Source organism: Astatotilapia calliptera, chromosome 16 (genome assembly GCF_964374335.1).
Source record: "Astatotilapia calliptera chromosome 16, fAstCal68.1, whole genome shotgun sequence".
Classification (NCBI taxonomy): Eukaryota; Metazoa; Chordata; class Actinopteri; order Cichliformes; family Cichlidae; genus Astatotilapia; species Astatotilapia calliptera.
This window is the reverse complement of record NC_137437.1, coordinates 34,688,704-34,832,882: the sequence shown is the minus strand read 5'-3', so window position 1 is coordinate 34,832,882 and position 144,179 is coordinate 34,688,704. Positions and strand designations below refer to the sequence as shown.

The window sequence follows — 144,179 nt, the reverse complement described above, 5'->3', positions numbered from 1 at the left end:
GAAGATTGTTTCTGCTTTAATGACGCTCTAAACTCAGTGTTTTTGCACACTTACATGAATAAATGAGAGAAAAATGAACCACATTCTGCTTTGATTTAAAATGCATCACCACTGCTCACCACTGGGGGTCAGTACTTCACTGTCGCTACAGTGGTACCAAAAGCTTTGCCAAGCACACCTTTGCATTGTGAGCAAACCCACAGACTGCTTCAAGGACCCACCCCCCCCAAAATGGACAAATTCAGAATTAAAATGGCAAAAATCTCAAGTTCTCCGAGTAGTTTGAAAACTCACAAATAAGTCATTTATATGGAAATAGAAAAATACCAAATTGAGGCACAGCAGCCTGAACACATTAACCAGGAGTGATGTTTTTTTTGAGGCAGGAGCAAACAGAGCCTCATGTTGCCGTAGCACTGTTCAGGGACTCTGGGGTCTTTACAGCATGTCCTACTTTTCATTAGAGCAATCTGTGCATTCAGATGCACACCAGACACTTTATTAGGTACAACCTGTGAATGCTGGGTTTTGCCTTCAGAATCAAAAAGCTGCTGGAAACATTCCTCAGATATTCGCTCCACGTTGACGTGACTGCGTCACACGGCTGCTGCAGATTTGCCAGCTGATGAGAATCTCCCGTTCCACCACATCCCAAAGGTCCTCTGCAGGGATCTGCTGACTGAAGGCCGTTTGAGTCAAGTCAGCTGTCTTGTTCAAGAAACCAGTCTAAGATGATTTGAGCTTGGTGCCATGTTATCCTGAATGAGACATCAGATGATTGGTGCACTGTGGCCATAAAGGGATGGACATGGTCAGCAACAGCAGCTTGTTTGGTAACAAACAACCCACTGACACCTGCTCAGCCGGCTGGCTTAATTGCACTCTCCCATCATCCTCTGCAAGCTTTTTTCAGCTAGATTTACTTGAGCTGCATTTTCAAGAGCAGAACCTCATCACTAAGTGCAATGGTACGCTCACTGATTGTTACAATGAAGCGGGCCTTCCTTTCAGTAGCATTTCAAAGGATCTCCTTCTTGGTTTTGTACAATTTTAAGGACATGGAAGTAGGCTGTGCTAAAGTGCGCGCATTATTAAATGGATTGAGGGTAAGAGAGAAGCTCCAAGTGAAAACCGTGCATTTGAAATGTAAAAAAGAGGAAGATGTGCTGTAAAGAGCGGTCTGTGAGTAAGCATATGCAGCACGACTGAAGTGAAAGCCAGATTCAGCAGCTATGCACTCAAAGGTTTGTGTGCTAAAGCTCTGCTCCGTGTCAAAGGTGCAGAAAAGATTAACACAGCAGCGTTGACATCAAGAAAACTGGGACTTTTCACTTTGCTCCTTTATGTTTAACTCACCGTGTGGCATCCAATAACAGCTTGATTAGAATGATTGCACGGTGCCTCACAATTTCAAATGGCAGATGTAACGGGAAACTAAGCGACTGATTGCAGTCATTTTCGGTTGAGGTGGAGTTACAGAGGCAGAGAGGTGAGGAAGTCTCAGAGGGTGGCCTTGTCGAAGGTGCACCCAGACGCCCCGCTGTGGTGCAGCTGTATGGAGGGTGATATTCAGCACTTGGGTGAAGTATAAATGACTGGAAAAATCACTCCAGTAAAGCCTGAAGCATAGCAATTACAGACTGTAAGCGGCAGCATGGCGACTCGGAGATTTCAACCCCAGCAACTTCTGTGAGGAGCATATTTGCTCCAGCAGCACTAAGTTCTCCCACCAAGTTATTATGTAAGGCTCGATCACTAAAGCTCTAAACTAACTATTGGGCTCATTTTTGATTGAAGGATTTTAATATCTAGAATTTCAAGATTATTATTCAATAAAATGTTGTTATTGCATACGTCAAAATATATACATCCATTTTCTTCTATTACTCCAATTCAAGGTAACAAGGGAGCTGTAGTGTATGTTAGCATATAGGGCTAATATAGAGAGACAGACAGCCATTCATACGTTTAAGAAAAAGAAGTTCAGTTTCAACCTGTGAATAGTCAGACTCCAACGTCCAGGAAGGTGGTAGGAAAGCAGACTACGCAGACATTTCAGGTTCCCAGAGGTGAGCAATTTATTTACAGTGAACTTAATTTAATGTATAAATTAACAAAACTTCCCCCAAATCAACTCAATTAACAAAACTCAACAGAACATGGATCAGGTAACACAGCTCACCTCTCCTCTCTCTTTCTTCTTCTTCTACAGTATAGGGTTTATTGGCGGAACATTAACACAGGAGGAAGTTTTCCCACATGTTCACTGTGTGAAAACCCCGGAGGAACCCTCCCGAGGGATTAATAAAGTTAAATTTAATTTAATCTAATAACTTTAATCTCACGAACAAATAAAACACTGGAAAAGCCAAACAATAACATTTTTAAGTTATCAAAGTGACTTATATATGTTTAACCCGAGTAGTGAAAGCCCGCGGGGGTTTGAAGACGATGTGTCGGTCGGCTCAGATATTTGAAGTTCACACAGCTATAGTCTCACCTGAAAATATGTTAAAAGTCTTTTTGCGACCCAGAAAGAGAAATAAGAGTAATATTAAAACTAAGTCGCTGCCGCCATTGTTGGAAACTGGAATTGGCTGGGCCGCGCTATGAATTCTGCGATATGGTTTTTCAATGTTGTTGTCCGGGTGGAAAATCGGGAGAATTTTGGCTCCGGGAGATTTTCTGGAGGGGCGCTGAAATTCGGTATTCTCCTGGAAAAATCGGGAGGGTTGGCATGTATGGTTGTGGCAACATCACTAACCTTGTCAAACGCCTCAGAGTAAATCATATCACAGGATATGACGAGCGTATGTTGAGACGAACTGAAGAGGAGGACAGGGACAGGTGCTGCTAGGGCGAGACAGATGTCTCTCACTTAGTGCTGCAGGCAGGCAAGGTGTTCAAATAGCACACAACTTCAGTTTTATATGATGAACTCTGCATTATTAAGTGATAAGAACAAGTGATCTGATGTCCTGTAATCATTATGACGCTATAATTTAAGATACAATAAATAAAATAAGGTTTTGCACAAAGTATCGTCGATACCACCCTGAATATTACTTGGGATCGGAAAGGAAATCAGTGGTATGCACATCACTAGCGGTTGGCAAACAGCAAAATGGAGCCTCACCGCCACTAACTGGTGTGGAGCGTCTCTCTCTTGAATCTAGTAGAGACTGGCTTTAAATAGGGCTAACAATTTCCCTCCAATTAGCCCAGCCAGTACCACTCACTCGAACTGAGGGATCTAAAACTCTACACAGATGATTAAAAAGACACAAAACCTCTTCACACTTCTAATATGCACATTTACACAGCTAAATGGTGGTATTAATGAAAAGAAAAACATTCAACAAATCCCTTTAAACCTTAACACAAAAAAAGGAAGCATTTCTATTGACAAAGAAACCCCTCCACTTGGTTTGACCTGCTGATGTCACGACTTTAAAATGAGGAAATGCTAGGCAGGCATTTCCCCACACCTGATCTTCGTGAAGACTGAAAAGACAGAACAAAGTAAGTATGAACAAGTGACTTAATCTGTAACGTAATAAAATATAAAGAAACATGTGACTGAGTATTTGCCTTAATTTGCAGAATGTTTGATTTGCTGGCAACAGAACGCTTCCACAAACAAACCTGGGATAGTGAGTGCAGCAATGTTACTTGACAAATGGCAAATCATAGCAAAGAAATAGAAACAGAATAATGTGTATAATGTGCAAAAAAAAAAAAAAAAGGTAAACACATATGGGACAAATGGAGAGCATTGCAACTGCTCATCCACTTTGTCACACAACCATAGTCTCGGTTCTTCCACACGATAAAGAAACTGTGCTGCAGTGAATGACAGACATCTGTTGAGCTAAATTGTAAGAAATAAATGCATAAAATTGCAGAAAGGGTTCTAACTGAGAGCGAAAAATGGTAACTTCAGTTTTTCTATCTTTTAGTTTGAAAGAAGCACAACCTGAGAAATGTAAGAAAATAAATAAAAGTAAAAGTCCAAAATTTTTGCCCCCCTCGATATTTTCCAAAGCCATCCCGTGCGCCAGTAGGTTATATAAGGATGTGACTTTCAAAGCCATAATTCAATGACTTCAGTGTTCAGTTTGTCAGTGACAGATTCCCATTTTTACCCCCACAGCCAGCCCGGGGTTCACTGCTCTGCCTCAGCTGATCTCATTCTGTACCTAAAATCAAACCACAAATTCACCTGAATCTGTCAAGGCCTGTGATCTTTGTCCCGCCGCCTTCTCCACAAAATCAGATTATGAACTTATTGTGAATAAGAATGAGAGTTCAAGTTCAAGTTCAAATTTTATTCACATGCAGACCATACACACACAACACAGACATCACATGGGGATACAAGTCAGAGAACGTTGCATTATAGAAAAAAACACTGAAATGTACACTACAATGGGAAAGTACAAGAGGAAAAAAAGAGACCTCTGCTCATGCTGGGCTACAGGAGGATAGCATGAGAACAGGAAACAAAAAAACTCCTCTGCACAGAAAGCACATAAATGTCCACAGTACAACATTATAGAGCACGTGACCAGCAAGAGGGTTGGGTAGGGGATGAGGAGTAATCCCAGGCAACACAGCAGCCATCCTGCCACTGCGTCGAGACTCCAGCGCGGGCCCAGACCCGCCTCGTGTTCCCAGGAGGCAACAAGCATCGAAGGCAGTAAGAATATTAATAAGAATATTAGTAATCAAAATAACAAAATATTGTTTTTTTAGCAGGTCGGAGGAGAGAGAGAGGCTCGTAGTTATACACTAGTGTTCTACTTGCAAGTCATGTTTTCTGGGAAACTCATCTGTTAATATGATCAGCCAAAATCCTCCTGGCTCTCTGTCTGTCTAGCTATGTAACTCTTTCTTGATATTTTCTGCATCAATTAATTAGATTTTTTTAAAATTTAAAATAAGTGGGAATATCACTTTTTTCTTTTGCTTTAAAAATTCAGTTTACAGTTTGTGACTAGCTAATACTGGAAAAAAAGGAATAACTTTCTGTCGCCGTGGAAATGAGAGACCTCAAACTGTCACCAGATCCAATTCCATTTTATCTTATTGTTATGCATTAATGAATTAATAAATAAATGCATCAATAAGCGTTTGACAGATAATCCCGACAGGCAGCTGAGACACAGAGTCATGTAGAAAAGTATTCCTGCTGCTTTTTTATTGCAGCTGTTACATCATGATTTGCACTGGTGTGAAAAGTTGACAAATCAAGGAAGAAAAAAGGAGTTTGGAAAATGTTTTTTCCTCAGCCAGTGGGATTACTTCATATGTTTCATACTTTAGTTCCCGATTACTGAGCCTGTTGTTGGTAATACTGTGGAGCTTCAAGAAATAAAGGGTTTACATGATTGACATGTTTCTCTCTCTCAGCAAAACCTTCATTTTTTCATAAGAGGGAGATTCAGAAAAATGACTTTGAAAACTCTAATATTAGAAAAATATGAATGTGTTAAATAGATTCGGTGAGGACTCAACGTAACACAGCCACTACAGAAAAGCCAGCTGAGTGAATGAATGTGTGGGAGGAAAAGCACTGTACAGTAAATTTATATTAAATGCATTGTATGAATGTATGAGGGCTTTAAAGTCAATAACACTGGAGAGGAGCTTCTATCTTAATAAAGTTGAACATATTTGAAAGCAGGAAGAGAGCAGATGGTGTAATTTAGCAGATTTATTAATGTCACAGCTCTATTATTAAGACACTTAGAATCTGAAGGATTATAATTTAGCTCTTTCGGCTGCAGACTTGGTGGTATTTAAGGATGTGAAAGTAAAGAATAAATATCAAAACAGGAAATAGGTACTCTGCTCTGGGATCAAATATTAACCTGCTCCATATCAGGCTATGTTATATCATCATGGTATATTACCATGGTGATATACCGAGGTAAGAAGTGAACCATCCTCATAGTACAGAAAATCCAGGGTTAATCTTGAAGTTACCTGGATAAGATTGAAACCTTTTCTGCTTATAATGTGATAATAAAAGCAAACAAACTGTAAACAAATACAAAAGACAAAAGGTGCAAACACAGGGAAGCACGGAGATTAAGAAACCTGGGAGACTAAAGAAAGAGGAAAATACTAGTAAAACAGACAATCAAACAAAGGCTACAAGGAAGAGAGGATTATTTATACCAGCAGAGAGATTCAGGGAGTGGAAAGAGCTGGAAGGAAGGAGACAGAGGTGCAGACAATCAAGAAAAGTAAAACAGGAAATACTAACTGAATACATGATGAACATGACAAGGAAACACTGAGGCACTCAAGTGTACACATAAAAGGAGGAGGAAGACATCCCAAAAATGAAAAGCACTCATCTCACACATAACATGCGAGGAACACCGCGAGGCCTGAGTGATGAACACAAAGCCAAAGCTCTTTGCTAGAACACAGAGTCCAAGGATCGCTCTCAGTATAAAACGATGAAGAAGTCGGTATTGTCAAAACTTTCAGTGACATAATAACAGAAAAGTTAGGACCCAAACTTAAATAGATCACCAAGAATTCAGAGACTCCAAAAGGCCATGACACGCTGTCTTTTTAACAGGGTTTTAAGAAGTCTGGGAGCTGTTTCTGAAACCTCGAGTCTGAAGCTGCAGGTCTTTTGATGGAAACACACCTTTTGTTTGATATCTTTGAAATGACACTGAGGTCTGTGGATGAATGAGACCGGATGGAGTGAAATGTCACACATGCAAATGCCAGCTGAGGTAACTGAAAGGTTTCTAAGAAAAACACCAAATTAACATCTGGTAAAATTCAGTGTATGTAAATCAAAAAAAGGAAAAAGATCTGAGGCTCAACAAATCCTTGCCCATTTTTCTTCTTCTAACAACTTTGAGAACAAAATGTTAAGTTGATCCCAAATCTATCCAGCTCACTCACAGGTGCGGCGATCAGAGATGGGCAGTAACGCGTTACTGTAATCCAATTACTTTTTTCAAGTAACGCGTAAAGTAAGGGATTACTATTCAAAAAAAGGTAATTAGATTACTGTTACTTTCCCGTAAGCATGCTGCGTTACTGTGTTATTAAAACCGTGATTTTTTTTGCGAGAGTGTCTCATGACAGTGACGTAAGCGAGTGCGACGTTCGTGACAACAGCTGTGTGCAGATCAACAATGGATCATATATCGAGTGCAGAGAGAGTATGAGCGTGCAGCGTTTAAAGCGTGGAAGTACTGACCTTACTTCGAGTTTGAATTCATTAAAAAGTGACAAAAACATTAGTGTCCGCTGTGCGTGGGAAGAAAACTTCTTTTTACAGCGAAAAAAACCCCTAAACGTCCAAGCAAGCAACAAATACGCTGCCGCTGGAATGTGAAATTCACAGAGAAACTCGTGGATTCTTCAACTGACCGCTGCGGCACACCTGCACCAGGGTAAACCTCTGCCTGCCCTGCTCCTGCTATAAAGGTGAAAATAGAGCAACAGGACCGCTGAGTCTTTGATTTTATTTATTTTCTGCTGTGTTTTACTTGCATCTATTTGAAAGACTGAGTGTAAACACAAAAAATATTTTATTTTATGTGCTGGAATGTGCAGAAAATAGGTTTAAATGTTAGACTAATTTCTTCCAGTCAGAGAATGTTGCATATAATTAAATTTTTGCTTCATGTGTAAAGTTAAAAGATTAAAACTAATAAAACAAGTTTTAAAAAGAGACTTTTCCATTTGATTACATTTTGTATGATGATTATGCAGAAAAAGTAGAATTGGGCTGAAAGATCTATCACTTTATCACCTATTCAGGTTGTAAATCATGTTTTAAAAAGTAACTAAGTAACTAATTGAATGTTGAATTCAGTTATCACATTACAGTTATAATTATTAGGCCAAACGGGACAAACTACTTCCTTTTGGTCCAGGTCCTGTGCAAGCCCTGTGACCTGACAGCAGGAGAAAGCAATGCAATAGCATTTGATTAATATAGCCTTGTTTTATACAAAATGCCTCGCGGAGCGGCTGAAGATGAGCATCTCTGATGTCCATCTCATATGCACCGAGACATCTAAAACTCCTGCAACCAAAATGGATAAAGGGTTTAAACTATATGTGACTACAAAGTAATGTGTATGTATATGTACTTTAGCTTAGCTTAGTACATTTTAGTATTAGCTTTGTAATTTTGTTCTCCAAATCAGTATTCAATTACATCTATCATAGCTGACTGAAAATGTTGTCATTCTGGATCGATTGCTTTCTTACAATCACATATACATGATTGTTTGATACTGGTTAAAAAAAAGTGATAAGCAAAGACATGGTGACGAGTGCTGTCCCTGTGTAAAGGTCAAATGCCACACAGGCTGAGAGAAGTGTGAAGGATGGGTTGAGGGTTCTGTCCAGTTCAATTTTTCACCTGTTCCAGCTCAGGGACAGTATTTATCAAGCCTCACAGGGTAAGTGATCATGACCAGTCCCCTTGATTATCTTAAACTCTTCATTAGTATAGTGTCGACTTTTGTTTCTCAAGCTTTAAGTTTGAGAAAAAGAAGATAAAAATACTGTTTTATTAACCTGGCAAAAATGTGCTTTCATAGGAATCATACACAAAAAATGGGACGTTAGAAAAATATTTTCTTGTAGTTTTGACAGTCTAAGTAAATGTACCTTTTGATACTTGTATTTAAGTAATATTTATTTAAATTAGTTCGACTTTTACTAAAGTAAAATCTTTATTCTCACCTGAGTATGCCTTTTGGGTACTCTGTGCTCAAGTGCGAAAGTTTTGGGTGCAGTGGTTTTTAAGTATATATATTCAGTGTTGGGAAGGTTACTTTTAAAATGTTTTCCACTACAGATGACAGAATACATGGTTTTCTTAAACCATTCAAAAATCACAAAACAAAAAAACACTCAATATACCTACAATATTGATCAGTTTCCCTGCATGCAGTCGATCTAGAACTTGATCAATTCCTCCATTAAAACTCGTGGTCACACTAAAAAAAGTCCAGCAACACGCATTAAAAATGGGCACCTACAATAATAAATGATCCAAACAAAATGGCAAAAGCCTCTTACCGAACGATATACCCACTCGCACCAGAGTGAGTTAATCGCCTCTGGAATTTCCCACAGACGAGTGTTTCACAGATGACTTTCTCGCTGGCTACTTTTACCCTCTCACATTATTATTGTCTTTCCCAGAAGAACACTGTACAAGGGCTTGGTTGGTGACCCACTTGACATCTCCTTGCTAAAGATTGGAGAATCATACAAAGACTCTGATGTGACAGATTGACCTCTAGCAGCAACTATGTCCATCAGTGACGAGCACACTCTTGTTGAGACAGCTTTAGGCTTAGCACAAAAGGTCAGTGTGCTCTCTTACCAGCAGTCCTTACTACCCATAAAGTCTGTGAGGATTCACAAAGATCCTCCTTCTTACCCTTCATGGCCACTAAGTGAGTACAGCTTGGACCCCACAGAGTGTGTGCACGTGTGCACTGAGGAGGAACATGTCCACCTCAAAAGCTTAATTGTCACAGTGGACATGGCACATAAGATTGAGTCAGCAAGAAGAGAACAGACACCTGACCGGGAGTGGCATCAGCTCTGCAGGCCAAGGATCACATCTTCATGTTTTAGAGAGGTAAGTTTTGTGAGGGAAGAAACTCTCTAGTGTCTCTCAGAAAAAAATCCTCAAAGGAATCAGACAGACTGCAGACATGGACTTTGAGGCAGCTAGAGAATACTGCAAAATGAAAAATATCAACTACAGGCCCCGTGGGTTCGTCGTCCACCCTAACGGCCCCTGGCTCAGTGCAGCACCAGATTGGCTGATCTGTGATCCATCTGCACAGCCAACATTTCGACTGGTTGACATAAAGTGCCTTAATGTGAAGAACTGTGTTCACTGCAACAATCTTCAAATACAGCATGGCACTCTGCCTCTCCGTGAAAGTCACTCCTACTAAATCTATTTGCTATGACATCAGTGCAGTTACAAGCACCTCAAGAGCTATGAACTCTATGAACTATGTCACAGTATGAACTGTGCAACTTTTTAAAGTATTTGGTGTCTTTATTCTGTCGATTAAATTCAAGCCCACAGCTGCTGCAGAGGGCTGGTAGCCTCAGTATACAGGGTGCCCCCTCTACCAGATGAGCTATCCGATTCCCCTGTGAACTGAGCAGCTTAACTTACAGCGAGATTCTTAGCTCAGGGGTTTGTTTTGATAATACTTGGGAGGCAGGCTACTGCAAAAAGCTGGTCGACACTGACAGCAAAGGTCAGAGGAGGGATGGTGTAAATATTTTATTGTCCTTGATGCGTCTAATTGCTCTGTCCACATGTATCCTTAACCATGCAATGTCCTGAGAGAACAGCACATCGTCATGTGACATCTGTGAGTGTTTACTGAGAGTTTACTCTGAGTACACTTTCCAGTCTCAGTTATTTAAAAGATATGATAACAAGAGTTTGGATCAATTTAATCTTTAACCGTTTTACTCCGTAGTGGATTGGACTGTGTCAAAGACTCTGTTTTCTTTAACATTTAAAACCTTTTTTTTCCTAAATGTTTTTCTCATATCACGCCAGATTTGAATGTTTAAGAGTTGGATTACCTGCTGCTACAACATTGGTCAGGATTTAATTAAACTCACACACAGTGATCAGTTAATGGGTTGAGCTCAAGGTCGTAGTCGCATTTGTCATTTTACGGGCAATAAACTGTAAATTGTGATGGATTGTGGCTGGATGAGCAGCTACATCAGAGACATTCTGATTTCACTTTCAGAGTTTGTGTGTCTGTGTGTGTTTGTGTAAGATAGCTAAAGTATATGTGATGAAATCAGGCAATATTTTTGTAGCACTTACGTGGAGTTATATACAGTACCGATGGATAATAACCAAGGTAATGAGTAATTTGGGCTAGTATCAGAAGCTCTGGTACATTAACGGCAGAGGAACCAGACAACCACAGTTGTGTGGCTTAAAAGTACTTTAGTGATGTTAAGCCTTTAAAATAATTTTGTAAACAACAGAGTTACAACATGTTTAACAGAACTTCAAGTATAAAGTTTTCCCCCAAAGTAGCAAAAAAAATATTGCTCGAACCGGCAACCTTCCGATCACAAGACAAACTGCCAACTCTTGAGCCACGATCGCCCAACTACTTTAGCATTAGAGGATTGTAGTCCATCAACGTGCAAATGAGTGTGCGTGTATATGTATATCGTCTCCTAGGATCTTGGGTTGGCTCGCCATCCAGCAAACACTGGAACACTCGGGGATCTGGAATCGCTGACCTGGTCTTTGGATTCGTCCCATATAAAAACCTGACCTATAAACAATGGTCAAATATATGTCACGAACAATTTAAGAAGAACTCTCACAAACTAAACTAGTGTCACACTGCAGTAACTACTATTCAGATCAGCTATCAACTCAGTCATCATCAGTTCGGTCATGTTGTACAACATTAAAATATCAAGGTTCAAAGTTCACAGTATCAATATTCAAAATTCAGTTGTAATCTGCAGTAAAGATTATCTACAAGGCTTCAAACATTCAGGAATTATAGTCACCATATAACTCACTTTCATGGTAAAAATTAATTACATCCAGCAGAAATAACTCACTACATATATATATCTATAAAATCACAAATAAATAAGTGAATTATTCCCTTTCCAATTTCAATAACACGTAAACACAAGGACTCAGTCCACGAATAGGAGTATTGAAAATAGATGTGCTTAATCCCGCTTGTACCAAAGGCCTACTAGTACAAGTGGAAATACACTAAAAGTTACCTCCAAGTGTTCAACACCGAGTATAGTAAAATAACCGATTGACATTAGAACAGTATCAGCATAAAGTCTGCTTACAATTATCTCTCATAAACTTATTTTCAGCTGCTTTAACCATTTACAGCTTTTCACATGTTAATGACTTGGTTAATGATATGACTACCATAACAACACACCCAACAACTGTAACCGCACTCGGTACATCACGTGTCTAATTGGCCACATTTAGCTTACCGCCGTCGAGTGGATGCTCAGCGTTTACGTGACGCCACAGCTCAGTAAACCCTCCGTCTTGCTCTGACCTCTATGACAACAAGTGCAAAACCATACTTTGTGAACAATATCATTTTAAGGGTTTTTTAAACTTGTTAAGAGATTAATTTCTCCAGCTTACAAATAACAAAGTTTTAGCCCGCCTGCTCTGTTTGGCTGTGGAAGCAAGAGACTGAAAACTTGGGAGCTGGTACTGAGGAGGGACAAGAGCTGCCTAGAGCCTCACCGATTGGCTGACATGCGAGGAGTGGAATTAAACAATAGGCTCTCATCAGAGCTCATCAACCCTGGAGAAACCTAACCCTTGTTCAACCAAAACAAATATATAAATCTGTGTCCCTTTTTTGTTTGAGATGATTTTAGGACCTGGGTTACATTTTACTTTTGTACTGGATTCAATTCAGAGTTATAGGCTCATTAGGTACATAAGCATGGGTGAGAAGCTGGTGTTTTTCATTCACTGTATTTTTCCAGGACTTTTGAGCCCTTATAGCAGGGGCAGGGAACTCCAGGCCTCGAGAGCCAGCGTCCTGCAGGTTTTAGATGTGTCTTTGATCTGACACAGCTGATTTAAATGGCTAAATTAGCTCCTCAATATGTCTTGAACTAATCATTTGATTCAGGTGTGGTGACCCAGGGTGAGCTCTAAAACCTGCAGGACACCGGCTCTCGAGGACTAACGTTCCCTACCCCTACCTTATAGGGTCTCAAGTGTCTGATATGAATTTTGGGGTTTTCTCTGTTTCCTCGTCGTAGGCTCTTTACCTTACAATATAAAGGATCTCAAGGCAACTGTTGTTGGTGATTTGGTGCCATATAAATGAAACTCAGTTGAATTGATATATGGTAAACAGCAGATAGTAATGCAAAAACATCAAAGGTTACCTCATATATCTGTGTTTTCAGATTTGTCCCAGTATTGAACAGAGTATACTACACAATATAATTAAAGAATAATTTACAGAGGAAATGCAATCAACAAAATATATAGTCTATATATTTTAATATAAAGTATTTAACACAGCATTTTCAGTTATAGTTAAAAACAGCTGAATTAAACTGTTTTTTCCCTCAGCTCCATCAACTGAAATTTAAGCCATATATATAACATATAATACAGCACTAGGAGGACAGTTTCTTTGATTTCTTGTGACACGCAGTGGGAATGTTATCATCATCCCATCCAAATTATTGCAATTATGGAGAAATTACACTGTGCTAATTTTGGTGACCAGCCTGAGCCTTCAGTCTCCAGTAAATTTCATGTCAACGTGGCGCTGAAGGATGCCACAGTTTGATGAAATGAAATGCAAAGAAAATCTCCTGCCTGTCACTCACCAGTCTCTCGATGAGCAGCCCTGGGAGCACAGCCAGTGAGCCGTGACCACTCCCTCGTCGAGGATATCTGTCATGTAAATCTGCAAAGCCACTATTTTTGCACTCATGTATTCTAATATTAACCATGGCTCCTCTGTAGTGCAGTGTAGTAATATTCAGTATTTGACAGTATTTGGGCTCAAAAGCTAATTGCTCTTGCAATAATCAAAGCTTTTTTGGAACAACTTGTCACTTCTGCCCACAATGAAACAACTCTGAGATGCACATACTCACTTTTACTCCCACATAATAGTGCACTGATGCAACTTTCACTCCTGACACTGAAAGAAGCTCACCTTAAGTGTCACTGACAGACTACACTGTTCTAATGAGCAACCTAAGATTCTGCTGTTTCTTGTCCTCTTTATCATTTGTCACAACACAAGCAAGAAATAGTTTTATTTTATTTTTTTGTTAAAGTCATTTTTATGATAAAACTGTGTTTTATTGTCTTTGTTAAATAGACTCAACACGGTATCATGCTACCCAGAGCTCACATCAAATCACTGATGCAATGTTGGATCAATCTTCAGTCCAGTGATCTATGAAAGAGAGACGTGGCGTCCCATTCTGAATGTAAATGTAAATGCTGTATGATCCCCCTCAGCACGGTGTTGGTGGTTAATTATATAAAAGCCTATGGGAAAACAACAGCACTCCTCACTAGATTCATGACCTCAGTAAAAGACACGTCCGAGGTATTCGAACTCTTTTTAAATACTGCCTGATGTTAATTTGTAAATTATAGTGGCGTTTAAATGTAAAAGAGGCAATAAAACAAGATCTGTGCTTGTTTCAAAAACAAGATGGTCACGGAAAAAAAAATCAAGGGTGCAGAGTTGTAGTCCATAAACCAGTGGGTGACATCAAGTTGTTTTATACGGAGACTGTGCTCACGGTCTCAAACTCGCAGCCCAGGGGCCACTTGCGGCTCATATATTGACATGAAGAAATTTGTCTTTTGAAGTGACTTTTTTGTCACTTGTTTGTTGTTGAGTGCAATATTAAAATAAGTTCTTTAAAAAGCCCAAAATGATTTAATATGAAGACAACATGAGCAGAGAGCACAAACATGCTGAGGAATAAGCTGTTAGCTCAGTGAGAGAGTCACAAACTAATGTGTACTTATGTCTGCGCTTTTATTTTGTTAAATATGAACAAAATGATAGCAGAAGTGCTGCCACGTCTGTCCAGAAAGAGAGGACCAGCTTGTTTATTTGGTGGTTCAGTGAAAGGCTTCAGTTAGTTAAGAGTGAGAAAAAAAGTTTACGCTCACGTTTGCAGTTCTGTGTTGTTAAACAATATTTGAAATTAAAAAACAAACAAACAAAACTCTATTTGTGGGTGTTTTCTTGTTGTTTTTGTACTACTTGAACACTAAAGTGCCCCTCCAGTGAGATGACAGTGCCAGCAGTGGCCCACAGCTCATTTAGGTTTGAGACCTCTGACCTAAAAGGTAAGAGCTGGGTGCACAAACACATACACCCCCACTAATATCTGATTAAATGTCCATTAGCAAGTTGCAACTCGACCGGATGCTTTTGGCAGCCATCACCATCTTACTGCTAAATATCTGACCTCTCTGCTTTGTTTTTTCTTTAACACCCTCTCAGTTCATGGTGATGTAAAGCTGGCTTCACTGTGGACGGTGATGCTGGTGTTCCAGTGGTTTCCAGTTCATGGCTGACTTGAGCCTCGATGGTTCCTGTGTTCCTCCTAAACATCCTAAGTGGTTTCCTCTCATCCGAGGGTGACGGTTTGGGTGGATGAGTGGATGCAAACTTAGACTGAGGTTTGTATTCACTGACTTATAACACAAGTGTATCTTCTGCTGACATTTCAGTTTTCTAATGTTATTCTATGCAGTGAGAAAACAGATTGAGAAAGGCCATCATCCAAGAATGTTATAAACACTCTTTTGTTGCTAATATTTAATCAAGCTGCTTGTTTGGGGCCTTTAAAGTGAGAGACACTGATAATCTTTCAAGAATCTCTCAGCTGTCGATATTTAAAGAAATGTTTTCCTTTCATCATCAGCGTTTGGAGGATACACCATGTAAATCTTTCAAAGCCTTTGCAGGCTGTAGTATTATGTACTGTAGCATCTGCTCTTCCTTTTTGCTAATGTCTGGGGATTCCTACCGTGACAGACAAGTTTGGCTCTTTTAAATGTTTTCTCAAATCTCGGCGAACTTTAATGAGATGTCAGAAGCACGCTGACCTCCTGCTGCTCCCTCTGCAGGTCTTTGTGCTTCCACCTTCTTGCCTCCAGACACCTGTCAGGTATAATAAGCACAGGTGACACCTGAGGTAATGTAGCTAAATTATATATTCCCAAAGCTCCCGAGACTAGTTGGCTCGTGGTAACTGGATAAAGCACAACTGTCTTTGGAAGATGCAAAAGTATCAGCTAATAATGCAGCAGCCCTATAATTGCAGCAGTGTTGAGATTGGCATGCTGCCACCTGAATATTAACCTTAAAATAATGATTTAAAGAGTTGTTATGATTGTCCCAGGTGTTGCATAGTGTGGCACAATGATGACAAAATGTTCAGCTAATCTCCAGGTGGTTTGTTGTACCGACTGCAGATTTTTATATTTCATTGTGTGCAAGTTACAACCATGACTTTTTTTCACTGACAGTTACAAGTCAGAGATTTTATTTTGTCTTTTCTTTGTGCCCCATCGTTCTTCCACAGCACCCTGGAAATGTTACTGTGCTTGTCAACATTTTAAGCAGAGCTTTTTTTTTCTGCTTCAAATGCATTGTAAATATTTTAGAGCTACACGCTGTTGGCTTATCGCCGCGCTTTCAGTGTCTCGCCATAAATATGGCTTGTTTGCTATAGTTGCAGGGTGCATAAAGATCGATCTGCACTCACCTCTATGGGAAGATCCTCTATAGTGCTCAAAGAAAAGTGAATATCCTTGTCTTGCTTTTGTACAGCACTGATTAAATATTGATTCCCCCCCCCAGAAGACAGTAAAGGACATATATCTCTGTATATCTCTAATCACAACTAAGTGTTCTTGTGAAGACGCTTAATCAGTGCAGTGGTGGAGACTTGCACTAATCCATGAACAGCACTCTGTCAGATTTGGTAGATACTACAGTCCTGATCAAAAGTTTAAGAGCAGTTGAAAATGGCCAAAAATCTTATTTGCATGGTTGGATCTTAACAAGGTGACGGACAGCCAACTGGCTCAGTGCTGGTTAGGGATGGGTACCGGTATCATGGCACCGGTTCTGACATAAACGGTAGTAACCAGACCGAAAAGCAGCGCACATTTCGGTGCTTTATTTCGGTGCTTTTTTTTCCTGAGCTGTGATACGCTTTCGATTCTAGCCAATCATTTTACGTTTCCGAGGACAGTGGGCGGGGCCAGGTAGGTACGTTCTGTTAGAGCAGAGCTACAGATTAAAAACGCCCAAGGCGAAGTGGTCATAAGTCTGGCTGTACTTCACAGCAAAAGATGCAAACTCAGCAGCAACAAGTGCTTTAAGCTGATACTGTGATGCTGTCAAAGGAGGTAACACCTCAAATCTGATGAAACACCTGGCGACGCATAGCGTTTTTTTTTAAAGCCGAGAAATGCGCCGTATTTGATAGCTTGCTGCGAGACCTCACACCGAGCACATCTACTGCGGGTGTGGTGCCTGTTATCGGATGCGGAGTTAGCAACATCCCCCAAAAACCCGAAGAGGAGAGTCCTGGCCCCTAGCCCTGCCAGTGTAGCAGGAATGATGAGGATGATGATGCAGCAGCAGCCGTTCTTCTCTGCGTGAGTAGCTTAATGTTGTTCGTGTGTAATTTACGTTGAGTAGGCTAACCACGTTATTACATTAATGCAGGTAAGGTGAACTAGCAAACATCATCATAGCTACATGAGGCTGTCTTCTTGTTTGATGGCAGATACTCCCTTCACCCTGGCCAAAAAGGCTAAAATGACCAAAGAAAAAGTGGAAAACAGTTTTGGACCAATTTTGTGTTCTCCATTCTTTAAGCACCGGTTCGAGCACCGTTTAAGCACCGGCACCGTTTCAAAAGTACCAGTTTGGCACCGGTATCGGACAAAACCTAAACGATACCCATCCCTAGTGCTGGTGACATTTTTTGGGGTCTTCTACTTTACTTTTCTGTTCCATAACCTTCAGGATCATTTACAAAAGTTTTCTGACTGCGTCCCACCTCAGCAGCGATGGCGTTCTGCGAGAGACCCTGCTCACACAGTTCAACAACCTGACCACGTTCAAAAAGGTAACGTTTTTTGCCATCCTGACAGTGTGACTACCTGATCTAAACTTTTGATCAGCTGTAAAACAGCCTGTTTCAATTTAAGTGTTGTTTTTAATAAATTCCATGTTAAAAACTGTTTTGTCTCACTAACATTTCTTCTTGTTGCATGTTGAAGCTTGGAACCTTGTTAAGATCCAACCATGCAAAATATGATTTTTGGCCATTTTCAGCTGGTCTTAAACTTTTGATCGGGACTGTATTAGCTATTCTTATAAATGCAAACTACACAGATGTTGTTGACTGACGTCTTCACCCTCGCCTCCTCTTTTTATTCACTTTATTTTTGATTAAAAGCATTAGAAACTTGCAATTAACACTTTCCAGATTTGGAAGCCATAACTTCCTAGTTGTGCCACTTTTTATCTCCTCATTGGAAAGTTGCCCCAGACACCATATTCATACATTCACGTAGTCCTGCTCTAATGTGTGCCATCAGTGCATTAAGACTGGGGAACCTCAGTGATGAAGTGGTGAAGAGTTTGTGGCATATATGGGACTGCACACTTTCTGTAGTCATGGAAACACTTTGGCACACAGGCCTGCATTGATTCCATTATTTTAGCAGCGTCATTGCATTTAGTTGTATGAAATGTTCAGCGAGCCATACATTCATTCGAACATGACTCTGTTAAAACCTGTTATTAAATCCCACAAAGAGACTCGACATCACATTTTCTTCATGATGACATGCTCGGCTAGAGATCAGTCACATGGCGGTGAGGGGAGCTAATTTTAGCCACTGTTGAGTGGTTTATTCAATGACAGTGGACATTTCATACAAACCCACTGAAACAGTTTGAGAACTGTATAGAATGCATTGATTTACATAAAGAAACACCCAGTGGAACATCCCACAGACTTTTAATTTAATTTAAGACTCGGTACGTCAAAGAGTCACCCACAGAGAGCGCGACTATGTTGTAGGAAATCACTGATTGGGATGCAGAATTCTTCCAAAAATCAAATTAAACTCTGCAGTGCAAAGATTAAACAGGATTCCACACAGCGACCGTGCTCTGTGGCCCAGCGATCGCTTAAGATGGGCCGCGGTGGAAAAGCTGTTCTGTGGTCTTATCAAAGTCTTTCTAGTTCAAGGTATAGTGCACCTGACTCTGCTGACTCAGTAACTGGAGACTTCTAAACCTCCTCTTACATCAACATCAGCACAAAAACGACACAAAAACCTGTATGTAACATGAGCCACAACTCCAACCACACCCAGGAAAAGGCCAACAACAACTGAAAATGTTACGTGGCAGTTTATTTGCTTCATCGCGATGCCCAATCAATAACCAAAGCCTTTAATGTTCCCCAGTGTTCTCAAACTGAAAATAAAAGCAAGCAAAACACAAATCTCTAGCCTGAAATCATAACCAAAGGAAAGAGGATTCAACAGAAACGACTTCTCACTCCTATATCTTAATATACACAGTAGATTTACAAAACCCCCAAAACAACCAAAAATAAACTAGAAAACAGGTGCAGTAATAAAAAGCACACTAGTGAACCACACTTTTCACAGACAGACTCTTAGATCAGTTCTTACACAAATACACAGAATTATTAAAGATCTGGCCGTTAGTTGGGAGGATACAGGGCAACAATCGAGATGCAGGAAGCCCACTGACAGCAGCCACTCAGCAGTCACCTGTTTCAGCCAATACACACCTTGGACAGAGCAGAGAGAAAAGCACACGTCCACATTCACTGTGCTGGGAGGAGCCAATCAAGAAACAGCAGACGTGATTCTGGAACTTAACCAGTGTTCGGGAGTAACGGAATACATGTACCGGCGTTACGTATTTAAAATACAAAATATGAGTAACTGTATTCCGTTACATTCCGTTTTAAAAGGTGGTATTCAGAATACAGTTACTTTGTTGAAATGAATGGATTACATGCGGTATTTCCTGTTTCATAAGGCTATGAACTCTATATTTTTGGTTTCCACGCCGGTGGAAACCCAAACAAAACACGCATTAAGAGGCTCTCATGTCTGTGTGTCAATCTCGCGGAACATGTCACCTCTACTTGCAGCCCGCATAATGACGTGAAGAAATAAAAAAAAAAAGATTCACAAAAATGATTTAATATGAAGGCAACAGGCAGAGTGTTACAGGCGTCGCCCTAAAGAATGTAGCCTCATTCGGAATAGTTTTCTGTACGAGATCGCTGCAAAAAGTGCAGCCCTACCTAATGTCCACCTACTGTTACTCATTCATATTAAGATCTAAACATCTAGTTGGTGTTGGTATGGAGAGTAGCCTTCAGTTCATGTAGTTGCAAAAAGCATGATAATATATTAAGTAATCCAAAGTATTAGTACGTTACTCTCATTGAGTAACATAATGGAATACGTTACAAAATACATTTTGGGGCATGTAATCTGTAATCTGTAGTGGAATACATTATAAAAGTAACCTTCCCAACACTGATCTTAACAACCTTTATAATAAAGTCCTATTTCACCAAGAACAAATTCTGCATATAATACAACCAATGGTTAATGAAATATTACCTAATTGATTCATATTAGTGATTGATCAGGATCACCTGATCAATCATGACACCCTTGGCATAATTTTCTGAAGTAAAGTGATATCATTTTATCACCATTTTCCAACTAGGTGTAGTGAGGTTACCTGGCTGCATTTCCCAGTTAACATTATTAACGCCAAGCCCTGTCATAGGTCGCCAAGGTCCTGCCTCTCAGCCTATGGCAGCCAGGATAGGCTCCAGACCACCATGTGACCCTAAGCTGGACAAGAGGAAGAAACTACATGGATGCATTATTAATGCTAATGTGAAATGTTCCATGTATGACAGATGAAGGAGGGGTAGATTCAGAGATTATGGTAAGAATGGTTATGATTCTTTGAGCTACAATAAGAAGTTTCATTCATTCATGGATCCAAACTTGGTCACATTATGTCATTCCCTTTAGTTATGGAAGCTCTGTGATGTATTTTCAGGTTTTCTGGTTATGACTTGACTTTGACGACAAATAAATACGAGCTATTGTAGGTTGTCTATGCGTGTTTTTATACTAAGGCAAGGAGCGGAAAGCGTGACAGTCGTGAAACATCTGCAGATACACAGAGCAGTAAACTGCAGACCTCTTTGTGGACCAACAGAGAAAATGGCCCAGGAAGAAAACAAATTTAGTGGAGCTCTAAAGAGAAATCATTTTGGTTTTTGAAAGGTGAGTCATTTGTCCTCACAGCACAGCTTCACTGACTCTCAGGGTTTGCCCCACTGTTGCTTCTGATTACAACAGCACACTCTGTACTGACCCAAAACTTGCCTGGCTGGAATCCAGACCTGCCCCCTACTGAAACCTTTAGGAAGTCATGGAAGTGAAAAATACCACAAAGGAGGCCTCAAACTGCTCAGACGCTGATATTTACAAGCAAGACGTGAAAATCATTTTGAGTCCCTCAAACCCTTACAGAGAGCTGATAAAAGAAATACTAATACTGTGTGGAAAATTTCACAACATGCTAAAGACATCGAAGGCAAACAGAAAATGTATTTTTTTTTCATATCTTTGTTCTATTTTCAGTTAAATGTGGGTTAGAAAAGAACTACACATCATTACATTCAGGCTTCGTTTCCATTTCACACGTCGCTTTATAACTGTTATGTTTTGCATGTAAAATCAGATGTCACAGTTTAAAAATACAATACCAACAACAAATAAATAAATAAATAAATAATTATGTTATGTGAGGGGAAAGTTAGCTCAGGGCATTGCTGTCTTGGGGAAAGTAAAACAATTTCTGGATAGGAAAACACTGTACATGTTATATTGTGCTTTACTATTACCATACATAATAGGAAATACATATATAAGTAATATTCAGACTATAATCATAATGCAGAAATGGGCTATTAGACTAATAAATCAGGAGGGGTATAGGGCTCACACAAACAGTATTAAGACGCAAGCTATAAAATTCCAGGATCTGGTGAAGTTTAAAACAATAATACTGTATATAAGGCAAGGAAAGGGATGCTCCCAATCGAAATCTTAGAAAGAGAAGGGAAGTACAATTTTAGAGGGAAGTGGAATTTAAAATTACAAAGAGTAAGAACAACATTGAAAAGGATGTCTATTTCAATGGCGGGAGTTAAATTCTGGAATGAGTTAAAAGAAGAAATAAAGGTCAGTAGTGATATTAACCAGTTTAAGTATAAGAATGAGAGAAGAAAATGCAATTAACCCAAGAAAGCAATCAAAGCGATGTTAATTTTCTTCTGTAAATTAGCAAATCTAAATATAGTTTTAGTTGAACATGAGAAAATATTTTTTGTGATGTTATGTTCTAAGTTGAAGGCATTGTATACGTTTTTGTTGTTCAAATTTAGATGATGAGGATGTAAACCTGAGGGGGTAGGGCTAAATAAGTATAGACTTCTGCCTACTCCTTTTCAAACAACTGCATGGAAAGATTTTATGAAATGTTGGTGAATGTATATGTTTGAAATAAAAATGAACTGAACAACAAAAAAACAACAACAACTATAATTTATTTTGAAATGAACTAAATAAAAAATACCGCCACCATTGGAATAAAAATGTTTCGGTTCAATTGAGAATGCCAGAGAAGAATAAATAAAAATACGTTCACTTCCCTGCAGTTTGCATTTTATCACACGTATGAAATATCCAGCAAAGCTTGGAAATCACAGCCAATTGAACCTTTTAATTCTCAGTACCTGCAAAACAACATTTCATTACTTCGCTCTCTCGTACAAACATTCCTCCTTTCTAACGATTAGTAAATGATTGCCTCCCTTCTCTCCACCTTCACTCGATTTGAATGATTTGATTATATACGGTGGGGTGAGTGGCAGATAAAATGTTTGTTCACAGTGTTTTCAGCCGCAGCTGGTTTCCGCACAGGTGCGACTCTCACAGACGCGTCGGCATCGGGAAATCATGCCTCAAATATTCCACACATTTTTGTAATTACCACTTGAGTGATTATACGGTATCTTTCAGTCTGACCTGATAATACTGCGCTTTCACTTCTGCACTCACACTGAGTGTTGAGGAGTTTGGTAAGTGGAAAGCCAGAAAGAATCGCAGCAGGGTTTCGTTCATTTTTCATTAAAGTAAACACATGAGATTACTTTTTCTAATAACTATTTATACAGCGGGCTTCAGTGTTTACTTTCCTTTGAGTTTATGGTAAGTTTATTTACTTTGAGTTTAGGACAATTGCTCACCCTAGCAGTCTTAAAAATGACAAATTGATTTTAATTTTTCAGAAACCAAGGCATTAGTTTACAATAATCTTGGTTAAAAACGTGGCTGCAGGCTGAAGTTGGCTTCTTGGACTTTTTCCTACATTGGCATTAAATAGTTGGCACTGAATGTGAATTTCTTATGCGTGCTTGTGCGTTACACTTATATCATTTGTAGGAGGATAAACTAGTCGAGCCAGACAGGCCGCATGGCTGGAGGCAAATCAGCATCTCAGTATGCATCGTCAGGAAGGAGGAGAGGATCCAAATACTGGACAAAGAGGCAGACAGTAAAACAAAAACTGGGCTTTTATTTTGGCTGATACAAAGTGTGAAAGTGAGCACAAAGCACAAGAGCAGAAAAAACTGGCGTGAAGAGCATGAAACTGTCAAAGGCAAAGAGATGGGACTGTGGATACACACAGGGGTCACTGATAGTTGGACACAGGCGGGAACAAGACGCAGGTAAGTGCAGTCAAGCTTCCTAACCGAGGCCCTGTCCACCTGTACATTTTATTTTGGTAAACATGGCTTTTCCTGTGCATTTTGTCCTCTTGTTCACACCTTTAGGCTACTGAAAAATAAACTTTTTAAAAACTCCTTTCATGATATCAGAGTGCGCATCATCGTATCTTCAGGCTATGCTTCCGATTGGCCAACATTTAGAGATATTTGAGGTTAGGGTTTTATCTCCCCTGACTGCTTTAACATGGCATTTTATAGTGATGGATATTATTTATTTGATGTTTCCATGTGGACAGAAAAATACCCATGTGTGCGTGTGATGTAACCTGGAAGTATCTTCGGCCACATTCAGAGCCTGTCAAATGATCTGAAAACTAAGGAAAGGCGTTTGAGGGCTTCCTTTATTAGCAGAGGATACACTGAGTCACCCTTTATGAAAGGAAAGGAGGCAGTGCCATCCCATGATTCACGGCGGCACGCCATCATTAAAACTGACAAAGTAAATGTTAATTAATAGTGTGTTTTCCACTTCATGCAGTAACTTGCTAAGTGATTTTAATTTGATGTGAAATGTGAAGACCAGGCTGCTCTAATAAAATCTTCTTAGAGAGGTGTTGCTTTGCAGTTTATGTCAAGACACCCTGAACTGGATGAGTGTTACCATGCTGGAGGAGTCCAGTGTGAGTCAAACGCTCCTTTTCTCTTAAGTCATATGAACTCGAATGTCTGTTCAAGAAAACCGGACTTACTATACTCAAAGAAATGTATAACGATCATCTCTTGTTGTATAAGGACTGCATTGCCTCAGCCAAATCTGCATACTACTCAGGTTTAATCAGTTCTAGTGAAGGTAACTCCAGGTCTCTCTTTTCATTGTTTAGTAAAATTACAAAACCTCCCGACTCATTCCCCTCTCATATGGACTCTGCTGACTTTTGCAACTCTCTTATATCTTTTCTCGCTCATAAAATCTGTGAAGTAGACTTTCTGTTTTCCTCACCGTCTTCCTCCCAGTCATTTTCATGTTTTACTCTTCCCTCCATAGCTGATATATCAAATCTTATTCAAAAATCAAAATCATCCACTTGTCATCTTGACCCTCTTCCCACTGTATTAAAGTTGTTGCCTCCCAGCTTCACTCATACCTCAGTGACCATAATCTCTACGAACAATTTCAGTCTGGTTTCCGCACCAATCATAGTACAAAAACTGCTTTGTTAAGGATCACTAATGAGCTTCTGATGGCAGCTGATTCTGGTCTTTTAACCATTCTCATCCTTCTCGATCTTAGTGCGCATTTGATACAATTTCTCATAATATCCTCCTGAGCAGATTAGCATCCACTGGCATTAGTCACACCCCCCTTGCCTGGTTCACCTCATATCTCTCAGACCGCACTCAGTTTATCCAACTTAAATCACACTCTTCAAGTCTCTATTGTGTTTCCTGCTGGTGTGCCCCAGGGTTCAGTCTTAGGCCCTCTGTTATTCATTATCGACATGCTCCCTCTCGGCCAAATATTCTGAAAATATAATACAATTTTCATTGTTATGCTGATGACACCCAGCTCTACATCTCCTCCAAACCTAATTCATAGGAAATCCTATAGCATCGGCTTGTGCTTTGTGGAACTTCTTTTAATGAAGATGGGTTTTTTATTTTATTAGCAATCCTGACGGTTGTTTGGAGTCAGTGCTACTCTCAAACAATTACATACTCAAGGGAGTTTCTTCTGGATCTTCGGTGGAAAGGCCCGTCTCTGGACTCTTTTCACCCTCCAGTGTTTTCCAGCTCTGGGTTATCCAGTAACCACAGGGGCACTTTTGTTTTTAACAGAGTCAAAGCAAGGAAGCGGGGTAAGAAGGGAGGCCTACGTCAGCGATTGCGGAAGCAAATACGATACAATCGTATTCCTTTACCATCAATAATCCTGGCTAATGTGCAGTCTCTGAGGAGTAAATTGGATGAACTGCATTTGAATGTCACACATTTACGTGACTACAGGGATACATGTCTTATGGCATTCACAGAGACTTGGCTCAAGGATTCTGACCCTGATTGTTCTCTGGAACTAAATGGCTTCGGGTTTCCCATACGTTTGGATCGAGACCCCGGAGCTACCCAGAAATCTCAAGGAGGAGGGGTGTGTTTGTATATAAATCAGAAATGGTGTAAAAACGTGACCGTTCGTAGACAAGTGTGTCTGCCTGACATTGAGCTCCTCTCTGTGTCTTTGAGGCCGTTTTATCTGCCGAGGGAATGCCCACAGATCAACGTCACCGTCGTTTACATCCACCCTAAAGCGAATCCTAAGAATGCGACTGTCACCATCTCCAACGTCATCCACTCACTACAATCTCTCTCTCCTGAAGCCCCTAATATTGTTCTTGGGGACTTTAATCGCTGCGACTTGAAGAAAACACTGAGCAGTTTTTATCAGTATGTGAACTGTCCCACACGCTTCAATAAGACTCTGGATCTATGTTACGGTTCCATAAAAGGCGCGTATACATCTGTGGCTGGCCCCGCCCTCGGATCCTCGGATCACAACACGGTGCATCTTCTGCCAGTTTACAAGACTGTACTGAGAAGAGAGAAAGTGAGGAAACACCGCATAAAGGTTTGGAGTGACGACGCCTCTTTAGCCCTGCAGGGCTGCTTTGACTGTACAGACTGGTCGGTGTTTATAGAATCATGTAGAGACATTAATGAACTCACTGACGTTGTCTGCAGCTATATATCCTTTTGCAGAGACATGATTATCCCCTCAAAGGTTGTGCATTTTTTCCCTAATTACAAACCATGGTCTTCAATAGCTCTTATGAGGCTGATTCATGAAAGGAAAAAAGCTTTTATTGAAGGGAATATCTTGAAAGTTAGAGAAATTAGGAAGGAGATTAGATCAGAAATTAAAAAAGCCTAAATAAAATACAAGGATAAGGTAGAGGCGGAGATGGGTAGCAATAACTTAAGGGTGGCCTGGGCAGGCATGAAACACATGACTGGTCACTGTTACAGTGACTGTAATAAGATAAGTCTCCCTGGTTTTAGTTCAGACTCTCAGCCAGTGAGCTGAATAGATTTTATTTGAGATTTAATGATAATTATAATCCAAGGAATACGCTTGATTTCTTAATAGAGAGCACCAGAGGCCCCCCAGCTTTGTTCTTTGATGAAAGAAGGGTGGGAAATCTTTTTAAAATGAGTAAGACTAATAAAAGTCCAGGTCCTGATAATATATGTGGCCAGGTGCTTAGAACATGCGCAGAGCAATTATGCAGTATTTTTTATTACATCTTTCTTTTATCTCTTCAGCAACAGAAGGTTCCAGAGGTATGGAAAAAATCAATTATTTCTCCAGTTGCTAAGACCACAAAACCTACATCATTAAATGATTTTAGGCCTGTTGCTCTTACATCTTTAGTGATGAAGTCCTTTGAAAAACTTGTCAGGAAGGAGATCCTGCAGCAAGTAGAGAAGCTGATAGATCCACTACAATTTGCATACAGGCCTCGCAGAGGTGTGGATGATGCAGTGGTCACTCTGTTGAACTTCCTTTATCGCCATCTTGATGGCGCCAAAGCTCATGCTCGGCTCTTATTTATTGATTTTTCTTCAGCTTTTAATTCTATCCAGCCACATCTTTTAGTTGATAAGCTTCTTAACCAGTTTAAACTTGATTTTAATCGTGTTGGTTGGAATTTAGACTTTTTAACTGACAGATCTCAGTGTGTGAGAGTAAACGGTTGTTTTTCCAAACAGCTGAATCTGTTTTAACTTTCTGTATCATTGCTTGGTACGGTAATATGTCCCTGAATAATAGGACCAGACTTAACAACCTGGTTAAAGTGGCTGGCAAGATTTCAGGGAGGTCTCAGGTCCAGCTTGTGGACTTTTATAACAGGCAGGTGCTGAGGAAGGCAACCTCTGTCCTGTTGTGTTCAGATCATCCACTCTTTAATGATTTTCAACTGCTTCCATCAGGTTGTCGTTATAAAGTGCCTGCAGTGAAGACAAAGAGACATAGATTGTCTTTTGTACCTAGTGCTATTATCATAGTTAATAACACTAAACCATGAGTGTTGTGGCCATTGCACACTGCACTTTTTTGATGAAAAATCTAGGTTGTTTTATCAGGCTTATATTATATTATTTTGGTGAGTGTATGTGATGTGTTGGTTGTCTGTTTGTTTGTACAGACATACTGCAAATCAATTTCCCGTTAGCGACAATAAAGTTACCATTGACCAAACCTAATTCATCCCTTCCACCTCCCTCCCTCTCGAACTGTCTTATGGAGATCAGATCTTGGTTCTCCTCCAATTTTGTCAAACTAAACAGTAATAAAACAGAAATTTTACTCATTGGCACGGCCTCTACCTTAACCAAATCTCACAGTTTCTCCATTAATATTGAAAATTCCCTGATCCTTCCTTTCCTGCAGGTAAAGAGTTTGGGTGTCATACTCAACACTACTCTCTCATTTCAATGTCACACATTTTTTACAAAGCCCGGTCTGCATACCTTCACTTGTGTAACATTAACCGACTTCGTCCCTCTCCATGCTGCTGACATCCTTGTCCATAGTGCAACTCCCTCCTATTTGGTCTCCCCAGTAAGTCCTTCCATAAACTTCAACTTCTTCAGAATTCTGGAGCTCGGGTCATAACTCGTACTCCCATTAGAGACCATGTCACCCCAATTCTTCAACAGCTTCACTGGTTGCCCCTAGAAGCCAGGATAAACTTTAAAATCAGTTCTCACGTTTAAGTGTATTCATAACCTTGCCCCTTCTTATCTCTGTGATCTGCCTCATATCACCGCAGTTTCCCGCTCTCTCAGATCTTCATCTTGTTGTTCCTTCTGCTCGTCTTACCACTATGGGGCACAGAGCTCTCAGTCGCTCTGCTCCTCGGCTCTGGAACTCACTTCCTTCATCTTAAGAAATATAGATTCCCTTATTTAAATCACAACTCAAAACCTACTTGTTTACTTGCTGTCAAGTCATGCTTTTTTTTGAAAAAGAAGCTCTTTCTCTGTTGCTTGCTCTACAGCATTTTGAAGTCTATGTCGGCTCTAGTTCATCACCTGTCATTGTTTACACTAGAGATGGACCGATCCGATATTACGTATCGGTATCGGTCCGATACTGACCTAAATTACTGGATCGGATATCGGAGAAAAATAAAAAATTTAATCCGATCCATTAAATATCACGAAAGCACCTCACAAAACTTGCCATACACCGTAACTCACCTCAGAATGTTAGCACGGAGCAGTATGCATCACGTGATAGAGCGGCTGTGGCATGCTTTGGAGCTTCGCTAGCAACCCGGCATTTCATCTCCGACAAAGTTATCCCCGAGAGAAGTAAAGCAAGTGTGTAAGTCCATCTCTGAATGTTTGTAAAGCATTCCTGCGTTAAGCTTAACAAGCGATATATGGAGCGACTGCCTCTTCTTGCTGCTACTTCAATCATGAAACTGCTTAATGATCAGCTGATCAGCTTTTCTGTTGCGAGTCCCTCTCTCTTCTTTGTTTTTGGCCCACTTTGCACCAGAAAGAGGAAACCAGTGGCTGAACAACAGCAGCACGTTTAAGCTTGATAAGCTGTTGTTAGAATGTATTTATTATTACTTTCTACTCGAGGATCTTTTTCTATGTAGCTGACGGCTGTAACTGTGCAGGGGCGGATCTAGCAAAGTTTAGCCAGGGGGGCCGATAGGGCATTAACAGGGAAAAGGGGGCACAAAGACATACTTTTCTTTCTTATTCTCATTTAAAATGTCTAGCGTTTAATAAATAATTATCTGACACCCAAAGTTTTAATTTGATGTAAAATGAATACAATTAAGATAAGATAAGATAAGATAGAACTTTATTAATCCCTCGGGTGGGTTCCTCTGGGAAATTCGATTTCCAAAAAAGCACAGCACCGACAGAAGTTACAGAGTTACAGAATATTATATATGTATATATATATATATATATATATATATATATATATATATATATATATATATATATATATATATATATATATATATATATACATACACACACACACACACACACACACACACACACACACACACACACACACACATATATATAAATACAGAGACAATATAAATAAAATATACGAAGGGGATAAATAGAATAAATAGGAATAAAAAATAAAAATACAAGTGAATTGCACATTTCAAGTATTGAGTCTATTGCACTGTTGACTATTTACAAAAGTATTGCACAAAAAGGTATTGCACAGTGAGGTGAAGAGGCACTACAGCTTAGTTGTTCCCCCTTCCTTTGTCCTCCTGTTTCCCCTCCCTCTCCCCTCCAGAGAGGAGTTAAACAGTCTGATGGCGTGTGGGACAAAGGAGTTTTTAAGTCTGTTAGTTCTTGTCTTTGGGAGAAGCAACCTGTCACTGAACAGACTCTTCTGGTTGTTAATGGCCGTGTGCAGAGGATGCCCAGCATCCTTTTACTGTATTACTGTATATAGTGACTATTAAGTCTAATATATATACCCTAGTAAGCTATAGTACTTTTTCCTTTGGGAAGGTACCATCTGTGCAGTCTGCAATTTTGTTGAAGAAAGATGTTGAATCTATTTAATATTTCTTGAAAAATAATTGATTTCTGTGCATTTTTTTTTCCACACTGTGTCAAATTAAGGTTGATTATGTTGATTAAGCATCATGAGGTGGAGCGTGAGGGGTGGTTCCCTATTTTTTATTTATTTATTTTTGTTGTTGCTGGGAGTTGGAACCCTATTAGTTAGGTTGCTTAATATTTACGCTAAGTACTCTTTAAAATACCAGAATAGGGAGGATGGTGTAGGTTTAAGTTTATTAGATTGATCAGTATTGCTGAACTATGAAATATTTTATTTTGCATACAGGTATAACAGAATAGCTTTAGTGTAGTTGTTGTTTTAAACTTGAATATGAACTTATACAAAATGCAGCAAGATATTTAAAAAAACAGTTTTGTTGATTAAAAAACACTATATCGGATTCATATCGGTATCGGCAGATATCCAAATTTATGATATCGGTATCGGACATAAAAAAGTGGTATCGTGCCATCTCTAGTTTACACCGATCACAACCCCCTCGTGTTTTTGACTAGGATGCAAAATTCTAACCAGAGGCTCATGAGATGGAAGGATTTCAATCTGGAGATCCATCACAAAAAAGGAACCGAGAATGTAATGGCAGATGCGCCGTCGCGTGGTTTTCTGAACTCCTAAGTGCCAAACACCTATAGGGGAGATGTTTGGTCTTGGGAAGGGCGAGGGGGGGCGGGGGTGTTACGGCCCTGGCCGTAATGTGTTTTGGTGGCTGTTTCTTTAAGTCTCTGCAGGTCCCTGATTGGATAAGCTGACGGCTGCTGATTGGTCCCCTGATCACGTGGTCGCTTTCAAAATCCCTCACCAGCAGTTGTCCTGGGGCAGCAACTGACAGCAGCAGCAGACCTGACCCTGGCCTCCAAACTCTGTAACCTAGTATATAGTGTGTAAATTAGCTTCCTCTTGTAAATAGCACCTTGTAAATAGTCACTGAAGCCGAAGGGGTGAGCTGCCTTGTTGTTTTCTGTATTGTTTCCTCCTGTTTATAGGTTTAGGGTAGGGTTTAGGTAGCACCTCCTTGACTGATTAAGCTGGTTTTGTTTGTTATTTTGGCCTTTGTTCACCCTGGAGTCACGCTTCAGTTAAAATAAACCAATAAACCACTGTTCACTAAGAAATGGGTTTTTCTGCATTTGAACTCTTATGTTGCGTACCGGTACCCCTAGGCTGGAGCGTAACAGTGCTGTAAACACTTCTCCATTACCAAAATTTTCACAGCCAAGGTTGTTTCAGCTATGATGAGCTCATGTGCCCCCACTCCCCCCATCCCATCATCTTTTTTTCCAGGTGAAAAAAAGCAGGTGAAATTCTAGAATACATTATTTTTTGGTTCAAAGTGGTTCATTCAATGGACAATTCACACGTGTCAGAATGAGGCAGACACTGTTCAAGAACCAGGCAGGCTGACAAGTGGCTAATTTATGCCATCATAACCTAAATTCGGTGCTTCTAGGACCTGTTGCACTTTTCCTCAATCAGCTCTTCGCTCCTCTCAGGCACTCAGCAGTGTAAAGAAAAGCCGACCAGCCTTGCTCTCCTGGTGCCTGTCAGGTTTGAGGGCTTATTCATGAGATGGAAAACGTGTTTGCTGGAGAACTTTTTAACGATACACCTCTTTTCATCTGCATACTTTGTTCGGCTTTGCTGTTTGACAGTTTTCTGTACAACAAACACGGCAGTAAGATTTTCATCTGTAGTGGTTTGTACTAGTGTGACATTAGCCAGTTTATATTAAGCAGGACCTGTACTTAATGTACTGGACTGTACTGGGAAGATAGTTCACAGCTTTAGTTTTTAACATGTCTTACCAAACACAAGCATCCACAAATGGAAGTGGTAAGCTAGGCTAAAACAGTAACACAAATACAATGTTTCTCTATACTGTAAATCTATATTGCTTATTCAGTGAGTAACAAATACTCAACAGTGGCTGTTTATGTGTATAGCTGCCATTGGATTGTTCTGCTGGGGTTGGTCCAGGCTGCTCTGACTTGACAAGTTGGAAGTCTAACTTGAATGAGAGTTCCAGTTTAAAATTCCAACCTCGAATGGGACACACTGATATTTTTATTCAGAGACCTCGGTGCGAACTGTGAGGAGGCGCTATCTAACCTCTGAAGTGGCTGCAAATTTTACCAGGGTTTTAGACGAATGCCCCCCTGTGATTCTACCTGCACCCTGCGATTTGATTTTTAATCATTTCAACAGCAAACTGAAGAAAAGCCTTGACTCCGTTGCTCCACTCACCACCAAAAAGATTAACGTAAAACATGCATCACCCTGGAGAAACGAAGAAGTCAAAACACTCAAAAGAAATTGCAGGGCAGCAGAAAGGAGATGGAGGAAAAATAAAAATACTATCAACCATCAAATATTTTGCGAGCAACTTAAAATGTACAATAATACATTAAGGAACTCAAGAAATTCATACTTCGCCAAAATAATCAGTAATAACAAAAATAATCCCAAGGTCCTCTTTTCCACCATAGATCATTTATTTAACCCTGATTTTAACAGCTCCCAAAGAAGCCCACAGACTCGCTCTGTGAGCAGTTTGCAGACCACTTCAGGGGAAACGTCAGCGCCATCAGATCTGATGTTTTATCTAATCGCCATATGTTTGTAAACACATCTGAGGGCTCGATTGTACCTGAGGAGACACTGGACAGCTTTGTCCTGGTTAATGCTGAGAACCTTCAGAAAGTTTTCTCCACAGTGAGACCCACCACATGTCTTTTAGATCCAATCCCTTCTTTACTCTTTAAAACACTTTATGGATTCTTTGAAGCTGAGCTTTTATATATGATGAATTGCTCTCTTCAGTTGGGTGTCTTCCCTGCTGCCTGCGGCGGTGGTGAGGCCCCTTCTGAAGAAGAGCAGTTTGGATTGTAATGATTTTAATAACCACAGACCTGTATCCAACTTACCATTTTTAAGTAAAGTCTTAGAAAAACTTGTTTTTACTCAGATTACTGATTTTCTCAATGATAGACAGATCCTGGAGATATTCCAGTCTGGATTTAGGGTGAACCACAGCACAGAGACGGCTCTCCTAAAGGTTTTAAATGATCTTAGATGTAACTGGGACGCCCAAAAGCTCTGTCCTGGTGCTACTGGATCTAAGCGCAGCCTTTGATACAGTAGACCACGCTATTCTTTTAAACAGACTGAAATACATGGTGGGCCTCTCTGGTGCTGTACACAACTGGTTCACTTCCTGTCTCTCTGACAGAACTTTTATGGTGAGTATGGATACATGCTCCTCTAAGATCCATAGAATGACATGTGGTGTGCCTCAAGGGTCGGTTCTAGGCCCTGTACTTTTTAATTTGTATATGCTCCCTCTCGGCGGTGTCATCAGGAGGCATGGAGTGAACTTCCACAGTTATGCTGATGACACTCAGCTGTACATCTCTGTGTCTCCTGATGACACCAGACCAATGGATGCCCTTTTTAACTGTATTCTAGATATAAAATCTTGGATGGCAGAAAACTTTTTACAGCTTAACCAGGACAAAACTGATGTTTTAATCGTCGGTCCTGAGGCTCAGAGAGAGAAACTCTTGTCTAAATTAGAGGCATTTTCACTATGTCCTTCGCTACAAGTGAAAAACCTGGGTGTTATTTTTGACTCTGAGCTTGGTTTTATCCCACATATTAAACATGTAACTAAAATTGGATTTTATCATCTAAAAAATATAGCCAGAGTCCGCCCTATTCTCTCTCGGGCCAACACGGAGATGCTGATGCATGCTTTTATTACCAGTTGCATTGATTACTGTAATGCCCTGCTCTCTGGTCTTCCTAAGAAGAATATTTCACCTTTACAACTCTTGCAAAACTCGGCAGCTCGTGTGCTGACGAAGACCAGAGGGCGGGCCCACATTACACCGGTTTTAGAATCGCTGCACTGGCTCCCCGTGTGTTTCAGGATCGATTTTAAAGTTCTTTTATTGGTTTTTAAATGTCTTAATGGTCCAGCGGACCCTGAGGTCCTCTGGTACTGGCCTTTTGATTGTCCCTAAAGTCAGGACACATACTCACGGAGAGGCAGCTTTTCAGTGGTATGGTCCTCATCTGTGGAACAGCCTGCCGGAGGAGCTCAGGGCCGCAGAGAACGTACATGTTTTTAAGAACAGGCTCAAGACCCACCTTTTTAATTTAGCTTTTACTTAGCGTTTATTTATTTTATGCTTATTTATTCTATCCTGTTATTCTATTATTAATTTAGGTTTTACCTAATATTTTTTGATTTTATTCTTATTCATTTTTTAATCTTCTTACTCTATTTATATTAATATTTATATTTATACTTATATCTCCAGTGTTTCCTCGGAGGGGGCTCTCTGCACCGGGGTTGTGATCGACCGTGGCTGCTGGGTCTCTGGGGGTCCTCTCAGCCTGGCTGGGGGGCTCCTTTGCCTCCCTCCTGCTGTGTGCCCAGCCTGGAGGCTGCGGTCTGTGACCGGCTCTCGGTGCAGACGGCTCCCTGTTATAGTGTTTCCTCACTTGGCTCATGCGAACCCAGCCCAATTTTTACTCTTTAAGTGTGCGTGTGTGTGTGTGTGTGTGTGTGCGCGTGTGTGTGTGTGTGGGGGGGAATGTGTGTATTCACATCATTTATGTTAATGAGAGTGTGGGGAGTGAGTTGGAGGGTGGGGTGGGCTGCTTTTAACTATGTAAAGCACTTTGTGCTACATTTTTTGTATGAAAAGTGCTTTATAAATATTGATTGATTGATTGATTGATTTAGCTGATCCTTCGCTGCCACCAAATCCTCACACTTCCAAAATGGCACACGAGTTATAGCACAGTCAGCGGTCGTGTGTCTTTGAAGCCTCAGTATTTAAAAGGGTAATCATGAAATTGGACACAGCAGGGCAACAAGATGCAGCTGAAAATAATCAAAGACAATGAGGCAGGAGAGGGATGCAAAACTGAATGCTGCTAAAATTAAACAGGAAGTGAGAACTGTAACTAAAACGCATGAATGAATTTAACATACAGGAGCTGACGCAAGAAAATGAGACAGGAAACACAGAGTCAAAAGAAAAACTGGAACTTTGAAGTAACGACTAACAATATAGAAAAATCAAGGTTAATAATAAACTAAGGCCCAGAGAGAGAGCATCTTAAACTTAGTTTCCTCAGAATAAAACGATCTCTGCAAACAAACAAAGAGGAAAAAATCTTCACTGTGAGCAAGCTTTTACTTTAAAAATATAATTCATGTGAGTGTATGTTTTAAAATGCTTCTGTTGGTCTCAAATCTTCCATCGTTCCTCAGATCAGAAGCAGCAGCCTTAAATTGAAGGTGAGCTAAGAGCCTCAAATGTATTTCTCCCTTTCAGAGCAGCTCAGCGAGTCACTGTAAAATTACAATGTCCTCAACAGCAGTTAGAGCTGGAAATGGAAAAAGACAGAAAGAAAAAATACATATCAGTGAGAGTGCAAAACAAACCACACAAGTCAAGAATGTGTTCCCGTGTTGAACCAAATACCAGGAGAACTTTATGTTATTATTTTAGAAACAAAATACTCACATTAAAAGGCACCTTACACTTCCCCACATTTCAAAATGACTCACATCCTGAGTCATGTGTGTCCTTTTTTGGAGAGTCAATCAATCAGCGCTGTGCTCTCCAATATGAAAGCAAAGTCCAAAATTAGCATTAGAGAAGCAGCATCCTTTGAGCCAGACAGGCCTTTGAAACAAACAATAACGTAAATGCATTTGTTTGAAGCTGGAGTGGGAGGTGACACGACTAAACCAGCAAGTGAAAAACAGTCTGCGCAAAGGTTATATATTAATTTATTAAAGCTCCAGCAACACAAAGGATCACTGCACAAGTCACCATTAGAAAAAACAATGCACGAGTATGGATGAAGGCTGCGATCCTCTTAGGGGAGGAGGGGAAGTCATCATTAAAGGGAGTCAAGTTGTCTCCTGAACCCTGACCCCTTGACATCAAAGCATCAGAGCTGTCAAGAGCTGCTGGTAGTCATGGATGTTTCATCCCATGTAGAGCAAAGTGCTGATCCATGGTTGGGTCCATCGGTTTCTGAACAAAGACGAGAAGTGCAGAGCTTCAAGACTTTAGCGTTACGTGTTCTCCCCTCTGTGTGAGTTCTCTCCAGCTTCTTTGAAGCTCCAAAGACATGCAGTTAGTGGGGTTAGGGTGACTGGTGAGTCTGAATTGCCCATAGGTGTGAATGTGAGTGTGAATGGTTGTCTGTCTCTGCGTTAGACCTGCAACAGACTGCCGACCTGTCAGGGTGTACCCCGCCTCTCGCCCCATGACAGCTGGGATAGTTGACCCTGCTCACCAGATTCATGAATCAATTCTTGGATCTATCATATAGCTATATTATTAGCTAAACAAACTAGCATCATTTAAGGTGGAAACCCTGTTTTTAACACTTGAAGTGCACCATTTCCTCCCGTAAGATGCTCTGCCAGGCAGTGTTTGCAGTTTGCTTTGGGTCCTTGACATCTTGCACTGTGAAGCAGCATCTTCTCAGCATTTGTCTGAAATCTGAGCAGAGTACAGCCATGTGCACCTCAGAGTACATCCTGCTGCTTCCATCAGTCACATCATCAATAAACAACAGTGAAGCTGTTCCACTGGCAGTCATACGTGTATGCCACAGCACTCCCTCCACTACATAATGTTGCACATAATGTCGTATGCTGAGCTGTTCCTTTGCTTCTCAATTTTCTTTTTCTTCCCACCATCCTGGTACAAGTTAAGTTTGATTATTCATAAAAGGTCAGCACAGCAGGGAGCTCCACATGGTTGATTTGGCAGATTTTTACACCACATGCTCTTCTTGACACCACCAACACCCCACAAAAGAATTTGAATCTATCCCAGGATCAAATCAGAGATTCTTCACTTGTTAGGAAAACTGAGAACGCCGTGAACAGCTACTGGAAAAAAGTTCAATGCTTATTTAACCAGCTTAATATGTCGTCTGCAACAGAAACAGGAAAACAAAGATACTGAAAACATAATTTTCCTCACAGCCTTCAAGTACTTTTATTTATCCTCCCGTGTAAAGTATCGTTTGGTTTACAGATCACTCTGTCAAGGATGTTGAAAGAGTAAAAGAGGTCATCAGTCTCTCCTGTGAACGACCTACTTAACAGATCTGCCACCTACGGTTCCCTTCACAGTAGGTCTGAGTGGTTTAATACCTGGGACTCTGCACAGCTTGGAGCCTCTCGGATGAAATGTCTCCACCAAACAGAAACAGAAGTGTTGCTGTACCTTTGAATACATAGTGAGTGATCTCAGACACAGCTACTGGCTTTGACTGTAAATTTAAAGTCATTTTTGACAGTTTTAAGGCACAAAAATCAATTCCAAATATTTTTTAAAAGTTGCAGCACTTCACTGAGCTTTGCTTGAAATGTCCAAATATAAGTTTTTACAGCTCGCTGTGTTTTAAAAATGAAAAAAAGCATAGAGTGACTTTAGATCTTAGGTTTTCTAGGAGTTATTTAGACACTTTAGGTGTCAGCAAGGGTCGTGACAAGGATATGACACCAGCACCGTCAAAGCACCCCTTCAAGGATGGCTAAAGACGACCTTTTCCACTTATTGAGCAGAGAAAACAAAAAAAATCCCCAAACAATCAGTGCTTCAATGTAAAATCACCCTGTAATCACAGCCTATTATAACAGTTTATCAGAGAGGACACACTGAGTGCACACAGGATATTTCTGTGAAAATACATTCAGAAAATGTTTGAATGACACACTAATTCCCTCTCTGCCTCTCCCCGTCCCTCCTCTCTGTGGTTACACTGCTAGCACAAGGTTGTAAAGTGGTTTATTTTACAGACATTTCAGTTTAGGTTAATGCTGGCCAACAAATGTCAATTTGACAGCTGCACGCCATCAGCAGTTACCATCTGAACAGGATGCCGTTCACAGTGTGATGTCCTGGAGTATGCGCTAAATGCATCAGCTCATTAATGAGTCACCAGGCAGGCTCTGCCCACGTGTGCATTGTTCTCTCACTTTTGATTTGAGAACGAAGTGCTTTATAAACAGTCGTAGACCTTTTAAAGAGCAGGTGAACAGGCTTGGGTTTTCACGCAAAATTGCTTCTGGCAGAGCAAGACAATTTGTGCAGATAAAACAGGTGCCATCCACTCTCATCCCCTCTTAATTCACAATCTGATTAGAGTGCAGACGTAATGGCACAGAAATAGAAAAAGCTGGCAAGCTGTCTCTCAAATTCATGTTCCACGGTGTGAATGGGGACGCCGCCTTCCTGCGCTGTCAGCACAACGCTAAAATATGAGAGTGTGGCGAGTTTCTGTTGGTGGATTATTCCTTTTGGGTTTGGAGAAGTGATTTATGTTCATGTTTCATTATTTTAGCTTGTTCTTGGGTTGGGTTTCTGTATTTCATAGATACCCAGAGTTTAGTTTCCTTTTATCTGATATGTTCAGTCAAAAACTGTGGCAAAAAAAAGTTGGTGGGCTAACCACAATAGTTTTGGGCTGCGTTGAGTTAAAGTGTAGTTACATTTCCAGAGAGGTGCACGCCAGGTCCCGCCGTATGGTTTCAGAGAGGTTTATGGTCATGACTTAACTACGGTGTAAATTTCCCGGCGGAGGATAAATATCCAGTAAGTCTTCAATTGGATATTCCACCGTACTTCGAGTCCTCAGTTACTGTTAGTTTCAGTTCACGTTTAGATCTTTTTGTCTTGGTTTGGACGGGCAGGTGTGTTTGAAGTCGGACACGGGAGAAAAACAGAGTATAACAAAAAGCGAGCTGTTTATTTGGGCCGGAAAACATGAATACAAAATAAGGCAACATTGAACAATGGCAACGACTAAAACCTAAACTGGGAAAAACTAGACTGATGACTATGTAAAAGACATGAACATTATTCAGAGCAGGAGCATGCGGGAAACTATGGGAAAACACATGAACAAGAACATGAAGTACCTGAACGTTAGACGTGACATGAAGGGAGGAAAACAGACGACCTGACTAAGACTGAAAACACAGAGACTACATACACACAGCAGGTGATCAGGGGAAACAGCTGACACAAATGGACATAACGGGGAAGAGTAAAACTAAACACACTGAACAAAGAAACACAAGACTTTCAAAATAAATAAAACAGGAAACATGGAGAGACGTAGAAATGACAACACAGAAGGCCTGGGCGAAACATAACCGAGACTAAAACTTGAGGCAAACTAATAATAATCCTAAAACTTGACGTCATCTTCAAAATATCACAAATAGATCAAAACAAACTGAAAATGCTGGGTCACAGACTCAGCCCCTGATACTCTTTTGCATTTCCTTCTCTTCTGTCCCATCTCTGCTCGTCCTTTGTCCTCCTCTGTGTCGAGTTGATTCTTAGTTTCCTGTTCGGTTGTGTCTTCCTGTTTTGAGTTTATTTCTCCCTGCCATTATGTCTGTTGTCTCCACTTGTGCAACCGCCTGGTATCTCACCCCTTGTTCTGCTGTGAGTGTATATGCCACGGGTGTCAAACTCCAGTCCTCGAGGGCCGGTGTCCTGAAACTTTTCCATGTGTGCCTGCTGCAACACACCTGAATAAAGTTCAGTAGGTCATTAGCAAGACATGCTGAGGTGGCAATTCAGCTATTTGATTCATGTTACAGCAGCTCAAGAGTGAATGAGCGTGGCACAATAAAAGTAGTTTTAGAAGTACTTTTTTGTTTTTAAACGTACGCTTTTATTTGCATTTATGTGAGTAGGGTTAGGGGTTGTTAGGGGTTAGGGGTTGCCACCTCGGCATGCAGTCAAGTCTTGCTAATGACTTACAAATTTTATTCAAGTGCCTTGCAGCAGAGACACATGGAAAAGTTTCAGGGCACTCAAGGACTGAGGTTCGACACCCCCGGTATATGCTGTCTCTGTCTCCCCGAGCTCACTGTTACATCGTCCCTCATAAAGCTCTGTGTTTCCTTGCTCTAAGTTTTCCGGTGAATCTGTATTCCCTGGGGATTTCCAGTGTTTAGTATTTCTTTGCTCTATTTCCTGTTTGTTCCTGTGTTTTTGGACTAATCAGCATTAAACGCTCATATTGAATGTGACTCCTGCCTCCTGTGCTTTGCATTTGGGTCCATAATAAGCAGCTCACACAGCCAACTTATGACAGAAAGACAGACACGGCTCAACGTGAGCTAGAAAGTGATGAAACAGAAATTGTTGCACAGACTTCTTAAAAAATCTCCAGACACTTGGTTGTACAACACTCAGTGTTGCAGAAATGTTGTCAGATCAGAGGCTGGAGACGGGAGCAGGGCTTGAACTTATCCAAACTACAGAGACCGTATCCTTTAACTATGTTAAAATCATTGTAATGGAGTCACAGTTACAATCCATCAGGTTCTCCTGTGTCTCACTGGTAACTTCTAACTTCTAGAGTCAGCATTTCTTCCAGCTTTCTTTCCTGGCTGCAAATCAGCTAAATGTTAACAATGCAGAGTGTTGTTTCCAGTCTTGCTGAACAACATCCATACAGCTCTTTAACGCTCTGCTACTAAGTGAATCCAGATAACAGAAAGACATCCTGCACAGCCTGGATTCACTCCTGAAGTCTGACGGCACCCGGCAGATTCAGGTCTGCAGAAAGCTCATCATCGAGGAGAACAGAGATGACCCCATGTGTTTGTATTATGTGCGGCTACTAGCTGTGAAGGTCGTGTACTGGAGTGCGCGTCTACATTTTATTCTCGTCTTCTCATCATTTCACAGAGGGCTAACACAGCTCCTTCACCTTTAATCTATTAGAAAGAGGAGGAATGTTGTGTAAGCAAGGCCAGTGTCTGTCTTCCTAAAAGTAGACCGACTCCTGACAGAGACCTTGAGAGCCGGCTCTGAGCAGAAAAATCTCTTACAGCTCTAAAATTCTGTTGTCCATCCTCTTTGCAAAGATTTTCTCTTTTAAAAATACCAGTAAGAACAACAACAGGCAGATATTTTAATGTCAAACGTCCCAAATACTGTTCAAGGACAAATGTGTTCTGTAAGGAGCCTTCATATTCAAATATATTATCATTTTGTTATTTCAAGCAAAACTGACGTGCCTCACTTTTCATACCTGCTCCGCTGAGGCCAGCCCGGTGACCTCTGTGACAGCCTCCCCTCCCTGTACAAAGGCAAACATTACCACTTTATACCTCTCAGAAGAAGCAACCGTGGAAGCTCATTTCAGAACTGAGTGCATATTGTCATAGTTCATCAGCAGTTAGTGAGGAAGGTCTTTAACAAGGTAATTGCCCTTAAAACCCCCAGAAACTATTCCAATAGTCATTAAACCACGTCTTTACTGATATATTCTGAGGTTTCAATAAGGCTACTGTGGAAGTTGTCAAATTATAGCTGTCTGTATAGGAGTAAGAGTTAAATCAGCATTTATGGTCAGTAGGAGCCGACGCCTCTACTTGCCAAAAATGGTAATACTCCTCAGACGTCTATGGGAAAATGGGGCGACTGCCTTGAATATTTTCCTTGTTGAGTTTATAGATACAATTGTTTTAAATCAATGCAGTTTCTTTGGTAGTTTCTGGTGCTTTGTGAGTATTGAGTATCAGTCCCTGTACTGTTGTAGCCAGAACACAAATGGGAGCTAACACCTCTAAATCTGATGCTAAGGCTCTCAGATGTAAAAGGCTGAGGAGGAGCTGCCACATGTGGAGGGGTGTAAGTATCTCGGGGTGTAGTCTGAGTGAGAGGAGTGGAGTGATTCACATACTATACGGGTCTGTTATGCTTTGAGAGAGAGCTGAGCATGAAAGCAAAGCTTTTCATTTACTGGCCCATCTAGATTCCCACCTTCACCTTATGACCATCAACTGTGGGTGGTGACTAACAGAATGAGTAGCTCCATCTTTTGTGAGAAGGCTCAACAGCTGCTACTCCTCAACATCAAAAGTAGCCAGCTGAGGCGGTCGGGGCATCCGAACCATCCGTCCCAGACTCCCTGGAGTGAGGAGGTGTCTGTGGAGAGGGAGGTCTGTAAATTGCATTTAATTTTATTTATATAGTGCCAAATCCCAGTCACCTTGGGTGCTTTATATTCTAAGCCTTAGAATCTAAGGTAAAGACCCGGAGTAATACAGAGAAAACAGATAAAACCCAACAATCAGATGACCCTGTTTGAGCAAATGCTTTGGTGACAGTGGGAAGGAAAAACTCCCTTTTTACAGCAAGAACCCTTCAGCAGAACGAGGCTCAGCGAGGGGCAGGGCCATCTGCTACGACCGGCTGGGTGAGGGGAGGGAGACAGGACAAAGACGGATGGGTGTGATGTGTTACTTTTCCTCACACTGTAAAACACAAAAGCTACTTTAGTTTGTGATGAAACTAAAACTGAGATGTGCCAGATTTTCAGACATTTCAAATTCAGACAGACGACTTTTGTTTAGATGTTTGGTTTTTTTTTGTTTGTTTGATGATGAAACATCTCTAACGTGACTCACAAAGGAAATTATGCGTTTGACATGGGTGGGTCTCCTGTTCTTCAGTTCTGTTTTTATCTCCCAAAATATGAATAAAAAGTGTGAGCGTGTGTGGTAATTGTGTGTGTGTGTGTGTGTGCGCGCGCGCACATGCACGCGCGCACACGCACGCACACACGCACACACACACACACGCACACACACTCTAAAGGCATTTCTTTCCCCCTTTCAAATCCAAATAAGTTTCTTTAAAAGAAGTGTTGCTGCCAGTTAAATATAATATTTACTTACTCTTTGAACCTGATCTCAGCCCTGACTACACAGCAAAATCCGAAGTGTTGATGTGAGTTAAAATTACTGGTGTTAAAAATTTCGAGTTGAAAAGTGTTGGTTTGAGAGTTACAGTAACACTAACGGTGCTGAAAAAGCTCTGTAGCCGGAGTTATTTCAAAGAGTCAATACTATAACACTCATTTGGAGTTGATTTCCACATCCGGGTTTTTCGCGCTCATGGGCATGAGGAGTCCGCCAGAAGTTTGCTGTCAAGATCGAGGAGGTTGTTCAGGTAAGAACTATACAACAAGACCTATGTTATTTTATCATTATTAAATATTGTAACTAACTAGCCTATAACATTATTTATCAGAAGCATGCAATATTTTCCTAATGTGGAGTGTATTCATCTGCGGTAAGAGATGGGATTCGTTAGCTTAGGTAGCTAAACTATCCTCTATAACAAGTTAATATTGCAGCGAAAATAAATGCGTGCTTAATATAATTCTCAATTCTAGTTAGTTCTAATGTCATAAGAGAAATGCTTTCCAGTGTTCAATGCTTATTAAATGAAACGAGGGAGGAGTTAGCTATCCTCTGGATATGTTAAATGTAATGTTAAAATTTGAATTTGTGGTAGCCTAGCTGGCAGCTAAGACAAATGCGTTTAGCCCACTGCTTTTAAGGGAAGCGAACATTCGCCTCAGAAATATCCTATTTAAAAGTGAACTAAACAATCACATGGAGACGTTCAAGTCAAGTTTTGGAAAGCGTCAAGATAGGCTAATTACACGTGCTACCAGCGAGTTTAGCAGTAGCCTAGCCTACAAATCTTTGAAGTGGCAGGGGGTTATGGAATTCTGTTAGATGTTAGTGACCAAGCAAGGCGCGCTGCGTTTGTGCATGGGTTGCTTGCTAACGGTTAGGATATATCATACATGTTGTAGTAGGGCTGCTCAATTAATCGAATTTTAATCACGATTACGATCTGGGCTTTCAACGATCATTAAAAATGACTGAGCCGATTATTAGCCCCTCCCTCGTGCTTTACTCTCGCGCTGCTCCGTGTGGCAAATCGAGCGCACCTCTCTGCATTTCGAACACGTGTCACAACAATTAAGAGGACCCGAGGGAAGCTCGGAAAGCTAAGCAGAAGTTATTTGGAGAGGAGAGTGACTGCCGTTGGTTGAAAAGAGAGGTAAAAAAAACTTCAGTGGTGTGGAAACATTATGGGTTCGCGGAGTCAGACGTGGATCAAGTAGACATAGTGTGTAAACTTTGCTACAGTGTTGTAGCTGCACCACAGAGCAACACTGCAACGTTCACTAAACATAGATGTTTACATTTTTCATTTATTTTTTATATTGCAAACATTTGCACTGTTATCAGTATTTGCACACTATTTTATATTATTTTTTGACAATCTTTAAAGTCATTATTCAATACATTGTTATTGTTAAATAAATATCGTCAAATAATCGAGATCTCAATTTCAGTGAAAATAATCGTGATTATCATTTTTGCCATAATCGAGCAGCCCTATGTTGTAGTAGGCCTAATCTAAGGGAACATTTTCCCCTTTTCTACAGTTTTAGTGAAATAGGCTACCATCCAGTGTTTAAGACAAAGCGGTATAACGACTGAGGGTCGTTGACGTCGCCTCCACTGATAATCCTAGCATGTCGTGTCACAAAACAACCACCACAAAGTAGCAACTAGCCAGACGGCTGTGCATGTGTCAGAAACTCCCGATATAAATGTAAGACTTGCACTCATTAATTTACAGTATAAGGGATATTTGTTGTCATAAGTGAAAGCGTGATGAAGGCAGGTGTGCGTTCAACAGGAAATTTTATGTGGATTATCATCCTGACATGGTTTAAACAGAGATGCTTTTCCCCAAGTAGGCTACAGCGATTTACTCGCAACATAGCAGAACTAAGTATCTAGCCTGCGTGCAGACGAGAAGATCGCCGTTGTCGTCTTATAAACATGTGGATGGGTGGATAATTCATTGAATGCTATTTCTGTGTACCCAAGTTCAGCTATTTTAGTGCGCAGGGGGAAGCCAAATTATGTTCCTGGGGTTGAAGTGGTCTGTCACCCCTTCACAGATCATCACACAATGTATAGCCTAATATTTTCTTAAAGTTGTCCGGATTTGTTGCCACTTAAGCTATGGTTTAAATATATGGTAAAAAATATTCTGTGCCCCCTTCTCTCCACCAGGTGCTGTTGTAAGACATGTTGCTGAAAGTGAAATACCTCAATGTAAAGAAGTACATTAAATTGCACGCAGGATTCACTTATCTAGAATTCATCAGTGAAGGTAAGATAACCTGGCAGAACAAAATTTGTTGCACATGTATCAGTTCATCATGTTTGCATCTCATCTATTTAAAAACCGAATTAAATGTTAACACATTTTATTTTAATGTGTGACATTAAAAACAGTACAGAGCAGTAGGCCTAGGCCTATATTGTTGCTGCAGACTTGTCTAATTTAACCATTTTAAAGACAGGTAAAACAGCTGTTAATAAATATTAGCTAAATAAAAAAGTCAAAATTAGTTTTTAAAAAAGTTTTTCAGGCGTTTTAGGTGACATTATGCTTATCTTTTTGTAAAGCCAAAACCAAGTTTGGACTTCCGGATGCTGCTGACCTTGATATTTTCGATGAAACTGACACAGCTGTCGAAGAAGACATTTTTCTGGAGTTACTGGAGGCCCAACCAGACCTATGCCTGACAATACGTGAAAAGATTTCAGATGAAGGTAAATGTTATCATAACTTAAATTTTCAGAGTATAGCCCACTCAATGTAGAGCCAAGTTCTTTTGCTCTTGATGCAGATGACATTGACCTGTCTTCATGCAATATACATGACAGTGGACAGGGCTGGGTCATATTTGTATAGAATGTTGTCTGAACATGAACATTGAAATTGTGTTATTAATGGCATTGTGGAGTAGCCTAAAGAAAGTTAACCAAATCATCTCTCCCAAAGATTTTTGTCCTTTAGCTCATTCCACACCATCCTCCTCGGATACATTATCTTCCCTCACGGACACTATATCACTTTCATCAAGTGACAGTGACCTCAGGGAAAAGGGCATTCCTGCAGGCCGCAGTAGATCCAGCAAAGACAGTTCTGCACCAAATGTTTGTGTGTCAGAGGCTGCAAAAGAGGTAATTGAGAACAGAAAATGTCTTTTGTATTTTTGAGTTGACACCATTTATACTGTAGATTGTTATACAAATTGAAATTCAAAACATGGTGGTTCCCAACTTGCCCTGTATGAAAAAATGTTAGTAGAAGTTAGTGCTTCTTGCTAGATATGTCTTTCACAGGTTTGTTGACATTCCTCTAAACTTTCACCTTTACTGACAAACAAGTTTTTATTGTTATTATTTTCCCTTTTATATGAGCAGATGGTTAAAAATGCCTTGACTAGGAAACCTGGTGGAGAGGAAATTCTTGAAGAATACAATGCCGAAAATTCACTGAGCCACCGCACCCGGCGGCAGCTTGTTAACATATTGGCAAGTGATATGACTGAGAGACATGGGTAAGAGTAATAGTACCTAATAAAAAAGTAAAGATGGGCCATATGGAATATTCTTGTAATGTATACTGCAGTAAAGACACATACTTCTGATTTAACATTGTCAATTGTATTTCCTCTATAGCAGAATTCCCTCCCGTAAGCAAAAGGAGAAATATGCCCTTGGAATAATTACACTCTTTCCCTCATTGAAGGATCCATTTTCTCCAAACGGCTATGTAAGTCATGCAGTGATTGTAAAACAGCACATTATTTAGTTTTCATCATGGAATAATTACATCAGCTAAATGATTTAAAAGAAAAATCTTAATTCCTCTTTCGTAATAACTATTGTCATAAAACTGTATTGAAATTGTGGATGTTGTTTAACATGTATTGCACCTGTTACATGATAATAGTCCTTGGGTTTCTTTTTGCTGAATCTGCAAAGTCTGTAAGATCGCATTTGATGTTTATTTTTCATCTATGTTTAAATGTGACAGGAGCATTTCTACGACGGAGTGAAAGGCACTGGATATATAGCGTGGCGCCTCAAAACCATGTCCAGGTCTACAACCAAACGGCCAGTGAAGGAAGTCCCAGTGCATCAAGAACAAGGGCCTAAGCGCAGAAGATTAGCAACCACATTGCCTCAGCAACTTGATGGAGATGCCTGCAAGGAGGCCATCTCATTTCTTGTTCACTCTCCTGATGAAGCAAGTGTATTTCAGAAGATGAAAATGACTTTCCAACATCGCCAGGATCTGGTGCATGATCCACAAAGAACTGCAGATGTCTTCAAAACATTTCCACGCTTTTTGGATGTCAAAGGACTAGTAAGTCAAATCACTTGATATTTTCAACTGTTAATCCTTTTTTTTTTGTTTTGCTGATGTGGATGGCAACAGTAAAAGATGTGATCATTGGTCATCCCAGTCAGGCTATATCCCATATTGGTCAAAATCACATTGCAATGTAAACAATGTTGAGCACTGTCTTTATGTCCTGTGTGTATGATGAACAGGTCAATCAAGACTTCCTGCTGCTGTTTGGTGCTGAAACAGCCACCAAGTTGCTTGAGAAGTGGGACATGTCATTCAAGCCAAAGGTTATTAAAGAAGCCAAACAGCTGACTCAGTCAACTGACCTGTGTCGTTTGATAAAAGCTGCTGAGAAACCAACAGAGAGTGATATAAATGGTAGGCGTCGCACCATGCTTGTTTGATTTTAATAATATTTATTTTTACCTGTCATTTTGAAATTGTTTTATAAATTCAACCATACACAGACTGGGACAGTGACATGGCCTCTCTGCTGCTACTCCTTCAACTTTTGCCACCCACAGCTGGACGAAAGAGGAGAACCAAAATAAGTCCAACTGATGCAGCACACAAAATGGTGCACTTTCACAAGGTAAATATGTTGTCTCACTTTTTAAAATCCTACAAAACACTTTTTCAGTTTTTGCACTTTTTAGTTTTCCTCTCCATGAAGTATGTGTCTTAGTATTTTGTAATAAGTTAGCAAGGCACATAATGTCAAACTGAATGAATGGTTCATACTCAGCAAGTATAAGCTAGGCCTATATGTCAATATCTCATTTGTTTTTAGTCATGCTGCAGCATTGATGAACACTTGCAAGCAAGAGATGGTAAACAACCATACATCCTCGCTGTTGGTCGAACCCAGAACAGCATTGACACCTTCTACATCGCAGTGGACAAACAGCTCATCCCCTGCCAAGCCACCAGCTCACTCAGTGCTTTTGATGAACTTTTCAAATCCCACTACGTGTTCAACTTATCTTACGACGAGTCACTGGTTCATCTCTACAGTTTTGTGCAGACCACCATATTCAACATTGATGCCACCTCAACAGATGAGTCACCACGTGTTCGTGAGTTGCGTGCCAAAATGTTGAATGAGAACCATGTTTAAATGTTTTATCTGTCAAACTCTGCATAGCACCAGTCAGGCTTTGATAAGTCATTTGCGACTAGGTCACAGTTTTTATCCAAGCACCAAATTTAAGTTGGCTTGTTCACAAGATGGTTGCAGCCGTCAGTTCACTACATATTCTGGTTTAAAAAAACATTTAAATAGTGTTCATGATGAAGATTGTTGTCAAAGTGGTGATGCAGAACCCTCAGAGTCATTTCAAGCTGATTTTGACAGATTACAAGATACAGACATAGCAGTTGCAGGAACAAGTGTTACTCAGAGCCTAGAGGTTGGGTGTTCTGAAAACAATGGGTCAGGTCAAAGAATTAAAAAAAATTCTGAAGCAATTTGCACTAAAATTATTGGTAAACTCAATGGTAGTGGTTTGGCAAATAGTTTTGTGTCATCACTTGTTTGTGATTTGGAAGATTTTGCTGATGGACTGCACTGTGAGTTTAAACATAAAGTACTGAACGTTGTGCCAACAGAAAATCCTGTTAGATCTCCAGTGGAAAAATGTCTTGAGACTTTTGACAATCCAGTTGAGAAGTTCGACACTGAAGCTAAAAGAAAGTCATATTTCCGTGAAAAATGGGGAATTGTGGATCCAGTGGAAAAGACTTTAGGAATACGCTATGATACAAGGTTAAATAAAAAATCAGGCACTTATGACCAGGTACCAGTAAAAGACACTTTTGTGTACATTCCAATTTTGGAAACAATCAAATTTATATGTCGCAATTCTTATATTTGCGAGCTGCTTGCTAAACCATGTGTATCAAAAGAAGACAGATATGAAGACTTTTGTGATGGCAGTTACTATAAGTCTCATCCATTGTTTTCAAAACCACAGACTTCTTTGCAAATTCAGCTTTATTATGATGACTTTGAGACTGCTAATCCACTTGGTTCCAAACGTGGTGTTCACAAAGTTGGTGCAATCTATTTTGTCCTCAGAAATCTGCCTCCAAAGTTAAATTCTGCATTGATGAACATTCATTTGGTTGCATTGTTTCATGCAGAAGATGTGAAAAAATACGGCTTTGATCCTATTTTACAGCCTCTGATTGATGACATAAAGTTTTTGGAGAGCCATGGCATTGATTTACCCTTCTCATCTGAAAAGGTCCATGGCACTATATGTCAGATAACTGGGGACAACTTGGGGATGCACTCAATTTTGGGTTTTGTTGAGTCTTTCAGTGGACGTTACTTTTGTCGTTTGTGTTTAATTGCAAAACAGGATGCACAGAGTGTGTATACTGAGGATGATCCAAAGATCATCTTACGAGGGAAAGAACTTTTTGAAATGCACTGCAGTGAGTTGCAATCTGATCCTCAAAAGCTACATGTGTTTGGCTTAAGAAAGAATTCTACACTGAACACTCTTCAATTCTTTCATGTTTGCCAGAACTTTTCCTTGGACATTATGCATGATATTCTCGAAGGGGTAGCACAATATGAGATAAAGTTACTGTTGGAATATCTGTCAGACAATTTTCTGCCGAAACCTGCTCTTTTGTCACGGATCTATGCTTTTGACTATGGCTACTTGGAGAGCAAAAATCGTCCAACAAGGGTGAACTTAGACAGTAGTGGTAATAGTATAGGTCTTAACTCCATTCAGACTCTTTGTCTGATAAGAAACATTCCTTTAATTTTTGGTGATATTGTGCCAGAAGGAAATCAGAACTGGACTATGCTATTGCTATTGTTGCAAATAATTAACATCATATTCTCTCCATCTGTTACACATGGCATGACTGTGCTTCTAAAACATTTAACAATGGAACATCATGACTTGTTCAAATTGTTGTATCCAGGTAGGAACATGATTCCCAAACACTACTTTATGTTGCACTACCCAACTTGCATCAGAAAAATTGGGCCATTATTGCATGTATGGAGCATGAGAGGTGAGGCTAAACATAGGGTATTCAAAGACACCCTTAAGAACTTTAAGAACATCACAGTGTCACTTGCCAAAAAACATCAAACATCCATAGCATACAAGTGGGAGACATGTCCTTTAAGCCATGTTGAGTATGGGCCCTTGAAATCATTTGATGTTGATAGTGAGGAAAATAGTGAAATGATCTCCCTAGGCTTGCCTGCTGTTGCAGAAGAGGCTTTCTCTGCTAATTGGGTTAACATTAATGGGACTGAGTACAGAACAGGATTGGTCATTTGTTGTGGTTCTGAACATGAGATGCCGGTGTTTTGCAGAATAAAAACAATAGTTTTGGTCAATAGTCACACCTACTTCATAGTTCAGAAGCTTGTGGTTGAAAATTTCAGTGAACATTGCCATGCTTATAAAGTGTTTGAAACGGATGAAAAAGATGTTGTTAAAGCAGACTGTATTGAAATATACAAGCCCTTTGATTTGCAAAGTGCTTATGGTGATGATGATGGTCTGTACATTGTGCCATTATTTTTGTTGTGAACGTATGCTGTATGGTGCTTGGAATTTAATATTTATTAAAATTCTTATGTGACCAATTTTATGTTTTCTCCTTTTATCCTGTAAAGGGACTTAACAAGGACTTTCACTGAATGTAACACAGTAGTCATACAGTAATTGCACTTTAATGCATTTTTGTATTCAGACAATTAATACAGACTAGTATTTAAAAGCTCATATATGTCACTTTAAAGTGCCAAAATAACACTGTAAAAGTTACAGAATAACACTCTAAGTGAAAACAGTCAACACAATCCAGTGTGAAAATAAACACTTAAAAGTGTCATAAATAACACCATAGTTGTTGTGTAGTAACACCCTCAGTGAAAAGAGTTAACCCAAGCCAGTGTAAAAGTGAACACTTATCAGTGTCCTAAAACAACACTATAAATGTTAGGTAGTTACACTCTGAGTGAAGACACTTCACACCATACAGAGTGAAATTTTAACACTATGGGTGTTATATTTTTAACACTACAATGGAGTTAAAATAATAACACTTTGCAAAGTGTTACTTTAACTCTAAACCAGTGAGAATTATATAAACACTGGAAAAGTGTTAACTTTAACACTATAGGAGTTGAATTAACACTGGAGATTTTGCTGTGTAGGGATGGGTATCGTTTAGGTTTTATCCAATACCAGTACCAAACTGGTACTTTTGAAACGGTGCCGGTGCTTAAGCGGAGCTCGAACTGGTGCTTAAAGAATGGAGAACACACACTTTGTCCAAAAACCTCTTATGTTTAGCTGTTTTTTTGTAAAAAGATAACAATGTTAGCCTTTTCTGCAGCTATGTGGCATATATGGTATCACTCTTGGCTGGAAGCAGTGCTTAAACAATGGAAAAAACACAAACTTTGTCCAAAAACCTCTCATGTTTAACTGTTTTCCACTTTTTCTTTGGTCATTTTAGCCTTTTTGGCCAGGGTGAAGGGAGTATCTGCCATCAAACAAGAAGACAGCTTCATGTAGCTATGATGATGTTTGCTAGTTCACCTTACATGCATTAATGTAATAACGTGGTTAGCCTACTCAACGTAAATTACACACGAACAACATTAAGCTACTCACGCAGAGAAGAACGGCTGCTGCTGCATCATCATCCTCATCATTTCTGCTACACTGGCAGGGCTAGGGGCCAGGACTCTCCTCTTCAGATTCTTGGGGGATGTTGCTAACTCCGGTCCGATAACAGGCACCACACCCGCAGTAGATGTGCACGGTGTGAGGTCTTGCAGCAAGAAATCAAATACGGCGCATTTCTCGGCTTTTAAAAAACGCTATGCGTCGCCAGGTGTTTCATCGGATTCGAGGTGCTACCTCCTTTGACAGTATCACAGTATCAGCTTAAAGCACTTGTTGCTGCTGAGTTTGCATCTTTTGCTGTGAAGTACAGCCAGACTTTGACCGCTTCGCCTTGGACATTTTTAATCTGTAGCTCTGCTCTAAAATATGATGCAATCTAATTATAAATGCAAAACAATACAATTAAGTTTTTAGTTTGTTTCCTCCCCACAGTCATGATTTATGTTGAACACACAAGGCCTGTCACACCGAACCCCTGCAGTTATCATAGGGGGTCAGTCTAGTACTAATTCCAAAAAAGTTAGCATGATGTGTAAAATTTAAATAATTTAAAGAATGATTTTCACAGTGGAAAATGACAAACACATCAAATTTAAACTGAGAAAATGTGGTTTTTTAAGGTCAAGGTTCAGGCTGATGAAAGATTCATCAGTCGTGGCTTTGCACAGAGATTTCTCCAGATTTTCTGATATTACACACATTAACATTTTTACACCGTGAACATTATTTTGAAATTCTTTCATAATTTAGTAGCTGCCGATTAACCTAGCCGCTTCTTTCTAGCAACACTTTATTTTCCAGCCTTTCCTGGAGCCAGCATTACATTGCTTGAGATGTAATGCTGGCGTGAAACTGAAATTGAACTCATATTTTTCACGAAACAGTAAAATTTCTTCTTCCAATATTGGTATTGTTTTTTGTGTTCTAATGTGAATAAAATGTGGATATAATATTTGCAAATGTTTTATTTACATTTTACACATTTTTTGGATTTGGTGTGCGCGCGCATCTGTAATATAAATAACGAGCCAAAAACGCGTTACGATGATTTTGTATGATAGCAGTAAGTTATATTGAATTAGAACAGTTTTCCATATTTCTGCATTTTTACAGAATTTAAGCTTTTTCACCAAAATCTGGCACAAAGTGACGCAGAGCATTCCCTGTTTAATGCTCGGTGTTTCCTGGGGAAGGATCTGAAGTTTGCCCGCCTAATGAATGCCCTCCAGTGTTGACACCAAACCCACGCCCTTGTAAGCAATCAGCGGCACTGCTCCTACCCAGGGCACTGAATCAGTGCGCGAGGAGAAGGAAAACATCTCCTTGCTGTGCGTGTTTACGACAGAGGATGTTTCAGAATGACACCACTTGAACCCCACGTCTCCCCCCCCCCCCCGGCTCACACGTGGGGCGCTGCGTGCTGTGCTTGAGCGTCACATCACAGACTTAACGGGAATCTCGGGTGTCTGCACCGCTCCTCCAGGATTATGCCCGGGATGACTCCGTGGTGATTTCTGAGTCCTTTTTGGAAACATTCATGGGTGCACGACAGGATTTCCCGAGTGGGGAAACGTGGGATTTTGTCCACTACCGCTGTCGTTTCCACTGCGCGGACGGCTCAGGTTTTGACCACAACTTGGGTTAAACTTTCCCGAAATACTCCGGTGTGAAGAAAGAAAGCCGGATTTACAATTAACTATTTAACCTGGTGTTCTCTTCACACTGCCGGGGATGAAGGCAGATCGACGAACTATGAATTTTCTCTTATGGATATTAGTCCCAAACTTTTTCCTGTGTTGGCTTGTGGTTGACGCACAGGTAAGAAACGTTATGCTGGGCACGCGCCACAGCACGCGGCATGTTTGTGCTGCTAAAGTCATATTTTTGAGCAATTGTTTCCCCCATTGAGCCCAAAGAGGCTCGACAGAAACATGAGAATATAAACTGTCATTATATAATGTTAGACCAGCACCATGCATCATTTCCCCTGTGTGCAGACACAGCAGGCAATCTAAAGAACACCAGCCATGTATGCAAGTATAGTGCATGTGCGCATTTTTCTGTTTTATATATATATATATATATATATATATATATATATATATATATATATATATATATATATATATATATGAATGAATGTGTGTGTGTGTGTGTGTGTGTGTGTACGATAGGAGTCAACAACGAGCGATAGATAGATCTAACAGTATAAGTGTATAAGTCATTTATTTTGTTATTTTGTGCTGTAGATTTTTGCGACCACACAGGCACGCACGCACGCACACTCCACATTTCATCACAAAATCAATATCAATATCAGCACAGCAGATGGAGGCGATGCATTTGTTATGAGCTTAACTTGCTAGGAGCAGTTTGTTCCACATCTGATAAGTTTTGTGTTCTAAAATAACCATCAGCTGCCTTTCAGATCACATTGTGATGGGTTTGTTAAGCCTCACTTTTTTAAGTAATGAAGCAAAACCAAACTGAATGCCTCCTAGGAACAAGACCAGTATGTTTGAGTTTAGATTATTTGTCTTAAATTGTTGTTGTTGTTTTTTTTTAAATAAGATGATGCATGTGAATATAGTATTTTGCATGTAACCCGAAGCTGGGCTGACTAAAAAATTGACACATGAATCACCAGACTTGATGTACTATTAGTCACTGATGAGTCCCAGTTGTTTATAGTGAAGCATAAGCTTGTCGAGGGCAGGAGAGTGTTCCTGCATTAACAGCACCACGGACAGCGGCTTCAGCACTGGATCCTCTGTGATGATGAAGGATCTGAGTGTACATAAAAACTAGAAAATAACATTTCTGATGCCAAGGCATCATTTCATAATATGAATATCAAATAGCAATAATGGAATAATGAATAGTGCCGGCCATATAGATTCAAATGTTGAAATATGAGTCATTGAAAGTTGGGATTGTTTGGTTTTTGCTTCACTGACAGATGCTACTCCTCCTTTAATTTGTCAGTATTGTATTTAAAAAAAGGTGTTTTTTAAAATACATTTTCCAGGCTGTTGCCTGCTAATCAGACTCAAGTCTTTGCTTCAGTTTGCAAGTGAAGTGCAATCTTCTTCCTGTACAGCTGATTTAATTTCATCCATGTCTGCCATCAGGTTTACATGCATTTTTTCCATGAAGAGAGATATTTAGCTGGCTAAGACAAAGATGTGTGACGATAACACCTTTCACTCTTAATCCCACAGATTAACCTTTACTTCAACTGTTTCATCAGTGGGTTCAACGTCAGATCTGTTTGTATTGTTGGACAAATTGTGGGGATTAATTCAGAGTCTGGAGTCAGATTAGGTAAAGCCTACCAAGGCTCACTGGCTGAACTCTGAGTCAGTGATGAACACGTCAGCCTGATTTGCAACATCAAATAAAGCGTGCACATATTAAACAGCAGCTTCAGTTTACCTTAGTTTTAAAAATAACACACTGACCCGCTGGGAAGTTTTAGGGTATGAAATAAAGAAGAGAGCTCCTTTCTGCATCTAACAAAGGATCCACGAAGGAAGTTTCAGGGGTTTAAATGTACTTAATGAACTGATTCTGATGCCTGGCACTATAATTATTTATCCCAAGACTGAAAGTCAAACATCTGCTGTGTACCAGCTAACCACCCTCAGTGAGATGGCTGGGCTTAGGCTGGGTTGTTTGGCTCAGGAAGGTGTAAATCTGGAGTCCAATTAATGGAACAAGCCTTCAGGTGTGGGACACAGACACCTTCTATTTAGAAAATCTGTCTATGAATGGGAGCTGATTTAGTACTGTGGCTACCTTTGACAAAGCTGGGGCCCAGTTATGATGATTCAACTGTAACACAGGACATATTATTCTCCAAGGTGAAAAAAGAAGGGTTGGGTAAGGGCTTTAAGTATCAGGAGAGCTGCTTGTACAAGAAATAGAATAGATGTAGAGATACTGTGAAATGACGTCAAAAATCCCCACCTGAGCTCTGTTGAAGCAATTATGGTCCAAAATGGCTCTAAAAGGTTTTGAAGGTATAAGCTGCTACAACAGGAAGTGCTTTTTTTGAGGTTATCGCTGCTAGAAGAGTTTCAACCAGTTATTCATTCATACTGGGATTATCTACACCTATGACTCAAGCTTTATTTGTAGCGCTGTTTATATCCGGCAGAGCAGACAATTAATTTTCCCCAAGGTGCTGCATTAGAAACTGCGACAGCCGTGGAGGGCCGCACCCAGAAGGGAAAGCTAAACACCCACCCTGACCGTAGAGTCTGATGACATAAGATACTGATATCTGCTGATGTTAAAAACAAATTTTCCCTTTCTAACAGATGTAACACACATGTCCTTATCATTTTGTGGTTCAAAATAGGTGTGCCCTCTGGTGGACAGCATGTGCAACAGCAAAACAGCTAACAGCTAATAATTTTACGATATGCCGAGTGTTGCAATAAAAAATAATATAAAAAACAAACACCCAGCACGCCCCTGCCTGTGGTTTATCCTTCAAGCTCGGGTCCTCTACCAGAGGCCTGGGAGCTTGAGGGTCCTGCAGTATCTTAGCTGTTCCCAGGACTGCGCTCTTCTGGACAGAGATCTCTGATGTTATTCCCAGGATCTGCTGGAGCCACTCGCCTAGCTTGGGAGTCACCGCACCTAGTGCTCTGATTACCACGGGGACTATATATATATATATATATATATATATATATATATATATATATATATATATATATATATGTGACTTATCACCAAATTATGAACTCAAAGTTAAACTTTTTCAGTATCTGTTTTATCCAGTAAAATCTGTAAGTTTTGTCTCTACAGTTATTTTTTTTGATGCAAAATGAAAAAATGTGGTGAAAATGCCACAAATGCTGCTGTAAGTTGGAGTCTTTCTGCATCTGAATGGGATCAAGTTAGCAATTAAATGCAATATTTTTCTGAAAATACAGCAGTTAACTGAGATAAATCATTGTAAATCACATGTTTCTGTCTACAGCAACCTTCCTGTTTGACTGGCAGCCAGCTGTGTTGAATCCCCTCCAGTTGTGCTCATTGAGAAAGACTCAGACTGAATCTTTCTGGATTTATAAATTAGATAGCAATTATTTGCAAACCTTCACCAACCTCTCTTAGAGGGACTGCATTCAGTCCAAACCTGCAGAATGTTTTTTAATTCAACCTTTATTTATGTAAATTTACCTTGATAAAAGTAATCCCACTATGACTTAATGTGTTATTTATACGAGAGACCTGTTTCGGTTGCCTCCGATCAGGCAACATGAGCTCTCTTGTTCATGGTATTCATGGTTCAAGTATTTCAGTTTTTTTAATTAAATTTGAATATTTCATGTTCCTGTATCAATACAATATTGGCGCACAAAATATTGCAATACTATGCTGTATTGACCTCCCCATGTAGCTGCTTGTAATTTCTTCCTTTTCCAGCCTTTAAGTAAAAGTAACTGTTGCTGGATATAGTTCAACATGATTGGCTCAGTTTTAGTTGCACCAGTAGACAAATATAAATGCAAATGATCAATTACGTGATCAATTATGTAGGCTCCAGATGCTCCAGATGCTTTAGATGACCAGTTACAGCAAAGAACTCCAGAGGTTTTTGATTTGATTTACAATAATGGTCTGGGAACAATGGCTGCAAAGTCAAGACTGTTGTTCAGGTTTTAAATATTCTAGGTAATAATTTTTAACCTGCCCCAATTTGTGCTTAATGTACAAGTTGTTAAAATTTAGTAAACAAACATGGTGGGAATCCTTCTTAAGCTTCTACCAAATGCTTTGTGTTAGCTCAACATTATAACGATTCTGAGAGTCGATCGGTTGGCTCCTCCTGTATCTTTAATTTATGCATGCATAAATTAAGAGTAAGTCCAAGTTTCCTACCACACTCCAGATGGAGCTTTAACATATTTCTGAAAGTATGTTAACTATAATTAACTCTACTGGGAAATGTTAAGGCTTCAAATCTGAAACACAGACATCTTAAACATGATCTGCAAAGAATATTAACCGTGTTTGATTCTTCTGCTTAATGGGCTGTTGGATATATGATCGTACATGGGTTTGTAAGCTTGACATGGTACAATAACCACACTGTTATTTTCCTGGAGAGGCTGTGAGATGGCTTAAAGCTGTAATGACGTCTTTTTTTTAGATTTTCAGTGAATGTCAGGCTTGGGTTTGGAAAACTGGAATAATCACATAAAAGGATGTTAAAAGTTTGAGGAGTACATCTGAGAGGTCTTAGATTTCTGTAAGAAGTGAAGCAAATTATGAGAGTGGAAATGTACGGAGCCTGCAGGGGACATGGGAGAAAAAAAACTTAAGATGGACTTTTGCGAGATCTCGCAAAAGTTTTAGCCGCATTCTTCGGCCTTCGACCTCCCGTTAGCTCGAAGCTAACGGGAGGTCGAGACCTACTACAGCCGGGAGGAGCACCGCTTTCCCGGCACATCGTGCCTCGACCTCCCGGTTGGCTTCAAGCCGGCATCCGAAGATTGCGGCTAAAACTTTTGCGAGATCTCGAGTTAGTTTTGCGAGATCCCGAGTTTGTTTTGTGAGATCTCGCAAAAGTCCGTCTTAATTTTTTTTTCTCCCATGTCGCCTGCGGGGCTCCGTAGAAATGAGACATTAACTGGAAGTGAAGTATATGGAAATCAATGTGAAAAGAAGAAACAAACAAAAAAAGATTGAAAATCACTGAAAGAATGACTGGAATCCACTGATTCTGGACCTTTTCTTACGTTTTGAGGAATAAAGCAAGCATACTGTTAATATAAAAGTAAATAAAGGCAAAAATCGATTTTTCTTTTTGTTTAGACTCGTATAAGAAGTCAATCAAAACTGATGTCGGGGTTTTAAAAGAAGCTTTTAGGAAATATGTGTGAGTGATATGCCTGTTTTAGTCATGTCAGAAGCATCACTTCAGAGAGAGCTCTCTCTCTCTTTGGTCACTTCTTCACTTTGGTCCAAACTATAACAAAACAGTCTCGACTGGATCGACTTCCAGACATGCACCCTGTTATGCAAATCTGATAGCAGTTTGACATGTGAGTATGATGTCTGAATAACAATCCTGGTCACGTTTGGGGAAGAATCGTGACAGCAATCTTACCAGGTCACATGTATATTTTCTGTATCAGCCTCAAAATGGAAAGCATGTTGGACTTGCATAAAGAAAAAGGCTGTGGCAGAAAGAGAGAGCAAAACAAAAAGGAATGCAAATGTTTTACATTAAAAAACTCTAATACATTTGTTATCTCAGTCATTTTCACTTCTACAGAAAGAAATCATTTAAATAAATTAGGAAAAGCAGTGTTAAGAAAGGGCGATTTAAGTTTTTGGGCGAATCATCTTTTCATAAGTCATAAGTGTAATAATCTCACCAGCACATTCTTTATATATTTTTCATTTTCATTCATGCCAAGTGTTAAATGTATAAATATGCAAGGCCTAAACTTTTGGCAACGTGTGAGTAGCTGAAGAGTGAATCTATATTATTGCTCGTCTCCAAGAATTTATGCACCACAAAAAATCTGCTTTAAATTCTGCATTGATTGATGAAAGTGAGGCAAAAATTGAATCGAGGACTCTCCATGAGAAGAGATGTCACCCAAAATTCTCCCCACACTAGCTTTGCAAGGTTGGATCTCATTTCATTGATCTTATTGCAGCTTTTGATACATTCTCCCACCACACCGTCCGCTATAGATTAGTCTCTAATGGCATAAACAGTCACTCGCATGGTTTTCTCGTACCTCTCCGGCTGTTCAGTTTGTGCAAATAAATATATATATATATCAGTATAATTCAGATTATTGTGGTGTGCCTCGAGGCTCTGTCCCGGGGGCTTTGCTCTTCAATATTTATCTTCTACCTCTCTGCAATATTTTCAGGTGATATAACACTCATTTCTGTTTATCTTCCAAACCCACTGCTATTCTCCCTCCACGTCTCTTTCTGATTGTTTAGTTAAAATTAAAGTTTGGTTTACTCATAATTTTCTTTAACTTAATAATAATGAAAATATAATTTATTTTTATTGCCATAAAATCGATGTGGTTTAAATCTATTAGTTATTCATTAACTATTAATTAAGAACATTAAGAGCTGGATGGCCTGAAAGCCATAATCTGAGATCCTTCCCAGATGCCTTAATGCCCACTCGCATCCTGGGCCATTTGACCTCAGCAAATCACATGATAGGCCAGCACAGGCATCTAGTATCCGTAGTTTCAGGTGCTGCACGTCTCGTATCTTCACCCCATAGACAATTGCCTTCAGATGACCCCAAAGATAAAAGTCTAACGGGGTCAGATCGGGAGACCTTGGGGGCCATTCAACTGGCCCACGACGACCAATCCACTTTCCAGGAAACTGTTCATCTATGGCACCCATAATGTGGTGGTGCACCATCTTGCTGGAAAAACTCAGGGAACGTGCCAGCTTCAGTGCATAAAGAGGGAAACACATCATCATGTAGCAATTTCAAATATCCAGAGGCCTTGAGGTTTCCATTGATGAAGAATGGACCCACTATCGTTGTACCCCATATACCACACCAAACCATCACTTTTGTTGTTCCAACAGTCTTGGAGGATCCATCCAATGTGGGTTAGTGTCAGACCAATAGCGGTGGTTTTGTTTGTTAACTTCACCATTCACATAAAAGTTTGCCTCATCACTGAACAAAATCTTCTGCGTGAACTGAGGGTCCTGTTCCAGTTTTTGTTTTGCCCATTCTGCAAATTCTGTGCGCCGATTTGGGTCGTCCTCGTTGAGATGCTGCAGTAGCTGGAGTTTGTAAGGGTGCCATCTGTGAGTAGCTAATATCTGCCGAAGGGATGTTGGACTAATGCCACTCTCCAGTGACATGCGGCGAGTGCTACGCTGTGGGCTCTTGCTGAATGAAGCTAGGACAGCCACTGATGTTTCTTCATTAGTGACAGTTTTCTTGCGTCCACATTTTGGCAAATCCAACACTGAACCAGTTTCACCAAACTTAGCAAGCAGTTTGCTGACTGTAGCATGGGAGATGGGTGGTCTCGTAGGGGGTCTTGCATTGAAATCTGCTGCAATGACCTGGTTACTGCGTTCACCAGATATCAACACAATTTCGCTCCTCACGTGTTAACCTCTTTGACATGTCAATGGCTGTGAACAAAGAGAAACTTGTAAATAACTCATGAAAGAATAAAGTTACGCTGAAACCAAGCACACCATTGTTTTTCTTGTGACATTACCAATAAGTTTGATGTGTCACATGGCCCTCTTCCTATTGAAAAAACAAAAGTTGTATCCAAGATGGCCAACTTCTAAATGGCCACCATGGTCACCACCCATCTGGAGGAGTTTGCCCCCTCACATATACTAATGTGCCACAAACAGGACTTTAATATCACCAACCATTCCCATGTTATTACGGTGTATCCATATAAATGGCCCACCCTGTACAATACCTATAAAGAAGTCGCTTTACATGCATCAAAGAGTTTCTAATTTTAAAATTCACATAATTTTTTATATATGCTCAGTTCAAGATTAAAATCAAAGACCTGGGGCAGAGCAGGTCTGGCCCACAGCACGCAGGAAGATGTTCCCAGTGTTGTTGAAATTTCAGGAAATGGTGACTTACAGTCATGTATGCACAGGGTCAAAGATCTGATCGTGTTTGCTGTGCTCCACAGATGGGGTTTGATGGGCCGCTCTCTGCACAGGAGCAGATGTACATCCTGTATGAAATCAAAATGCAGTGCTACCAGAATCTCTCCAACACTGAACCAGGAACCACAGGTACAAACCATACACGCAGATACAGTCGCTGCAAAACAACACTCAACTCATTTGAGCTTAGCTGAAACATCAACACTTTAAATTGTATGATGGGGGAAAAATTAGGACGATTCCAAAAATAATGGAATCAATACTTTTGATTAAACATCTTTTCCCAACTGTCAGTAAACAGGGAAAATTAAAACAAAAGGAAATCAATATTTGATGTGACCACAAACTCTTCTGCACTCCTTATCTCAATTAAGGATGCTCAGTGCTCAGAGAGCAGAAAGGAGGGAGTTGTATTTGTATATGGAGCTTCCACTTTTGCAAGCAAAAAATTGACGAGTATCTAAAAGTGATTCTTACAACCTAAACCCAGGATTTAAAGCACACCCTCTGGCTTCTGTAACCCGGTTGGGTAACAGGGGATGTGCTCAAACAGCCAATAACATAACATTTGTGCTACATATGTGATAATCTGTTGTAAGATCTGTTTGCATTTAATTCAACTTTGCAGAGCTGATAAGAAATTAAATCAATAAAATCAAAAGGATGTTTCAAGGACATTTGAACTAAAGACAGTTTTGTTTTTTATTTTTCCTTTACAGTATATTATATATAAACCAATTATTTATATAATCATTTGTTTTCAACTTGAAACTCTCGTTTGTTCAGCTTTCATAACCAGTGATTATGCAAGTATTTAACAGAATAATAGAGGCTAACATTTCTGTGCTCTTTAATGAGTAATTTCAATTAAAACACCACATGTTTGGAATCAATTTGAAATCAGAGCTGCAGCAGCAAATGAGCCAGCATGCTCCATCAGAAGTGGGCGCAGCTTACCCCTCAGCCTTCAGCACCAGACCTGGGCAGACTGCAGGGTGTACATTTCTCTCTCTGGATGTTTTTGTGCTTTTTTGCCTCTTTATTTTCCAGGTGGCAGGTGCATAATCACTGATGGACAGTTGGTCTTGTCTTCCAGAATACATAAAATATTAAACTGCTGATTTTAAATAGTTTTTTGAAAGAACTCTTTTCTTTTTGTTATGTCACCAACGGCAGCTGTGAGTGTGCCCTGAGTCTGTCCAATAGGTCCTGTGGGCTGACATTGATTTATTGTCCCAGATGTTTAGCACTGGGCTCAGACTATTTCTGTTCCACAGAGCTTTTAGTGAAACAGAAGAGTATGACTGTGTCTTTTAATGTTGCACGTTACAAAACATACACAGGAAGTAAAGCTGCTGTGTAGGGAGCCCTTTTCAGTATTTCAGGCTCGTCTTCATTCTTTTGATCCAGAATGAAAATCAGAGGGCAAACAGTCTCAGATTGTGTTGAGGTGCACGCACACAGAGCTCTTCAACATCCCAAATCAACTTTCACATAGTTTTGCTTTTATAGCTCACATCACCCGTATTATGTGACATCTTGAGATATGAGTGAAAATATAGTTTTCAATGCAGATGAGGCAGATCTGAAAGGTGTTAGATTAATGCCTGCCTGCTGTAATGTTATTCCAGCCAGTGTGATTTAGGCTCTAACAGAAACATCAGCAGACTTTCTGCATCCTGGTTGATTCCCACATCTGGCTTTGTGTCAAATTCTTCCCTTTGGGCTTTAATTGATGTCATTTATAATATGCACCATTATCCCCATATCTAAATGATTTAGTCTCACGCCTCCCTGTGATGTCAGGAGCTGCCATTAAACCTTTGGCCTTCTAACACATTCAGAAACTGTTGTTCCATCTATTTCCTTTCAGATCTAAATAGCAATTAAACGTGTAAGTGGCTTTTAATGAAGGATGGTCAGTGAATCTGTTTTTTTGGCTACTCGCTAAATAAACAAGTCACAGATTTTGTTTCCTGTTGAAAGGGTGTTTGGAAAAACTTGCCTGCTGAGGCAGTAATTAGATGTCATTAAAAAAGAAAGCAAGAGTGAATAGTTTGAATTGAATCCAGGCTCAGTCACTGTAATTGAAATTATACAATAGGGCTGTGCGATATGACCAAAATCTCATATCCCGATATTAAGACATCTACTGTTGATAACGATATAAATCACAAAAATGCAACATTTTCTGTAAATTCTGTGAATCTCGGGCAGCTCGACTTGCGTGAAGTGTTTCCAGCTGGGCGTCGTGTACCTCAGGGGTCTCGAACTCCAGGCCTCGAGGGCCGGTGTCCTGCAGGTTTTAGATGTGTCCTTGATCCAACACAGCGGATTTAAATGGCTAAATTACCTCCTCAACATGTCTTGAAGTTCTCCAGAGTCCTGGTAATGAACTAATCATTTGAATCAGGTGTGTTGACCTAGGGTGAGATCTAAAATCTGCAGGACACCGGCCCTCGAGGCCTGGAGTTCGAGACCCCTGGTGTACCTGGAGTCGAGTGTTTTAACCAATGCATGAAACGATACATTTTTAGACATAAGTTGTAACGGCCGCTGTTTTCTTTGTGAGTATTTATTACACGGCGTGCTGCGGGGAAAAGCCTGTTCTAACGTTTGAGTCTGAGGTTTATTTTTTAGCACCCGACGGCTCTTTTTTTGCTTCTCATCCGTAAACACTGCATCTTTCACGTCATTCAGTTTATTTTGAAAAGTCTCAACAGGATCTTGAGCTTTATTGTGAAAGGTTTATGTGGAACAAACGGACACGCGGTGGTTTTACCGTCGTTGTTGCTAACGACAACGCATAAAAACAAACGCTTGTCCGTCTGTAGTGTGGTTATATTAAATATAAGAGAAAGAGAGAACTTTAAGAAATTAATATAGCCACTACAGTGACCATCAAAATGATGAAAAAATATTGCCGTTAACATTTTATTTTGCGACACCACAAAACAAACGATTGCGTAAAATGAAACGATAGATGTTTTTATATCGTTATATCGAACAGCCCTATTATAATATTACAGGAACACTTAAATCACACATCAGGTGATGACAACTGAAAACCTCAACTCGTGTCTGTAATTTGATTAGAACAAAATGACACAACAGCAGTCAGTGGAAGCTGAAATCATCAACCCTTTGAGGTGTGGATTAAAAGTTTAGATGATCAAGTGTTCATTTAATGGTTTTTCATCAGAGATTCTCATCTATATTAAGATGATTTCTTGGCTGCACATTCCAATGTGGCTCTGTTGGATTGATACAGTGAACTCTTTTGACTTATTAAGCACAAAGAGACAAAGAGAAAACAAAACAAATAAAACGATAAAGCAGATGCACGAACACCACAAAACAAGGTTAGACACATAATTACCCGAATCTCTGTTTGGATAGGAAGGTCTTTATCTGTTTTTAAAGCCTTCTCTGAATTCATAACAAAAAGCTTAGGGCAATGAGGAAACTCATTCTGGAGTGTCCAAGTCGTCACCACCGCAAAGGCCCGACACCACAAAGAGTCGGGCCTTTAAAACTGCTGTTTTAACCTCCTAGGACCTGGCATCCACATATGTGGACATCACATTTTAGGTTGTCTAGACCAAAATACTAAATTTTGCTCTACAATGGCCTGATATCCACTTATGAGGACATTATACTGCCACTGTTCTATTGAAATTTAAAACAAATGTCCTCATATGTGGATCTCATTTTTCTCAAACAAAAATCAGGTAAAAACATTCATCAGGTCCCAATCAGCCCAAATAACAAAGAGAAATTAAAAGTGCACACCATGAAAGAATTCGGGTTTTAGGAGATTAAAGGCACAGCAGTAATCTCTGCTCTGAAAACTAAAAAGGAGATCAATAATAAAAGCTCTGAGACCAACTGGGGAGAGCTAATTTTCATGTTTCATAAACCAGTTTGAGATGATTTCGGAGCGTTACCCAGCCATCAGGTGATGGAAACGCTGTGGATGTAAATGGACGGACCTGCTCAGCAACAACGCTCAGGTAGGCTGTGGGATTCAAACAGTGGGTCCAAATAAACATTCGCCACATCGTTTCACCACCAGCCTGAGCCGGTGACCTGGGATGGAGCCACACTTGTTTGTTTTTAAATTAAATTCTGAATCTGAATATCGCAGCAGAAATCGAGACAGTTTTCCAATCTTTTATTGTCTTGTTGTGGCGACACCAAATTATAACCCGTTTCCTGTTCTTAGCTGTCAGGAGCGGCCCCGGTGTGGTTTTCTGCTTCATGGTTCGGTGTATTATATTCAGAGACGCTTTTCTGCATACCTCAGGTGTGAATAGGGGCTATTTGAGTTCCTGTTGCCTTCCTGTCAGCTTAAAGCAGTTTGGCCATTCTCCTGACATCTGCGAGACATTTGTGCAAAGGAACTGCCGCTCACTGGATGACAGACCTTTGTTGATCTGCTGGCATTTTCTGAGAAAAGCATCTCAAGGATTTACAGTTTCTGAAATACTCCAACCAGCCTCTCTTGAACCAACAATCATGCCACATTCAAAGTCACTTAAATCCCCTTTCTTTGCTACTTTCATGTTCACTTTGAACAGCAGGTTGTTGTGACCATGTCTACATGGCTAAATGATGTGCCGAGCTGACATTAATGAGCAGTTGAACAGGTGCACCTAACAAAGTGGCCTGCGAGCGTACAAGCCTATTCGCATCACAATGTGAATGGATATATATGATAGAAGTCCATATTCTTGGCATGTAAAACGAACTAGCACACATAGGAAAAACAGAGGGTATCATATCGGTGACGTGTTGACTTCTTCATCTTCTCACTGCAGATGAGGTGTGCCCTCCAGACTGGGACGGTCTGATTTGTTGGCCCCACGGCTCCCCCGGGCTCATCACCAAGGTCCCCTGCCCATCGTACATCTATGACTTCAATCACCAAGGTTAACACTTTTCTTTTCCAGCACCGAATTAGAGCTTAACATGCAAAGAAAAACTCAAACTGTTCAGCGAACATCTAATACAAGCATTTTCAGCATGACTCGTTATATTCTCAGGTAGCGCGTACAATCCGAAAAAGAGTTTTGAGGATTTTGAAGGTCTTGGACAAGATGAAAGTTTGCTTTTTGAGAAATTTTGCTCTGATGTGTTCTTCACAGAAAAGTGGAACATCATATTTGGTGGATAATTAGTGAAACTTTTTGGTCCTTACAGCAGGATTCTTGAATAATTTCAGCTTCATATTCAGGCCACAAAGAAAAAAAATTAAAGAATTAAAGTGGAACGAACTCTGTCCATCACATCGAGCGTCAACATTAATGTTTTAAATTCAGTCATTAATAGTTTGATTTACATCCGTTCTTTCCCTGATGTGAAAGCCACAATGAATTGAAGGTAAAAAGGTTTTTAAGGGCATTAAAAATGATTTTTTTCCCTTTTATACACGACACAGAACTAAGGTGTAGTTTTTATTATTCATTGTGATTAATAATTTCAGATCACCTGTGTAAGAATAGATGTGTTTGGGCCATTTATGCATTAGTTACTTAAACCTTTTTAAAGGTGTTTTTGTTTGAGTGAAATTATTTTTTATTTTTAAAATGGGCATTTTGTAGGACATGCTTACAGGAAGTGTGACATCAACGGTTCCTGGGTCTTTGTGGAGCAGTGGAACAAAACATGGACCAATTACTCAGAGTGTTTACGCTTTCTCCAGCCCTTCAGTGACGAAGATGGGAGAGTAAGTATCGCTATAAAATATTAAAGTTGCAGCTGTATGTGTGAAATGTTTTCCATTGTGAGTATACAGTAAAAGTCTCCAGCTACCCCTCATTCTGTACATTTTGCTTCCAAGCAGCCAGACTTTCCCTTAACTTAAGCCTGACGACCTTTCCCGGGTGCATACTGCACGATCACACCACTGCACCACCCTTTTCCCTATTATTAAGGAACTCAACACTGGCTTTGAATCATTCAAACAAAACAAAAAAGGTCCTAAATCAAGAGATGAAGCAACTAGATGTGTCTAAAACAGACAAGAGACAACAAAGAACCAAATTTAAATTGTATCTTTTGGCACTTTATTACAAGCAGCCTGTTGCAAAGACACATTTCTTCCTGTTTCTTCAGCTGAAACCATGAAAAATGGCAAAGATAACACAGTTTGACAGGCATGAAATAGTATTTTTACACCAACACGCTGCTATAAGCTGAAAACTTGGCATTGTTGCCTCTTAAAAATTTTAAGGACACTAGACAAGTGGAGAACAAAAGAAGAAGTGACAGGCCTAAAAACGATCCACTGCAGATGAACAGTGTCTGAGAGCCACACAGACCCGACGCAGGAGCTGAGAGATGCACCTGAACCTTCAGCTGATCCACCCGCTGTTCACCGAAGCCTCATCAGAAATGGAAGGGTGGCTGTCAAGAAGTCATTTTTAGAGAAGGGAAGCGGGAGGAACGCCTGATGTGTGCTTTAGACAAGAGACAACTGGGCTGGAAGTCAGTGGAGTGATGAATCTAAATTTGAAAATATTTGGTTCAGATCTTCATCGGTTTGTCTGTAGGAGGTCTGGGGAGGTACACTGAGTATCTACACTTGCCTGTAACACTCTGTGATGGGTTGGAGCTGGATTTCAGCCAGTGTTGCTGGAGAGCTTGTTAAAACGACTGAAAATATGAACGCAGAAAAGTACCATTAGATTTAGATCTACAGTGTAATCCTATCTGGAAAGCATCTGATTTCAGCATTCAGGCTGTGCTGAAGAAAAAAGCAGCCATACAATTTCTTTGACTTTTAAGCTCTTTCAAAATGTACAAACTGTGCTTTCACCTCACATACTGTTTCCATGTTTCGATAAATTGCTGCCATATCTTCCATTTTCCCATCTGAATGTAAATAAACGAGGGGTGAATCAAGCCTCGCGCAGTGTTGCACACAGGTCAATAAACATACATAGAGCAGACCTCTGTGAATAAGCCTGGATGTTCTCTGAAACATCTGCTGCCCCGTCTGCTCCATCTTACACAAACATCTGTTTTGTGGTGCAGAGCTTCATATTCTTACCTCGAGTGTCTAACAACCAAACAGCTCCTCATCCTCCGAAGCTCACGTTCTCACCCTTTTTACTTGTTATCCTTTAACACATCACAGGCTGCATATTTATGAGTTGTTAGCTGTTCATTATGTGTTCCTTCTCAGGTTGTAGAAGAAAAATGATTAAAGGAAATCTGAAATACTGCTAACTTTTGTACAGCAGGATTATGACAGTCTTATTTTCTACTCAGTAATCAGCTCCAAAAAGCATTTCTTACATCCTCTACGGTACCGTCCGCCCAGATATGCCCCCCCAATAAAATACAAAGCAGACATTTGATAAGGAAACCAAACAAAGTGTTCTCAGAAGCTGGTGACTAATCATATAGCAGAATTATTTCAGGACAAATGAGGACACTGTGCTCCAAGCAACCAAAAAATAAATAAAATTTAAAAACATGTAATCATTCAGACAGTCTGCATCTCTTGAAGCTCAAACATATTAATCAATAAAGCCTAGCATCCGCCATAGTGATTAGTGTGCTGTTTGGTATGATTCATTCTGAAAATATCAATTTTAACTGCAGATTTTGATATTTTAGCCATTTGAAGGCAGAAAAGGATACAAAATCTCAATAATTGGAGAAGTTTTCATCTCGCCATCCGTCTGTTTACAGCCATTTAAATTCTCATATTTCATCTAAAAGTTACTTTCAGTTACTTTTCCCCTTTCCTTGTTTTGCCTGCTACACATATAAGATGTTAATCAATTCAATTTTATTTATACAGCGCGAAATCACAGCAACAGTCGCCTCAAGGCACTTTATATTGTAAGGCAGACCCTACAATAATACATACAGAGACAAACCCAACAATCATATGACCCCCTATGAATAAGCACTTTGGCGACAGTGGGAAGGAAAAACTCCCTTTTAACAGGAAGAAACCTCCAACAGAACCAGGCTCAGGGAGGGGCGGGGCCATCTGCTGCGACTGGGTGGGGTGAGAGAAGGAAGACTGGATAAAAACATGCTGTGGAAGAGAGACAGAGATGAATAATAAATGGATTATCCAACCTGACACTACATTAGTGACATTAATATGTCTTCACGTCACCTTTTAAAGCAGCTTTTGTAAGTGTATTCACACACATATTCACACAGCAGACAGATAAATGGAGAATCATTAGTATTTGGACTCGTTACCATGTGTTTTCTTAGGTCTTTTGTGTGCGTCTCTAACAGCTCCAGGGGGAAATATTTGACTTTTTAGCTGCTAACTGCTGCTGTGTTCACCGGCTAATTGCCAGCTTTGGATGCCTCATGTCAGGAGTCAGTTGTACTGTAGTAGGAAACAAAAAGTAGTCGACGTGCTGCTGCAGAGACTTTGCTTTACTGAGACACTTGAGTTTGGAGGAGTGACAAATTGCAGCCGAGTGATAACAGATAACAAGCTTCCATTCAGTGTTGAATTATAGAAAGTTGGGCTGTTTCCATGAAAACAATAAAAAAATAGTAACTTTATAAATAAAAAAGTTTGCCTCTCCAACCTGCTAAAAGCTCTCCACAAACTTGCTTTAGATAGAAGAATCAAATCTACAAGCCTCCGAGTCCTTCATCCAACTTGGCTCGATTGCAGCTTTTGTGAAATCACAACTGACTTTGAGCGACTGGTACAGCTTTTTAACGATAAGCCTAACATGTGCTTAATATCTCAAATTTAGTTTGAGGCGTGTTTAACAAAAAGACTTCCAGGTCTGTCGCTTTATAAATGATGGATCAGCTCAGCCTTAATTTCCCTCCATCATCATTTTTCTTTACAAAGAATTAAAATCTTGTCAAGAAAATTAATAATTCTCTTATAAAATTAGCCTTTTAATTTCACTCCACACAGCTTTTCATATTCAACCTATTCATCTAAGCAACCACACTACCCTGGGGATGTCATCTGCTCTGAAAATAAAACATTACCAGGAAGAGAGACTTATAGCCATCTTTTGTTTTTGGTATCAGCTGGATCTTCTGGCTGCTTTGAGCCTAACCACTCCTCGTAGAGATTACATTATCTTAGATTTCCAGGGAATGGATTTGCTGCTAAAACTCCTGAAGTAATTTCTACTCTATCAAAGATTAGGGATGTAATGCTGACTCATTTTTCTGTTTTAATTAAACTCCATTCGTGCTGGGCTTCCATGTTCTCATTGCAGCCCCGTTTTTTCCACCATACCATTGTGAGTCATGATTGTGTAAATTGTACCAGTCTTGTTCAGAAGTTGACTAAATAGGAAATGTCTCTCTTTCTTGTCACAGCAAGACTTCTTTGAGCGGCTGTACGTCATGTATACCATTGGCTATGCCGTGTCCTTCAGCTCTCTGCTAGTGGCCATCATGATCATTGGATACTTCCGGTAAGAGAGCAGTTTTTGTTTTTGCTTAAATCATAAACTGCAGTTTGTCAAATCTGAGCTTCTGCAGATAGAAAACACATCAGTGGGAGCCGGACTCCTGCTGCACATCCTGCTTTGGATTCTGAAAATCAGCAGTGGCAGGAACTTAAAAATAACAGCAACATTTAATGCCTTACTGACTTGAACTTTACAGGTTATGAAAATTCCCCAGCAGCCGGGATATTTATATTCTTGTGATGCCTCTGTCAGCTCCCTTGTCAGCTGGAATATTTGTGTCCTGTTGCCTCATGTACCGTTTCGAACCACATCTAGAGGATGCAGAGTTGAGTATACTTCAAATGGCAGAATGCTAATTAGTCTAATTTAGAGTGTGGTGATGGGGACGCTGCCGTCTCACACATCTGCATATGGAAATGTAAGATGTGCTCATTACAGATCTAAACTAAAACACATCCACTCTACTGGACATGTTAGAGATTAGCAGAATAAATAATGACTCATCTGTATGTCCACATGAGACAAGTAGAGATCATTTTATGTGCAGTGTTGACGTTCAGCGGCAGTGCAGCAGTAGATGTAGCAAAACTGACCTTCAGGAGCCAAGATTTTCCCTTAGCAATTATTTTAGAACCACAGCCACATTTTTGAAAGTTTCGACAGTTGATGTAAATTTTTTACTTTGTCCTGTCGTATTGGAGCGTAGATATGAGTACCCAGAACGCAGCTTTCAGAGGCAGAATGGACAGAACAAAAATGTGAGCCGTGTCTCATCAAAGCCCAAAAATAACAAATCCAAAAGAGAACAGAGTCCAAAATGCAAAGTAACTAAAGCCAAGAAGAGCAGAGAGGGAAACATGCAGGGAGGCTGCAAGAAGACAAATACTATAAATACACACAAGGAACAGGTGAGGGGGATTACACAGGCGAGCTCAATCATGATAAACACAAAGTGGAAGTAAAACTAATCAATGCCATGAAGGGAAATCAGGCTGGAAAATAAAAGAGGAAATAGAAAACTACTAGACACAGATACTGAAACATTAAGAGGCACGGGCGAACAGAGAGGGCAAATGTATAAGCGTAGGGAAATGAGAGGGACAAACGACAAAGAACGAAAGATTGAAGGAACATAATGGAAAATTTAAGACCCCTGCTTCTCCGGGTCAAGCTGACCGTGCCGAATGAAAGGCTCTGACATGCTGTCATATTCTGTCTCCATGTAATCTTTCAGAAATACCACGTGTTGATGTACGAGTTATCTTTTATTACACAGCGCTCGGACCATGGCAGAAAGATAGCTTGTCTGTATAAATATTCTAGGCTTGCAGTCCCTCTTGGTCAAAATGCAGGCTACTGGCATGTTGTTTGACCCCTTTGCAAAGGTAAATGAAACTCACAAAGGCATCCTGTGTTCCTCAACAGGAACGGTGCAAGAAAAACTCAAAATAGGAACTGACACTTATTATAAACCAGGAATAAAAAACTGGACAATCATAAACAAACTAAGAACATTAAGAAATCAATCAGAAAATACCAGAAATATGAGAACATACTAAACAATATACACAAGGACACAGGGAGCCATTCTTATCTGGCTATAAGGTTAGCATACAAGTCACATCCTGTGTAGTGTCATGCAAACACATCCCTAATTACCAGGTCCAAGAATTCAAAACAAAGTCGTGCACACTTCCCCTCCAGTTCGTCATTCCCTGCATCGCCATCTGCACAGAGCTTGGATCCTGGTAAGCAGTCAATACCATGCCAACTGTTGCAAACAGCCTGGCTGGAAAGACTGAGAATTAGATTTTGGTGGGACTGAGTGTGAAAGGGGCAATCTCTCTGTTGATACGGTGTACTGTTGAAGTTGTAAATACACTGTAAACATCGACTTGTGCCTTCTTCTTGAAAAAGGGATCGGACCGATGGCTAGCTTTAACAAAATATGTGTCAGACTGACTCTGACCAGAACCCCGGCATTTATCCATGACTGCTACAAGTTTTTACATTTGTGATCCAAATAAAGAAAAATAAACGGCCTTGTAGATAAAACACAAATACATAAGAAAGATGTCATCCAAAAGAAATTGTTAATAGTGGTTTTGTAGTAGTTTTTATTTGGATATGTTTCCAAGCTTCTTCTTTTTTTAAATTAAGAAATTAATCTAGAAAAAGTTGCATTTCCTGCGAAAATGCAGTGTGAATGCCGTGTAGTGGAATCTGAAAACAGCAGAAGGAGAACTATCTGCTGTAGAAACTGAAGTCTTTGCTGAAAACCGTTGTATTTGAAAGGGTACACTGAACAATATCAATAAAGCACACTGAGTGCAAGCAGAGAAGACGTGTGACAACAGCCACAGGTAGGATTTGAACCTGCACCACCAGGTCTCACGGCAGCTGCTCATCTCACTGAGCCAAACTAGTTCTTGTCCCAAAGACAGATATGGTGAGAGAAAAAATGTGCAGGGTCCCGAAGAAGCTGAATCGTGCTGAAAAGAGGTGAAGAAGCAGAACTGTATACTCAAAACAGGCAAAAAGGCTGAAATTCTGCTGAAAGAGCAGAAGAGGCTGAAATTGAATTGAAATTGAAAAGAGCGGAACTTGAAGTTTCTGCTGAAAATAGGTGAAGAAAACCGCTGAACAACCTGGAATTTGTGCTGAAAAGAGGTGAAAAAGCTAAAATTTCTGCTGAAAAGGGTGTAGAAGCTGAAATTTGTTCTGAAAAGTGTTAAAAAAGTTAAAGTGTTTGCTGAAAAAAATGTTGCGGGATTCGAACCCTCCTGCTCTGAAAACGGCTGCTCATCTCACTGAGCTAAAACACAGCTCAGCCCGGCAAGCTAACCTGGTGATCACACTGCTAATGTGGTCCCATTCATTCAAATGAGTCAAAAATGACATAGAAAGCTTAATATTTCAAAAAGTATAAAAGTTATCAGCACCAAAAGATATAGCTGGCATTAGCAGAATGAGCAGAAGAGCTTAAAATTTGAATGGTGAAAATCGAATGAAAACTGAGGGAGTAGTTAAGCGGCAAAGAAACGGAGCAACTAGAATAAAGTAGAAGATTAAAGTTTACAGAGAAACAGGATCTCAGTCACGGTATTCACACTATTAATGTTGAAAGTGGTGCCAGTGGAGCTTTTCACCTGGACCACATGAAGGACTTTTTCCTGCTGTGCTTCTGCACTCTGGGAATAAAAGTGGTTTGCTGAACATCTGTGGAAACCAGTAAAGGAATGGATACAGAATCTGATCTTCAAAATCACAATGGCCATCAAAGTTATCAATGTCCATCACTGATTAGGGTAAATTAATTTCTTAACTGGTTCGATTTAAATTGATTAGTTCTAACGAATAACAGCTTCTGAATGATGTTATTTTAAGTAACCTTGAAAAGGAAACTGCAGAATCATGGGCTCAGTTATTTTTAGTATTTTTGAAGGCAGGTTATATCCAAGCAACAGGAAGATACCTCTAATGATCCGGTAACTGGAGACGGAGCAGCCAACCACATTCATCTGAAAAAGACTCTGCAAATTATGTGACTTACTGTAACAGCTTGCTTCCTTACATAAGAGGATTCAAACAAGTGTAAAGAAATATTTTAAATTATGAAAATAAAAGCTTTGATGTAGATGAAAACCTCGTTTCACATGGACCTGAGAGAGATGCAAGTAAACAGGAGGCGATCATTTCAAACTGCCTTTGATTTTGCAGTTCCACTGGCAGGGCTCTCCAGATTTATTATGGCGTGTTACGGTAGGTGTAATAATCCCATCAACACTTCAAAAACTTTTTCGAAATCCCTGCCCACCTGAAATTGTATATCACACAAAAACCCACTTACCGGTAACTGAAGACGGCATTTCTTAAGATTTAAAACCTGAGTGTAAGAACTGGTCATTTATGCAACACCAGTGTTACACGTTCCCATTTAGAAGCACCTCTCCTGCCTTCTGCATAAAAATAATCCAGAACAATGAGCTCTGTGCCACCACTGATGGGTATCCTGTGTGTAGGTAAACTTCCTCCTGATTTTAACACCAAGTTTTGACTGGGTTGCTGGATTTGATTGCGAGAGATGGAAGCTGAAAGTTGAGTAAACATCCTCTTACTCTTCAGATGCTAAAGTGCCCGAGGTGATCAGAGATGCATGTTTAAAAAGGGAAACTTCAAACAGAGCACATTTTCTGGATCATTTGCAGCTGAAATTTCAAAGAGCCATCAAGGCTCCGTTTGACAAATACAGGCCTTAAATCCAGTGTTTCTGACTTCTTAAAGTGCCGACAGGATCTCTCCTGGACGTACAACACCACAGCACTGGCCAAGAAATCACAGCAGCGTCTCTTCTTTCTCCGCAAACTAAGAAGAGCAGGAGCACCAGCCCCCATCATGTACACTTTCTACAGAGGCACCATCGAGAGCATCCTGTCGAGCTGCATCACTGTGTGGTTTGGAGCCTGCAATGCGTCCTGTCATAGAACCCTCCAACGCATAGTGAGAGCTGCAGAGAGGATCATTGGTGTCTCTCTCCCCTCCCTCCAGGACATTTACAGCACCCGTCTCACTAAAAAAGCCCTTTGCATAGCGGCTGATCCCACGCACCCAATGCAAAGCTTCTTCAAGCTGCTGCCGTCAGGGAGGAGACTGCGGAGTCTCCAGGCCAGGACCAGCAGACTGAAGGACAGCTTCATCCATCAGGCTGTCAGGAAGCTTAACTCCCTCCCGATTCTGCCCCCTCTCCCCTCTCTCCTCCACGGTCTCACTGAACTCTGTCACACACACACAAACACACACACTCTCTGATTCACTCACTGGCCTGCACCAGTTACCAGTCACTTTGTGGAGCATTGGACTGCCATTACCTCATAAGACTTTGTTGCTACACTTTCTCTTACCGTACACTACTAAATCTCCATTTGCACTATTTGCCTATTTGCACTACTCTGCCTGGTTTACACTCAATGTCACTTACCCATTATATTGTATATTATATAGCTTTCTTGTTATATGTAAAATTGTATTTATTTAAATTTTTACTTTTTAATTATTTTACTTGCATTTTTAATCACTTTTATATTTAAATATATTTAAATGTTCATTTGCTATTTATCTAGGGATTGAGAGTAACGCAATTTCTATTCTCTGTATGTCCTGTACATGTGGCAGAATCGACAATAAAGTTGACTTTGACTTTGACTTGACTTGACAAATCTCTGATTCTGATTCTTTATCAGCCCTCAAAGCTCCCGCTGCTGTCTGCCTCAGTTTTTGTCTCTAGTGATAATGTACACAATGTGTGTTAGAAAATGTAAAGCGCCCTTTAAAGAGCTGCAATACATTAACCCTATGCAAGCCACAGTCAGCTGTGCTGAGCAGTGCAGTGTTTTCCAGAGTAGGAAAAAACAAAAACACACAGGGATTAATTGTTTTGAAGTATCAGAAACTTCAAGTCAGTTTTGATGTTTGACAGCAGTTTGAATGCAGAGACGAGTCTGCAGTCATTATTTTTAACGTTTTGTGGTCTGAGTGATGATGATGAAATAATACTGCCAATTATAGATGGCAGTATATAGGAGTGAGGACAGTGTTTAACTGATGTAAGGGTTAAACATGGTTATATAAATTGTCATTTACACTTTCATTAAAATAAATAATAAATAATGTTTGTATGGCTGTTGTGTTGTCATATTTGGGTAAAACAGGACAAGATAATGGTCATCAAAAAGTGTCTTAATCCCCCCCCCAAAACAAACAAACAAACAAACAAACAAACAAACAAACAAACAAACAAACAAACAAACAAACAAACAAACAAACAAACAAACAAACAACAAAACAAAACACAAACACAACAACAACAACAACCTCCTCCCTGCTGTCTTGAAAATAAATTATGGAAAAAACATCTGGTTATTTAAACTTACTTTATACATTTGCAGTTGAAAATTAGGTGGAGACATTATGAATTCATCATACTGTGAAGGCATGAAATATAAACACTACACATGTTTGAAAGGTCCGTCGGAGCGCAGCTGCCTCGGTGTTCTCTACCACAGTTTACCACTTCTTAAAATCCAATTAAGGAAGAATAAAACACATAAGCTGAGCTTCAGTCACATGTTTGAACAAACCCCAACTGTTGAGTAAAATACACCAAACAGTTGCATCATCTTCAACCCTGAAGACAATGACTTGGCCACTCGTTTAACAGGATTTGTTCCCCCCCCTCTCTCTGCCTCATGTTCCTGTACTGCTCATGGTAATTATATGCAGGAACAACAGGAGCAGTGACAGCAACACTAATACTTAAATAGTGAATATTTGTTTGCAAGGTTTTACAGTTTTTAATGCTCTCTGTGTTTACTGCAGCAAAACAGAACAGAGATATAGAAGTGCTGCGCTGGCTTTAACAGAGGCGTACTCTTATCCTTGCACAGTTATATAGCCAGAGACCCGTGCTTACAATGAGACAGTTTGAAAATCCTTGACAGTTTCTTTACCGGCCATACGGTGGAAAAACTCAGTACACCTGTGTGTCACGGTGCTCTGTACGTCGATGATTTACAGGGCAGGCATGTGCTGCATCGACAGTTTCACTCCTCTGACAGAAATAGACAGGATCGCTGAGGATTCATCCCCTCTGTCAGCTCTGTTTATCTACTATTCACCAGCTCCTCTTCCTGTTGAGGCTGAATGTTGCATAAAACTGGTGGATTATTTTCTGTTAAATGGAACACACATATACACATTCAACTCCTATAGCTGACATTACAGAGATGACACAGGAGGGAAGAAGATCGTTTAAACTCTCTGGCTTTACTGGTGTTTGTGGTCATGAGATCATGTTTTTTATACTTTTTTGCATTTCTACTCAACAGTGCCACAAGGGTAGCCTTGGACTCATTTCATCATTTATGAGAAATGCTTTGCAGTTTTTATAACTTTGTCTTTGCTTGTGTGGCAGGCGTCTTCACTGCACCAGAAACTACATCCACATGCACCTCTTTGTTTCCTTCATGCTACGAGCAGTCAGCATCTTCGTGAAGGACAAAGTTGTGTATTCCAGGGCGGGATTGCAGGACTTGGACTCTGCTCTGCTCGACAGCTTAAAAACTGTTAGCATAGCATCACTGGACAAGTCGCAGTATGTAAGTACCATGCACATTAAATAAGATCCAAATTAGAGATGTGGTACAGTGTTTGTTGGAATGAGTGACTTTAATCAGGATCATCAGGTGTCATTACACAACAAAGCCAGATTTTGTTTCTGTGTATTTCTAAGAATAATAGATTTTACTCACTGGACATATAAAATTCATGCAAATATTTTGCACATTAATATACTTCAGATCTTAATGCAGCCGTTCACACCAACCATATAATTTCACAGGATGAATTTGCAGCATTTATTTTTTGAATTGAACCTGATTTTTCAGATGCAAATAAAAAAACTGTATTGATTGAATTATAAAAATCCTCAAAAAAAGCACAGTAGGGTAAAATGAATCCAAGAGAAATGACAAACTCAAACATCAGAAAGCGTGCCAAAGGAAGGAAAGCAGTGAGAACTGCTGAAGCGCTCGTAAACAAACAAGCTAACAAAAACAGACGGCAACACATGAATAAATATGCACACAGGGCTGATTGGCTGATGAGGATCAGGTGGAAACAATCATGAAATCACAAAGAAAAAGACCTAATCTCAGTGTCCACCCTCACACACTTGAAGCATCATCCAGCTAAGTCTGTGAGGGCTTAGGGGTGTCCCACGGTCAATTTGTCAAGTGCGCGAGGACCCTTTGGTGGATATTTTGAGCCTTCGTACAAACTTTCTCCAAGTCCAAACGTCTGCAGAGTGGCCTGAGGGAATTACTCACACAATACAGTGCTGGGACATTAAACATGGGTTGCCTCAGAAGAAATCCAGTACAGAAAAAAAAGTTAAGAACAGAAAATCTTTGGGCAAAGCAACCACCCCAAACTTTAAATAAAATCAGAAGAATTAAAAAAATGAGTAACAGGTTATTTGACAATGTCAATGTCACGGCTGTGCAGCAGCCAGGATTTAGACCCAAGACAAGATTAAGCTACCCCCCCCCCCCCCCGAATCACAACTGAGAATAAAATAAGAACAAACTAAGAAGAAAAACACAAAGATGAAACAAAGAAACAAACAGAACTCGAGCCCAAAAAACCCAAAACATTGAGCAAAAGTCCCACGATTCAAAGTGAGGTCCTTAACATCAGACAGGAAGTCTTTAAACATGTTGACGTCAAAGCTCTGCTGCTGACCAATCAGGTGATGTCACTGAAGTCAGCAAGGGTTTTGTGTTTTTTCAACCCGTTCTCACTCCCAAAGCGTAACATTTTACGCTAGGTGACAAATCGTCACCATATTACGTTTTCGGCTACCCACCACGTTCCTAAATGACGACCTCGGAAAAAGAGGAAATATGAGAACCGTCTGGACTGAACCTACACATGTTCGCTCTTTTTCTTCAAATCGCTTAGAAACACGCTATTTAACATCATTAAAGTCCTGGATAAGGTCAGGAATAAGGTTATGGTCAGGGCTAGGGATAAGGTTAGGTTTAGGGCTGGAATACAGGGCTGGAACGTCTATTACTGCGGGAGCGTCATTGCACTGGATTCCAGCCATAACCCGCCGCGTACCATAAGAACGCCGAATGTCTCCTTTCGCGTTCCTCAGGAACGCCGCGGGACGTGACAAAACGTCGACATGTTACGCCTCGGGAGTGAGAACGCTCTGGTTTTTTTTGATCACTGGGTTGATGTTTGAGACTGAACCAACCAGACAAAGGAAGCAGAACAAGACACTTTCAAAATAAAACACGACAGAGAGCACCACAGAGCACAGGTGGACACCATAACAACAAAAACGTTAATGAAAAATCCCCACAAAATAATCATGAACTGAATGTCGCAGGAGATGTGGATCTGAATATGAAGAAGCGGAACAGTACACAGTGAACACAACGATGGGATGTTTTTAGAGAATTTTCTATGAAACAAAAACAGAGAGAAATGTCTAATAAAATGGAGTCTGATTCAGTTATAACCCCGAGCAGCTTGATGTAGACAGTGACGCCAAAACTTCTAATGGTTTGACGGTACTGCAGATGCATTCAACCTGTGTGACGTTCAGAGGATGGGTTAACAATTCTATTTATTTATCCATTTATTTTTTTTGCTTGATCCCTCGTAGGTTAATTTGAATGTTGTAAACAGCTCTATTAGTCCTAATTATGATGTTAATAACAGGTGACTTGGGTGTTTATGTGTACCGATAACATGATGACATGAAACAGAACTGCTGGCTGTGTTACAGGTTTTTCTGTCCTTGAAAAGAAGGATGAGACATTGTTAAAGTGAGCAGATGAAAGGTTTTTGTCCCGATTTTTTTTCTTCCTTTCTTTGAAGCCACATGAACACGTAAGCAACGAGAAATGGCATTCACTTTAGATTTGTTTGTTTATTCTGGGTTTTCTTCCATTTGTGTGTATTTAATTTGTGTAAGTCACCAGTTTTAGACTACATTATTATCCCAGCTACAGACCCATGGTATTTGGTATTTAAATTTCATTTGTCTTGCTGTAGCAAACAAGAGCAGAGCTTGTTTTTCCTGTTTAAAGCTTAGAGTCTTGTAAGCAGCATTGTTAGTATTAATTATTCGGTTTGCACTTACTGTACCAGCTGATTTAGTTATTTAAATGTATTCATATTATTCAGAGGAGCAATTCCACCCTCATAAGCTTGTTAATTTAAATGATTAAATAAGGTGATCTGGTAAGAAAACGTAAAGTTCCAGAAGGAAATACAATGAATATTCATTGATGAGCAACATGTTTGAAGGTGAAACCTTTCGTTTAGAGTCCACTTACCTGTAGCTGGAGCATATTTGCTCCAGGAAACTGAGATAATCACTTGAATACTTGAATGACTCAGCCTTTGAGTCTGAGACAGTCGGAGCCACAACCTATACCATCACATACTGCCTGTGATGTATAATAAAGCATCTACTTGCATGAGTTCTGCAAGATTGTGTGTATATATATGGAAATGGGTGGAAACACATTCTCACCTTTGGCAGGACACTTCCACAGAAAATGTCCTATTTTCACATCCCAGACTGAAAATAAGAGGCAGTAACGTTTTAAGTGAGACTTCTCCTGCAATGACTGCATTGCAGGAGAAGTCTCACTGCTTTTTCCTTTAAACATTAATTCAGTGTGTGACTCTTCCCTGTGAGAAGGTTTCCCCACTGAATGTGAGAGCAGACTTCTAGTGTCAAACTATTCTCCACACAGTGGAGGTAAACAAATCATATATGTGGCACACTTAGGAGTTGTTTGGTCCCCGAGTGAATGCACAGGCTGGACTGTAGCAGGACTGAGTATGAAAGTCTAATGTGATTGGTACTCATGGCCATTGATCAGTGGGCTTTGATCAATGGCCAGGAGAATTTGCATATTAATGATGAAAGAACTGACCTCCCAGCCCATTGTTCATTCAGTCGTGCTGGTTTCAGTCATTATGCAAATGTCCTGTTTATAAGATTGAAACCTGCAGTCAGCTGAGACTGAGGAAGTCACCTGGATGAGTGACGAAACGTTTCTCCCACTGAAAACATCCAGATGAACAGAATCAACTTTTGGAGATTTAATTTGCACAAATTACCAGGGTTATTATATGTGTTGTATTAATTTTAAAGATTTGTTTTTAAGGAAACTATTTTTTACAGTTTTAGGACTGGGTTTGCACACTTTGATATCGATTTTCCACAGTTTAAAAATGTTTTAATACTTAGAGTTAAACTGGGTGTCTAGAATACAATAATACGAGTTATTTTGGGTTTTTTTGTGTCTTTTTTTGAGATGTGGTTAATCTATTTCCCCCCACACTTTCGTTAACTTGAAAAACCTTGTAAGTTAAACTTTTTGCATTTAAATAGCCCTGTAATAAAAAGTTTGTGGCCACATTTCTTAATCTTTAAATCCCGGTGCTTTCAGTCCCACTACTTTAATCTACAGTGGGGCAAAAAAGTATTTAGTCAGCCACCGATTGTGCAAGTTCCCCCACCTAAAATGATGACAGAGGTCAGTAATTTGCACCAGAGGTACACTTCAACTGTGAGAGACAGAATGTGAAAAAAAAATCCATGAATTCACATGGTAGGATTTGTAAAGAATTTATTCGTAAATTAGGGTGGAAAATAAGTATTTGGTCACCTCAAACAAGGAAAATCTCTGGCTCTCACAGACCTGTAACGTCTTCTGTAAGACGCTTTTCTGTCCCCCACTCGTTACCTGTATGAATGGCACCTGTTTGAACTCATCATCTGTATAAAAGACACCTGTCCACAGCCTCAAACAGTCAGACTCCAAACTTCGCCATGGCCAAGACCAAAGAGCTTTCGAAGGACACCAGGAAAAGTATTGTAGACCTGCACCAGACTGGGAAGAGTGAATCTACAATAGGCAAGCAGCTTGGTGTGAAAAAATCAACTGTGGGAGCAATCATCAGAAAATGGAAGACATACAAGACCACTGATAATCTCCCTCCATCTGGGGCTCCACGCAAGATCTCATCCCGTGGGGTCAAAATGATCATGAGAACGGTGAGCAAAGATCCCAGAACCACACGGGGGGACCTGGTGAATGACCTGCAGAGAGCTGGGACCAAAGTAACAAAGGTCACCATCAGTAACACACTACAACGGCAGGGAATCAAATCCCGCAGTGCCAGACGTGTTCCGCTGCTGAAGCCAGTGCATGTCCAGGCCCGTCTGAAGTTTGCCAGAGAGCACATGGATGATACAGCAGAGGATTGGGAGAATGTCATGTGGTCAGATGAAACCAAAGTAGAACTTTTTGGTATAAACTCAACTCGTCGTGTTTGGAGGAAGAAGAATACTGAGTTGCATCCCAAGAACACCATACCTACTGTGAAGCATGGGGGTGGAAACATCATGCTATGGGGCTGTTTTTCTGCCAAGGGGACAGGACGACTGATCCGTGTTAAGGACAGAATGAATGGGGCCATGTATCGTGAGATTTCGAGCCAAAACCTCCTTCCATCAGTGAGAACTTTGAAGATGAAACGAGGCTGGGTCTTCCAACATGACAATGATCCAAAACACACCGCCCGGGCAACAAAGGAGTGGCTCCGTAAGAAGCATTTGAAAGTCCTGGAGTGGCCTAGCCAGTCTCCAGACCTCAACCCCATAGAAAATCTGTGGCGGGAGTTGAAAGTCCGTGTTGCTCGGCGACAGCCCCAAAACATCACTGCTCTCGAGAAGATCTGCATGGAGGAATGGGCCAAAATACCAGCTACTGTGTGTGCAAACCTGGTAAAGACCTATAGTAAACGTTTGACCTCTGTTATTGCCAACAAAGGTTATGTTACAAAGTATTGAGTTGTATTTTTGTTATTGACCAAATACTTATTTTCCACCCTGATTTACGAATAAATTCTTTACAAATCCTACCATGTGGATTCATGGATTTTTTTTTTTCACATTCTGTCTCTCACAGTTGAAGTGTACCTCTGGTGCAAATTACTGACCTCTGTCATCATTTTAGGTGGGGGAACTTGCACAATCGGTGGCTGACTAAATACTTTTTTGCCCCACTGTATATAGTGTCAGTTCTATTGTAACAACTGAGTAGTGAGTTTAGCAGACTTCTATCATACGATTTTGATTTTCAGAGATGAAAAATGACAAAGAAAACAATCCAGGTTACGTCTGAAACCTTTACAGTATAAAATTTAGTGGGCATAGCCTGTACATGTCACTAATCTTGGAATCATACACAAACAATGACATAGTTAGCAGAAGCTGCTTTACTCTGTGTTTATGTTCTAGTTAATAACATCTTTGTGCAAATTTATACAGCAAGCTGCTTCTGATTGTAATGAGATCATTTCCTCTCTTATCATCACCTGTGGTGTTTGAATACTTTGAAGTACTGTGATCATCGCGTGTGTCAACACACAGACATGCAAAATAACAGCATAATAAGCTGCATAATACTAGTTTCAAATAGGATCTGATAAAACTGTTAATGCTTTCAGATTGGCTGCAAGGTGACTGTGCTGCTCTTCATCTACTTTCTGGCTACCAATTACTACTGGATTCTGGTAGAAGGCCTTTACCTCCACAGTCTCATCTTCATGGCCTTCCGATCAGATTCCAAATACCTCTGGGGTTTGATACTCATCGGATGGGGTAAGCACTAAAAGATTACATTACACATAACGCAGTTATGAAGGAGGACAAAACGTGACGAAAGCATCAGTTCTGAAGTTTATGGCTTCATTGCAACTACAATATGACACCATATGTAAAACAGCGCTTAATGTTTTCCAACATGCTTCAGAGAAGAGACTCATTAATATAGTTTGTGTCTGCTGTGTAGGGGAATTTCCAAACCTTTCGAGCAGAGTTAAGTGAGTGATTAACAGAAGTCAGTTTTATATCTGCAGTTTATTGTTGTTTTGATGGCAGTTGTGTAATTCATCACATCAAAAGCAGCAAAAAAGACTTTTGGAATAAAATTATGTTGTTTCATCTGAAACAGAACAGATTTGTCTTGTGTTTTTGTTCAAGTTTTTGTTCTGTCCTTGCAAAGGAGTGTGTCACATTGTTAAGAAAAGTAGATGAAAGGGTTTTTTTCCCACAACGTATTTTTCGTTTGTTTCTTTGAAGCCACATGAACAAGCAAAGAGCAAAGAGCATTCACATTACTTTTCCGTCTCCTCTGGTTTTCTTTACTTGTAGTTACTTTAAGTCACTAATGTTGGATTACATCAGCTGTAATAAAATACTAAAATATAAAATAATAATAGACCTTTTATTGACTCCTCCATCAAACTGCGTTGAAAGTTCAAATGTGATCAAATGCAGTCCTGTGAAAACTATGTGCACCATTACTGGTTCTATAGGAATTAAGAGGTTGTGCAGCAGCCAGGTGCTGCTAATCAGATGCACTTAATTGATTACTTGCAAGTGTGTGAAACTGTTGGGAAGACAACGTGAACATTTTCATTGTACTGTATAATCTGCAGATTCTGACAGAAATCTGCAACTATCCTTTGAAGCACCGCTGCTCTAAAACAGCAATAAGGATCATTATTAGGTTATTTACATTATTATGTAAATAACACAATAACTTAAAGCAAAAATTGGGAAACGTAAAGACCGAAGTCTTTATATTAAGGTGCATCAGTCAAACAATACTGTTGGTCTGGGTCTAAACTGAGCGCGTTGTGTGTGACGTCTTCTTTTGCGCATGCGGGCCGCTTTGAGCGTTCACACTAGAGCGCGTTTGCTGTCGCATTTTATTTGTAGTGTGAATGAGGAGACAAAAAAAAAATCGGATTTGATCAAAAAATCAGAATTGAGCATCAAGACCTGCAGTGTGAACGTAGCCTGAGGTTTGCAAACCACAAGACTTCTGAAACAATAGCCACCAGACCAAAGAGACCAAAGAGGAGAAGGCAGAGTTTGAGGTGTTTTTACTGATGTTCCAGCACTGGGTCAACCATAAACTCCTCTATATAAAAAAATATTTTCTGAAATAGAAAAGAAAGAAGGCGCTGCAGCGGTTCAGTCAAAAGTTCAGACCTAAACCTGTTTGAAATGCTGTGAAAGCACCAGAGAGACATAAACCTCAATGAACTGAAGCAGGGATGCGAAGTAGAGCAGGCCAGAATTCCTCCAACAATGTGAGAGAAAAATAAAATCATACAGAAAATGAATTCTTCTGTTACTGCTGCTAAAGGCGCTTCTATCATTTATCAGCATGGAGTCGACGGATCTCTTTACAGAACTCTGTGCTCCTAAAAAGATTAATATAGGCTTTCATTTTCATGTCTGTACGTTTAGATCTCTGTTTGCTTTTTCAGCTGTTTATCCATGAACTATTAAAGCTTTTGGGAATTATTATATAATCTGCCTATAATCATGTAGCGAAATATTTATAAATTTGAACTTCTGGTTATTTGAGGAGCTTTAACAAACATTTGGAAAATAATGGATTAACAGTTCAAGCAAAAATGTACAAACTTTATTATTTTAAACATATTTTAAATCAGACATTTAAAAAAAAATTTCATTTGCTTTTTAAATCATTAAAGCACTATTTCTGTAAAATAAATAGCCTTTCTGCTCAAGTCTTTGGGGTCGCCTGATTCATTAACTGAAATTTGCTTTACAGACACGTTAAAACATTCTCAAAAAGTTACTGTAAAATTCCTCCATATACCAAATAATACTATTAAAATTTATGACTGAGGAATATAAAGGGAATGCGATGCATTTTCTTAAGCTGATTTGTATATTTGCATAATTTACAGCCATTCTTTGGCTTGTGGTTTGTCTTTTATGAATCCATGTGTTCATTCACAGGAGGGGATGAATCCACATAATGATGCCGCCACTCCCTGCCTTCTTTTGAACTAATTATTTTTTCAGCACACATTTTTGAGCTGCTTTGGCTCGACAGCATGACACCAGCAAGAGATAAGAGGGGGAAGCATTCCCCAGCAGGGTAAAACACTTTGCAGATATATCTGTTAGAGTTCACTATCAACCATTTTTAAGTCGTCTTATTGGTAAAGTTGCCCTAAACACACACTTTTAGCACATTTTTAATTTGTCATGTTTTAGATGAAAGCCCAACGGTTCCTTTAACAACACGGTGTTTTGTTTCCATCTGCAGTTATCGTCAAGCACTCGCTGCAAAATATCTATAAGCCATTAGCTTTCCCAGTGAAGAAACTCGGTGACTAACACAAGATCATGATTACATCCCTGCTCTTTTCTCTGCTCCCACACTCCCTTTAAGCTCTGCCAACCTCTCTCTCTCTTTCTTCATTTTGTCTTTGGAGCTGCAGATAAGATACAGAATTCATTTCAAATGTCTGGTCTGCAGAATATACATACTGAAGGACGGGGACCACTTATCACCCAATTAAAGTTCCAGTGATTAATTATGCTAACAATATTGAAGCTGTTGCATTTAGAGAAGGGGTTTATAGTGATGATAGAGGGAAGAGGTATGAGGAGCTGATCTCGGCCAACGACAGTCACAATCTTATCACGTCTGTTTGTGAAGCCGCATGAACAGGAGACACCATCAGTAATTCCACATGCATCCAAATACAATTTAGAGCGTGTGACAGATTTGAGGAGTTGCTTAATGAGTTAAGTGGCAGTGGCAATAGAATACGTGCATTATAAATGCTGCTGTTAATGATGTCAGAGGAAGAAAAAATGGTTCTGTCACATTTAATTTCTCTTTTTGCAAAAGTGGATCTCACATCGTCGTCTTAGCTTCTCACACAGTGACAGTGTGGGTTGTTTCCTTTCCTGCCTCAGAGTAATATTTGCTAGTATCTGTGCTTCTCAGATAGTTATGGTCTCTGGTGGAGCAATTTAAAATATTATCATCGCCACAGCATCAAAAAGTGAAATTCTGTCACACATTTGACGTTGGCGCCTTGATGCAGTGGCTCAAGGTTTTGAGAAGAAAAGCAACATTGGCTTTTTACATCAGCATTCACTCTGGTTAGCTTAGGCACCAGAATTATGGGTAGGGTTGGGAACCCTGATGCTTATCTAATGAATCAGAGGGGTCCTTTAAGGTCATGTTCAAATGGCTTCCAGTCTGGCTGTTTTTAGTGGCTCACTGGAAGTCCCATTTTGTCAAATTGCACAGGTGCCCCTGCGATGTTCACTGGATCTCTGCTAGTGTGTCAGCACAGCAATCATTCAACACCTTTTTCACTGTGTGAAAGTGCAAAAAGTTGCAAACCATCAGAAAAAATGAAATCCCCGTTTTGTGCGTGCAGAATGACAGCACTGTGGGTTGATGGCAGAAACCAGAGTTGAAATCTTTTACCCCACATGTGCTTTCTCAGGCATCGGGGATAGCGTTTGGATTAATTCGCAGTGGAAAACTCTGAATGTGGGAATAAACAGGACACGTATGCTGCTGATTGCATTTCTGACCCAGTTCATTGCTTTCTGGGTTGGAAACTGGACTCTTTAATTGAAACTTGCTAAAAATTCAGAATCAGACATACATGGAGACTCAGATTTAATGACCAATTAAAGCTGCAAAAAGCGACGAGAGGGCCCTCGCACCCTGCCACACGTCCAGGCCAGCTTCAGCCGACCCGTGCTGAGGTCGAGCTGAGCTACATCTCGGGCATGCTGCGGTTGACTAGACTCACACGGACATGTGGCTGTTTTCAGTTTAGGAAGCTAATTGGGTGCTGCGTCACTTACTTACTGAACACCTTCTGTGCCCACTGTTTGTCAGTTGTCTAACCGTATATCACACTAATGTAGATCAGGTGTGGAACAAACAATTTAAATTTCACGTAATAATAATGGATTGGATTTATATAGCGCTTTTCAAGGCACCCAAAGCGCTTTACAATGCCACTATTCATTCACTCTCACATTCACACACTGGTGGAGGCAAGCTACGGTTGTAGCCACAGCTGCCCTGGGGCAGGCTGACAGAAGCAAGGCTGCCATTGGCCCCTCTGGCCAACACCAGTAGGCAAGTAGGGTAAAGTGTCTTGCTCAAGGACACAACGACCAGGACAGAGAGCCCGGGGATTGAACCGGCGACCTTCCGGTGACAGATGCGATTCCCAACTCCCTGAGCCACGGTAGATTAAATGATGATTATTACCTACTGTGTGACCTAATATTAGCACGTAGGCGTGTCCTATCCAGCACGTGAAGTTAGGGACAGACTGGACAAGGTGCGTCCTGTGATGAATAATTGAACTTTGTCATGCCACCATGACCTTTCATGAAAACTCAAAATCTTCGCAGTTTAATATCACCAAGTAGTTCAGTTTGCACTTTGTCAGATCACCATTGTTCATGTTGATCTGACGAAATGTTTTGGTGGGGTTTGTTAAAGTACACATCAGTAAATTCTTAAATTCAGTATGGCTGACTTCCTGCTGGCTTTGGGACATGGCTCCAAGAGATTTTTCTCTACATTTTGAGGTATTACGTAAGGCTGCCAAATTTCAGACTCGTATATCAAGCGCACTATTTTTTTGCTTACAGTTTCACACTGAAGCATCATCACTACCTGATGTTGATTCTGACCACTTTTGAGATGGATTTGGTCAAACTGGGAGCAGAAATCATTGCATGTCCTGTTCCTGGCACTATGACAGCTATTAAGTATTACAATTAAAATATGTTCAGGGGTAAATCCTTATCATACCTGAAAAGTTGGGTCGAGATTAGACAATGTGCGTGTAATGCAAGTTCAGCAGTTTAATATTGCCCAAGTCTGTAGTTTAAACTGACTGAATATGAGTTTTATTCGATAAAATCTCTACGTGGAGTTTGAAAAAGCCATTTTCAGTTCAATATGGCAGACTTCCTGTTGGGTCAGGGAGGCCATAGACTTTGTTGTCCATCTTTGCATGTTACACATATGTACCAAATTTCATTCATGTACCTCAAACTGTGTGTCCATAATACTTATTTATAACCTGCAAAGGTGGCATTTTGAAAACCCCAAACCAATAAACATGTAATTTTTTTTCTTCCAGAATTGGAATCAGAATACTTTATTAATCTCTAAGGAAATTATGTTTACCAGACCTGATGTGTGTGCTAAATTCTGTGATTTAGCTGTTGCATGTTAAGGCCTCCAAAAAGCTAATTCATTTGACGAATTAGTAAACAGAGCAGATACAATAGAGCAGGGGTGTCGAACTCCAGGCCTCGAGGGCCGGTGTCCTGCAGGTTTTAGATCTCACCCTGGGTCAACACACCTGAATCAAGTGATCAGTTCATTACCAGGCCTCTGGAGAACTTCAAGACATGTTGAGGAGGTAATTTAGCCATTTAAATCAGCTGTGTTAGATCAAGGACACATCTAAAACCTGCAGGACACCGGCCCTCGAGGCCTGGACTTCGACACCTGTGCAATAGAGCATTTGGACTTTTAGTGCTCAGGCTCCAACTATGACAGTCAACATACAAGACTGAAACAAGTTTGAGGACAGTAGTGAAACTGCAGACTTGCAAACATGGTTAAAGGGAGTGATTTTGAAGTAGCACCCATTCAGATGCACAAGAACACTACTGTGAAGTTTGGCCATGGTTCCGGTTATGTTACTGAATATTCCCTCTCAGCCACCTCGCCATGGTACGGTTTGACTCCAGTTGACATAAATGGTGGACTGCCCTGGGAATGTTGAAATGAACAACAAGCATACTTCTAGTTTAAAACTACTAAGCCATAGATGGAGACCCAGTTCTCAGCACCAGCTGCACAATAACCACCACGATACTTCATCTGAAGGTTTGAAAGAAGCTGATGTTTACTCTGTCCAAGTCGAAGGCCGTGGTAAAATTGCCCTCTGCAAGCATTTTAAGGAGCGGCTGAGCTTAAAGTGCTCCAGAGATTCACGGGAGGATGAAACTTTAAACCTTGTAGTCACTGAAGTCAAAAGGAGTCCTTGTGGATTTATGACTAAACAACTGACTTTAACACTCTGGGAATGAGAATGTGGTGTAACTTAATCTACAAAACCACTCTTTAGGTTTAAACATATTACTCCCCAAAGGTACCAAATCTTAGTCGAATAGTTAATGCATTTACTCTTGTTTTTACACTGGTACATTTAAGTGTTTTTAAATGGTTTAGAAACTGTGGAGTGGAAGGGAAATCAATAACAACCCACACAGTTTGAACAAAGTAACAGTGCAGTTGGAAGTTTCTTTAGGAAGTCCCTGTATGTGTGTTTGTGTACACATAAGAAAACACACAAAAGCTCTTTAGAGACAGAAGAATTACGCCTGACAGGAGAGGCTGAATGTGCTGCTCTGAGACTCGCCATGAATCAAAGCTGCTGGGTTGGAGGGCGTTATATCATGAAGTATGAATGTGTAATTAAGTGTGTCTGTATGTCACCAGCATGTGGGATTACTCTGATGTTTACATTCACGTCATGTTCTGTGTGTGATGCCTGCATTAGCTAACATGCCCGTGTCGGGTTTTATTTCTCCTACTTTGTGACCTTTGAGTAATGTGACCTTTTACAACACCAATACAACACCTTTCACCAGGATCCACTCTGTCGTGACTGAATATTATTTTAAAATAACAGTTTTACACTTTTGTCAATAAAGCAAACAGGCTGCTTTTAAATTGTAACGATCACCTCAGCTTGGTTCTCCTTCTGTATTGTGATGTGTCAGAGATACAGCGACAAACAATGTGAAGTGCAGTCTGGGAAATAAATCAGGTAAACAGCACATATGACATCACTTGCAAAACATCTCATTTTGCATTATGTCTAATTTCAGGTGTTCCAGCTGTTTTTGTGGCAGTGTGGGCGATCGTCAGGGCAACAGTGGCAGATGCAAGGTAAGAGAGAGAGGACTCAGACTCTAACGAGATTATCCCTGCGAGGTGTAAGACGTCCTCCAGCCCTCCCTCCAAAACCTAACCCTAACCCTGTGTTTTGTAAAAACTGTGTAAAAACTGTCTTCTGTGTTCAAAATGTAGATAATAGCCAGTCAGAAGGATAACCATCTTTAAGAAAATGATATAAAAACTATAATGACATATTGTGATACCACAGAGACTGTGTAAGCATTGGGCCCATCTCCACTGATAACTAAGACCTCACAGGGTTATAAAAACATCTGCCAAAAAAGTTTGGAAAAAATAAACTTCAAAATGAATAAGAAGAGAGGCGGGACGTTGTAATCACTGCTTAATTGTGGTGACATTTGAATCAGTGAAATACAGGATTTGATATGCAAAGAATGCTTGATTTGGAGTGCTTGATACCAAATCAAGCACCTTCAGACGTTGCCAATGTTTGAAGTACACAAGGCAAAATCTGGATAATGAAAAGAGTTGTTAGAGAGTTAAACATGAGAGACCACAGGAATTATAAGTCAAAACGGGAACAACAAATGCAGGCAGTCGGTCAATATCCTGGTTTGTGCAACATGACAATATTCACCACAAACTACTGCAAGAAATACAAGCTGACGTTTTGGCATTTTAAAATCCTTAATCAAAATATTTAGATAATGTGATATGACCTAAACTAGAATTGGGAAATTAAATTAAACCCAAAATAATAAAAACAACCCCAGATTAACAAACAAACAAACAGTAAATTAAAAAAATTATAATCAAAAATGAAAAAACTAACATTCTCCTTTGAATTTAAAATGTATTAACAAGTTAAATGGAAAATATCTAGTTCTTCTTTAGCAGTATCTAAAGTAGGTCACACCTCTGCCTGTTTCTGACTTTATTCATACACCTTTTTATTTGCTCTGTGTGTCTAAAAGCATTGAGCGTAGAGCTTTGGACCCAAATGTAGGAAACCAGAGGCAGAGTTAAATAACAGAAACCTGCATTTAGGCCATAAATAAAGTCTAGAAACCAAGAGAAGTCACAGGAGACCACTGAGAGCACCACACAGGGAAACAGATGCTTCGACAAAGCACAAAAGGGAGACAGGACTATTTATACACAAAGGGCTGATTAGACAACAAGAGACAGGTCGGAACAGGTTAGAAGAGCCAGGGGAAGACGGAGACAGGAAGTAAAACCAAAACTAACCTGAAGGACGCACGAAACAAGAAAACAGGGAACAATAGAGGATGCGAATACTTAAAGAGAGGAACAGATGCAATAGCACTGAGGGACCTCAGGCTACTGTTATATGAAACAAAGACAAACAATAATTGAAATTCATTCCTACATTAACTCAAAGATGGCACAGAAAATAAATCAGTGCCATCTTAAATCCAGAAAATATAACTTAAAGATGTGAAAACCCCCAAAAGAAGCTCATATTCAGTTATTGTCACAGGAAAAAATAATAGAAACACTAGGATCATCACACCATCACTGCAGTCTCGAGCATTTCAGAGTTTCTCTACACAGTTCCACTTCTCTACTCAGTCTGCTTTTCTGAATGACACCATCACCTTTTGCTTCTGCCTCTCTCACTGAGAATCTTCTTCCTTCCTCTGCATCTGTGTCACCTGCAGGTGCTGGGAGTTGAGCGCTGGGAACATCAAATGGATCTACCAGGTTCCCATCTTGACAGCGATTGGGGTAAGAGTGCTACATTTGTTGCTGCCTATAAATGCAGCTTGAAAATTCACAAGGATACACTTTTGTAAAAAGGGGCAGTCCTCTATAATTTCACTTCAGGCTTTTGAATTTCTTGCTTGTAACCTGAAAGGTTTGAAGTTTCCTTCCATGAACACAAACAACTTGTTGCTGAGCACGATGAAGCATCGGTGGCTCATTCTATATGACTGTCTTCTGAAATGCAGAGTTTTCTCTCATAACCTCTGAATTTCTAATATTTGGTTATTTAAAGTTATTAAACGTGAGTTATGATTTTATGCTTTGGATGCTGTTACTACAAGATGAAATTCTCCAATTAAAGCCAATAAAATTAGCAGTTTTGTAACATAAGAGAAATAATATTATAAATATTAACTAAATCTTTCAAAATCTCTGTTCCCTATTCACGTTAAGAGCTTGCTGGTAACCAGTTCAGCGGCAGTGTGCACTCAGTATCCTTTACAGATCAGAAATAAATAAAGATTGATTGAAAGTTTGGCAGGGAGCAATCTAAAAATACAAACTGCAAGCAGCGTTTTATTCTCTCTCGAGGCTTCAGTGTGCCGGAGTATGAAAAACAGTAAATAGAGTGATATTGCAATACTTTAAGTTGAGTTTTATCGACCACTGAAGTGCTTTCATGAGCCAGTTTCACCCATTCACACATGAATAATATCAAACACACCGTTCTGGCACATGAAGAACTCAACCTGTGACCTTCTGATTGGTGGATCCACCGCGTGTCCTTCACTCTAACACCTTCTCTGTGCTTCATATTTAACAATCATGCAGCTCTGACTTGTGACTCTGACTGTTTATGTTGTGGTTTCGCACTTGCACTTAACTTTTAGTGGTGCGTGTTTGTTATTGGACAGACGGAGCGGTGGTGGCTGATGGGAGATATGTTGGATCTGAAACATGTTGAATCTAAGGAATAAATCTGAAGGAGCACACAGGCACGCTCACCAACCACAGCTGGAAAACAGGCTGAAGGTGTACAGCAATCCTCTTTCATTTGGACAATGCTAACTTGTTTTTGCTTACAATTTCCACACTTATTCCCCTCATGTGTCGGGAAGCCAAACACCACCTATGGAATTTAAATAGAGTTCACTCAGAAGGATTTGTTCTTTTACCAGTTGTTCACAGAAAATTGGTCTCAGGCTGGAAAAGCCATTTACTACCTTTATACCATATGAATGCGATGTAGTAAAGTGCATGCAATGTTGTGTGCTGTTTGTGTGGTAGGCAGAGAGAGGGCTTGTCAGACGGGCTAAACAGAACTTAAACAGCTTTATTGTTGCAGCCCGGGAAACAAAATAGAAAACAACAAGAAACGCGACCGAAACAAAAAACTAGAACTTATTTCATAACAGAACAAACTGGGCACAATTGAGGAGGGAGGGGCAACGACATGATAAAGAACAGAGAGAAACTGAGGACTTAAATAGACATGAGATAATCAGGGAAAGCGACACAGCTGAGGACAACAAGGCTCAGGTGAACCGAATCAGTTAACGAGCACGAGGGAAGCAAACTGAACTGAAGAGACTATCACAAAAATAACCCGACTGAGACTAAAACACATGAAATTGACAGAACGATGTAAACAAAGACAAAACTGCCTAACAACAGAAAATATGATGGAAACAGATACTAGACGTGGGGAACATAGAAGAGCCGGAAAAACCTGAGAATAACAGAGAAAATGATGAACACAAAATCAGAATACAAACTTAACCAAAGCAAAGGTTATAACTAAACTGAAAAGTGCAACAAAGTTAAGCGGAAACTATCAAACAGAAAACAGAGTCCCAGAAAACGCTGGAGCCCAGGATCATGACACGTCCTGCTTTTAACCTTTTAATGCCTGAACCATGAAAAAAATTACCAAAATATTCACATTTTTGAAAATGTTTACTGAACCTTCTGATCATGAATTAAATATTAAATATTTTTTATGAACTTTAATTTTTATTATATCACTTAAAATGTTTGGTGATCTATTTAGGTTTATTCAGGGGTAAAAAAATATGCACAAGCCTGAAAAACTTACATATCAATTATGATGCAGGAATGAAAGAGTTAAAGGAAGAATTAGGAAAAGATACCAAAGCCTCCTGGGAATTGTACACCAAACAAACAAACAAACAACTCGGTTGACTTAACGATGCAGGCACAAAGACGACAAGTCAAGCAGCTAAACCACAAGGCTAACCAAAACAATGGGGAGCACGAAGAGGCAAAATAACACAAAGGAAGAGCAGCAATTATCCAGATCACGCTGCACACTGAGTTGTTGCAATCCTGTCGTTCTCCTTTGATTAAAGTTGTCACACAATAAGCTCATCGGCACATCGAAACTGGAACAGAAAGCAAATAACTAGGTGTAAAAATGAGCAAAGGGTGACTTGTGCATTTTAAATAATTACTTTAGGCGATGCACCTGTAACAGCAGGTACTACCGATCAAAAAAATGTGACGCATAGTGAGGGTGGCTTCTTTAGTTTTCGTCTGATCAGAGCATTATTCAAACTAAACTGTCTGCTAATATCCAAAACCAACACTCATTTTCAGTCCCTGACTGGTCCACTCTGCATGTCAAAGACCCTGAATCCCAAATTGCCCCCATCACAAATACAGGATTGTTTGTGATAGGTCAGAAACTTTTAAAAATAATCGAGTGAAATTTGTGTAAATGAGTGTGTGAATGTGGCCTGCAGTGCAAAAAGCTTTGAGTCCTCAGACTACAAAAAACACCATATCAGGCAGTCTGTTTATCATTTTAGTTACATGCAGAGCTAGTGAGTTTCAGTGAGGCACAGAGAAGAATGAGTCACTGTGTGGGATAAGGTTGAGGACCTTTGTCCACAGACAGTGTGGCTCCGTGATGCAGTGGTTTGCACAATCGCTGAACACTTGAAGGTTTGAGACCAGGAGGAGACATAAATTCCTCTGGGATTGCAACAGGAAGGTCATCCGGCGCAAGAATCTGCTGAATCGAGTATGCAGAACCACAAGCGAAGCTAACCTCTGATGAATGAGGGAGCACCTGGAAGAAGCTTCTTCTTATCTGTGTCCACAGACAGCTCTTTTTTTTGCCCGGTCGGCACCTGTGACCTCACTCTGTGCGTGCTCGGGGCGTTTTTGTGCTCAGCGACTTGTCAGGCTGTCAGTGGTGATTGCCATAGGATCTGTATAGAAAGCAGACTCTGCCAGCACAAAGTTAAAACACTGCCAGTGAGATCAGATGCTTAGTCTACATTTTTCTCACAAATACGTGCCAGGTTACACTTAATGGGCTGCAGCCAGGAGAGACATCCAAGCACCGATGCCTGGCTCGTGTGTGCCATATTTCCTTAAATTGCTGCCAGGTATTTATTAACCTCAACTAGAAGAAAAACAAGGGTTTACTGTAATTAAAGCAGGCGGAATCTGCTCATACAATCAGATTGAGTTAGAAATCCATCATGAAGCGCTGACAGCACTCCATTGTGGTCTGAATCTGTCGGGGTATCCTCACAGCGGGGGCTCGCTGGTGACAAATCTTTCACTTGCTTTTAAAATAGCTCAGCATTAGTTGTACAGCAGCTGAGTATCGATTCATTATACTTACAAGTGGTGGTCCTGAGGGCTGGTGTAAGTCGATGGGTTGGAGGTGGTGAAGTATCCGTGGGCTGGTGGGCTGCTCTCTGTGAAACAAAGAAGAATAGAGTATGTGGGCCGTTTTTGTAATTCCAATATTTATTTATTTATTTATTTATTTTAAATAGAATAATAAATAAAATATCTTCCATCTAATTCTAATTATTAAGCAATTGTTATTGTTATTATCCCAGCAGAGACACATTATATAATTTGGAGTCATTATGATTTATCAGCATGGCAAATTGTTACAGCAGGTAAAAGCCTGGTTAGGCGTAATGAGCCAGTTAAGATAATAATGGTCAGAATGTTAAATTAAATTAGCAACGTGTAAATAGAATATTTTCAGTTTTTGTTGAACATGTAAAAGAAAACGTGTGCTGGGGGGAAAATAAGTAAATCCTTGGATTTAGTAAGTGGTGCCTGGCAGCAATAACCTCAAACAGGTGCACCTGGTAGCTGCAACGCAGCGCAGCGCTCAGCAGGAAGTTTGATTTACTTATTTATTTTCCTCTGAACTGCTTCAGCTCAGCCGTACCCACGAGAGGAAGCAAAACAAACAAACAAAACAAAAAACCCCAAAACAAAACAGAAAATTTGTTTTATTTTAATTTTTGATGTTGCTAATAAACTGTCTCAAACTATGATTGAGTCATGAAAGTTGCCACTTTTGTAATATTTACTTGTGGCATAATTATAAGAATTATGTGGGGACACACACACACACACACACACACACACACACACACACACACACACACACACACACACACATTCAATGACTGATCAATCATCATGACACATAAAAAGAATTCTGGTCTTATTTATAAAATATAAAAAATGCACTACTGAAGGAAATAGGAAAGGATTTTCCGTTCTCTTCCATGCGGCCATGAAGCATTTCTTCATGGACAGGTCTCCAGAGGTCATACACAAACCTTTCTGACTCTGTGGGTGATCTTAAATCTTTGCTCCTATGCCTCCTACCTGGTGTTTCCTCAGGGCCTCAAGGCCATCCTGGAAGCTTATTATCTAATTTGGGAGGCAGTACAAGACCTCGGTGTATTCCCGTTATCTCAAAGGAAAAGTCAAGGGTGCTAAAAAAAGACTTGAGAGCTGGCTCACTGTGCTTCTGGTCAATAGGTTGAGTCGTCTTTGTCCTCCTTGGTAAGAAATAGCAATTATTCTTCTCTCTCTCCCAAAAGAATTATCTGTAAGAGGAATAGCGTGTCTCATGTGATTACCCTAACAGTGGGTACTGTTTGGATGTAATGGATAGAGGTGAAGGAGTTTAAACTTGTTATTCCACACTGTCTCTATGCTGTAGGTCATTCCAAAAGCAGATTCCTTTGTTTTCTAGTGGATTACAGTGAGCTGGCTCTTGTGAACAAATGTGAAAGTTGTTCCGTCTGACTGAGCGCATCTGTGCCAGCACCCCATAACCAGCCTGTGTAAATGTGCATCTACTGAGCAATTTTAAAAGAAGTCAAAACAAATGGACAGCTACATCTGTTTCCTGAGAGGTTAAATACAAAGCTTAACTAAGGTTTTAGGTGTTCCTTGCATCAATCCCCTTTTGTGTAATTCTGAACTTCTGTAATAGTATCACGGCTAACAAGACAAGCCGTGTGGAGTAAGAGAAGGACCCAAAGATGCAGGCAATGACTTAGATGAGAAGAGTGATCTTTATTGACATGGGGTGAAAATAGGCAAGGCAAGTTTATTTGTATAGCACAATTCAACAACAAGGTGATTCAAAGTGCTTTACAGAGACATTAGAAACAAAAACAAGATTTAAAATTGATTAAAACAAGCAAACAAACAAACAAATTAACAAACAAACAAAACAGTATATAAAATCAAAACAGATAAAATCAGTAGTTAAAATGTTAGTTTTGAAATTTGAGCTTAAAGTGTGGATTTGGTGCTTTATTCAAATGCAGCTGAGAACAGGTGAGTCTTCAACCTGGATTTAAATAAACTGAGTGTTTCAGCTGATCTGAGGCTTTCTGGGAGTTTGTTCCAGATATAAGGAGCATAAAAGCTGAATGCAGCTTCTCCGTGTCTGGTTCTGACTCTGGGAACTGATAAAAGACCGGATCCAGATGACCTGAGGGATCTGGATGGTTCATACTGGGTCAGGAGGTCACTGATGTATTTTGGTCCTAAACCATTCAGAGCTTTATAGACCAGCATCAGAACTTTAAAGTCTATCCTCTGACGGACAGGCAGCCAGTGTAAAGACCTCAGAGCTGGACTGATGTGGTCCACTTTTTTGGTCTTAGTGAGGACTCGAGCAGCAGAGTTCTGAATATAAGTTCTGAAATACAGAGTGACACAGAGGTGGTGAGGACAGGAACTGAGAAATAACCAAACTGGGAGGAACTAACTAAAGAAACCTGAAAGCATGACTCGCGGGATGATGTTCAGGATAATGCTAGGGTGAGACAGAATAACACAGGGAGGTAACACAGACGGACCAGTGACGAGTACAAGAGAACAAACACTATAAATACACATAGGGAAATGAGGAAACTGCACACAGGAGGGAGACGTGGCTGAAGCTAATCGACATGACGAGACAGGGAGGATGCAAACTGAATACACTGACATAAGACACGGACCTTCACAATAAGACAGGAAACTCAACACACATGCAAAGGCACAGATGCAGAGACCTGACTAACCTAGAACAGAGGGAACACACAGGCAGGGATGACACAGAAACAGAGGGAGCACAGAGTAACACGAGGGGCAAGGGGACCAAAACACAGACAGCAATAATGCAACAAATAAATAATAAACTACTCAACACACTGGGCCACAGACCCACGACTGTGACAAATAGTTTCTATATTTGGACATCAAAGTAACACAATCCCCTTTTCATTATTTTAACATGTGGTGGGTTATGATTGTGATGTAAGGCTATGAAAAGCTCAAAACACTGCAGTGAGAAAGTTTTCTGGGGTTACATGTAAGGCCAGCGTGCAGCGAGCTAGTTTACACTGTACACTAAAGACCTTACCAGGGGCTAAAATGCTAAATTAAAATAAAGGGGGGAAATATTTTGGTCACTGATAAATGAATAAATCACTGGATGAGAACAGCCCCACATTTGTTACATGCTCATCCTACAATCCAGTGAAATCAGGTTGTGTTTGTTCCTTTAAATACTCGTGCGTGAAACTGACTGCTGTACAGACTGTTTGTTCGGATGAAGAACAGGTGTTCTTGGTATCCTCTGGTTCCTCGTGTCCTTTAAAATGCTGTAGAGAGAAAAAGCAACGTTGGGTCGTTTTTCTAACCGATGCACTGATGAGAACGGGCTGACCATCCCTCAAATTTAGATCACCGAATAGGAAACTTCTTACAACGATGATACCGCTGATGTACAAATAATAGATTCCACAGGAGATAAAACTATGCGGCACATGCGCACGTAGGTGTGTGTGTGCATGAATTTCTCAGGGCATAAGAATCTCAGGCAGATACATCTGAGCACAATTAACCCCAAGAGAAAATGACCTCAGGACGGTTTTAATGAACTCTCCGTGTTTCTAAAAAGAAAAACCTGCATAGATAATCAGAGCTGTGATATTTTTATAAAGGCACTGAGAAGGCCAAGGTCTACAAATCATTAAAAAGGCTCCAACTTTCCCCGTCTCACACTGGTAATGATGTAGTGCTCCATGTTTCACATAAACTACATGTGCAGGTAATACACGCACCCTGTATTCAATATTTAGTAGTAAATACTTGGAATTACTTTTGGATTTGTCTGGGTCCTGGGTCTCCTGACCCAGCGTTTTTAGTTCTTTGTGATTTTTGTATTATTGTACTTGTGTGTGATTTATTCTATGGCTTCTAGTTTTGATCCCTTGCCCTTCATGTCTCTCTGTGTCCCCTCTGTTCTGTGTAATTGTGTGTCTTTGCATGTTTGAGTTTCTTGTTTTCGGTCACTCTGCATTGTGCATTATGTTCTCATGGTTGGTTTTTTGTTACTCTCTCTAGTCTAGTCTCTTGTGTTCCCAGCTGAGTATTTCCCTGTGTATTTTGGTTCTTAGAGTCCTCTGCCTTATGGTTTATGTCTCTGTATTTCTTAGTTGCTGTCTCCACTGTGTCAAGTTCGCGTCTCTGTGTGATCCTTCCTGTTTTACTTTGATGGTCCGTGTCTCATGTGAATGCGTCCTGCTTTGCTTGTCTCGTCAGTCCTGATTTCTCCCAGCTGTGCCCTCCTTCTCTGTCTCATTCCCCTCGTTACTTCCCAGTGTATTTAAACCCTGTGTTTCTCTGAGTCAGTGTCGCGTCGTCCCTCATGCTGTGTGGATCTACCTGTGTCTCTCTGTGAGTTTTCTAAGTTCCCAGTTTAGATTAGTTTGTATGTTTTTTCCCTGCCAGCAAATAAAGCTGAGTTTTGAGTTCACCTCCCTGAGTCTGTGAGTCCTGCATTTTGGGTCCAACTCCTGCCTGCCGCACAGCGATTCATGACAGGATTATAGTTCTCCAATAGAAAACTGAATATCAATTTCGTGGAATATCACTCCTCTGGACTGAGGGCTTTTTAATATCAAACTTGCTTTAACATCACAATTTAACAAAAAGAAGAGTGAGTCTATTCATGCAGTGTTTTTCTGTGAGTGGCACTTATGCAAAACCTCTGAATTAATGAACAAGCTACTTAAAACTGCACGTTTGTTCAAAGACATCTTCCGAGTTGTGTCTGTCTGTGCGTGCTGTGAGTTTACACCAGGCTCCCACTGGTAAACTCACCTACAGACTCTAATCAGAGGCAGCGTTGTTTCATCAGGACAAATTCACTGCTGGTTATAGAAAATTACTGAATGAAGACTTAATGTGTGTACATTTGTTGGACCAACTTTTCTTTCCCTAATTCTTTGTGGCACAGATTCAGCAAAGTGCTGGAAACATTCCTCAGAATATTCAGGCCACCTGCAGCCTGAATGGCTGATACAGAGCAGGATAAATCTACGCTTTCACGTTCTGACACTGCCTTCTGAATGACACAGCAGGAACAGAAACTCATCAGACCTGGAAGTGTTTGTTCAATCTTCTGTTGTCCACTTAGGGTGATCCACATGAACTGTAGCTTCAGTTTCCTGTTCTCAGCTGACACCTGGTGTGGTCTGCTGCTGCAGACCATCTGCTTCAAGGTTCAGAGATGCTCTTCTGCAAACTGGTTGTAATGATTGATATTTTTTTTTTTTTTTTTTTTTTTTTGAATCACTGTTGCCAGCTTCCATGTGATTGGATGTTTGTGTTAGCAGTTGGCTGCACAGGTGTACCTAATGAAATGTCCATTGTGTGTTTACAGAGTTGAGGCCATGTTGCTACATTGTTAAGTGATTACCGTATTTCCCGGACTACAAAGCGCACCTGAATATTAGCCGCACAAGCTAAAATCAGGGGAAAATCCTGTTTTGTACATACATTAGCCGCACCTGACTAAAAGCCGCAGGTGTTTCAATGTTGACTTATCATATGTAAGAGAATATGCACAAAGGGAATTGTCAGGAAAGAGATGGCTGTTTGGAGACACACCCCTTTTATTAATATTTTGAAAAACAAGTTATAGGTACATATTTACACATGTAGTACATAACAGTAACCTACAGCACACCAGAAAAATAGATTCGGACTACCTTTTAGGCTCAGGTGCAGTGACACAGCTTTAACAAGAAGAAAAGTCAGTCATTCACCATCTTTCTCTTCTTCCTGCGCACTAAAACCACCAAAGTCCTCTTCTCCAATGTCGGATACGAACAGGCTCAGGATGGCTTCGTCATCCACTCTCCGCTTCTCTCCTTCGTTGTCACTTTCAAAACCAAAGAAATCCTCGTTGTCAGTGTCAGAGTCGAACACCCTCAGAAGGGCCGTGGCGGTGTCCTCCTCTCCATCATGGTAATGGTAAAAGTCTGATTGTTACTAACAGCTCAGCCAACAATGTTTGGTACTTTGGGGATTTTGAGTATTGTCTGTCTGTCTGCACACAGATTTGATTATTATAGTACCTGCTGGTTATGTCAGTGGAAACTATAGTTACAAAATTTTACAGATCTGTGCTTGTTCGACACTGGGTTACTTTTGAACACTACGACTGCATAACAAAATGGTCTCTAATTTCAACTATGCTTTTTCTCTGGTTACAACAAAAACGTTTAATTTCTTAATTCCTCTGTTTAATGAGCTGCTAAACACAAACGTTCATATCTGAACTGGCAGAACAGAAAATGAGTCTAGTGTCTGCAGGACTACTGTGCTGTTAAAATGCAGCCTCATATTTACACAGCTTGCAATGATACAGTCAGCTAATTATTTACTGAAAATGTTGGACACATAATTGATATACAACATTATTTTTTTATGTTTTTTGGTAAGTTTATAAGTAAACGAGTATGCTTACAGACACACACAGGCAGTTATAGTAGATTGCATACAGTTGGTGTAAAAAGGACACCCAGCACAAAGAGAAGAGACATCTCATCTCAGTGTTTTTCATTGCTTATAGTGCACAGATGATAGCATTCATAGTTAGCACAGTCAATAATCAGTATTTCTGGAAATGTCTGTGAAGGTTCTCAGTCATCCAGGTCATCGTAGTCAAAGGAGCTTGCAAAGAAAAGCGTCTGGACTTCTTTAAGTTGCTTGAAGACGTTTCACCTCTCATCCGAGAAGCTTCTTCAGTTCTAAGGTCAAATTGGGGGGGAGTCCCAGATATAAACCTAGTGGGAGTTTCCCCCCACAGAGGGACAAAGGACCCCTGATGATCCTCTAATCGCCTGAGCCAAGGTGGGAAACTGGGCGTGGGTCCCAATCAGCCAGGGTTTCAGGTGAGCTCATTGTGAAACCTGGCCCCACCTTATCATGCGAATTCCTGAGGTCAGATGGCCCAGGATGTGAGTGGGCGTTAAGGCGTCTGGGAAGGGATCTCAAAACTGGATTATAGATGGCAGAGAGTTGGTGTCGTAAACCCCCGCCTCTGTTCAAAGATGGTCGCTCACAGTGGACATAGATGGCTTCTTTCACTCCTCTTTACAACCATCTGTCCTCTCTGTCCAAAATGTGAACATTGGCATCCTCGAAAGAGTGACCTTTGACCTTAAGATGCAGATGGACTGCTGAGTCTTGTCCTGTGGAGGTGGCTCTTCTAATCCAGTTTTGAGTTCCCTCCACCTTCTCGGATGAAAGGTGAAACGTCTTCAAGTAACTTAAAGAAGTCCAGACGCTTTTCTTTGCAAGCTCTGACTGTTTCTGGAAATGTGATAATATGGCTGTTTGTTGTTTTAGAGCTGAAATTCATCACATGGTCTCATTTTCTGGGTTAAACCTTGGCACATGTTCAACAATTACAATTAGCACAGTCACATTTGTATCAGTTTGTCTGTGTAATGTGTTTATGATACTAAAAAGGAAATATGCAGAAGATAAAGAGTGAACACAAACACTGTAAAATGTATGAACTCACAGGAGGTGTGGGTTTAAGTAAAGTGCTTTGGCTCACTGTTTAATGTCTGGATTATGTCTACGTGTGCAGCGATGCTGGTCTCAAAGTGTTTTATATGGATTCTGAAGCTTATTCAGGCTCATTCAGGTGGTGCATAGTGTCAGACTGAAAGTATTACTAAGTCATTGGTGGCATAAAACATAAGCCTCAATTTGCATGTTTTAAATTACTTTGCTCAAGTCTCATTAAAGTCTCGTAGAGGAAATGACAAAAGTTCCAAAGGAGAAGTTAGTAAGCCTCTAAAGGTATTTTGCTATGATTAATAGACCTGCTTCCACACCGTACCTTATGATATACAAAATCAAGTTCTGTAACAAGTGTACAGGTGAACAAGGATTATTAGAAACACACTCGTGCAGTGTACCGAAAGACAGCGAATCAAATCGTGATTCTGGCTGACGTTCTGCACGTCCAGCCCACACAGCCGTCAAGTCTTTGTGTCCTGATCAGAATTAATCACCACTGTAAAAGGTTTCATTTATTTTATGTATATGATACAGTTTCAGCATGTCAAAATATGAAGAGTCTTTGCTTTTCTTCTGTTCCAGCTCAACTTTATTTTGTTTGTGAACATCGTGCGAGTTCTGGCCACTAAAATACGAGAGACGAACGCAGGGCGATACGACACCAGGAAACAGTACAGGTTTGAAATGACTTTTTCTGTAACGCCACTCATTCATCCTGTGCTCAGGGTTGCAGTTTGCTCTAAATGCCTCTGTATGTCACTACTCGTGAATGCTGATGTGCTGATAACTCACCGTTTCACTCCCCAGATGCATCAGTCAGGTGCTGTGTCAGGCTTCTGTCTTGTTTCTTAAGGACATAAGGTTCAGATACTGTCAGTTTGCTTTAGATTGTTATTACTTTAGGCCTGCCACTTTTTCATTTGTCCTCCATTTGTCCAGTTTTCTCATTTCTTTTAAGGAAACTGCACACCATGGTGAGATATGGATATAACGGAGTTCTCAGTTACTAGCTCTTTGGAAATCACTTAATTGGTCAAAGATATAATTTTACGGCTGTCAAACTGTGTTATCTTTTGTATTTCTCATGGAATCAGCTAAAGAAATGCAAACAATTTATGCATCTTTGCAACAGGCTGCTAGTGACAAAGAGCCTAAATGTACAATTTACAAGTTGCCTGCTGTGTGTCGACACAACACTGGTCCACTGGTTCATCCCCAGAGTTAGAAATATATTAGAAAATGGTCAGATACAAGGGCTGGACTACTCTAGTGTAAGACTACAGTGTGTATGACATGAAATTAAATGGGAAAAAAAATGCCTTTTTTCTTTTTTGATAGCCTTCTGATTGCAGCTCTTAGGACGTGAGGATGAAAGCTTTGAAAATTTTGCAGACAGACAATATTTACTGATTTGCAGTGTTAGGTCTCTACGGAACTAGATTCTCTTATAATGATGTGAATCTGAGCACAACTCTTAACCCCAGCTCAACAGAGCAACAAGTGAAGGATCCACTGATGCAGCATCAAATATTTACTGAGTTTAATTCTCAGTGTGCCAAAATATTACAGACTCCCACAGACCAAAGATGAGCACATTAGTTTATGATGATTGGCCACAGGTATGAGACAGATGGGTTGTATAGAGCGCTCTGTGAATGAATGAATATGATGCTTTATCTACATTAGGGGAAATGCATTGTTCAGTAGCTTTCTAACAGACTCGAGGCTGAAGTAAGGGTGGTTCAGACCACAAACCTTCTATTTAGAAGAAGTTCTAGTCTATGCTTTGACCCACAGCTGATCAACTTATAGAATCTTTTCTACTGACGGCTGTAAAAAAAGTTCTAAATATCTTTGCTGGCAAGCTCAATTCTTTCAGATCAAAATTCAAGTCTTTATCATCTGAGTTTTCTCTGATCTCCTGGACATAGTTTCTCATCTGTCTCTTCTCTAACTAAAATGAATCCTGACAAATTTCATATAAAAGTTCTGCCTGTCACTTTCCCCCCCATGCTGCTCTCAGTTAGCGATCTGTCTCTTTTATCCAGGTGCATTAAATGATTGCTTCAAGACAGCTAGTGTCCTCCCTCTCACAGATACGGCTGTTTTACATAATTGCAGTGCATGTTCAAACTTCCCTTCATTTCTGAAATTCTTGAGGAAACCATTTCTCATCAGGCTCGCCAGCCAGTTGACAAGAATATCTGACAAGTTCCAGTTTGGTTTCCATCAAGACCAGAGCAGTAGTGAAAATGAATAATGACATTTTTATACGCTTATACATGCAGCTGTGCTTTTCTGTTTAGACCTAATAACTTCAAAAATCTCCCTTACCTCAGTGAATATTTCATTAGTATTACCCTGAATTTCCTGCCTCTCAGTCCCGTAAAAAGTTTGACTAAAGACGTCAAACTGGTCTCTCCTTGACAATATCAAGTCATCTGCTAAAATCTTTGAATTTTGAACCTCACATCCTTAAGCTCATCTGGTTTTATTTCTTTCATCTAAAAAAACTGCAAAAAAAACCCCCAAAAAAACTTCTGTTAACCAAAAACATTTAGATTTAGTTCTCACTTTAATGCGCTATCATCTCGATTATTTTAATAGTGGGTTTGCAGAATTATGTACAAAGTCTATGAAATGAGGTGAACTCACAGAAATTCACACCATGTGATGTAAATAAAGACAAATCAACAAGCTTATTGATGCTGTTACGTCCCCACATGAAAGCTAGGCGAAGAGGGTGGGGGACAGTAACAGTTGGATCCGGGTTGAAATGAAAAGAACACCAGGCAGAGGTAGTTAACACAAAATATCTTTATTATAATCAATTAACTCAATCACATAAATAGTAACAACAGAAGGACACAGCACCGCTGCTTTAATGGTAGATCAGACAGGTCAACCCAAAGAGATGGCGACCACTTAAACAAAGAAAACAACTATAAGGCTCCAACAGAAAAAGACAGCAACGCTGCTATTAACAATAACCAGGCAGGCCACACAAAATAATGGAGGCCACCGTCCCTTAAGGAAAACCACTGCTCAGTTAAGAACTACTCAAAGAGCCACACACGGTGGGGCTGGTCACACACAGCAGGCCTTTTCCACACCTAGACCAGCCTCACACACTGGCCAGCACAGAGGAACTCCACCAAAAGCCTCTCCCACAGCCACACTGCTCTTCTCCAGCTTATATCACCAGCTTATAATTGGTGGTAAACGAGGGCAGATGAGCAGCAGGTGTGTCCTAAAAGGAGAAGGCAGGGGCAGAGAGAGACAGGGGAGGGGCAATAAAGAAGGAGGAGGAGAGGACAACACCACGCCCACACACTCCCACAGCCTCACAGGAAGTAACAGATGCTGTTGTGAAGACAGCTGGAGCTGTTTGGTTCAAATTAATTTTTTATAAAGCGACGAGGAAATGTGGAGAAAAGTGACAGAAATTGTAAGATTTCTGTGCAAAATATGTAACAGTAACTTGATTCTGGCCATCAGCTGTACTCCTCATCCTGGTGGCTGTCAGGGGGATTCCAACACTCGTGTTTAACAAAGTTTGACCACTTTTCTCCAACACGGTCAATCCATTAGCAGCTGGGTAAGGGCTAGACTTGGTGTTCCTAACCTTACTGTTCCTCTGATAACCACCAATGCTCAGCTTCAACCACTAGCAAACAGCTAAACAAACACAAGCTCACTTAGCTTGACAAGCGTGGGTCTGCAATAACGCGGCAACCGCTTACCAGAAAAAACTATTCTTGCAATGAAGATATAATTACAGTGCAATAAAAATTGATCCCGAAACCATAAAAACGTGGGGACTGCCTTGGCTGCTGATCTTCATGGAAAAGAAGGCGATAGTGCTTAATGTGGGGCCAGGGGCTGTTATAGATGGGGTTGGGGTACTCCCGTGTCCACAAAGGGATTGGTCTGTCTCAGGCTCAGATGAGTAAACACACTAACATAAGCACTATATGCCCAACGCAAGCCCCCACCTTAACCTTTAGCAAAGATGTAATACTGGAATATAATTATTCGGGTTGTGAGAACTGAAGTGTCTCCACAAAATTATATATACACACACACACACACACACACACACACACACACACACACACACACACACACACACACACACACACACACACACTTACTTCCACATTTGCAATTATCACCATTTCCCCCCCTGCTGGTGCTGGCGTCAATGTGTCAGATAAAAACCGTATAATTACAGTGTATTATCTGACAGGAGCGTAGCTCTGAATGCCGCTGGCGAGGTCGTTCTGTGTAGATGAACAGACGATTTGTCAGAAAAGATGATAATGATCCAGTAAACTGGAAGCTGAATACACGTCATACACATTTGTTTTATTTGAGTTTTTAAAACTTTTAAACTGAACAATGCAAACATGAGAACACAAAGTGTTTTTCCTCCATTCAGAGCTAATTTTTCCATGCCTCCCTCTGCTTGTCCAGGACAGCGAGGTATTCCCAATCCAACTGAGAGATATAATCTCTCCAGCAGGTCCTGGATCCATCACGACGCCTCCTCTCAGTAGAAAGTGCCTGAAACACGTCATGTAGGAGGGGTCCAGGAGGAATTCAAGTCAGATGCCCAGACCGCCTCAAATGGCTCATTTCAGTGTGGAGGAGCAGCAACGCTCACTCCAAAGTTTAGTCGAGGCACCCTTCAGAGGAAGCCCTTTTCCAGTGCTTGTATCCGCGATGTGATTCTCATGACCGCAGTTGAGAACAGGAACAGAGTCTATATCGACCAGTAAATTAACACCTTTGCGTTCAGGCTCAGCGCTCTCGTCACAGCAACATAATCTGTGGAAAATCAAGGTTTTTTTTCTTTATTTCCACACTCTGCTGTGGCAGTATCACTAAAGACTGGCTACGCAGACCAGAAACATGATCTGATCATCAGTTGTTTAGGTTGGTACAACTCTGATGTAACTGATGGCTCTGAAAGGCACTTTACATCAGTCAGTGAACACATACCACAGCCAGGGTCGTATGTGCCCCCATGGTAATGCACAGTCCCTTCAGTTATTCATACAGACGAGATCTGAGGAACTGACAAGGTTCCATCTGTCTGTATCTGTGTTAGTGCAGTCTAACTGTAGATTATAAGGTTGAATAAATACGTTTGGTGACCATAATTGCAGAACTTCAAAGGATGGCTATGAGGCTGCACGTGGAATTAATCAGTTTATTTGACTGGAACAAACCATGCCAAATATGTGCTGATGAATTTTGAGCAAAAGCCTGCAGTGTCTTCCTGTGAATGCTGTGGGTGGACTAATGAGATGAAACATGAAAAACAAATCTGTTTCATTTTTTTTCTCTAAGGTCACAAAGTTGTTGCTAAAAAAACATTAAACTGGCTGCAGATGATGTCTTTGATCACGCCAAATCTGCCTTTTTACCTCCATGAATGAAGGTTCATTCTTTGTTTTCACATGTCCGGTGCATCGATGTTTTCATGCAGAATATTGTGAGATTTGTTTTTCATTTGATTTAAATGCATACGCATGTTTAGCCTTGTGCCTTAGTCAAATTAAAGTTTTGATTTCAATTTATGCAGCGAAATTGGAAATTTAAGAAACACTGACAAGTTGATTTTTAAAGGGTAATTTTAAAACATTCACAGTAAAACGTTCTTCAGAGACGGAGCATCAGTATTCATTCAGCTCTTTAGTAATTACATTTGGTCCAACCATTTCTATTCTTTGGTCACATTAAAGGAAACGACTGTCTGCTGTTATGATGCATGCACACGAAGTGCAAAGCAAACGTTCACCGTGTAAGTCATGTGAAAACAGTCGTTGGAGTGCTTTTGAACTCTGGCTTTTAACAGCCAATGTTATCCTGAAAACACAACCTTATGCTTGGAATTAAGAAACAGGAACATATTTTAAAAACCACCTCTAAGCCCCATTAATTACAGGATAATATGGGAACACCCACTTTTGTTCTGCAGGGATGTTAGCTGCTCTTAGCTTGCTAGCTTTTGCTTTTTGTTTTGTTGTTGTTTTCTCGTACAGGAAATTCAAAATGATGTGCATGTGACAACTTCGACTACTGCATAATATTTCTGTCACAGATGAAAAGCGAAGTTATAACTGCGATCCTGGCATGAGCCACACCAACACACTACAGCACATTAGGAGAAATCCTCAAAGCTCAAGGATTTCTCCTGTATTTCCAGCCTTTTATGCATCTTGTCAGAAAGTTTTAAATTCATCGCATGATCTAATTTACTGTGACGTTCAAACTGCTCCTCTGTTGCAGACTGTAGCAATCTTTTGCTGGAGTTGTTGTGCCCATTTCCCCCCGGGGGTGTACAAGGGACAACAGAAATTTAATAGGCTGCAAACTTGCTCCTCACTTTCCAGGATGAGTCATTACATGAAGTTCTCATCTGAGCTTAAAGGCAGTTTAGACATTTCAGTGTGTTTTTCAGGCCAAAGGCAGTACAATCCAAAACAAGTCAGATGGTCTCATAAATTAAAAGCATGGAACTGATCCCTGAGCAGTATATTCCTTGGAGGTCTGTACTGTTTAATGAGCGTGTGCACTGGCACTACATTTGTGTGTGCACATGTGTTTCAGCTTGCTGGCATAAGTCAACTTTAACACAGTATTTGTTTTGATGTTCATTTACTTTATTAAATGCTTGAGAGTGAAACTGTGCACACTTCAGTGCCTTTGTTGATGAGCTGATGATGGACTGCAGTTAGCCGTCTGCAGTGACTGGAACGTGTATTTGTTCATATTGCTAAGACTATGAGGTACTTCCCGCTTTTATAAAGCATTCATAAAGCTGTCAGTTTGATTTCTAGTCAGTGAGCTCAAAAACAACAGGTCAAATACATGCCCACCAGGAAATAGTCCCAACAGAACAGAAGTAATTTTATCTGATGCATTCAAACATCTGTCACTTTTTGATTTAGACGAACGGTAACTAACGGGATTCTCACTGAAGCCAGAAGTGGAGACTGAAGCTTGTTATATGCTCTGGGAAACGGAGTCCCAGAGTTTGCTTAAAATCATTTATTTTGCATGTTCTCCCAAGACTGAGCCTAAATGATAAACTGAAAAAGTATACTTTAGTTCTGCAGTCTAGTTACCTTGCTTAATTAACATTCCCCGAGCAACAAGTTTGAAAACCTGTCCTGTACTTTTGTATTTGAGCCAGGAGAATTAGCTTAGCTTGTGTGAAGAATAGATGCTTGGCAATTTAAAAAAAAATCACTGCCAATTCTGCATCCAGAGAAAGTATTAACCTGGCAAACATCAAACTAATTTGCCGCTAGTTAAGCCGTACACTGTAACGATGGCTGCTTTCAGTCACTTCGATATGAAAACTAGAACCTCTGTCTTGTGTGTGTCCTCGCAGGAAACTGGCAAAGTCCACTCTTGTGCTCGTGCTGGTGTTCGGCATCCACTACATCATCTTCGTTGGGATGCCTCATACATATCAGGGACCAAGCTGGGAAATCCGAATGTACTGTGAGCTGTTTTTCAACTCATTTCAGGTACTTTCTGTGTTACACAACATGTTATGAGCGCTTCGCATCCGCTTCTTCCTGTGAAAAATGCACCGAGCAGCAAACACACCTGCACCAGGTCATTTTGCTCAGACTTTTGGCGATCCATGAAGGGAATGCAATTTTGGTGCACAGAGCAAATGCATTTTTCCTGGTCGCTTGGACTTGCTTAGCATTGGACCTGCTCCATAATATTTTGGCCACTTTAACTAAAAAACAAAAACATTTTGTTTTCCTAACTTTTGCACTTTTCTTTTGTTTGTGGAAACTTTCAGCCGGTCAGTCCAAGCATTATTTGGCAAGTTAATGAGAGACTATTTAAAACTGTGCAGTTGCCGACAGCTAGAGGGGGCCTACAATGAACATCGTTTATTTACACTGGTACACACAAGCTCTTTATATCTATTCCAAGGTCACAGGCATCTGTTCCATCTGCTGCCTAAATAAACACGTGTAAAACCACAATTGCACAGCGAGTAGTGAAAGCATCAAGCAAGCGACTTTACTCATGAGCTTATCCAGTTTGGCAGCTTTTAATAATGATTCCACTCTTTCCAAGCCAAATCAGCAGGTGTCTTGGGTACTGACACATTTCAAACGACTCGCCACAAATCCATAGAAACCAATCAATTAACAGTAACACCAGTGCTCCTGCATTTTTAATTACAGTACTGTTAGACGTGTCTCGGCAGTAACGATGTGAGTGACAGGGATTGTAGAGATTTTACAGTGCTCCCTGAACCAAGAGGCTTGTACGGCCACAGCGGCTCTAAAGATTTAGCATTTAGAAAAGCCTTTAATTACTGCTGTCGCACTGTAGTAGCATTTAAAAGCAGATCATTATAGATTTTTCTCCGGCCAAATAAAAATAAGCACTGTTACACACACACAGAAGAGTAGATTTCTTTAAGCTTGCTGACACGCCAAAGAATATTCAAAAGGGAATTCATCTTATTTGCCTCTGCTAGTGTAAATAAAGTGTAATCGAACTGCCGTGTTCATGTCTTGGATGTAATCTGAGTAACAATAACTTACTGAGCATCTTCTAGATCAGGGGTGCCCGATCCCAGTCCTTGAGAGCTTCCGTCCTGCAGCTTTTAGATGCATTCTTGCATCCTTCAGTTACTTTTCTGAAAGTGACTGAGTCGTGGATATTTTATCACTTACACGTCAACTAGTCAGCTCAATTATTACATTTTTCATGTCATGGATCGGGATGGCCCACAATTATCTTCTCTAAATGCCTCTGGGTGACTGTCAGTGAAGCGCCTTCATAATGACTCTTGAGTGCTGCCTAAATTTAAATGAGCAGTTATAATTATATGTAAGTGGGGTTGAGCCCTGTACTGGGTGTGAACTAGATTAACTAACATACATGAACAGAGTTTATTTTCAGCTTGGCATGAATAATCAGCGAACATGTTACCAAAATGTTTATGCCATACATGCGTAAGCTGCTGTTTGAAAAAGCTGAAACGTTATGCTTCAGCATAATAAATAAATAAATAAATAATAATGAATAAATGAGGCCTTTCATTGAAAAAAATTAAAATGCACGAAACCTTGTGTAATTTTTACTGCCTGAGTTCATTTTAGTCATATGTACTCTAAAAGTAAGTACAGAAAGGAAAACATGGTTTTAAAGGTCACTATACAAAATTTACGGTATTTTCCTACATTTGGTTTTCGCTGGTCGCCTGCGCTGAGATGATGTCGTTTTCATAATTCGTAGTTTCTTTGAACCAGTTTCAATTAAGTTTACACTTAAGTGTTCTGCAAATTATCCACTGTCTTTTAAGTATTTTATAATAACTGACCTTCAGGCACATTTACTTAAGTTTTTTATTAACCAGTCAAGCATTTAATACGATGAACATTCAACACTCGAGAACTTCTGAAAGTCGTGTAATAAAAGGTCTTTGTGGTAAAGGTGCTCGGTCTTCTCTCTGAGGCCACTGATTGCTGAGCAGTGTCACAGGAAGTTATATAGCAGACACAATGTGCAATTAACAAGAACGAAAGAAAATAACAGCTGACAGAGTGAACATGATGCCGTCTTAATGTGAAATGTTGCTGTCATCAGATTAAAAATGATCCTGTAGTTTAAAAAAAACCTGACAGTTAAATATCGAGGTTAAAGATACGTAAATCATTTTGTTTTTTATTAACATTTTACACAACTTGAAAGGAAAAATTAAATAAATTTGTAAGCAAAAAACCTAAATAGATGATGTAAATGTCAGCTTTAATGTTACTCTGATTTACCAGCAGAACAAAATAGACTGTCATTCCTATAATAAGTACTTTCCTTCACGTAACACCACATTGTTTTATATTTATTAAAAGAATAAACCCAGAAGACACTCATGAATAATTCTGTGTCTTTTAAAGGTGCATAGTCAGCGTAGGTGCAGGGTAAGCAAAAGGGAGCCAGTCTCAGTGCCAAAGTCAAGCTTAGGTAGACGTGACTGTGCAAGGAGTAAGTTTAACAATCGTGGTTTCAGAGTCATTATTCAAAAATAGGAATATATAGCAAGTTCACAAAACTGTGACAGTAACTTCAGAGCACAGAGGCTTCACAAACAGGAAGCATGACTCTTTAACTTTGTTTACTTTGTAGTTTCGTAACCTTTTCATGGCTGGCGGTGGCTGCGATTAGACGCAATAGGCTTTCAGGTCGTCTGTTTGCCCATCCCAGGCTTGTGGATACAATATCTCAGGAATGCCTTTGGGGAATTTCTTAGCATTTGGCACAAACTTTGACTTGGCCTCCAGGATGACATGGTTAAAATTGAATTTGACTGCAACTTCAGTGGTTGGCAGAGTCATTCAAACGCAATGCGACATTTCTAATTTACAGAATAAAGGATATGTGTGTAGAGCAGGTTTTAAAGGGTAAAGACAAAGGAAGCGTGTGGAACATTGTATCAGCTGCCTGTGGGAACATTGTTCTACCTTACTAATAAATGGACCCCAAAAGCTCTGATCCATGTTTGATAATGTGCAGCTACATCCTTAAATAGTAGGGGGCCATATTCAACCAACCAGTATAACCAAGACATTTTAATAATTTCTTTTTTTAATTAGGCTGATGTGTGCACCTATGCCAGCTGAAGCCAAAAACAAACAAACACCATGCTTGAATTTGTGATGGGATCCAAAGATGCAACTAAAACACAATTTTCTGCCAAAATGAGCACAAAAATTACGCACTGCCCCCCGATGAGCCAAATAACCCTCAGCTGCATCACTCCATCCACCTCAGCATCCACCTCAGCATCCACCGCAGCACGAGCGCATTTATTTGAAGCCACAATATTATCATGGAGACAAAAATTGCTCTGAATGTGTAAATTAAACACATTCACTCGAAAACATTACTTGTTATTGCATTTATCCATGTAAATACTCTAAAAAAAAAAGTAAACCCTTAGATAAAAAATAAAGTTAAGCTACATGCAGATGTAAGGACAGATGCTAAGTATCATTTGTATGGAAGTGATGTCTGGACAGGTGCTAAGCAACCCACAGGGCTAGATTAACCTGCTGAGAGGCCCTGGGGTGGAAGTTATCTGCCAAGCTCTTACTCACCTCAGTTCCTCCAATTCTCTTTTGCATGGATGAGTGCTCCCAGACTCCAGGTTTGGTATGATTGGTTTTGCAAGTGACAATTAATTTAAAAAATGCATTTACAAAGATGCACTCAAGCACATTAGTGTAGTGATAAAGGCCTGAAGTGTAATGGATTTTTTGGAGTTAACCCATTGCCCTTGTGAGGTGTCACTGGATCAGAAGGCCTGGGAAAAGTTTAGTCACAGTAAGGAGAGTATGATGACCTCTGTTTGCTGATAGTGCTGAGCTTTCTGGCTTTACGAAAGGTAACAAGGACACCCCACCTGCTTTTAGATATTTAATTACAAGTAAAGCTCTTAATCTTTGATTTCAGGTGTTTTCAGTCTCATTCCTACAAGTGTATAAAATCAAGCACCTAGCCATGCTGTCTGCCTTTGCAAACATTGTTCTAAAGAGCTCATTGAATTGAAGCTGTGCTGTAATGGGATGCCGCTGTTGGCTGTAGCTCAGGTGGTAGAGTGGGTGACCTACTCACCGGAAGGTTGGTGGTTTGATCCCAGTCTGCTCTAGTCTGCATGCCAAATATCTTTATTATCCCCACGCTCCGATGCATCCATCGGAGCATGAATGCGAGTGAATATTAGATAGAAGCACTAAAAAACATACATACATAAAGTACATAAAGTGCTTGTGTGATTGGGTGAATGCACAAGTTGTATAACGCACTGAGTGCTCAGTGAGAGTAGAAAAGCGCTATATAAGAACCAGTCCATTTACCAGCCCATTCACTGTTTCAACAACTCTTACAAATATCAATGTTCCTTCTCTGGCATTAACATTAGCACAAACACTGTCCACCAGGAGCTTCATGGTATCGGCTTCTATGGCAGAGCAGCAGTGCATTGCATAGGTGGCGCGCTGCTTTAGTCCATGCAGTCTGTCAGGAAGGTTTTGGTAGAAGAGCATTTATGAAACTGATACAACGTCCTACAACCACACCTGTAGGCACGTATCTTCAGTCATTCTCCTTGACATTATCGATATTACCCCCAGGTTCATTTTGAGACGACATCAACAGATCTCCTGTAGCGTCACATTTCCTTAATATTACGTTAAGTACATGTAAAACTTATGGGCAGTACACACCTGCAAAAAAACAAACAAAAAAAACAGTAGATGGACATCCATCCATCTGTTTGGGTTGTCATAGGGAACATCATGGACCGTCTGTCAGACAGACAGATGACCGTTCACACCTAAGCCTGATTTACAATCACCAATTAACCTAACATGCATGTCTCTGGAGTGTGGGAGGAAACTACACAAGCCTCAGCCAGTCAGTCGATTCAAACTGGGCACCTATGGAAACTTTATTCCCATTCCTCCAAGTTATTCCTGCATTTGTATGTCAGCACAGCAGATTTTACACTGAAATAGCAGATGCTCTCACTCATTGTTGTGTCAGGGTCTTGCAGTGCAGTGTAGTAACACTATTAGCTGCACTATATTATTTTCTGGCTTAATATTTCCACTTCTGGAAATATTAAGCGACCATGGCTCAGGGGGTTGGGAAGCGTATCTGTAACCGGAAGGTCGCCGGTTCGATCCCCAGGCTCTCTGTCCTGGTTGTTGTGTCCTTGGGCAAGACACTTTACCCTACTGCCTACTGGTGTTGGCCAGAGGGGCCGATGGTGCGATATGGCAGCCTCGCTTCTGTCAGTCTGCCCCAGGACAGCTGTGGCTACAACTGTAGCTGCCTCCACCAGTGTATGAATGTGAGAGTGAATGAATAGTGGCATTGTAAAGCGCTTTGGGTGCCTTGAAAAGCGCTATATAAATGCAATCCATTCTGTTATAAGTACGTGCTTCTTTCTTCTTTTGATATTGGATAAATGTCTCTGATTCTCTGAATCCTTTTTTTTTTTTTAAATCAAGTAATTATCTTCTCTGCTATTTTTGAAATGCAGGACCTGAATCTCATCATTGTAGAATATATATCTCTTTACTCTTTGGTAACATTTTTATGAACAAAGACTGTGAAATAGGTAACCTTGGATACTGATTTTAGGGACAATGATTGTGTAAAGAGATTAAATGAGTAATTTTTCATATTAAGAGGATTTGCTACAGTATGAGCCACAAGGGAATATTTCTTAAATGAGACGTTGTCAACCTGACAGAAACAATGCTGAGCTGCTGGTTTTCTTATAGAACAGATCCAAGCTGCCAAAATCAGAATTAGAGACGCTGGTGTCTGTACATTATTAACGTTTCTGTTTTTCAACAGCTTGGCAGAGTATATTCTTCTTCAGTTACTGTCATGATGAAATGTTTAGTAAAATCAGAAACTAAAACTCTCTCCAGAGAACTTTGGTTTGTTTTGGCTTTTCAGAGATTTACTACCAAGATGTCTCTCACTAGTTGTGCATCGCAACGTGCACACAAACACACACATGAGCATGCAAACACAGATGGTCTGTAGACACCTTCATAATTCATAACTGCGTTAAAAACTTTCTGGTTCAGTGAACACAAGAACAGAAGGAGCCAGAGACACACTTTATTTTAATTAGACACTACAATAAGAAAAATCTTCTACATCCTCGATAAAATTGAAGCCATAATTTTGAGCTGAAATATATAAAATCAAATGTCTGTTTATTCAAGTGCTTGGTGTGGTGTGCTTGGTGTAAACTGGATCTATCCCAATTACTCAAGTACATTTAATGTGACCAGATTCCTGTCATGGCGGAGTATGCCAGGGACGTTTATTAATGCACCCAAAAGCAGACACTGGAGCGAGGGACTGCATTTTTAAACCAAAAGCGAGCCTCTATTAAGGCTGGTAAACATGTAGGAGCGACAACTAAACAGAAACCTAAACTGGGAAAAACTAAAAAACTGTGACAAGACTGTAGAATGAAACGACTACGATGCGACGTAGAAGGAAAACAGACGACCTGACAATGAACAACGGAAGACAGGGGACTTAAATAATTTCCCCCAGGGATCAATAAAGTATTCTGATTCTGATTCTGATAAATACACACAGGAGGTGATCAGGAAACAGCTGACTAGAATTAGCACAATGACGTCACAGGGGAAGTCAAACTAAACACAGTGACACACAACACTCTTTCAAAATAAACCAGGAAACACTGAGAAAATAACAATAATCAAAGAATAAAACTAAAACATGCAAAACACTGGGTCGCAGTCACTATCGTGACAATTTCATTAAATTAAACAATTTACACTTTAGGTATCCCATAAAATTACGTGGAAAACTTTAATTTTTTAAATGTATTTAAAGCAAAGTGATATTAACTGGTTACCTGCAGCATCACTATCATCTTAATAGCCATTCTTTGTATTGCATGTAGATCAAAGTGGTAAAGAATGTGATGATCGCACTAAATGTCTGAAACGGTTCATAACTTGTATTTCAATTTTTCTTTTCAGGGCTTCTTTGTGTCAATTATCTATTGCTACTGCAATGGAGAGGTGAGTAGGCAGTGATTTATTCACACTTGATAGAAGTGCTTTGACAGTATAACTAGAGAGCATGGCTGCTGTGCCTGTCAACATGTTGTTGATGCTTCAGATATACTCAGTTTTTACTACGTCATTGTATAATTACATGGGCACTCAGTACTAATGGGTCTGACTTGAAGTTTTTATTTCGATCACAACAACACAGCTGCAGAGTTGTGTGTCTGCGTCTTTCACAACACACTGTTGTGTCCACACACAGAGTGTCAGGTTTTTGTACGCCTGTCTAAGTCCTCAAAGCTGCCTTTGTTGTAGTTCCTCCCACAGCTGGTGTTGGGATCACTTTTTGCCGTGATGACACACTAAGAGACACGCAAACAGACTGACAACATGAAAACAATTCCAGCCGCGCTGATGCAGCTGCTGATATCTCCTACAAAGGGTTTAATTACTCCGGTGGTACATGTAATCTGTGGTCAGGCTGATGAAGCGTGTTTTTCTCCCTTCATCTGTGCTGCCATATTATCTGACTCTTTATTATCTCATTCTGCACGGAGAGTGCTGAGCGCTGAATTAAAGTTTCCATTTCTGACACTCTGATCTTTACACAAAACTTCTCTCTTTTTTTTATGCTGTCGTTCACTTTCCCTTCGTGATCCTCATTATCCTGCGGAGCTCTCCTTTTTATTCTCCGGAGCCTTTCAGAGTCACCGAAAACCAAACAACGCCAAATTAAACTGAAGGTTTTTGTATTCTGTTGAATAAAAGCGCCATAAAGCAATTTGTTATTTTGTTATTAACACTGAGCCAAATGACTCATGTAAGGTAAAAGGGTCTCAGCCAACACTTGGAATTAACACCCTACTCTGCTGCTCCGTGGAGCTTTAAGCTGCTCCTAATGCTCTGTTTTAGTCATTCAGCCCACGCGCTGCGTGCACAGTTGAATCTTTTTCATCCACTTGCATATAGGAAAGTGTAGGCTGCCGTGTCCAGCAAACAATCTCAAATGTTTGATACCATAAAACAGTAAATTCACATGTAGGAAGGCAGAGATCTGCATACACGCTCTGGTCATCAGATTTATAAACTCACGTGTACGCCGGGTCCTCTTTTTGAAGTTTTAAGTCATCATGAAATTTTATACATGTGCTCGGGCTTCATTTCCACTACGATTCTCAGCCATGCCCGGGTGCAGACACTCGCCTGTTTCATCACTTCTGTATTTGGTGCATAGCATTCGTACTACAACTTATTAGACATGGCGATTAGGAATGCATCAAGGAAGAAGTTTATTTTCCTCGTAATTAGGATTGGAGAATTTGTTTTGTTTGTTATAGGGCAAACCCCCCCCCCAAAAACAAAGCGAGTCAGTTTTGTTTTGTATGTAATTGATGCACAATTATTATTATTTTCATTGACATGGCTAAAGTGCGTGTGTAGCATTCATTAAACCTTATTCAGGAGCATTGTTCATGTATTCAAAGGCTTAAAGCTCATTACTGCATGCACATAAATGTCATGATGAAATATTGTCATATTTAGAATCAACATATATCATTCCCTGTATACTGATATCACTTTGATCTTTAGATGGTCTATTGGCCTTGAAGGAAAGGTCAAGGGTCAAATATGACACGACATTTTAAAACTTCTTACAGTGCTTTTTATATGTTGACAATACACACCACACGTGTCTACACCCTCACAAAGTTTTATCAGAATTTGTTCAAATGTTATCATTACAGACAGAAAACATGTCTGCCAGTGCTCGCAAAAACATAACTTCCTTATCAGAGATAAAAATAATGTTGTCTTTTCAGGCTTTGCTTTCTTTACAAAGTGTGTCCCTGTGCCAACTGTGCGAGGGTCACACAGTTTTACTGGACATCAATCCTTTCAAAATACCTTCATGAGTGGGAAAAGTCGGTTTCTGTGTTTGCAAATGGTGTATATAGGAGGAAGTGACACAATTAAATGATTAAATTAGCTGCTTGTTCAGGTTAGGGTTGCACAGATTATCCCAGCTGGCGCTGAGCGAGATGCCTCTTGCCTCCTCAACAGTTTGCTTGACGGTCACAGAGAGGCAGCTTGCCACATTGACACTCACACCTGCACCTTATTTGCAATCACCAGTTAAACTAAAGAGCATGTCTTTGCAGGACTACCTGCAGAAAACTGTGGTAAAATATGTAATTTCCACACAGGGATGTAAGCAACAATAAGATCTGAAGCGGGGATGTGCATGCAGTCTGGCTGCTCTGATATTTTAAACAAAATGAAACAGGAACAAGGAACCACTGGTTAGAAAAGTATTCTGCACCTCAAAATATTTCTTCTGCACTCTGATCTTTGCAAAAAACAACTCAGCTTTGTGTATTTACTGGCTTTTTTCCCCACACCCCCACAGGTTCAGACAGAGATAAAGAAAACATGGACACGGTGGAATCTTTCCTTTGAGTGGGAGGGTCCAGTTGTGTGCGGCCGCTACCGTTATGGATCTGTGGTCGTAGGTCTGAACAACAACAGCACCAGCAGCCAGTCCCACCTGGCTGGTGCTGGGCCGTCCACACGCTCCACCACGCTCGTTTCCAGCCGCGTTTACCGGAGCACAGGTCCAACCGCGATCAGCATGCGTGCCACCCTGCCAGGATACGTAATCAGTAACTCGGATCCATCCATACCCGAGGAGCCTGAGGACAGTGGTCCCAAGCGGGTGGATGATATCTCACTGAGGGAAAATCTGCCTGTTCTAAATATGAGCGGAACAGCTGATGATGAGGAGGAAACGCTGTAGCAGACATCAGACCGTTTACTCCTGTGTTATTCAAACTCTGAAGAGGGATGCAAAGACAAACCAAAAGTGTCACTCTGCAGACAAGAAGAGGAAAAAATGTCCCGGACATTCATAAGAAGAACTAACGTGAACTTTTTATACAGTACTGTAAATTGTGAAGAAATGTTAACTGTTGTCATTGCTATACTGTTTTTGCTGCCAACGATCACCAAAATGCTGACTTTTAAACTTCTACACACAGAGCCTTTAACAGCGCACACAGGTCACGGTGAAAAATGAACACTGAGCCAGAGTCACAGCCCCACACATCACAGTACAGCCGGCACTTTCAGCAAAAGCTGTTGATGGCAGACTGTTTACTTACGAACATCATTTGTTGGAGCGTAAGCAGGCTGGCTGATAAGTGCTACAAGTTGGCAACACTGCTGCTACTCCAGACCCTTTATCTGACAGTGGCTTATTACCTTCAGACATTTCCAAATGACAGGAGGTGAAAAGCTTTTGAGCACCTAGTTTAAAAAAGGACTAAAATAATTAAGTAAAAAATAAAACAAGTTTTTTCCTCAGGGAGGGCAACACCACAGTGCCCTCTATTGCATCACAGCCACTGGAGGTTAGCTTGGAAACACGCTGTAGCATGTTTAACAGCGGTCGTCTGACGTTATGGAAATTTCAGCATCTTTTCCAGCCATCACCTTGATTGTACAGTATATCACATGAGTGCCACATCCAAGCTAGACTCGCACAGCAACGCAAAAATAGACGTTACGGATTGGATGGTGAGGTGAAAACACAGCATGAGCAGCATGATAGCTAACGAGGGATAAAAAACCCATAATCTCAAAGCAAACTGAGCACTGGTGAATCTTGGTTCTAGCAGACATGTTCTCTCAATTTGATCATACAGTAGATGTTTTCTTTAAATAGCTACAAGCTTCATCGAACAGACAATGGGCTCTATTTTCCTGCAAGTGTAAAAACAGCAGCTGCAGAAATGCGTGACGTCACAGACGTGCACACCTGCCAGCTAAAGCTATAACTATGCTTGGAATCACTTGTCTGAGTTCAGCATTAGTCTTTTCTCTACCTCAAACTGACGCATGTTTAAAAAGAATGTATATAGCTAAATACAGCGTTTTTGTCATCTCTGGCATAATTTCATTTTTGTTTGTTTTTTTGAGAAAAATATTTTACCCTACTTGGGTTTAGAGCTTGGGTTTGTTGCTATATCAACACATTTTTAAAAGCTTGAATACTAATTTGCATATATGAGTTTTTTGGGGGCAACAACACACTGATGATGTAGAAGTCTCAAAAACTGTATGTTTCAAGTATCATACACGTCAGCTTGTATGCATCTTATACATGACCTTGAATCGTTTTTTCTTTCATCTACCTCATGCTGATGTGTCAAAATACAGTAAGTTTGACTGAGCTTTTTACCAACTCACATCTCCGCCACAGTTTTAGCTGTGAGGTGTCCATGGACAGTGTAACAGGTGGAAGGACAAAGCTGCTATGGCATCGCTCACTGGTTTGTGAAGTCTTGTTATCCGGTGTTTTCACCATCTTGTTGTTTTGAAACACGATGTGATGTGATGAAGGAGTTGATCTGCCTGGCTGCACGCTCATCGGCTCGTTCTTAGCCAATCCAAAATTTACAAAATCAGCGTCACTTTTTACCCACTGTGAATGTGAGTGACAGAGTCGATTAGCTCATGAGGAAACATTAACAGAACTCAGGGCCTACTTCCATTTTTCTTACATTTATGTAGATAAGATTAATCTTTATTGTCATTGTACAGATAGTAAACAATGAAATTTCAGAGCACTACATTTGAAGAACAGGAGAGAGAGGGGAGAGAATGAGAGAAGAAGAGGCAGCTGTGCAGTGTAACAGAATAAATCCACTTTTGTGTCTTTTTCCATTCTAGCTGAAGTCCGGGGCAAACTGCGTCTCTTCTCAGCTCAACACCAAATGCGTAATATTTTTTCTGAATGCGGGATGATTCTGCCTTTTTACAGGATGGTTGGCAACTCTATTTTATTCATAAGGTTAGTTAGTAAAGTTCACTATCAGCAACATCAAAGCACCCACCCAGCTGTATAGAAAATCCGTCATGCTAGCTGAGTCATTCCTACTATTCGGTGCCATTTCAGTGTGATCACTCTTCATCAAAAAAATACAAAATTTTGAATTATTTTAACATTTCATCTAAAAGAGGGATTTTCAACCTATAAGAAAAATGTATTGGTCCAGCTGCGGATATTATATTATAATATTTTTTAAAATCAAAGTCTTTACCCATGACGTGCCAAATGTCCACCCTGTTACAGGACATTCAATTTTCTATTAATAACTGTTTTGAATACACAGTTATAGTAATATTTACATTTTCTAAAAGCTACAATGTCCCTTTTTAAAATCTGCAAGGAAATTTCACGTTACAGTGCATAGCAATAACAGGGGTGACGGTAACAGGGGGGAGATTTTATGCTAAACTTAGCCATTACTACTAGTATGATGAACAACAAGCTAGTACATGGTGACCACTAAGAACCATTTTTAACATGTTTATTAGCCATATTATAAAAATTACAAAAAAAAAAATTGTTTCCACTATTAATAAGCGTAACAGGTTGGACGTGTTATGCTTTGCCACATTACAAAATCTTGCTAAAACATTGAAAAAAGGGTTGATTAAAGAGTGGTACTTACTCGTCTTCTTGAAAGTTTTCCCTCCAAAATATGTTACATCCGGGAGTGTCATGTGACTAAAAGAATAATCAGGTGATGTGTTCTATGGAATTCTTATCAGAGTAACAGGGGTGACAGTTGATTCAGGGACACAACATTTTTTAAAGATTTTAAGTATTAAACATGCATTAATAATAAAAAAGAACATTTGATGAGGAACATTAGAAATAAGCCAATCCAGAAATGATGAAAAATCTAGATTTTTTTTTTTTTTTTTAAGTTATATTTGTAACTGAAGTCGAGCAAGCATGACTGGGGACATAGTACTTTAGTGACTTGTGCTAAAATAAAAGTAATTTACTTTTAATGTATTTATCCTGTGTATATATCAATGTGTTCTATGGTAGAGGGGGGTTAAACATACAAGAAAATGGTTTAGAAATAAGCATTAGACAAGTTTTACACTAAATATACCATATTATGTCATTAGGACTCAAATGGCACCGAATAGTAAGAATGACCCAGCTAGTAGCAGTACGAGTTATTGTAACTGACTGTAAAAAGTCAGCACAACGAAAATAAACTCCACCTAAACTTGGTTTATATCTGACCCAGATAGACTGCAGGTCATAACTTCTTACCTGAAGTTCAGTTCACCTGACACTCGGACCAGCGGCCGCCTCGGGTCTCTCCTCCTGCCTCCCCTTTCTCTCATCCACCTGCTGGCCTCCACCACTTGCTAATGTTACTGAATCTGTGGAAGCACCGCCACAGCCACCACCAAACAACTGAGTTATTTTTACACACCGACCAGCATCTGGCCAATCCACCACCTTCCATTGTTTATACCGTTACAAAGAAAAAATCATCGGACCACCGACCAAATCCCCGATGGCCAGTCCAGCTATGGTCGTGCCATCACTTAACCCTTCACGTGCCAACTGTGGCACGCGTGCCTAGGGTTGCCGACCCCTGCATTAGACTGTACCTCGCTGTGCTTGGCTAGTGAATGTCGTCTCAAAACTGCAAACATTTGCTCATCACGCTGTCATGTTTGCACAAAGAGATTTTGCTTCCATTTGCATTCTCACTGTGTTTCAGGACAATAGAGCCCAATGTCACCATTCACAGGAGTTTCTAACCTGCTGTTGGCTCATTTCTACTTCCAGAAGATGACATCGTATAAGAGGAGGATGAATTGTGATGTGCACGAGCTGCTCATTGGTGAATTGCTATAATGTGTGCTCTTGTGCAGTCTGCCCCCTTATAAAAAAAAGAAAAGTGATGTATTTTGTGAAAACAAACTTACCGTTGAGCGAAACTGAATGTATTCAGAATTATTTTTGTGTCTTTAAACTTAAGTTGAACTCAGATTTTCACTATTGATTATACATGCATAGAACATTTCTGTGCATATGTTTACCATTTGTAAAAACAAAGCCAGTAGCACAGACAGATTTTTAGGGCAAATCAGAAATTGATGCAACATTAAAAACTTATATTTTTTTGGACAATCAACCAATGTCCTAAATTTGGTGGCAGCTTAACTGTTTTGTGTCTTCTTTGTGCATGCATTGCATGTTTGTCAGCATTAGATGCAGTCACTGGACACAAAAACTAGAGTATTTATTGTGCTTGTGCCTCCCCTGCTCTTGCAGAAGGTCTTAAAGATTTACTTGAAAGGATTCTTTTAATTCTTGTCTGTACATGTGCTTAATGTATTTGACTGTTTTCCTCTGTGATTTTTTGGGTCTCCCTGCTCTTCTGCTCTACTTCAAACCCAACTCCCTTCTCTCTGTTAACTGCTAATAAATGCTCAATGTTTTCAGCAGCAACATCTTTATGTTCTTGGTATTCCTGCAGTCTTACACATGCACATCACAAACGTTTTGTATGCTCGGTCATGTAGGAGTGCTGATATTAGCGTGTTAGCAAATTGTCAAACAGGATTGTTTTGGTTTAGTTGGTGTTAGCGTGTTGGTTTTAGCAAGAGATTAAGAGGTTATTGGAAGTCGTGACGCCATGCTAGAGAGCTTCAAAAGTCTTCAGTTGGACATTCAGGGTCAGGGTTGTCAAACTCATTTTTGCATCGTGGGCCACATACATGTTAAGTAGGCTGGACCGCAGAAATGAAAAAACAGGAACTTTTCTGTCATCTAGTAGTTTTTTCATTTCATTACTTTGTTGTACCATGAATAGCCATGCGGGAGGTAGAACTTTTCTACTGTCTGAGCATTCAAATCACTTTACTCAACTTGCCTTAAGATTTTCCAAAGCAAGTGTGCTGGACTGAACGGATTCTGGCCCCCAGGCCTTGTTCTGGGTAGAGCGCTAATGTTAACCAGTGGTAATCAAAGGGAGGATGTGTGAAGCTAGCAGTTTGCTTGTGGATAGTGGCTTACGAGTGCTGTATGGAGTCATTTGGGCAAAACATCTGTTGCCCTGTCCTTCTACATCAGTCAGCACAGGCTTGCTACTTGCTTTAGTGCTCGAGCACATTAGTGCTCCACTTTTAATGGAGCTGTTCTGAGTAATGAAGTTCAGATTACTCCTTTTGGACTGGAAAAAAAAAAGCAAAAACATAAAACTATCTAACACTGCTTAAAACCCATTGCACTGTGAAGTAGCATGGCCTAAACAACCTCCTGCCTTGCTTTACAAGTGCATTATATACTCAAATAGTCATTATCTGGAGGACAAGGTTATAATTAGCCTTATGTCGCTCGAGTACAGTGTATGCTTTGCACTCAATGCTCTGTGAGTGGACCATTATAAAATATGAAATATTAATGCATTAGCTCAGATGTACCAAATTATCGTCAGACGTCACATTTCGAGAGTCAAGTCAGGCATATTTTGCAAGGGGAGCAGAACTATCACCCCTCTTAAATGACATGCTGAGATGAATGCTTTAAGGACAATGCAGCTGCTTGTGTATGTATGAGAGATTTTTTAGTAATCTCTTCAAAATTCATTAAGTCAAATGCATCATTTGGATGCAGTATAAGGTATCCTCTCTTTCTGCTCCTGCTTACTCCTCGTTTGAATGCTGATCCAAATTAACGGACCAACCCCCACAGTATTAGTTGCTGTTTACCGTCCACCTAAAATCAACTCTGACTTTTTAACTGATTTTTCTAACTTTCTCGCAGAAACCCTACTCTTATCTCCAAATATACTACTGCTGGGCGATTTTAACATCCACATGGACAACACATCAAATTCAGCCACAAGAGATTTTATATCTTGTCTGGACAATTTTGGCTTACACCTTTATATGGACGTTCCCACACACTCCAAAGGACACATTTTGGATCTTGTTGTACAGTTTTGACCTTTTTCAGACCATAAATTAGTTTTCTTCAATGCTAGTCTCCGTCTCCCACTATACAAAAATAAACAAACCGCTCAATTACTTTTAGAAATATTAGGGGCATTGATCTATCAGCTCTTTCCCATGGCATTAATAACTTACCTACCATTGATGCCTCAGCTTTCATAGACGACCTGGTATCTCACTATAACAATGAACTTATCAACCTCTTAGATACATTGGCTCCCCAAAAAACTCAAACTGTTTCTTTCTCTCGCTCTGTGCCATGGTACTCATCTGCATTTCGCCAACTTAAAGCTACTGGACGCCGCCTAGAACGTCTCTCCAGGAAAACAGGACTTACTATTCACAAGGACATGTATCTCAGTCATACACAACACTATAAAGAAGCTATTCATCATGCTAAATCTGCCTACTACACCTCTGTTATTGAATCTGCTGAAGGAAACACTCGCACTTTCTTTTCTACATTGCATAATATTGTTAAACCCCCAGATACCTTTGCCATACATACACACTCTGCAACAAATTTATGGACTTTTTTTACACCAAGATTGAGAATCTTCATCAACAATTGCCCTCGTCCTGTGAAATAGTCAATTATTCTATCTGCATTTTTTGTCCTTCTCAGCTGTCATCCTCTCTGTCCAATTGTGAACGTCCCACAATAACTCAGCTACCTTCCATAATTACTAACTTAAAGTCATCATCATGTAAACTTGATCCACTGCTGACAAATCTTGTTAAACTCTCATTCCCGTCTCTTGCTCCACTGAGTGCTAATATCGTACACTCCTCTCTTACATCTGGTTCTGTTCCTTCTTCTCTTAAAACTGCAATAATAACTCCAATACTGAAAAAGAATGGTTCAGATCCCTCCAATCTAAATAATTTCAGGCCAATTTCAAATTTGCCTTTCTTAGCCAAAATTCTGGAAAAGATAGTGGCTGCACAGGTTCATCATCATCTCATTGGAAATAACTTGTACGAACAGTTTCCGTCCGACTTCTATTCATGTCACAGTACAGAAACAGCTCTAGTAAAAATCACCAATGATCTTCTGCTTGCAGCTGATTCTGGACTTATATCCATCCTCATTCTCCTTGACCTTACAGCAGCTTTCGATACTATCTCCCACCACATCCTCCTTCACAGATTAACATCTATTGGCATCGATGGTAAAGTACTCGCCTGGTTTACTTCTTATCTCTCTGGCCGCTCACAGTTTGTTCAATTACTCCCTCACAGATCAGTATCTACTCCAGTTAATTCCGGTGTACCCCAAGGCTCTGTCCTGGGTCCTTTACTTTCATCATCTATCTCCTACCCCTAGGTAATATTTTTAGGAAGCATAACATCCAGTTTCACTGCTACGTAGATGACACCCAGCTCTCCCCATCCTCCAAACCCACAGCTACTCTCCCACCCACATCCATTTCTGACTGTTTAAGTGAAATCAAGGTCTGGTTTACTCACAACATTCTTAAACTTAAAGGCAATAAAACAGAATTCATTTTAATAGGCACCAGATCAAAACTGACTACAGTTCCAACCAGTCTTTTGTTATCCATTGATGACTCTGATGTCACACCCTCCCCTCAGGTTAAGAGTCTTGGTGTCATCCTCGATAGCACTCTGTCCTTCACAGCACATATAAATAATATCACTCGGTCTTCCTACTTTCATCTCCGTAATATTGACCGCCTTCGTCCCTCACTCACACCACACAGTACCGCCATACTTGTCAATGCTCTTGTCACATCTCATCTGGATTTCACAGGTCACTTTTTAGCTTGTGCATCTTTTTCCATCTTTGCTAAGTTTGAGCCTTTGGGTCACAGAGGGAGCAGACTTTACCTCACCTAGGCAGGAACCTCAGCTGGCATCACTAGATGCCTCGTGGAGGTGTCCTAGTCACCTCAACAACCACATTTACAATTATCAAGTAAATGTATCTGCTTGAAGTTTTGCAACACTTCTAACATTATGTGACTTTTCATTATTTGTCTGTCTGTGAAGGTTCTCAGTCATCCAGGTCATCATAGTCTAAGGAGCTTGGAAAGAAAACCGTCTGGACTTGAAGAAGCTTCTCGGATTAGAGGTGAAACATCTTCAAGCAATTTAAAGAAATCCAGACGCTTTTCTTTCCACGCTCCTTAGACTTCATTATTTGTCAGAAAACGAATAATATCCATTTTTATCATAACTTCCCCACCAAAAATACACTCAAATACATTATTTTGAAAGCGCCGACACTCAAAAATATAGAAAATTTTATATTTTTTATGACACAACACAATGACTGTATGCGTGCATGTGTGATCCAACATATGTGCACTTCTGTTTGTACAATTATCCCTTTTCATCTACTTTATTTTCCACTTCATTTCAGCCGTGCTGCTTTCATATTTTGGTGCATCACACAGCTGTGCTTAAGCTGCAGCGACAGCCAGTGAAAAAGAAATGGAGAGCACCCACACTCAAACAAAGAGGCATTCAAACAAAATAATAACCCACCACAGTGATTAGCCAGCAGCGTGCAGTATGTGAACCTTGTTAGCAAAGATGTGCTTCATTTTAAAACTAAACAGCTGAAACCTGCCATCGTGACAGTGTGGGCCTTTCCAGTAGAATTCACAGCATGTTTTCCTGCTGCTAATTTAGTGGGCACTGTATGCATCAAGACAACGCTGCACACCAGAGCTGTTCAGAATAAGCTTCCATTTCCTTTCTTTCACATATTCTTTGTTCTCGTAAAACCACAGCATCAATATTATTTATATATTTTAGACAAATAACAAATTACACATAAAATGCTGGTGCTCAGGTTTACTCACCTGTTGGACTCACCTGGTTTCTCCATGCTGATTACTCCCTCTCCTCAGTTCGTGTCTGAACCAGCAAATTCCTCTAAGGAATTACTCACTCCAGTTTGCAAGCAACCACTTTGTCCAGCTTCTCTTGCATTTGTTAAGATCACTGGAACATTCTTCCCCAGATCAATGAAAATAACTGTTTTTTCCCCTCTAGTGTGTATATGTCGTCCTCAAATGCTCTCTCAATTCACCCGTTGCACTTCTGACCTTTCATCAGAACAGAGGCTCATCCTCACATGTAATCCTCAAAATAACCTGCACTTAGACTACTTTCGGTTTCAGTTCTGCAAAGCCTGCAACTTCCTGTCAGCCTGCAACTTAGTCTTTCTGAAAGACACACACTGTTTAAACATCTGAATACAATATCAATACTGTAAATTATATTATTAATGCAATGGTAATGATGATGATTATTTAACAATAGCAGTAAAATAATTTCCCTGATCCACACTGGTTGCTACAATTCACCTTTGTCAATAAAGTCTTTGTATTAATTCAGATTGTCTAGTTTGAGTTCAGAGTTTTGTGATGGCACCCCAGACATCATGTTGTGATTTGGTCATCAGAATTCCACAGAATAATAAAATTAGCACAAGTTAATTTCACAGGTCAGCGTGCTGTTTGCTGCCTGATGTTCAGCTGTAACGTCCATCCATCCATTTTCTTTCGCTTTATCCGGGGCCGGGTCGCGGGGGCAGCAGCCTAAGCAGAGAGGCCCAGACCTCCCTCTAGCTTATCCAGGGGAACACCAAGGCGTTCCCAGGCCAGCCGAGAGATATAATCTCTCCAGCGTGTCCTGGGTCTGCCCCGGGGCCTCCTCCCGTTGGGACATGCCCGGAACACCTCACCCAATAGGCGCCCAGGAGGCATCCTTGTCAGATGCCCGAACCACCTCAGCTGGCTCCTTTCGATGTGGAGGAGCAGCGGCTCTATTCTGAGCCCCTCCTGGATGGCTGAACTTCTCACCCTATCTCTAAGGGAGCGGCCAGCCACCCTTCGGAGGAAGCTCATTTCCGCCGCTTGTATCTGCGAGCGTGACAATTTCAACTCCACAACCCAGTGAAAGAGGCTTGTAAACCACTTTGGCACCAGATGAAAGTGAATTTAATTTGATTCATTCATTGTTTAAAGCACTTTCAGAGCTCTGGTAGAGCAGAAAAGCACCGTTTTATTTATTTATTTTTTTAAATTAACCTTTATTTAATCAGGAAGATCCCACTAAGATTAAAAACCTCTTTTTCAAGGGAAACCTGGCCAACATAGGCAGCAGCAAGTGTCTCACAGTTACAAAAATGACACAATTAAACACACAACACACATGGAAAAATAAAAAATAAATTAAAAATAAAATAAAAATAAAATTCCATTAATTAAAAACTAACTCAGTTAATTGAAACAGTTGCATGTTATGGACTTGGCCTCAAGGATTCTTAGTTTAGATTTAAAAGCACTTAATGAAATGAATTCAGTCATTTCCCAGTGGTTCTGCAGTTTGTTCCAAGCTGAGGGTGCTAAATGGACAAAAGCTCTTTTGCCAAGTTCAATTCAGACAAATGGAACAGAAAGCAACAAGTAACCATGCAGATGTTTCACTGCAAGCAGGGAACATATATAGGAAGGCAGCAATCCCAGTATTGCCTTATACATGAAACTATAAACGAGAGTTCCTCCGACTGGCCAAAGCAGACCATCATACATGAGAGTATAACTCACAGTGGTGAGTCTGAAATTTACGGTTAGTGATAAACCTCAAAGAAGCATGATACACAGTATCAACCATTCGAAGACATTTAGCAGAAGCATTCATATATAGAGAATATCTCCATAATCCAGCACAGATAGAAATGTTGCAGCAACAAGCCGCTTCTTTGTATTAAAATAAAAACTCAGTTCAGCATGAACATCTGTCTGATCTCTGTTCATCCATCCATTTTCATCCATCTATCCAGTTTGGAGGGGTAGTTTGCAGGAGCCTATCCCATGTGCCAAAGGGCGAGCGGCGGGGTACACCCTGGACAGGTCACTAAAGGTTAACCTGACCCCACCAGCTGCAAACCTGTGGACTGTGGGAGGAAGCCAGAGGACCTGGAGAGAACTTGTAAGGACATGGGGAGAACATGCAAACTCCACACAGAAAAGCACAGAAAGACGTTGGATTCACACCCATGGCCCTCTTGCTCTGAGGTGGCAGTGCTAACTACTGCATCACTGCACTGCCAGTGACCTCTCTGTTCAGCAAATATGACATTCATCAGCTGCTTTACTGAAACATCACTCTGTATTTAAACCAGTCAATCAATAACACGTCGAGAAGTTACTTTACGTGTCATTATTAATAGTTGTGTTATAATGCTTAAAGTAGAAAACGTATGCTGCCAGGACATATAGAAATAGAGAGCGTCAGAGCCACAATCCATGAAGAAACATGGAGACACAGATCAGGAGGATGGAGCTGAAGCTGACAGCTGAAGACAGACAGTGATGAGCATCAGGAAGAGGAGCTATCGTGGACGAACAAGCACCTGCACAGACTGCAGCATCAAAAGAAAGAGGAAGTAGCCGACATCAAGAAATCCTACACTGTAAACACATAACTGTAAACTCTACAGAAACTTCTGGCAGCTGGATGCCAGTAAAGTTACTGTAAAAAGGCTTTAGTTTAAGGGCTTGAGTAATTTGATGTAATTTTTTACTTTTTAGGTCAAGAGGGACCTCACCATTGTTACCTACAGATACGTACGGGAACCTTGTTGGGTCTGTACCTTGCAATAAAAGCGGCTTAAGGCAACTCTCGTTGTGATTTGGTACCATATAAATAAAACTGGGCTCAACACAAAGTGATAAACAAGTACACCTGTGGCCAATTAAGAATCACCAATCAAGATAACAAACTGTGGGAGGAAGCCCACACAGGTACAGTGAGAACCCTCAAATCCACACTGAGGCTTCAGCTGACCAAAGACGTGAAACAAAGCCTTTCTTGGTGGGAGGTGACAGTAGCAGCCACTGCAGCACTAACAATTACTTTGAAACTGAAGGCATAGTTTTCTTGAGCTCAGTGTAACCTCAGTACAGTATCTGAAGGTTCAAGTCAGCACAGCGCTATAAACTCATACATGTTGTAATTAGAAAACTGAAAATAAACAGCGGATCTCAAGGTTTTAGACGCATCAGTGAATAATCATGTCAAATGCTGCTTTTCTTGGATATATTTGTGGAATTGTATTCAAATCATTATTTGAATAGTTCATCTTTACACAACAGGTAACAAGAATAGACTGCTGTGTCCCAATCAGTGTTGCCTTCCAAAAACACTGCAGCTAATTACTTTTACTGTTTGTCAGAACAATGTAATGCAGCCTGGCCCATTAAAGTGTGACAGGCACAGTGGAGTCAGATTTGTTATCTATACTAGACAAATATAATAAGCTTAAAATATAAAAGCTCCGTTTCAAATAAACACACAAACGATTGAATGTAGGACTGCTTTCTTGCATTGGTGCAATATCTCTAACATTAGAAACATCCTGTCTCAGATTCCCTTTCATGCACACATTCCCTTTTACATAACTCTAGTTAAGAGGTATTTTTTCTAAACACTGCTTCTCTGTGGCTTTTAACCCCCAAAACACGCTGCACCAAGGATGGGGTCCCCCGACACCAACAGAGTAACATAGTGTACGCTGTTAAGTGCGGGGAGGATTGCCAGGGTTTATACTTTGGGGGAACCAAACAACCTTTGGCGAAAACGGATGGCACAACACAGAAGAGCTACCTCATCAGGCCAGGACTCTGCAGTCTATTTACACCTAGAGGCCAGTGGACACTCTTTCAATGATGAGGATGTACACATCCTGGACAGGGAGGAACGCTGGTTTGAGCGCGGAGTCAAGGAGGCCATTTACGTGAAAAGGGAAAGACCATCTCTGAATCGAGGAGGGGGCCTAAGGGTACATCTTTCACCATCTTACAATGCTGTGATTGCAGCCGTTCCCCTACTCTCTATGAATGGTACATTCATAGAGAGTAGGGGAACGGCTGACTTGATCTCATGGCCATGGATCAGTGGTCTTTGATTAGTGGTCATGACAATTTGCATATTAATGATCAAGGAACTGATCTCCCAGCTCATTGTTCATTCAGTGGTGCTGGTTTCAGTCATTATGCAAATGTGGTGTTTATAAGATTGGGGAAACCTGCAGTCAGCTGAGACTGAAGACGTCACCTGGATCAGCGACGAAACGTTTCTCGCACTGAAAACGTCCAGATGAACAGAATCAGCAACTGTAAGCGGCATTGTTTGTTATTGTTGCCAACAAACCCAGCTAATCATGTCTGGATTTAAAATGTCATAGAAACTCCTGTGGATGTAATGTGTATACTTTGATCCATAGAGGATATTATAACAAACAGTATAAACGTTTTGGGTCAGTTTGTTGTTGAAAGGATTAGCACATTTCTCTTTATGCTCTAATATAACATTTGTTTTAGCTTTTTGTTTATTAGAAATGTTGCAAATGGCATTTGATAACTGACAGAATCATTCATGAATTATTGATTATTTTTAATGAAATCACTGCGTGCACAGACACATTTTCAGCATTCATCACTCTTATGTTGCCAAATGAAAGTTGTTCTTATTAACAGGCTAACCGGTTATCAATAAAACCCTTTTCCAATTATCTCGGCACAGATGAAAACCACAGTGCTGATTAAAGAATTAATACGTTTCACTAGTTGAAATGCGTAAAAATGGATTTTCCTTCTAAAACTCCAGAAATGGAAGACAAAGACTACAACAAGAGAGAACTATGCACACAAATGATAAACAATAACACAAACAGTTGTGGTGGAACAGACAATTACAGAAGCAGAAAGTCAAACACAAAAACACAGAAAACTTGTAACAAAGAAATGTGACCATTAATCAGCAGTGAGATCAGAGTCGTGTTGACCTCGTGGCCTAATTACATTCTGCTGAATCTCAAGTGAATCTTTGTGTCCCTCCATGACTTCATTTAAGCACCAAAATAAATGAAGCATCCATATTAGCTACATATGTAAACTAAAGGTAAGATGGAATTATAGAAAACCTTGATTATAAAATGCATTGTTGGTGGTACCAACCACCTACATGATGATGTTATTGTCGTATTATAGAAAGTAAGTGGAGGAATCTCTGCTGGCCCTCAGGCTGCACTGCTTTAAAAACCAGGCATGATTTCATGCAAATCACTGCACTGGGCTCGGGAACACTTGCAGAAATAATTTGAACACAGTTCAACATGCTATCCATAATTGCAGGTTGCAGCCTATTTCATGCATCGAATAAGCCAAATGTAAACAAAAGCTGCTGTCTTCTCTGACAGCTGATTTAAAGTGGACTGGGGCAGAGTGAAAAAGTATTCTGTGACAAGGAGAAATAGAACTTTTACTGGCCCAGGTCCTAAGCTGGCCCGCATGTAGTCCAAACCTTTCACAAACTGATCTTCAGGAAATGAAAACTATGATAACAAAGTGTCAGGACCACTGAGCAGCTTCGATCCTCTGTCGGAGAAGAACATGACAACAGTCACGGAGCTGCTCTCCTCAGTAGAGGGTGGTGAGCATGAGCCTACTCCCAAATCTTTTTAAGATGTATTTTTTTCTATTTTCTATTTATGAGATTTGCAAAGCATTGCATTCATTTATTTCTGTAACAGAGGTTGTGAAACCAAGCAGCTTCCACCTGTTTATTTTATCCAGTGTGTGTCAGGGCAAAACTATAATAATGTCATTGATGTTAAATGAGTGAAGAATGACTGACAGTCATTTCAGCCTCAACTTCAAATATTTACACCATCTTCAACCAGCTGTGACACATTTTTATCCATCACTGTGACTGATTCCAATCATTGATCAGAGTGTCTACAGCTTCATAAAGCTTTACACAGAAGCTTTAATCAAACAGTGATTGCTACAGTAATGTACACCAAATATTTCAGTATCAGGGAAGAGAGGAGAGTGCACATTTAGCTTTCTTTCTGGAATAGAAAACCTGGAGTTTCCTTCATTTCAAGGTTAACAAACTCAGAGTTTCAGTAAACTTTCTGGAGGTTCGCCCACGTCTGATAGGCCATCGCTGGCTCATTAATATTTGAGAAAATCACTTTTTTTGGTCAAAATAATCAAACCCTGCAGCTGAACTGAAAACAACAAAAATAAAAATTAAATTATAATCACAGCAGCATGTGGAACAGTGTGTACATGGCAAACACAAAGGATTGAAAGTAGTTTTTATTAAACAGCCAAAACTGGTGAACATGCTCAAAGACGGCGTAAAAACAAACCCTGCACTTCAGGGCTCCTAAAAAAGAAGCAGGAAAGTTTGATGATTTTTTTGTTAGAAAGGTTTTTGTGAAGGCGCCATCCTTTGCATAGGTCACGTGACGCACAAGGGCACAAGGAGAAGCAACAGCACGACTCAGCAAAGAACACATGCAAACCGAGGCTTTTAATAAACACGGGAGGTAATCAGGGAGAGTGGAAAAAACAGGTTACAGCTGAAGCTAATTAAGAAAACAACATGGAGAAAAACTAAGAGACAGATAAGAGTAACAACAAAACAAAACAGGAAGTAACCAAATAGGGAATCGCCCAATAGAGGCAAAGAGGTGATACGAAGACACCAAGAGGCTGAAGATCAAACAGAAACCACACACAACCCAAACGCTTTCACTTCTGTGGCATCAGTGAGATGCTGAAAAAAACTAAAATAAATCCAGAATACATTTGTAAGGAATGAATTGTAAAAATATTGCTGGATGTCGCAAATTTGACACAAATTAACATTTATATATAATAATAAATTAATTAGTTTTTTAATTTCAATAAACGCATTTTCAAAAGAAGAGAATTTTCTTTAGTTATTTCATGGTTCAGGCTTGAAGGCTTGAGAAGTCCCCAACTCAACAAACCAAGAAAGTGTGAGACTATGGCAGTGTGAGTATGAATGGATGACCTTCAACTTGAAATTGGAGCAGAGTTATAGAAAAGGGTACGTCTACCTGGTATTGTTGTTATAACACAAAAAACAAAAGGCAAAGAGATTAAAATGGGTATGGCAATAACAAGAGTTTTATCAATAAATTAAAAAAGACAATTACATTCAACTTGATTTTCCACCGTTGTTTCTTTTGTTCACATCATTAATGGTGTCAGTGTGAGAGGCGTTAAATAGTGTCAGGGAAACTGCTGATCAGGTTGTGAGCTAGAGTTTGTCAGGGTAACAAATGTGCAATCAAACTGTATGTAGATTAGTTTTTGGAAGCCCAGCTCACAGATCTGAAAATAGGAAACACGTGGAGAACGTGAAAAGGTGAAGCAAACCAGAATACAGGCAACAAGGAGGCCGACTCTGCACGATTGTAGCTTAAATACACAAAGTGAGAAAATCAGATTGAGGATAATGTTTGTCACATATGCAAACTAGAGTTTTGTTTAAGCTGCTTTCATGGGAGATAAATTAGTATTTAGATGAATACAGTGATAGAATAATGGACTTTTAACACCAGCATATTTTATTGCCTTAGTGGTGAAATCAGGCAAAATTAGCATCTGGGGTCCCTCGAGCTTTAAGTCAAAAAGTCAGTGTCAAATTATTTTTATAAGCACGTAAGCACAACAGCTGTTGACCAAAGTGCTGCAGAGCTAAAAGAATAAATTAACATAAAATAGCAAAACAATAAATCAGATTCAATAATTATTTAATATGGCTTACAACAAGTTTTTTTTATCACTTTTTATTTAAGGGTATTTAATATTTAATCCTTTCTACGCAGCCGTTAGGAAGAAATCTTTGAAATGAAAGGCAATGGTTCAATTGCAGTTTCTAAAATTAATTAAGTAGTTTTAATTCTATTGTACTATCTGTGGTTGCAAAACTCAACACGTGCTGTTCTAAACTCATACCTTAACATCATTGTGTTTCTGCTACTTTTCCAGCCCCCAAAACGACATCTGACCAGAATAGTGAAACGTTGCCTCTGGTCCCCCCCAGCCGAAAAGACTGCAGCACTCAGCGTTATGCATGTCTAAATCAGATTCAGAATAGATGAATAAAGAGCACATTCTTCTTCATTAAAGGGCACATGTGCGATATCATTTATCCCCTGGTGCTAAAATCTTAAATCAAAACCTTAATTACAGGAGCAAGGGCAACACGTTTCCCCTTTTCTCCTTCAATGACCACGTAGATGAAGAATTCATCCCCCATCCCCAGGGAAGGGATGATGACCCAGAAAGGCTAATGTTGCCTCAAACATTACCAAAATCTCACAATTTTAGCAATTAAAGTGATGAATTGTGTCTGAGGTAGTTTGTAGCTTAATAAGGTTTAGTGACAATAAGAAATTAGTATGCTTATCTTTCCCTGCAGTGGCAGCACTGTCAACAAACCCGACAACACTGATGCGGTTTCAAGGCGGCCCCAGTGTCCTGAAACTGTTTTATATTCTTATCTTCACGTTGTGAGTGAGTCAGTAGAAGAAATGCAAAACTCATCTGCAAGAAAACATTTTTATGCAGTTTTGATTTGGTCAAAATGATGATGATTTGCACATAAACGACAGCTAAAGCTTTCAGGTGTCTCTTGCTTACCTGTGGGAGTGGGACAGTCCACAGAGAACACGCTGCTCTCACCGTGTCTGAGACTTCTCTGTGGTCTTGTGGTTTTTAAGAGGTTTGTTTGGGGTTTTCTGTACAGGAACAAAAGCAGGGTGGAGATCACAGATGAATAAATTACTGCTAAATAATATCTCTATATAATTTTGTGGGATTTATTACTGAATTCCACTCAAGTGGGTTAGTTTCTTGTACAAGTTTCTTTTACAAGCTACAATGAAGTAATAGCCATCTTTGTGTCTTTCTGACAACGCTGTAACTATTTGGAAGTGAGAAGAAGAGTGGTGTGTACAAGGACGTGACCGACAGGAGAGCACAGATAGATTTTTCTTTGGGTGGTGTCACTATAAAGCCTTTAGGGAAGCAAAGATGAAAAGCCATTACCTGACCCGCAGGGACACCTGTTGTCATTGCCGCTACAGGCCGAGCTGAAGCGAGTTAAAGAAGGAAAATATCTTGACTGAAAGACAGACAGACAGCCATCAACTCTGATAACAATAGCGGGCGATGAAAGCTCCAATGCAGCATAATCATCGGGCACTTTGGTCTCAGTCGGCTTCGAGGCTGTGACAATTGAAGTACTTTCAGATTCTGGCATGCGTGTAGGTGCAGTATCGCACGTATTCACACGTTCTCTCTTTAACGTCACCGTTTCACTTTGAGTCAATAAAGCTGTGACTACGTGTCTGTTTTTATCCTGTGGCTCAGTTTCCTACAAATAATCATTTGTCTCTCATCACTTTTCACCTGGCACCAGGTTTTTTTTCCTTTTTGTTTTGGACAAATGACAGAGGCGAGAAACTGCCCAAAGAATTTTCTGATGAAACTTCAAAGCGTTTTCGTTATTGGCTTGAACGACAGCCTTATGATTGTCCTACACTATAAACAGTTGCTGATTTTCTTTTAGTTACAAGTACTCTGCACTTTAGAAACCTCACAGAGAGAGTCTGATGTGGAAACATGCATATACAGAAATAAAAAATACAAAAAGATTGAAATACTGAATGTGATTGCTTTATTTATCTTTTCTGGTTCAAAGCAATGTCACATAGATTCACTGTTTTCAGAAACAGAAAAAAGAAAGTGATGTAGAATGTGAAAATTAATAAGACTGTTGGGGAGAAATGTGTCACTGCTCATATTTCAAATCAAATCAAATCAAATCACTTTTTATTGTCACATCACATGTGCAGGCACACTGGCACAGCACATGCGAGTGAAATTCTTGTGTGCGAGCCCCACAAGCAACAGAGATGTGCAAACACAACAACACAAACGAGCAAAATACAAGAATGGCCAACCTGAAACTAATAAATATATGTACAATATATAATAGTGTATGCATTTCTGGATGTGTATACTAAATATTTTCCTATGTGTGTGTGTGTGTGTGTGTGTGTGTGTGTGTGTGTGTGTATACACATTTTTACAAATTAAATAGTAAAAAAATAAAATAAAATAATAATAATAATAATAAAATATATAAAATATACAGAGTTGAATATGTGCAAAACAAGTGGCATTTATATACAGTGTGGAGTGCATAATGTTAAAGTTCCAGTAGTGAAGCTGAGGTGTCTATGACGTGTTCAGCAGTCTGATGGCCTGATGGAAAAAGCTGTCTCTCAGTCTGCTGGTACGGGACCGGATGCTGCAGAACCTCCTTCCTGATGGAAGCAGTCTGAACAGTTTATGGCTGGGGTGACTGGAGTCCTTGATGATCCTCCCCGCTTTCCTCAGGCACCGCTTCCTGTAGATGTCTTGGAGGGAGGGAAGCTCACCTCCAATTATCCGTTCAGAGCACCGCACTACTCGCTGGAGAGCTTTGCAGTTGTAGGCGGTGCTGTTGCCATACCAGGTGGTGATGCATCCAGTGAGGATGCTCTCAATGGCACAGTGATAGAAGGTCCTGAGGATGCGGGGGCTCATGCCGAATCTTTTCAGTCTCCTGAGAAAGAAGAGGCGCTGCTGCGCCTTCTTCACTGTTTTGTTTGTGTGTACTGACCACGTAAGATCCTCAGCCAGGTGTACGCCAAGGAACCGGAAGCTGCTCACTCTCTCCACAGCAGCGCCGTTGATGGTGATGGGGGTGTGTACTTCTCTGCACCTCCGGAAGTCCACTATCAACTCCTTTGTCTTTGCGACGTTGAGGGTGAGATGGTTGTCTTGACACCAGTGGGTCAGGGCGCTGACCTCCTCCCTGTAAGCCGTCTCATCACCGTTGGTGATAAGACCCACCACTGTAGTGTCGTCCGCAAACTTCACAATGATGTTGGAGCTGTTAGTGGCTGTGCAGTCGTAGGTGTAGAGTGAGTACAGGAGAGGGCTCAGTACACACCCCTGTGGAGCACCAGTGTTCAGTGTGATGGGGGATGAGGTGATGCTGCCCAGTCTGACCACCTGGCGTCTGTCAGACAGGAAGCTAAGGATCCAGCTGCAGAGGGAGCTGCTCAGTCCTAGATCCTGCAGTTTCCTGTCCAGCTTCGAGGGAACGATGGTATTGAATGCTGAGCTGTAATCTACAAACAGCATCCTCACATACGTGTCTCTCTTCTCCAGGTGTGACAGGGCAGTGTGTAGTGTCAGGGCTATGGCATCATCAGTGGACCTGTTGTGGCGGTATGCAAACTGTAGAGGGTCCAGTGAGTCGGGTAGTGCAGAGCAGATGAAGTCCCTGACCAGCTTCTCGAAGCATTTGCTCACGATGGGGGTCAGGTATTTGTTAGATGACGGCTGTGTGCGGACAGAGATAGGACCCAAGGTGCAGACTCCAGAGACAGATGTGAACTCAAAACCGCTTTAATGTTAAACTCAAATATAACATAACTGGAAACAATCAAAATAAACTTACACCGGAGGACTGACAGAACACACAGCTTGGTAAACGGTAGATCACGACACAGACACAGAGAAACACAGGGCTTAAATACACAGAAGGAGCAATCAGGGAATGAATAACAGGAGGGAAACACAGCTGGGGCAAATCAGAACTGACGAGACAAAAGGAAGCGTAAACTGAACACACTGAGATAAGACAGAGACCTTCAAAGTAAAACAGGAAACACATAACACAGACTCACATGCAGGCACTACAGAGGGAACAGAGACATGGGACCAGGGCAGACACAAACACTGACTGAACACGGGGATATAGGAACTAAGGATACACAGAGACGTGAACTAGACAAGGGGATACAGGTGATAGGGGAGACAGAGCAACTAAAGAAGACAGAGACATAAACCATAAGACAGAACTCAAAGAAACCAAAGACTAAAAAGTATAAATAATATAATAAACTCAAATACCCTGGGTCAGCGACCCAGGCATCCTAACAATATTTATATAGACTGAGGACATTTCTCACTAATTAGACATTTCTCTTTATTTTGCTTGAAAAATAGGGAAATATAGCATATAAGGCAAACAGAGTTTGCACATTTAGATTGAGCTTTGAAGACAATATTTGGTGTTTTTCAGCACAGACTGAGGTCTCTTAGGCAGCTCTCTTTCATTTCTTAAAGTGGTCTTGAGGAACAGTGAGGAACAGTTCTCCAGGCTCTCTGAAGGAGCTTCAGAGGTGTTCTTTGGATGTTGGCTGTCTTTTGGTTATTTTTTCTGTCCAGATAATCTCATACCGCTTCAATAATGTTGAGGTCCGAGCTCTGGGGAGACCAATCCACGGCTCGGTATGCTTTCACTGCACTGGCAGTTATTGGGGGCTAATTATTATAAACCACTAACAATCAGATGCATTCCAGATGGTATCGACGGATGAAATCTAACATGCTGTAAGTCCTTCAGTTTTGACAAAGATTCCCAACACCACCGGCTGAAATGCATCTCAACACCTCTAAAACGTTTTACAAATGTCTTTGGCTGTACACACTCACAGCTCCTCTCCTGATTTCTTTTGATCATATTGACAAAGAATTAAACTTTCGGATTCATCATCCCATCATAAATGTGTACTCACTCATCCAGGTGAGGAGCAGTCTGCAGTCTCTTTACCTGAAGGTCAGTCCATGCGCTGTTCTTGAGTAATTTGGCATACCTCAGCCTTTTCTCCCTTATTTCCTTCCTTCTTTACAGCCTTAACTCTGTTTCTAATGAGGCTTCAGTGAACAGTGCATGGATCAACTGAAGGACCAGCATCTTTCACGTCTTTGCTGGATTTTTTTCCTGATATCTTAAGGACATGACTTTAGTGTTCATAGATTCAACAAAGTATATTTGTGAGATGCTGCTAGTAATGAAGTGATAAAAGATATAATTTAAATTAGTACTTTGCTAAGTTTTCTGATATCTGTACACCAAGCACTGATTCATCCATTGAGGCAGGATCCTTTTTGAATTATTCAAGATATTCTATTTACAAGATGACCAGACTGGTAGCCATCAACTAGTTTCTGGTTGGATATTTGATCAGTCTTCTTGGTAGAATCAGTAGAGTTTATCTAAATTGGTTGTACCAGTGCCAATACAAAAAATTCATGATGTGATATTATAGTATATAGTATATCAGAAATCTGTTCACTATTTTTATTACAAATTATATCAGTAAGGAAGCTGACTAAATATTCACTGATAATTTATGGCAAAGGGGTGGGATTAAATAAGTGTATACTTCTTCCCACTCCCTTTCAACATGTAAATTAATCAGAATGGTTTTTTGTATGTAATTTGTATAGTATTTTTTTCTCTCTTATTTCTTTTCTAAATGTACTTGTATATTGTTCACATGTTGAAATAAATTACCAATCAATCAATCAATATAGTCCACAAATTTTCAACACATTTTCAGAAGTGTTAAGCTCTGGATTTTAAGATGACCATTCCTTAATGGTTCCCTGCATTATCCAGTCCAAAACCAGTTCTGATGTG

General features: G+C 40.2%; 2 protein-coding genes across 4 annotated transcripts; both read left to right on the top strand.

Annotated features, from left to right (window-relative positions):
• Nucleotides 1-42,904: 42,904 nt before the first annotated feature.
• LOC113029910 (uncharacterized) lies at nucleotides 42,905-50,174 on the top strand. 3 transcript variants are annotated; one of them, XM_080290819.1, is made up of 10 exons: nucleotides 42,905-43,140; nucleotides 45,078-45,177; nucleotides 45,477-45,623; nucleotides 45,856-46,037; nucleotides 46,281-46,417; nucleotides 46,539-46,632; nucleotides 46,897-47,229; nucleotides 47,418-47,592; nucleotides 47,682-47,806; nucleotides 48,005-50,174. In XM_080290819.1, the coding sequence occupies exons 2-10, from the start codon at nucleotides 45,093-45,095 to the stop codon at nucleotides 48,329-48,331; spliced, it is 1,605 nt and encodes a 534-aa protein (XP_080146945.1). In that variant the 5' UTR covers nucleotides 42,905-43,140; nucleotides 45,078-45,092; the 3' UTR covers nucleotides 48,332-50,174. The 3 variants fall into 3 exon arrangements, with proteins under 3 accessions (XP_080146945.1, XP_080146946.1, XP_026036712.2); XM_080290820.1 differs by having other exon boundaries at nucleotides 42,905-44,046; XM_026180927.2 differs by having other exon boundaries at nucleotides 42,905-45,177.
• A 3,240-nt stretch (nucleotides 50,175-53,414) lies between these two features.
• On the top strand, nucleotides 53,415-126,257 carry pth2ra (parathyroid hormone 2 receptor a). Its single transcript, XM_026144345.2, has 13 exons — nucleotides 53,415-53,705; nucleotides 61,589-61,694; nucleotides 66,386-66,496; nucleotides 67,169-67,293; nucleotides 70,899-70,996; nucleotides 77,964-78,147; nucleotides 84,095-84,248; nucleotides 91,380-91,440; nucleotides 93,093-93,159; nucleotides 104,896-104,990; nucleotides 111,719-111,857; nucleotides 118,905-118,946; nucleotides 121,342-126,257. Exons 1-13 carry the CDS (start codon nucleotides 53,619-53,621, stop codon nucleotides 121,726-121,728), a joined length of 1,656 nt encoding a protein of 551 aa, XP_026000130.1. The 5' UTR covers nucleotides 53,415-53,618; the 3' UTR covers nucleotides 121,729-126,257.
• Nucleotides 126,258-144,179: the final 17,922 nt, after the last annotated feature.

Excerpts from the sequence above, each read along its gene's own strand:
- LOC113029910 (XM_080290819.1), top strand. The coding sequence starts at position 45,093 with ATGTTGCTGAAAGTGAAATACCTCAATGTAAAGAAGTACATTAAATTG. Across the intron at positions 47,230-47,417 it reads TTTTGGATGTCAAAGGACTA|GTCAATCAAGACTTCCTGCT; the intron begins GTAAGTCAAATC and ends TATGATGAACAG. Across the intron at positions 47,807-48,004 it reads AAATGGTGCACTTTCACAAG|TCATGCTGCAGCATTGATGA; the intron begins GTAAATATGTTG and ends ATTTGTTTTTAG.
- pth2ra (XM_026144345.2), top strand. The coding sequence starts at position 53,619 with ATGAAGGCAGATCGACGAACTATGAATTTTCTCTTATGGATATTAGTC. Across the intron at positions 70,997-77,963 it reads ATGATCATTGGATACTTCCG|GCGTCTTCACTGCACCAGAA; the intron begins GTAAGAGAGCAG and ends CTTGTGTGGCAG. Across the intron at positions 91,441-93,092 it reads GCAACAGTGGCAGATGCAAG|GTGCTGGGAGTTGAGCGCTG; the intron begins GTAAGAGAGAGA and ends TGTCACCTGCAG.